The following is a 144,179-nucleotide window of genomic DNA, read 5'->3' as shown; positions in this document are numbered from 1 at the left end:
CAGAGACGAACTTTAATATAACAATGACCATTTTCCTGACTTGGTACAAGACATTTTAAGATAAAAACAGTGGGTTGAACCTGGTTTTGTGGCATGCCAAACATCCCGCTTTAATGACAATGTTAATTATAACATTAAAATGACAACATTTTATGACAGAACTACAATACAAATAAATGGGAGAAAATATAGGACAAACAATTAATAGCCAACAACAGGTACCTGGTTGAAAATTTAATTAGCCAGACGCGCACCACGTCAACAATTAGAAAACAATTAAAGTACAGTTTAATTGACAGGCGATCTAATGAAAGGTTGCATTATTAACTGTATAAACTTCTCAATAGGGTTTGAGATATCTAATGCAATTCACAATCTAAACTGACATTGAAAATTTCCAAACATTTCATCTAGAGCTCAATAGAAAAGTGACAATTGCGATTACTAGTTTAAAAAAAAGTGCCAATTGCTCGTAGCTGAAGTCCCTAAAAAGTTATCCTGAAAAATCCGTCAAAAATAAGTAGTGAATTAACTTATATGTTAATTTTGTCCACACATCGTTCCCAATGGAATTTGATGAAACTGTCATAAAAGTTGAGGTTAGCTAGCTTTAAAACCAGGTTCAATCCACCATTTTCTACACACAAAAATCCCAATTCCAAGTAAGAAATATGACAGCTGTTATTTATTCGTTTTACGTGTTTGAGCATTTGAATTGGACATTTGATTAGGGACTTCACTTCTTAAATTTTCTTCTGAGCTAAGGTTTTTTTGTGATGTTACTTTTTACATTCGATACATAACTTGGTTACCGTTTTGTGAAATATTATAACCCTGGCGGAACACATACTTTAACAGGATTACACCTATTTAGTACGTACATGTATGTATTTATATTCATTGTAGATGTGGACATCACTTTGGTTGTATCCTGTTCTATTATTGGTAGTTTCTTTAACTAACATAGGAGAGTGTAACGATGAGCAGCGACAGCAGGTCTTCTGTAGAGAAATCAATCAAAACTGCAGTACCCATATGAATGAACTAGATGTAGAATGGAGTAATTGTTTGTCGGCTTTAAGTCAACCCCAATGTAAAGCCAACCCGCTGTGTACGGTCGATACTATGCCGTGTATGCTAAACTTTACAGCTTTTTTGGAACAGCTGAATTGATAGCTTTTGAATTAAACACTGGAGAATTAAGAGTGCATTTAAAAAACCTTTTATATATATATTTATTATATTGGATGCAGATTTGATTTTTAGTATAAATATATTTTGGTTTTCAATAAGAATAAAATCTTGTAAATTACTAAAAGTAAATGAATGTAGCACTAACCATAATACTTTGATTTATCTGTCAAGAAACATTGACCAATTGTGATTGACAATCTGTTTCCTTGTAATTCACATTAGATTAGAACATGAAATTCTTAAAAACACTATGATAAATTTTGGATGTAATATCACACTTTTTCCTCCGCCTAATCTATCCCCACAAAAGGAACAAAAATATGAATACAAACTCCGGGTGCGGGAGTTTCTCGCTACATTGAATACCCATTGGTGGCCTTCGGCTGTTGTCTGCTCTATGGTAGAGTTGTTGTCACTCTGACACATTTACCATTTCTTTTTTCAATTTTATTTAGCAATGAATTAAAGAAGAGGTATGGAGAATTCGTTACATTCGACAGAAACTACACAAAAAACTCAAAAATTAAGCACGAATAACAGCGCATACCGTTAGTTAAATAGAGTGTTCCAGGAGAGCGAATAGTTTCTTAAAAAATAGGGACATCGGTCGGGAAGATGAATGCAAACAAAAAATCAAGTTGAAATATAAGTTTTCGAAACTCATAAATTTGTTAACAGGAATTGATTGCGTAAACAAGGGACGTAGAAAGATACCAGAGGGACAGTCAAACTCATAAATCGAAAATAAAATGATAACGCAATGGCTAAAAATTAAAAGGACAAACAGAAAAACAATAGTACACATGACACAACATCGAAAACTAAAGAATAAACAACACGAACCCCACCCAAAACTATGGGTGATCTCAGGTGTTCCGGAAGGGTAAGCAGATCCTGCTCCACATTTGGCGACCATCGTGTTGCCCATGCGATAACAAATCCGATAAATAGTCTAATTCGGTAGGTCACATTTAGGGGATTGTAGTTACGAAATAAGGAACATATCCGATATCATTTGTGAAACGGTTATTCCATAACGGTCAACCAACTTGTGATGGCGTCCGTAAAATTTACGAAAAGATGATTTCAACTTTACCTACGCACAAATGGTAAATTCTATTGTCTTATATGCCGATTATCATGGATTAGAAACTTAAACTTTATTTTTCATGACGTTTGATTCCATAGCTTCATAGAAATAATGTTATGCGAGGTAGTATTGCATTACATCTGAAAGTTCTTGTATATGCTGTTTTAATGTAGGCTAGCTACATAAAAACGACAAATTCGGGACAAGGAAATTAATTTGATGTCTTTCGTAGTAAATGCAGAACTCATTGTTAATTATTAATTTGTCATACACCCCATACACCCAACTTTCATATGCATATCTATTCTGTAAAATACAATAAATTATAATGCGATATCAACAATTTTTGAATAGACTAGCATAATTTACGTTAATATGTTGTCATAAACAATGGTAGAGTTGAGAATCCATTTATATAATGGATTGTTTTTTCTATAATCATTGATACCGATACCTGCAATATAGATAGTCGTGGTGATCTGAGTCATTCTCAAAACAATACTCCATACTGATAAAAAGGAAAACTTGACTTACATGGTAATTGAATAATCTGTGATTTTATCCTTTGGTATAAACATGTAATAAAAACAGGTCTTCATATCTTATTGTTTTATACTGAACTCTCACATGTAATTAAACAAGATTCTATAATCATTTTAACCTTCACGTTTCTGGATCTTCTAGATATCGTTTTTAATTATTCAAAAATATTTAAAAACAATCATCATAACAGTAAGTCCAAAAGCCTAAAACCTGCAAACTGTTACACTGTACCGGTGGTGTTGCCTGTCCTTATTTCCATATTTTGCATTATTTACTCGAAACCTTATTAAAAAGATATCTCGAAGGCAGCAATATGTGTTTTTGGTGTCTGGTAAACGCTTTTTGCGTACAACATCCTTGTATCAGGACCAACCTTCACATAAAAACAGTTTAATTCGCCAAATAAGGGTATTGAAAGTTAGGAACTGTTGTATACTTTCGTTAACTAGTGGGATTTTTACCATGAATGTAATTGAGTTTTTTTACAGATTTTTATAATAGTTATTACATGTACCTTTTTATACAGCTGGAACGATTTGAAATTTTTTCATATTGTGTAGGAACGTAGTCTATCGGTCATTAGCCAGATGCATGGCCAGGTTATTAGACATATGTCCATAACATGTTAAAATTAGAAAATGTCAATGAAAAATATTGTCCTCGATGTTTAAAAAAATACTGATTTGTTTAGTATTCAATTGTTTTATTTTCTTTATGGTTATTTTGATTTTGTTTTATTAAGTTAAAGGAGACATATATGTTGAGTGCTATGGTGATCTAAAAAGTTAATGCTAACACTTAAAAGAACGTACACTATCTTCGATACTTCAAAAATAGCTTTTGTTCACATATCATCTGGACATGAACATGAGCAACACGACGGATGATATTGTTGAACAGGATCTGCCTACCCTTCCATAGCACCTAAGATCACCTTAAATGTTTTGTTGGGTTTGTGGTGCCTAATATTGGGTTTTTCTATATTGAGTTTTGTGTACTAAAATAATCAAAAGTCCAAATCCAAGAGCCTGTAAAAAAAAGCAACAGTAGAATACCACTGTTCACGAGTTATAAATTGATTGAGAAAAATAAATACGGGTTACATACCGCGGGAAACACATCATCAGAGGAAAACAAATGAATGATAGAAACACAGAAGTGCAACATAATCAAATGCCAAAAATACATAGAAACAAACTATTTGTTAATGTTAACAACTGCCATATTCCTGACATGTTGCAGGACATGTTGTTGGAGCCTTTTATAGCTTATTATACACTTAGGATCCTGTTGACTGTTGAAGGCCGTGCGTTGACCTAAAGCAGATTATTTCTACTTCTACTTTACATAAAAATTGTTATAAGGGCAGATCCAGCCGTTTTGGAAAGGGAGTTTCCAGCTCCCGGATCTACAGATTTCACACAATAAAAAAAATGGAGGTGCTTCCAACCCCATTCATCTCATCTCCGGGATCTGCAAATGTTTGTTGTGTCATTGGCAATGCAATCATATTTTGAATCGAGCGTCACTGATGAGTCTTTTGTAGACGAAACAAGCGTCTGGCGTATTATAAAATTTTAATTCTGGTATCTGTGATGAGTTTATCTATATCACATTTTCTTTTTTTTTATATGGTAGACAACAACAGATGTGTTCTGAACACTTTTTTAAACGAACGTATATATAGACGAAATATACTAAAAGGGATTGTAAAACTCATAAATATAAAACAAACTGACAACGTTCTTCAACTTTGTACTTGCTCGGTCTTATAACTATTTTGAGTGTCACTGATGAGAAGACTATAATCATGGAACCTTAGATACCTTTTTGCTAAAATTGCTATTTAAAAAAAATCATTTACAGTCTTGTTAACAATGGAATGCTATACTGTAATCTATAGTTGCTAATGTCTACTTCATTTTGTCTCTGGTGGATAGTCGGCAATATTATCACAACTCCTAATTTTATACAAGTGATAATCAAAAATACATGATTTGCAACCTGTTTTAGTATTCTTATAAAATGATAAGAATTGTTTTTTTCATGGCATGAGTCATGATGGATACACCGCATGTTCTTCATTGAGGAAAACAAATGATTATTTCCAAGTGTTTAAAACAATATTTTATTGTGGTTTTTTTTCATGAAATAAGGCATTTTTACGTTGAGATATTTTGTTTTGCCAAAGACAATCTTATATTTGAAGATGATTCACTGTAATGCTGCAATTGTCTTATATATATGGCACAAATATGCTAACTGTAACATAACAAGTGTATTCTGGGCATGAGAGATGTGTTTCTGAAATACAAGTTCTAAGTAGGACACATTGAAACATGCTTTCTCTTGATTAAGCTTGATTTTACTATCTTTTCTTGTCTGTTTACTTATTTCCTCCTCCCACTGACCACAGAGACAGAGTAATGAACAGAATTGATATGAAATCATGTTGTTGTGCGCTCTAACATTAGTGGCTGGCCTTGATTGTAGAGTTCATGGACCAACGCCATAAATAAGACAGGAGGACAAAGGTGATTTTGTCGTCTAAAACGTATTCAAATTCTGATAATAATGAAATACACATCACACTTGTGTTACAAATGCATATCATTAATAATTTATTCCGAATTGTTGACTTTCAAAGTTAAATTATACTTATCTATAATACTAAAATTACGAGGTCCAATTTGTCAGCCGTCATCACGTAAAAACGACGAATCACAGAATTCAACTTTATATATAACTAATATAGTATAAGGTGTAGATTAAAAATTACACCACTCCAGGCCCTTTTGTTTTCCACGTAATTAATATTGCCAATAATTAAGAAGTTCCGGGTCGAGTCCGATACCGATACCAATAGTATATTCACCTGTTACCTATTACCTTATCTGTACGTTCCGCATCTGACAGGCGCACCACCAAACGGTGTATTCAGGATTAATATGCTATATACACGGGTCATAACCACAGGGTTGACACTACTAAATTGTCAAATTGTTACCTATTGTAGTATTTTAATCAGTAAGACTTACTAAGATAACAATACGAATACTAAAAATCTGGACAAAAAATAAGGAGTTTTCAATTTGTAAGTGGGCATGACGTAAAACAGCGAATCAAAGAATTCAATTTATTTTATAACTCATATAGGACAATGCTGTTGATTTAAAAATACTCCATTCCAGGACCTTTTGTTTTCCAAATCATTAATAATACCAAAAATTGATAAGTTCCAGTTCGACGGGTTCAAACAGAAAGACTTTAAAGCAGAGAAAAACTGTGTATCTTATAATCGGCATGACTTTATCAGTTGACAACACTAATACTAAAATAAGGCTTGCGCATAGTTATTTACTTTCACGGATCCTTGATATCACGGGTGTGTTCTAGTATTTTCGATTTTGGAGTATCTGCAATCGAAAGGTAGGGTGTAAAGAGAGCTCCTACACTTGTGAACTTTATTATATAATAATATAATTCTGCAAGTTTTTATGAAATATCGTTTCACTTTGTAGCTTTCAATTTTTGTCAACCATCATTTTCTTATGCTCCAAAACGTAGTTACTGCTGTAGCGTTGTTTTAATGTTGTTAAAAAAAGTACATCTACCGCAAACACATAACATGACATCGCCCAAATGCAAAAAGAGTCATGTGTTGGCTGTTGTCTTAATATGATTGTAGTGTTACAAAGTATTGAACGTAACAGATATGATCTCTGCGCCGGAAAATGTTCTATACCACTGTTAAAAAGTCATAAATCAAACATAAGTTTAGTCGTAGATGCATGATTTTTTATTAGTTGTTAGTGGCTTTGATCTAGCTGTCAGATAACTACGAGTACTTTCAGATCTGTTCCCAGTGTCTTCTTGTTGTGGGGATGTACAAGTACCCGGTCACGTCTAATTGTATGTTTGTCCATCTGATGAGTTAAGACTTTTTCAACTGATTTTTATAGTTCGTTCATATGTTGTACTGTTATACCACTGTCCAATATTATGGGGAAGGTTGGGATCCCGCTAACATGTTTTACCCCGCCACATTATTCACGTATGTGCCTGTCCAAAGTTAGAAGCCTGTAATTCAGTGGTTGTCTTTTGTTTATGTGTAACATATTTGTTTTTCGTTCATATTTTATATAAATGAGGCCGTTAGTTTTCTCGATTGAATTGTCTTACATTGTCATATCGGGGCCTTTTATAATGTCCCTTTAGTATCTTTTGTCCCTCCTTTGTAGCTGACTATGATGTTTTGGCTTTGCTAAAGGTTGAAGGCCGTACGGTGACCTATAGTTGTTAATGTCTGTGTCATTTAGGTCTCTTGTGGACAGTTGTCGTGGATAGTTGTCTCATTAGACAACCATACCACATCTTCTTTTTTATTTATATTAAACCAAGCAAAACACATCAGCCATAGAAGGAAAGCAACAGAACAACCGAAACGTTGAACTGCAACAAAAAAATAATAATAAAAAATAATAATAAAAGAATAGTTGGCACACGAAAAAAAACCACCGTGAAGTAAACTATCGAAGAAGATATTTCACGAAAATAATGAGTTTGATGAAACAAGGGGCCGATAACAAAACCGGAAGGACATCGCCTCACATTTTAAAAGATTTGCGTAAGCTCATTTTAATAATTAAGCAGAGAAAAAAAATCATAATGATTGGCAAAATATATCGAATAAGTAATTTTGCGTTTTTAAAACTATCAGATCAAACTTCTTGTCCTTTTTTTAATTATTGATCAATCGATTGTTGGTTGCATAACGTCTTTTGTTCTAATAATTTATTATTTTGATGTTACAAGACAATGTTTAACTCTGCTCTATCAACTAATAAGAGTAATAAACAAGTAGTTATACGTTTTTTTTAAAAATGAAATGATGATTTACTCTACACTAACAAATGTAACGAATGAAAATGAACGTGTATCTATAAACAATTGATGTGTGGACACTGACACTGAAATATTTGGATAATACAAGATATTCTTATTAGTTTACATATATAGTATAGAAAGTATTATTCTTTAAAATTAAACGGTTATGACATGAATTTCAAATTCAGCAAATATACATTTCTTAATCCAAAGATATATAGGTTTTTGATAAACCAAATAAGTTCAAATTTCATTGACTTTTATTATTAAAGAAAGTTTAATTGTATCAAAGTAACAAGACACGTTGAACACATATATCTTCTCAGTATAAATAACAATTTAACATTATTCCCATCTTTTCAAAACAATTACAGGCTAGTACTTAGCCGTTTACAATTTGAGGAGTTTTCAACAGACACTCTATAATCTACATCTTAACGCGAAACTCTTGTTAAACACAGTGATGTGGTACATGTACATTTGTCATTTTAAACCGTATCATCAATAGGCAAAAAAAACAAGAATATTTATTGAAAGGTTACCCTAACGAATAATATTATTTGTTATACCATATGACTGTCTACATGTAGCCCTACCAAATTTATAATGTTTTCTAACAGATATTTGTTTGATTAGGGAGTTCGCTTCTCATTTTCAAAATAATTAACTTTTCGAAACACTAGTTTATATTGCTAGGGGATAAATAAAGGAATCCAAAGAACAAAAACAATGTATGCTTGTTTTCGAAATATAAGCCATTGAAATTTTGGCGGGAAACTATTCTCTATTGACTTTTCATAGCTTTATCATTTACAGGTTTAATTTCTAAAAGATTATTAAAAAATAATTAAAATTTTATAAGACTTTTACAGATGGCTTATCATTAAATATGAAAGGTTTACAAAAAGACAAAAATATCAAAAACATGACAAGCCAGCTTCCTTAATACAAAGTGCACTGGATAGAATGTTAAATGTCTATTTGCAATACTTAATGATAAGTTAGTCTTTCTTGAATTTCAATGCTGCGTGATTTTTCAACTTGGCATCTGGTTACATGACACTTATTGACTGGAAAATATAATATATAATAGCAAAAACTATCTAAGTAGCAAATACATTTTAGATGTGTGGTGTTAATTAAATGACAATGAACAATTAAAGACATGTACCAGTAGTCAGCACTTCGATGTTGACATGAATATCAATTATGTGGTCATTTTTATAAATTTCCTGTTTACAAAACTTTGAATTTTTCGAAAAACTAAGGATTTTCTTATTCCAGGCATAAATTACCTTAGCCGTATTTGGCACAACATTTTCGTATTTTGGATACTCAATGCTCTTCAACTTTGTATTTGTTTGGCTTTATAACTATTTTGATATGAGTGTCACTGATAAGTCTTATGTAGACGAAACGCGAGTCTGGCGTACTAAATTATAATCCTGGTAACTTTGATAACCATGGTGTATTGGTTGAGTTCCCTTACAGTCTAATATTTAATGGTTAACTTGTTTACAAATTGTCACTGATTGAGTGCTCATTGGAACTCATTAACATTCTTCGTTAATCTACGATATGATTTGAGTTGTTTTTCGAAAAACTGTATTCACTTGATATTCGTGACAATTATGTTGTTTTGACACGAAAAAAAAAAAAAATATACAACCCAAAATGTTTCTGAAAAATTGTTTTTCTCTTTTTTGGGGGAGGGGAGGGGGATGTTGTTGTACCAGGTTTAAGACAATGTCATGATTGAAATACGATTTCTCGTAATTAGATATAGGAAGATGTGGTGTGAGTGCCAATGAGACAACTCTCCATCCAAATAACAATTTAAAAATTAAACCATTATAGGTTAAAGTACGGCCTTCAACACGGAGCCTTGGCTCACACCGAACAACAAGCTATAAAGGGCCCCAAAATTACTAGTGTAAAACCATTCAAACGGGAAAACCAACGGTCTAATCTATATAAACAAAACGAGAAACGAGAAACACGTATATATTACATAAACAAACGACAACTACTGTACATCAGATTCCTGACTTAGGACAGGTGCAAACATTTGCAGCGGGATTAAACGTTTTAATGGGCCCAAACCTTCTCCCTTTTTCTGAAACAATAGCATAACATCACAACATAGAAAAACATACGATAAAATATCAATTGGCAGACTTAATTCAATCAAAAAACGTATGATTACATAATGTTCATTTGAAGTTTTTTATTTTTTTATGTAGTGTTCTGTAGTAAGATATAAAGGGACATTCAAATTCGTTAATTTAAAGACACTGATAACGCATTTGGTGTTCCATTTTTTTTATCATATTGTTATCGGTTTATTAAATGTTCATTTCGATTGCCCCCTCCCGCCTTAGTATTTCCTCTTGTTTGTGTATGTTTACAGGCACACGACCTGATATACTGCATGCTATATATAATTATCATTCGTACATACTTACAATCACTTTAAGTTTTTATTGAAGTCTGTATTGTTTAATAAATACTTTTGGATTTCTAAGAATAGAGATGGTAAAGTTTCAAATTTTTGTGCATATGCAACAGGATTGGTGAACTATGAATACTCTTCATTTTAGAAATGTAGAACATTCAGAAGAGGAACTACTATTCATCATTCTCGCATAATTATTTAAAATTTTGTCTAGGGTTTAAGAATGTGTGAATTTGTAAAAAAATACTAAAGGACGTCAAATGATGGTTGAAACTTTTGTGACTTGTCAGCTTAATTAACAGATACAGGAATTTTGAAATACGTACTTTCATCTAGCATTCATTTCCATTGTCATCAGTCAATACATGCTGTACATGACCTTGGTAAATATTAACATTTTGTGCAGTAATGTGATGAGTACTGAAATAAAAACCAGTTGTATTAGTAATTTAAAACATTTAATTTTGATTTACCTTGGTTTAGTTTTCAACGCTGTAAACAGTAAATTAATATTATTTTGGAAATGATTGTATTATGCTAAACATAATGACATTGTATGAAATGTTCGTCCCCGTTTTGCAGAGGACTTAAATGGGGTATAGTAAGCAACCATTATCTCACATTTTTTTATTATTATTACGGTTGAGCAATAGTATGATGTCTACAATATATAAATATCAAACATGATCCAAGCCTCCCAAACATAACTAGAAACCTCAATGTTTAGTCTGCAACCAAACAAAATGACTTTGGAAGGGACGAAAGATACCTCAGGACATTGAAATAAAAAATCGAAACAAGATGACAACGCAATTGCAAAAAAAACCCCGGAAAAGCCAAACAGACAACTGTATACGTCATGCAACTAAAAAAAACCTAAAAAATGAGCAACACGAACCCTAAGAAAACACGGAGATGATCTAAGGCCCCGGTCTTGTTGCTAATGTAAGTAAAAAACTGGTGATAATTCCAAGTTTTTTTGGGCAAAATATGTTACAATTCAAATGAATTACCTTATTAATGCTAAAAACTATAAAGAAAAATAAAAGTGGTAGCACGTACTCTTTATACATCTATGACATCGACTGAATAACAGTATTCTGACTTTCAACAGACACACAGACAATTTGAAGGGATTTAAACGTGTTTGAGTCGTGTAACCATTTCCTACATATAAGACAGTGTGTAACATAACAACACAAGAGTTAACTTCAAAAATAAGTTGGTACTGTTCTGGATGCAACGGAGGCATGACATTGTTTAAAATGTTATCAGGTTTTAGTTATAATCCGTCCCATATTAAAATCAATTTGAGGACCTGACTTGAAAAGGCTAAATAAAAAAAGACAGAACAAGAATGTGTTCATAGTACACCGATGCCCCACTCGCACTATCATTTTACATGATCAGTGGATCCTGAAATTGGGGTCAATACTTTAATTTCGCAATGAAATTATAAAGATCATATCATAGGGAACATGTGAAATTAGAAATAAACCGATAATTAAACCTTTTGTATTAAGATTCCTTCCTTGTCATTTGTAAAATCTTTAAGTCGAAACGTTGTGTATTATCGGATCTTTAAAGTACCAGTTCTTTCATTTTACCTATTAATTGGTTGAATGAAAACCATGTTACAACAAAGAACCCACCTATCTACCTATTCATTCACTTTACCGACTGCAAAATGCCATAATTTTACAGAGAATAGCGAATTTGCATTGCAGATAAACTGTTCTTACTTTTCGTTCTTCTTGACTATCACTGCATTTGAACTAACAACCATTGCCCTGAAATTGTTATTAAAACTTAATTGTGAATTAAATCATAAACATAAATAACAATTGAACGGGAAAAAATAAAATTGCAAAAAGAGGAAAGTAGTTATATATAGTGTACAAAAGAGGCAACGTATCGTGTGTCTACAATTTTAATAATACGTATGTCAGGTACCATTTAATGCAGTTAATTGCATTTCGAAAATATGTAGACATTGCTAAACTAAACTATGTCTTTGATCCGTTTCTGATACACATGTGTAAACAAAATATAAATTTCATGTATTTTAGTAACTTGGAATATAAACAATTTAAAAACAGATACTTACTGATGATGTGCTACGAGATCAGTATTACCACCACTTCTATTCAAACTATCGAATCTAGTACAAAAATGAACAAAAGTTAAAAGGAAATATGTCAGGCATAAATATTTGGCATTGTACAAATGATCGTTGCTTAGTTTTCTCTCGATATACTATAAAATATATATAAAATAACAGTGAACAAATAGAACGAAAGGGTTTTGTCGTTGACAATAGACCTATAATCATTCGGGATTACTCATAATTGTTGCATATCAAATACGTAACAATATAACATTAACACGTTTTGTTATTCATGGAGTACCGTTCCGATCGGCAATGCGTTTTACAATGATGTAGTTTTTATTTCCTTTTGCTAGATCAAAGAGCTCTTTTCGAAATTGTTTTTAAATACTTTAAATAAGGCCGACAGTTATTCACCTATCAAAAGTGAATATTTTATTCTAAAATACAACCAAAGTAATCGTAAAACCTCATTATTCACGGACATGCAAACCAACAGTACGACATTAGTTCATAGTTTTACTGGTATAGACGTGAATTTTGGCAGTAGGTGTAAATTTTCATTACCTAATGGTTGTAAATAAAAGTGCATTTCTTTTTCAGACTGCAAACATATGGCAGAAAACACATGTAATACGATACATGTAAAAAACGGAAAGTTGCTTATGAATTGGCAATATAAAAAGCTCAAACACATCAAAAGATGGGAATTAACTGTCATATTCCAGACTTGGTAGACATTTTTTAATTGGGCCTGAATATATCTTACTAACGTGTTAAGCCTCTCAGACACCCTGTAATACCCTTACTGGCTTTTATTGTACCCTTGAAATATGCAAGGAACCATTTGAATTAATTTACAGTTTATTGTCAGTTCTGAAAAAAGAAAAATCACGAAAATACTGAACTCAAAGGATAATCACATGGCAAAAACAAATAACAAAACGCATCAAAAACGAATGGACAAGAACTGTCATATTCCTGACTTGGTACAGGCATTTTCAAATGTAGAAAATGGTGGATCAAACCTGGTTCTATAGCGCTAAACCTCTCACTTTAATGACAGTCTCATCAAATTCCGTTTTATTTACATTGATGCGTTAAATAAACAGACACAATAAATAAATTAGTCAAAATATGGGTACATCAGTCATTATCGTATAACATTTTTAAAAGGTACCCTGTAATAGAACACAAAAACATCTACTTTCTACGAGCACAGAGTAAATGAATAATGACTCTCTTATACGTAAAAGATGGACTAAAAATACCAGAGGGACAGTCAAACGAATAAATCGAAATTAACTGACAACGCCATGGCTAAAAATGAAAAAGACAAGCTGACAACCAGTCAAATCATATTACACATAACACAACATAGAAAACTAAAGAATAAGTAACACGAACTAGGGGTGATCTCAGGTGCTCCGGAAGGGTAAGCAGATCCTGCTCCTCATGCGGCACCCGTCGTGTTGCTTATGTGATCACAAATCCGATAAATAGTCTAATTCGGGAGGTCACATTCATGAAAGGTAAGGGAATTGTAGTTCCGACGTAAGGAACATACCCGATATAATTTGTGAAACGTTTGTTCCCTAACTGTCAACCAACTCGTGATGGCGTCCGAAAAACGTACGAAGATATGATTTCAACTTCATCATTTGGAACAGCTCTTGGCTTAATAACTTCCGTGTGAGCAGAAACCCTTTATCAAGAGAGTCATGATAGGAAATGCAAGCACGGGAATATCGTAACTGGGAGATATAGATATATGCAGGTGCTGCTGAAATGTTGCTTCTTAGAAATGGAAAGTTCACAATTGGAAAGCTGAAATCATCTCTTTTGTCGTAAAGTTTTGTCTTCAACCGACCCTCATTGTCAATTTCTAGATGTAAGTCAAGATATGGTGCAGACTTAACTGTATTGGTAGTATCCTTTAAATCTAGTTCCATGGGATAGATGCGTTCAAAATAATCACCCAATTTTGAATTATTAAGTGAACAAAATATCATCTATATAGCGGAGAGTAGAGTTGAAGGATATTGCTTACTTCTTATCTTCCTTCCTAAGAAGTTCCTGTATGAAGTCAGCCTCATAATAATAAAGAAACAAGTCGTAACTTTGTTCATCTGAATCTGAAATTCTAGTCACATTGAGCAGCACAGACGTGCTTATGTAATGTATTAAGAACATTACACATACTTATTTGTATGTATATTTACATGAATGTTCTATCACGTCTCCCTTTTGCTTTCTTCGATAACTTACTTTTGTATTAAATCTCTAATCCTTCCTTCTCTTTCGCCAAAATTAACGTTGCCGTTGTTCTCTTTTTGCATGTGTTGTGCTGATTGAAGTTCGGTTTTCAATATCCCTATGTACTGTTGGAGTTCTGGTCCTGTTTTAAGGGTAAAAACCATAGCAGCCCTAATGCCAAAAAATATTCAATTATGTACTGCATTATGCATACTCATTTTTTTTAAATACTAAATTCATAGTTATAAAACCACTTTAAATAAGATATAACGACAACTAAGGACATGAAAATAACACATGCAATAAATACATCTTTTTTAACTAGAGTTAAATGTTCAGGTGGTGAATGTCTATTTCAATTCGACCTTAAATGCTTTAATCAATATCTCTTAAGCTATAAAAGTTAAAATCATAAGGGTACAATTTAGTTAAAAATAATTGAAAGACCAATACTATATTTCACATTATCATCCTATACATTTCTTGTAAATTATTTGTATATTTCATTTAAGGTTAGGAGGCGGGGTTTATTTCAACTCAAAGCAATAATTGGTGTTAACAATTAGTGTTTATATTAACAACACGGAGCTGAGAAAAATTTGAAGGTTTAAACAGATAAAACGATTGAAATATAGTTATAAAACACATTTCAAGCTAACTAGTTGTTATTGTTGGCATTTATTTTTGTATAGACAAATAGAACTACGTATATTTAATCACTTTGATGTGCCATTGGTCTAAAATAACACATGTTAAGATTGTTATCACGACGTTTGAATAATACCCGCTTTCACCTTATATATTGTATGCGGATATTCTATAACGGTCAACCAACTAGTGATGGCGGCTGTAAACTTTACAAAACAGAATTAGGCAAGTGTTGTTTCAACTTGTGTTATAGTTGTAATTTCAAAACTTTGTAATAATAAAGTCAATTCGGTGTAGAAAAAAGTTAGTTCCAGAATTTGAATACAATAATTCGACCATTGTATTAGTCTACTTGTCACCAGATATCTGATTAATGACTCCAAATAACGAAACTTAATAAAACCAGTTTGTTTTTATACAATTGGTCTTACATTAGCATTATTAAATAGACAATAGGAATTAATTCATAGTGTTTGCTGGTTGCCAATTTTAGAAATGCCGATCATCCTTATTGATATATTTTAATAATGGACACTAGTGACCGAATACCACACATTAAACGATAGTAAATTCCATAAGGAAATTTAATAAATTCTTTGGCACACCGTGTCATGAGAAATACAACAGTATTACTGTTTTGACCAGCCATTGAAAGTTTACTGCTCATTATTTCTATTCATCTATTATAGTTCAAGAAAATATTCAAAATTGAGGGCAAGTTACACAAATATTCATTCAAGGTTAATATCCTTTTATGCATTTTCTCTATCTTATTTTGCTATTATTGAAAAAAATAATGGCATATTCATTTTCTATCGTCTCCATTTTCGGAAAATTCAATGGACATGAATATGCTGAGGATTTTAATCCATAAATGTTGGTCTTAAAGAGTCATGGCGTTGTCAGTTTATTTTCGATTTATGAATTTGACTGTTCCTCTAGTATCTTGATTCTTATTCCTCTTTTACCCCTTATATAACAAATGCTGCAATGTTCCGAGACGGATGATCGGATACAACTTTTAAACCAGATCCTTTAAGAAAATCAGGGTAACGTTTGGTGTAGAACGACGGGAGCCAAGTATTGGCAATAGCGCCTATCTGAATTTTGAAGTTCATGTGTGCTGAACTGTGAACAGTCTGAGTATAATGATTGCAGAAAACGTATCTTGGCTTTAAAGACAGAAGTTAAAAAACAGTGTTTTTAAAGACTTTATTTTCAATATAAGTGTACCGTATGAACACTGTTACATTTGTATTAGCCAAGACACGAATGTTCTCCTATTTTTCAATTATATTTTGATTAATAAAATAATCCAAAGACATGAAAATTTATATATGAAATGTTACAATACTTGTTCAGCTGTTCTTTCAAATGTTCCATAAAAAGTTGTTGGTCTATCCAGTCTCTTCGAATACATTCGCTTACTTGAGAAGAGTTCCTGTCTTCTTCAATTTTTTCTGCAAGTCTTAATAGAAAATGCATTTCATAGATATGCGATTCAATGTTCCACAAATATGCTATACCAATTTAAAGGCTAAAAAAGTTCATTTGAAAACAACATCCCACGGTGGCTGATTACATTCATTTCATGAACATAAAACTCGGACTTCTCTTGAACTGAATTTTAATGTGCGTATTGTTATGCGTTTACTTTTCTACATTGGCTAGAGGTATAGGGGGAGGGTTGAGATCCCACAAACATGTTTAACCCCGCCGCATTTTGAGCCTGTACCAAGTTAGGAGCCTCTGGCCTTTGTTAGTCTTGTATTATTTTAATTTTAGTTTCTTGTGTACAATTTGGAAATTAGTATGACGTTCATTATCACTGAACTAGTATATATTTGTTTAGGGGTCAGCTGAAGGACGCCTCCGGGTGCGGGAATTTCTCGCTACATTGAAGACCAGTTGGTGACCTTCTGCTGTTGGTTTTTTTTCTATGGTCGGGTTGTTGTCTCTTTGACACATTCCCCATTTCCGTTCTCAATTTTATGAAGTACATAGTTATATATATGGTATTGATTATAAACTCGTCATACACACTAGGATTAAGTTTTGTATTTACGCCAGTCGCGCGTTTCGTCTACAAAAGTCTCCTCAGTGTCGCTCAAATTCAAATAGATAAAAGGCCAACAAAAGTACAAAGTTAAAGAGATTGAGACCAACATTCCTAATCGTTTTGCCAAATACAGCTGAGGTAATATATTCATGGGGTAAATGCATATTGTTTTACGGTTTAGTGGTATACAATAACTTGAATCATTAGGAAACAATTAGTCACATGTAAGTATCAAGGATAATATTATTTTTTTCTTATTTTTTAAGTTATCATTCATAAATTAAGCGGTTTTCTGGACTAATTTTATTTGGAACGCTCAAACTTAAAGCAAACGATTTCATATATATTTAAATACGTGGAAGGCTTTATGACCATTAAAAGAACATAGACACCTACATCAAAGGTGAATTCTACTTCACGAAATTAGACAACTACTGTTTAGTAACAAACTAGCTACCAATGTATAATGTCATTTAAAAAAAAACAATATCGACAACTTTTGAGTTGCTGATACCGGGAACTAATACTTAATGGTTGCTGATGAAAATCACTCTTTTTGTATACCAGGCGTCAATCGTGCTTTTCACGAACACATGAAGATTTATGTATATAAACAAATATGACATTAAAACCTAAAGCCCTTCGATAAGCAGTTTGAATCTAAAGCTATTTGTAATTTCTAAAAATGTTCAACGGCTAAGTTAGAAAGGTATGCTGTAAACCATATCAGTACTGGACGCGTTTGTAATAAATTAAAGCTGATGACCTTCTGGAGATCTATTAGTACTGCAACCAGCGTTCAATTTTTAAAACGTTACTGTTCCGGAAGAACTTATACCTAAATTATATAAAGTCCCTAAACAAACGGCGAAACCAAAAACTTAACTTATTTCTATAGTTCGTGCTTATGTTGTACTGTTATACCACTGTCCCGGGTTAGGGGAGGGTTAGGATCCCGCTAACATGTTTAACCCCGCAACATTATTTATGTATGTGCCTGTCTCAAGTCAGGAGCCTGTAATTCAGTGGTTATCGTTTGTTTATGTGTTACATATTTGTTTAATGTTCATTTTTTTTTTATTTAAATAAGGTTGTTAGTTTCCTCGTTTGAATTGTTTTACATTGACTAATCGGGGCCTTTTATAGCTGACTATGCGGTATGAGCTTTGCTCATCGTTGAAGGCCGAACGATGACCTATAGTTGTTGATGGCTGTGTCATTTTGGTCTCTTGTGGACAGCTGTCTCATTGTCAATCATACTCCATCTTCTTTTTATATACAATAAGAAATGTTTGGACGTAAAAATCCAGAGTGGTCACATTTTTGTAAAATGGAGGTCAAAGGTCAGACCTGAAAATATCAATATTTCAACCACAATGACAGAAAAGGAGAACTTGTCTGATATTTATAAAATAGAATGCTACAAAAACGACATATGCTATAATCGATGATAAAACGAAATATTGGACTACTTATATAAAGAGCTGCAATTACAAAATAGCGTTGGTTTTGAACTTTCTGTATTTTTTTCAATTTAAGACATAGCAAAAGTAGAGGCGGCTTTGATCTTTTCATATCCATAAACTTCCATATGGCTTATATTTTTCACTACGGTATATAACAGAACAATTTTCTAAACTCTAAAACACCAGTTTATCAATTATTTCAATATTTTTTCCTTCATAAAAAAAAACAAAATTCAAGCATTAAAACTGTCTTTAATTTTGCATCTAAAAGGTAGTGTATTTTGTGAAGATTAGTATCTAGTTATAGATAAATAAATATTGAATGTGTATTTGCAAAGGTTGGACAGATCAGTTATAATACAAAAAATACCATATTCAACCGAGGTGAATGCGAGGTTAAAAAAAATCATAGTGTGACTTGCCTTGATTTAGCGTTTGATTGAGTGTAAAACAGAGTCGGAGTGCATGAACACTGTCATAAAGGGATTATCATGTTTAAAAAGTGTAGACTCATCAATTATTTAAAGGAAGTGATGGAAAATAGTACATCGATATGCCATTTTTCTTATGTTCTAATTTGAAATCAGTCATGACCCTAATTTAACATGTATATTAGCGACATACAATAGTTCTAGTCTTCATTAAATAGCGATATGAATCAATCTCTTCGTCATCATACGCGCATACAGTACGCGCATAAGCATTACAACACACTTCCCTTTTTTGACACGAAAAAGATCGGCGTAGGACAGAGTTTGTTTAAAGCAAACAAAGCTTTTAAACACAAAGATTTACCTCTGCAGGTAGACTGCAAAGTTAGTCTTGGGAGTCATCTGTTGGTATTTTTCCAATGAAAAATGTTTGATTTTTTCCATTTTTGTCTTCCCGGTCGATTTTTTTTGAAAGAATTCGGAACACGAACAGGACCTCTCTTGCTTTTGGAAAATGAAACAGCCATTGATGATGTGCTGTCAGTCAATTGAATAATATTATCTTGACCAGTCTTCACTTTAATCTGACGCATTCTGGGATCAATTGTGGATTGATAATAAAATTGAGAATGAAAATGGGGAAGGTGTCAAAGAGACAACAACCCGACCATGGAGCAGACAACACTGCACCGAAGGTTACCGATAGGTCGTCAATGTAGCGAGAAACCTGAAACCTACTCGTGCCATGGAATTAAAGTTTCTTTTTAACAATTGTTTCCGTGTTGGTGACTATATTGTCGGCACCTATTTGTATCAATCATCTCCCTTTGTTGTTTTGAAATAATGCCATCTGGAGCATTCAAACACCTGCATGGCAAGCCTTTCAGGTATAGACTTACCTCTGCATAGAAAACACAAAGGCCATGTGAGTGTAAAGTTTCTTTCAATATTCGCGATCGTGACCCATATTCCCATATGCATGATATAACTGCACGGATATGCCCATATTTAATAGGGCGAATGTTGCTACAGAAATGATTCATTTGGAATAGCCATACATTTACGCATTTGTGTTATATTTAGGACATATACAGTTCAGAAGCGCCTTTGTGTGTGTTTTTTCCCCCACAAATTAACTAACAAATCAACTTCAGAAGCAATGCGGGAATGTTTCCATAGCGCTGGCGGTATAGTGAAGTTATTGTTTTTTTTCTAATGTATTCTTGATATCTTCAGACACACTTTGTCGAAACTTTGAAAGTCTTAACACAGACTTCAATTTCCCTGCAACAGATATGGCATCCCCTTTATTGAGATAAGAGCTAAACTATATATTTGATATCATTCAGCCCCACTGTGTCTGAATTGTAAGGTGTCATTTTATCTAGTTAGCTTGTTCTGGAGTTTGGCAGTCAGAGACAATCTTGGGTATCGGTATATGTCGAGGATGTGCTACATGAGAAAGGTCTTTTTATGAAAGAACAGATTATCACTTACACTATGTATCAATGAACTGAAACACTAACAATCTTTATCAATGAATTGACAGCAAGTTCAAATTCAAATTTTTCAGTAACTGTTTACCTGATTGCACAGGTGTTAACCTCAATACGTTCTTGAGATTTAACATTGACATATAAAGGTTTTTTGCACACAATATCAACAAGTCATTATTTTTCATTAAATTTTATACTTAACTTTTTTAAAAAGTAAAAATTTCATTTACTAAAATATAACTTACCTACAGAAAATACACGAAAAAATACTTTATATATTAAAAACTCTTAAAAATAAATTAAATTATCCTAGAAAATTTACATAATCACATCGAAACTATCAAATTCATTGTTGAGGAAAAAATAAATGGTGGAGCTGATTGACGGATATGAAATTTCCGTAATTAAAAAAATTACAAATGATGTATTTATATTTTAGTTTTTGACACAATTGTTCGGAATTTGCTCAAAAAAATTTGCATGCAGTATCGCAATATTATATTTTCTCCTCTCAAATTTAAATTACTGTACTGTTTTTCAATCATATGTTTTCTCGTTTTCAAAGAAAAACGCGTTAAATTTCTTTCTAAAAAAACAACCATCTTTAAGTTTTAAAGTTGTACTCTGGAATGGTATTAAATTTATGTCTTCATCATTCCGAGGTTCCTTGATGATATGTGCATCGAAAATATTTACGAAACTAGCGAGAAACTAAACAAAAAACATTTAGTTTTTGGATTTTGAAGTGAATACCCAAAACCGTAAATCGAGGGGTACCTCATTAAAAGACTAAAATACAAAAATTTGACTATAGAAACTTTTTACGATCAGACGGAAATTTAAATATGTTTTCATTCTCTCATTTAAAACAATTTTCAGCCGTGTTATATTCCGAAACATGAAACTCGTTAACCTAACGTCTAGATCTTTTTCGAGGTCAGTACTGTATCAGCTAGACAGCAGCATTAACGGTCGAGGGCTATACCATGCAAATTATAAACTACAAATGTTGTACACGAACATGTAAAGTCGTCGTGATTTTTCTCCCTGAAAAGATTTTTAATTAAATCAACTAAAAGTTTGTACAGGTTTGGTTCAAAATGCAGACAAGGCAGCAATCACAAAACGTATGTTAAACTTTGGGCCTCTCTTTTCGCAGTGTTTACTCTTTACTTCCATTTCTCAACTTCCTTAAAAACAAATATTGCATACACTTCCTCTTTTCTATCATTCATTGCTTTTGTCGTTACACTCAACATATAATCATTCACTAACCTGCAATTTGCTTCTTCCTTTTCAGAACGATTTTTTTCAAGTTCTCTTGTTACATCGTCATATTGTGCTTTAAGTATAGATTCCTTGTGTCTCTCATCTGAAATGCTGAAATAAAAATGTTAATTACAAGTAGACAACCAACCAAGTAAGCACCAGATTAATATTAAACATTTTTGAAAAATTTAAAATCATAAAATCACAACAATACTGAACTCCGAGAAAATTCAAAACGGAAAGTCCCTAAACAATTGCAAACTGCAAATCCAAAGGTTCACTTATTTTTATAGTTCGTTCTGGTGTCGTACTGTTATACAAATGTCCCAAGTTAGGGGAGGGTTTGGATCCCGTTAACATGTGTAATCCCGCCACATTCTGTATGTATGTGCCTTTCCAAAGTCAGGGGCCTGTAAATCAGTGATTGTCGCTTGTTTATGCGTTACATATTTGTTTTTCGTTCATTTTTTTGAACATGAATGAAGCCGTTAGTTTTTCTCGTTTGAATTGTTTTACATTGTAATTTCGGGGCCTTTTATATATAGCTGACTTAGCGGTATGGGCTGGGTCATTGTTGAACGCGGTACGGTTACCTATAGTTGTTATTTTGGTCTATTGTGTAGAGTTGTTTCATAGGCAATCATACCACATCTTCTCTTTCTATAAGCCAGGAATACATATCGTCAGCTATATTTCGCAAAACCTTCAGTATTTTTGGGGTTCTCAACGCTTTTCAGTTCATTCGTCATTTGGCCTTTGTTTTATTCATTCGAGCGCCACAGATAATTCTTTTAAAGTCAGAACTCGAGTCATGTGTACAGATTTTGTATACATGTGTCTTTAATTTGATATTTTTTTCGACTTTTGGTATCCTTCGCCTCTTTTTCACTTCTAGAAAACAAAATTTTAAAGGAACAAAGCAAAATATCTGATTTTTTATCAGACCGTATAATTATGTGTATAATTTCAATGTATAGAACAGGAACAATTAGGTGCATGTGTGTTTATACAAACATACACATTTACTCTCATGAATTTGATCACTTAGACAGTTTATTTTGTCTGTATTGTATGCTTGACCTATAAAACACACCGTAACATAGAATATAGTTATCAAAAGTACCAGGATTATAATTTTATACGCCAGACGCGCGTTTCGTCTACATAAGACTCAACAGTGACGCTCAGATCGAAATAGTTAAAAAGCCAAATAAATACAAAGTTGAAGAGCATTGAGGATCCAAAATTCCAAAAAGTTGTGCCAAATACGGCTAAGGTAATCTACTCCTGATTAGAAGGTGTGAGTTGTGATTTAAATCTAGTAAGTTAAAGACAATATTCAGATATGTAATCTGTGGTTTATGATCAATGAATCGCCATACACTATGTTTTCCAACTTATTTTTGCAATGTCTTGGTTTGCTTTAATCTTTTTTGACAAATTCCCTCATTTTCGAAAGCCGAAGTTTTGATCAAATCAAATGTTAATTAAAAAGAGAACTTCATTGGTGTGTGAAAGCGTTGACCGAAGTACATTTTGTATGAAGCGCGGAAGCGTGTCATTCTACAAATGTAAGCACGGCACGGTCAACGCTTTTACAACCCTATGAGGTTACAAAAAGAAGCATTCAATACTTATAATTACACTTTTTAGCCAAAATGATGAACTCACGATTTTTATCAAGTTTTTATTTGATTCACCTGTGCACTTTTTGTGGGACCTCTTGTCATTATGAATGATTACATTTATTGTGTAATGCAGTTGCTTAAGGAATAACGCGAGATTGCAGTGTAGCCAATCAAAATAACGTATTATAATGAAACGTACATCTAATGTAATTAGTATATGGAGTCATTATCATATAATCAGTAAATGATCCAATGGTTTTGTGGGTTTAACTTAATATGTCATTTAAAGAGTATTCAATAAAAAAAAGATAAACGTAAAGAAAAGATTGAAACACTTTTGATGTGGTTTTGTATAACTGTTTAGAAGTGTGAAATCATAAGCTAACAGATATCTGCAAACACAGTTCGAATAATTAATTTTTAATCTACTCACAAATTTTTAAACGCCTCCTCCTCCATTTTTAATTTCTGTACTACATTTTCCGATTCGTGCAATGATTCTTGGGCCTCATGTAATCTTATGAAAAAAAAGAAAAAAAAAAACCATCTGATTAAAAGCAGCTGCAGAATTGTCGAATAAGGTTCTAAAAAAAATCATCGGAAGGACCCAAGACCATGTACATTAATATTGCGAATCAACTTCATAAATAATACACGATTTTCTTAAAGAATAGATTGGCGTACGGACATTGGTTATCATTGTGATACGTGTTTATTTGTCTTTATTAATATTACTTTTGATAGTTGGTCTGTGTTTGGTGTTTTGGTTAATATGCTTGTGTACTTGAACAATATTGTTTGTGATATTTTCGTATTCTTTTAATGGTCCTTTGTAGTCCTCTTATAGTTGATGTCTTTCCCTCGGTTTTAATTTGTAGCCCAGATTTGTTTTCTTGCAATCGATTAAGGAAATCTGAACACTGTTATACTACTGTTGCCTTGATATCTACTTTCAATAAAAGTAACTAATGACACTAAGTAATACACAAACTCATTTTAGCGTTTTCTTTAATACTTGTTAAAAGAACAATTGTATTACCTTCCTTCAATGGTTTGTTTTTCAGCTTCCATTCTCTTTAGTTTATTTCGCAAGGTCTTATTCTTGCTTCTCAGGGACAATCGTTCAGAAGACGCTGGTTGTTTAATTTTAGAACTTGAATTTTTTGCATCCTCCCTTTTGAAATGTTCTCTAGATCCACTGACTCTATTTTAATATAAATTGGACATAAACTATGACAAAATTCAGCAATGAATGTTATTTACATTTTTGACCTTAGATGAATACTACTATGTTTAATATGTTAAATGGCTTAGCTTTTGTGAACAATTGTTTTCATAACATAATTTTATCTTCCAGGCGTTTATTTTACAGAAAAGGTCAGTAACATATACATATTTTACAACTATTGGAGAATTCATTTACCTCTCCCGAACATGACACTCAATGAAGACAAACTAATTCCTTTTTTTTTGTGGGGGGGGGGGGGGGGGGAGGGGGATCCGTGTTGCTCATTCGTTAGTTTCGAACTTAAATTGTGTGTTTTGTTGACATTGTGTTGTTTTTCATTGTCTATTTCTTTTTTCAACTTTTTTCGTCGATTTCTCTTAAACACATATCATCTCTTTTTTGTCCTTTTGGTTTTGATCACTTCTTTTCACAACAATGATAAATCTGCTTAGTTTGGTGAAAACCAATTCAAGGTTAGAGAATTGTCACAAATAAAACAAGAGATTAATTAATTGTTAATTTGTTAAATGCATTGCTTAATTTAAAAGTCTATAATTGCATTTAACATCTTCAATGTTAATATACCTTTCCTTAAATAACGCAAAATCTAATTCTACACCTTCTATTCTTGCTTTATATAGGCGTTTCTTCTCTTTTTGTAAGCCTACTAATGACTTACGTCTATATCAATAAAAAAGTAAGTTTTAAAATCATAATATTATTTATAGTCAATCAATACAGTAACAAAGTCAGACAACAATGCATTAAATTTTTTTTTTCAAGCATCGATATGTAAACAAATCTTTTAGATAATTTTAAAAGAAAGGAAATCAAAAAAGTTTTGAATTTTCTTTCAGTATACATATTTAACGTTCTTCTGTTTTGGTTTTTATGAACATACACGAATGAGACCTGTCTACGACTTTCGATATCAATTAATAATTAGTATTATTTCTTTAAAGTTTATCGGGTTTAATTTATATTTGACAACTTTAAAGTTTGTACTTAAAATGCTTTTGTGTTGATATTTGAAGAAAAAAACAGATCTTTTTTGTATAATTTTCCCAAAAGTGGTAGGGTAATTTTTGTTTCTTATACAAAATATAAGGGTACCGGTCGTACATCCGTGTTTGATTGAAAATAATATTTCTCAAAACATCGAAAAATAAACTAGTTGAAATGCGGTGAGTCTTTTGTAGACGAAACGCGCGTCTTGCGTTTTAAATTATAATCCCGGTTTCTTTGATAACTATTAAACTTTGGTGAGCGTTGATTCTAAAATGGCATTAATTTGCAAATTAAAAATATATACATGTACAATAAAAAACAAACTCAAAAAATGGCTTACTTTTTTTCTAAATCTTCCATCTGTGACTCCATTTGAATATGTTTCGCAATCTCACTGAAAGGTACAATCGAGAGTGTCAGATTAAATTATATTATACTGAGTTGTATATTGTTGAAACACTTGTATCTATAAATGTTGTTTGCTAGAATCAGGAAAAATTAAAAAAGTAAATACTACAGTAAGTTCACTTCTGAAAAACAATTCTTCCAAAAAAACAAACCCAGAGGAATACTTTTTATAGGTTTAATAGCGAGTAAAAATGGGATATCGCTCGTTATATATAGATTTGCATTCGAATTACCTCCCATGAAAATGAAGTCACAGACGTAAATAAACAAGATGACAGCGTTCATGTTACACTGACAGCCCATCGAGAGATGAGGAAATCAGGCTTTGGAAATGAATAGAGTGCCTGCTGAGTCTGACGATGATTTCTCTTATCAAAAGGTCCTTTTCAGGGCCATAAATATTTTACAAAAAGATTCTAGCTTTGTTGTACATCCGGGAGAATCTTGAACACAAACATGACAAATGTATTTTCTTGAGCTATTTTCAAACGTCAGCTTGTGTTAGTCATGTAAAAAATATGATAAGTGTTCAAAAGGCCCTTCCACTGTTAGTTAAACAATTGTGGCCCCGTAGAATCGATGAATATTCAAAATTGTCAACCCTTAAAAGTTACTTCACTTCGGGCTATGCCTTCATTGAAATAACCTTCTCGTGTTGACAATTTTGGATATTCACCTTTTCAACGGGCCATAATTGTTTAATATTCACTCCAGTTGTTGAATTTCAATATAATGATATTAAGGTCTTTCTATTTTGTTATTCTCTTTTATGCATATTACCCTTGCATAATCGAATCTAAATCTTTTAGTGAGTCTTATGAAGATAAGTTCATACAAGTGCTTTGGACACACCAAATGTTTGAAGTATTTTTCTCTCCAGTAATGTGCATCATTGTCTTAATGAATGTTTTGCTGGTTTGATGTTTTTCACTACATACAAGGAATGAATAATAACTCTCTTTCTTGTTTAAAATAAGTAGTTTGTTTACAGTTGAAACACACAAAAACTTACATTTCCTTCATTTTTGCTATTTTCTTCTCCTGTGCATGATTAATATCTTTCAGGCTTTGCATATCGCTTTCAAGATACAGATTATATCTTCCTTTTTGTGTATTCTGTCAAAGAATATACAACATTTTGTTTAACAAGTGATGTATTTTATATACAGAATATACATGATAGAAGCTGTTCATTCACATTAAGCATAACAGTTCATTTTCTATGACCAGTTATTTTTTATATAAGAATTAGACAAACTATGTCTATTTCAATTTTACCATATTTCATACCTTAAAATAAACGTTAAGCAAATGTTCCTCAGCGATCCATCAATTGCTAAAATGTGTGATACACTTTTAAATCATAGGGTTTTGGTCGTTAAGCTTCCTACGTATACATGTAGACTTCCAAACATGTATAGTTAATATAATCTTTGAAAAATAATCAAAAAAGTCTTATGTGTGCATCAATAATTTCATTACATGTATATTTCATTATGGTACGTTATTTGATTGGCTAAATGCAATCTTGCGTCATACTGAAAGTAAACCTTCATTTCAAAATATAATGTAATAGTCATAATGACATGAGCTTCCACAATAAATTGCATATGTTCATCAAATAAAAGCGTCATTGAAATAGTGAAACACGTATGAACCACATCAACAAGCGACAACCAGGGAACAACAGGCTTCTGACTTAAGATTGAAACACTTTTGATGTGGTTTTGTATAACTGTTTAGAAGTGTGAAATCATAAGCTAACAGATAACTGCAAACACAGTTCGAATAATTAATTTTTAATCTACTCACAAATTTTTAAACGCCTCCTCCTCCATTTTTAATTTCTGTACTACATTTTCCGATTCGTGCAATGATTCTTGGGCCTCATGTAATCTTATGAAAAAAAAGAAAAAAAACACCATCTGATTAAAAGCAGCTGCAGAATTGTCGAATAAGGTTCTAAAAAAAATCATCGGAAGGACCCAAGACCATGTACATTAATATTGCGAATCAACTTCATAAATAATACACGATTTTCTTAAAGAATAGATTGGCGTACGGACATTGGTTATCATTGTGATACGTGTTTATTTGTCTTTATTAATATTACTTTTGATAGTTGGTCTGTGTTTTGTGTTGTGGTTAATATGCTTGTGTACTTGAACAATATTGTTTGTGATATTTTCGTATTCTTTTAATGGTCCTTTGTAGTCCTCTTATAGTTGATGTCTTTCCCTCGGTTTTAATTTGTAGCCCAGATTTGTTTTCTTGCAATCGATTAAGGAAATCTGAACACTGTTATACTGCTGTTGCCTTGATATCTACTTTCAATAAAAGTAACTAATGACACTAAGTAATACACAAACTCATTTTAGCGTTTTCTTTAATACTTGTTAAAAGAACAATTGTATTACCTTCCTTCAATGGTTTTTTTTCAGCTTCCATTCTCTTTAGTTTATTTCGCAAGGTCTTATTCTTGCTTCTCAGGGACAATCGTTCAGAAGACGCTGGTTGTTTAATTTTAGAACTTGAATTTTTTGCATCCTCCCTTTTGAAATGTTCTCTAGATCCACTGACTCTATTTTAATATAAAATGGACATAAAATATGACAAAATTCAGCAATGAATGTTATTTACATTTTTGACCTTAGATGAATACTACTATGTTTAATATGTTAAATGGCTTAGCTTTTGTGAACAATTGTTTTCATAACATAATTTTATCTTCCAGGCGTTTATTTTACAGAAAAGGTCAGTAACATATACATAATTTACAACTATTGGAGAATTAATTTACCTCTCCCGAACATGACACTCAATGAAGACAAACTAATTCCTTTTTTTTTTGGGGGGGGGGGGGGGGAGGGGGATCCGTGTTGCTCATTCGTTAGTTTCGAACTTAAATTGTGTGTTTTGTTGACATTGTGTTGTTTTTTCATTGTCTATTTCTTTTTTCAATTTTTTTCGTCGATTTCTCTTAAACACATATCATCTCTTTTTTGTCCTTTTGGTTTTGATCACTTCTTTTCACAACAATGATAAATCTGCTTAGTTTGGTGAAAACCAATTCAAGGTTAGATAAATGTCACAAATAAAATAAGAGATTAATTAATTGTTAATTTGTTAAATGCATTGCTTAATTTAAAAGTCTATAATTGCATTTAACATCTCCAATGTTAATATACCTTTCCTTAAATAACGCAAAATCTAATTCTACACCTTCCATTTTTGCTTTATATAGGCGTTTCTTCTCTTTTTGTAAGCCTACTAATGACTTACGTCTATATTAATAAAAAAGTAAGTTTTAAAATCATAATATTATTTATAGGCAATCAATACAGTAACAAAGTCAGACAACAAATGCATTAAAATGTTTTTTTCAAGCATCGAAATGTAAACAAATCTATTAGATAATTTGAAAAGAAAGGAAATCAAAAAAGTTTTGAATTTTCTTTCAGTATACATATTTAACGTTCTTCTGTTTTGGTTTTTATGAACATACACGAATGAGACCTGTCTACGACTTTCGATATCAATTAATAATTAGTATTATTTCTTTAAAGTTTATCGGGTTCAATTTATATTTGACGACTTTAAAGTTTGTACTTAAAATGCTTTTGTGTTGATATTTGAAGAAAAAACAATCTTTTTTGTATAATTTTCCCAAAAGTGGTAGGGTAATTTTTGTTTCTTATACAAAATATAAGGGTACCGGTCGTACATCCGTGTTTGATTGAAAATAATATTTCTCAAAACATCGAAAAATAAACTAGTTGAAATGCGGGCTATTAATTTCAACTGCTACCCTGTTATATTCGTTCTTTCGATTAATTGAGACAATGGTGAAACTAATCAATAATAATAATAATATAAAAGTTTAAAACAAACAACAAAAACGACGGATCAACACAGAGTGCGGCGAATATCAATGTTATGGTCATTTTTATTAATAACCTCTTTCAAAACATTGAATATTTCGAAAAACTAAGGATTTTTTTTTATCCCAGGCATAGACAGATAACCTTAGCCGTATTTTGCCCAACTTGTTGGAATTATGAGCCCTTAATGCTCTCCAACTTTGTACTTCGTTGGCTTTATAACTATTTTGATCTGAGCGTCACTGACGAGTCTTTTGTAGACGAAACGCGCGTCTTGCGTTTTAAATTATAATCCCGGTTTCTTTGATAACTATTAAACTTTGGTGAGCGTTGATTCTAAAATGGCATTAATTTGCAAATTAAAAATATATACATGTACAATAAAAAACAAACTCAAAAAATGGCTTACTTTTTTTCTAAATCTTCCATCTGTGACTCCATTTGAATATGTTTCGCAATCTCACTGAAAGGTACAATCGAGAGTGTCAGATTAAATTATATTATATTGAGTTGTATATTGTTGAAACACTTGTATCTATAAATGTTGTTTGCTAGAATCAGGAAAAATTAAAAAAGTAAATACTACAGTAAGTTCACTTCTGAAAAACAATTCTTCCAAAAAAACAAACCCAGAGGAATACTTTTTATAGGTTTAATAGCGAGTAAAAATGGGATATCGCTCGTTATATATAGATTTGCATTCGAATTACCTCCCATGAAAATGAAGTCACAGACGTAAATAAACAAGATGACAGCGTTCATGTTACACTGACAGCCCATCGAGAGATGAGGAAATCAGGCTTTGGAAATGAATAGAGTGCCTGCTGAGTCTGACGATGATTTCTCTTATCAAAAGGTCCTTTTCAGGGCCATAAATATTTTACAAAAAGATTCTAGCTTTGTTGTACATCCGGGAGAATCTTGAACACAAACATGACAAATGTATTTTCTTGAGCTATTTTCAAACGTCAGCTTGTGTTAGTCATGTAAAAAATATGATAAGTGTTCAAAAGGCCCTTCCACTGTTAGTTAAACAATTGTGGCCCCGTAGAATCGATGAATATTCAAAATTGTCAACCCTTAAAAGTTACTTCACTTCGGGCTATGCCTTCATTGAAATAACCTTCTCGTGTTGACAATTTTGGATATTCACCTTTTCAACGGGCCATAATTGTTTAATATTCACTCCAGTTGTTGAATTTCAATATAATGATATTAAGGTCTTTCTATTTTGTTATTCTCTTTTATGCATATTACCCTTGCATAATCGAATCTAAATCTTTTAGTGAGTCTTATGAAGATAAGTTCATACAAGTGCTTTGGACACACCAAATGTTTGAAGTATTTTTCTCTCCAGTAATGTGCATCATTGTCTTAATGAATGTTTTGCTGGTTTGATGTTTTTCACTACATACAAGGAATGAATAATAACTCTCTTTCTTGTTTAAAATAAGTAGTTTGTTTACAGTTGAAACACACAAAAACTTACATTTCCTTCATTTTTGCTATTTTCTTCTCCTGTGCATGATTAATATCTTTCAGGCTTTGCATATCGCTTTCAAGATACAGATTATATCTTCCTTTTTGTGTATTCTGTCAAAGAATATACAACATTTTGTTTAACAAGTGATGTATTTTATATACAGAATATACATGATAGAAGCTGTTCATTCACATTAAGCATAACAGTTCATTTTCTATGACCAGTTATTTTTTATATAAGAATTAGACAAACTATGTCTATTTCAATTTTACCATATTTCATACCTTAAAATAAACGTTAAGCAAATGTTCCTCAGCGATCCATCAATTGCTAAAATGTGTGATACACTTTTAAATCATAGGGTTTTGGTCGTTAAGCTTCCTACGTATACATGTAGACTTCCAAACATGTATAGTTAATATAATCTTTGAAAAATAATCAAAAAAGTCTTATGTGTGCATCAATAATTTCATTACATGTATATTTCATTATGGTACGTTATTTGATTGGCTAAATGCAATCTTGCGTCATACTGAAAGTAAACCTTCATTTCAAAATATAATGTAATAGTCATAATGACATGAGCTTCCACAATAAATTGCATATGTTCATCAAATAAAAGCGTCATTGAAATAGTGAAACACGTATGAACCACATCAACAAGCGACAACCAGGGAACAACAGGCTTCTGACTTAAGATTGAAACACTTTTGATGTGGTTTTGTATAACTGTTTAGAAGTGTGAAATCATAAGCTAACAGATAACTGCAAACACAGTTCGAATAATTAATTTTTAATCTACTCACAAATTTTTAAACGCCTCCTCCTCCATTTTTAATTTCTGTACTACATTTTCCGATTCGTGCAATGATTCTTGGGCCTCATGTAATCTTATGAAAAAAAAGAAAAAAAACACCATCTGATTAAAAGCAGCTGCAGAATTGTCGAATAAGGTTCTAAAAAAAATCATCGGAAGGACCCAAGACCATGTACATTAATATTGCGAATCAACTTCATAAATAATACACGATTTTCTTAAAGAATAGATTGGCGTACGGACATTGGTTATCATTGTGATACGTGTTTATTTGTCTTTATTAATATTACTTTTGATAGTTGGTCTGTGTTTTGTGTTGTGGTTAATATGCTTGTGTACTTGAACAATATTGTTTGTGATATTTTCGTATTCTTTTAATGGTCCTTTGTAGTCCTCTTATAGTTGATGTCTTTCCCTCGGTTTTAATTTGTAGCCCAGATTTGTTTTCTTGCAATCGATTAAGGAAATCTGAACACTGTTATACTGCTGTTGCCTTGATATCTACTTTCAATAAAAGTAACTAATGACACTAAGTAATACACAAACTCATTTTAGCGTTTTCTTTAATACTTGTTAAAAGAACAATTGTATTACCTTCCTTCAATGGTTTTTTTTCAGCTTCCATTCTCTTTAGTTTATTTCGCAAGGTCTTATTCTTGCTTCTCAGGGACAATCGTTCAGAAGACGCTGGTTGTTTAATTTTAGAACTTGAATTTTTTGCATCCTCCCTTTTGAAATGTTCTCTAGATCCACTGACTCTATTTTAATATAAAATGGACATAAAATATGACAAAATTCAGCAATGAATGTTATTTACATTTTTGACCTTAGATGAATACTACTATGTTTAATATGTTAAATGGCTTAGCTTTTGTGAACAATTGTTTTCATAACATAATTTTATCTTCCAGGCGTTTATTTTACAGAAAAGGTCAGTAACATATACATAATTTACAACTATTGGAGAATTAATTTACCTCTCCCGAACATGACACTCAATGAAGACAAACTAATTCCTTTTTTTTGGGGGGGGGAGGGGGATCCGTGTTGCTCATTCGTTAGTTTCGAACTTAAATTGTGTGTTTTGTTGACATTGTGTTGTTTTTTCATTGTCTATTTCTTTTTTCAATTTTTTTCGTCGATTTCTCTTAAACACATATCATCTCTTTTTGTCCTTTTGGTTTTGATCACTTCTTTTCACAACAATGATAAATCTGCTTAGTTTGGTGAAAACCAATTCAAGGTTAGATAAATGTCACAAATAAAATAAGAGATTAATTAATTGTTAATTTGTTAAATGCATTGCTTAATTTAAAAGTCTATAATTGCATTTAACATCTCCAATGTTAATATACCTTTCCTTAAATAACGCAAAATCTAATTCTACACCTTCCATTTTTGCTTTATATAGGCGTTTCTTCTCTTTTTGTAAGCCTACTAATGACTTACGTCTATATTAATAAAAAAGTAAGTTTTAAAATCATAATATTATTTATAGGCAATCAATACAGTAACAAAGTCAGACAACAAATGCATTAAAATGTTTTTTTCAAGCATCGAAATGTAAACAAATCTATTAGATAATTTGAAAAGAAAGGAAATCAAAAAAGTTTTGAATTTTCTTTCAGTATACATATTTAACGTTCTTCTGTTTTGGTTTTTATGAACATACACGAATGAGACCTGTCTACGACTTTCGATATCAATTAATAATTAGTATTATTTCTTTAAAGTTTATCGGGTTCAATTTATATTTGACGACTTTAAAGTTTGTACTTAAAATGCTTTTGTGTTGATATTTGAAGAAAAAACAATCTTTTTTGTATAATTTTCCCAAAAGTGGTAGGGTAATTTTTGTTTCTTATACAAAATATAAGGGTACCGGTCGTACATCCGTGTTTGATTGAAAATAATATTTCTCAAAACATCGAAAAATAAACTAGTTGAAATGCGGGCTATTAATTTCAACTGCTACCCTGTTATATTCGTTCTTTCGATTAATTGAGACAATGGTGAAACTAATCAATAATAATAATAATATAAAAGTTTAAAACAAACAACAAAAACGACGGATCAACACAGAGTGCGGCGAATATCAATGTTATGGTCATTTTTATTAATAACCTCTTTCAAAACATTGAATATTTCGAAAAACTAAGGATTTTTTTTTATCCCAGGCATAGACAGATAACCTTAGCCGTATTTTGCCCAACTTGTTGGAATTATGACCCCTTAATGCTCTCCAACTTTGTACTTCGTTGGCTTTATAACTATTTTGATCTGAGCGTCACTGATGAGTCTTTTGTAGACGAAACGCGCGTCTTGCGTTTTAAATTATAATCCCGGTTTCTTTGATAACTATTAAACTTTGGTGAGCGTTGATTCTAAAATGGCATTAATTTGCAAATTAAAAATATATACATGTACAATAAAAAACAAACTAAAAAAATGGCTTACTTTTTTTCTAAATCTTCCATCTGTGACTCCATTTGAATATGTTTCGCAATCTCACTGAAAGGTACAATCGAGAGTGTCAGATTAAATTATATTATACTGAGTTGTATATTGTTGAAACACTTGTATCTATAAATGTTGTTTGCTAGAATCAGGAAAAATTAAAAAAGTAAATACTACAGTAAGTTCACTTCTGAAAAACAATTCTTCCAAAAAAACAAACCCAGAGGAATACTTTTTATAGGTTTAATAGCGAGTAAAAATGGGATATCGCTCGTTATATATAGATTTGCATTCGAATTACCTCCCATGAAAATGAAGTCACAGACGTAAATAAACAAGATGACAGCGTTCATGTTACACTGACAGCCCATCGAGAGATGAGGAAATCAGGCTTTGGAAATGAATAGAGTGCCTGCTGAGTCTGACGATGATTTCTCTTATCAAAAGGTCCTTTTCAGGGCCATAAATATTTTACAAAAAGATTCTAGCTTTGTTGTACATCCGGGAGAATCTTGAACACAAACATGACAAATGTATTTTCTTGAGCTATTTTCAAACGTCAGCTTGTGTTAGTCATGTAAAAAATATGATAAGTGTTCAAAAGGCCCTTCCACTGTTAGTTAAACAATTGTGGCCCCGTAGAATCGATGAATATTCAAAATTGTCAACCCTTAAAAGTTACTTCACTTCGGGCTATGCCTTCATTGAAATAACCTTCTCGTGTTGACAATTTTGGATATTCACCTTTTCAACGGGCCATAATTGTTTAATATTCACTCCAGTTGTTGAATTTCAATATAATGATATTAAGGTCTTTCTATTTTGTTATTCTCTTTTATGCATATTACCCTTGCATAATCGAATCTAAATCTTTTAGTGAGTCTTATGAAGATAAGTTCATACAAGTGCTTTGGACACACCAAATGTTTGAAGTATTTTTCTCTCCAGTAATGTGCATCATTGTCTTAATGAATGTTTTGCTGGTTTGATGTTTTTCACTACATACAAGGAATGAATAATAACTCTCTTTCTTGTTTAAAATAAGTAGTTTGTTTACAGTTGAAACACACAAAAACTTACATTTCCTTCATTTTTGCTATTTTCTTCTCCTGTGCATGATTAATATCTTTCAGGCTTTGCATATCGCTTTCAAGATACAGATTATATCTTCCTTTTTGTGTATTCTGTCAAAGAATATACAACATTTTGTTTAACAAGTGATGTATTTTATATACAGAATATACATGATAGAAGCTGTTCATTCACATTAAGCATAACAGTTCATTTTCTATGACCAGTTATTTTTTATATAAGAATTAGACAAACTATGTCTATTTCAATTTTACCATATTTCATACCTTAAAATAAACGTTAAGCAAATGTTCCTCAGCGATCCATCAATTGCTAAAATGTGTGATACACTTTTAAATTATAGGGTTTTGGTCGTTAAGCTTCCTACGTATACATGTAGACTTCCAAACATGTATAGTTAATATAATCTTTGAAAAATAATCAAAAAAGTCTTATGTGTGCATCAATAATTTCATTACATGTATATTTCATTATGGTACGTTATTTGATTGGCTAAATGCAATCTTGCGTCATACTGAAAGTAAACCTTCATTTCAAAATATAATGTAATAGTCATAATGACATGAGCTTCCACAATAAATTGCATATGTTCATCAAATAAAAGCGTCATTGAAATAGTGAAACACGTATGAACCACATCAACAAGCGACAACCAGGGAACAACAGGCTTCTGACTTAAGATTGAAACACTTTTGATGTGGTTTTGTATAACTGTTTAGAAGTGTGAAATCATAAGCTAACAGATAACTGCAAACACAGTTCGAATAATTAATTTTTAATCTACTCACAAATTTTTAAACGCCTCCTCCTCCATTTTTAATTTCTGTACTACATTTTCCGATTCGTGCAATGATTCTTGGGCCTCATGTAATCTTATGAAAAAAAAGAAAAAAAACACCATCTGATTAAAAGCAGCTGCAGAATTGTCGAATAAGGTTCTAAAAAAAATCATCGGAAGGACCCAAGACCATGTACATTAATATTGCGAATCAACTTCATAAATAATACACGATTTTCTTAAAGAATAGATTGGCGTACGGACATTGGTTATCATTGTGATACGTGTTTATTTGTCTTTATTAATATTACTTTTGATAGTTGGTCTGTGTTTTGTGTTGTGGTTAATATGCTTGTGTACTTGAACAATATTGTTTGTGATATTTTCGTATTCTTTTAATGGTCCTTTGTAGTCCTCTTATAGTTGATGTCTTTCCCTCGGTTTTAATTTGTAGCCCAGATTTGTTTTCTTGCAATCGATTAAGGAAATCTGAACACTGTTATACTGCTGTTGCCTTGATATCTACTTTCAATAAAAGTAACTAATGACACTAAGTAATACACAAACTCATTTTAGCGTTTTCTTTAATACTTGTTAAAAGAACAATTGTATTACCTTCCTTCAATGTTTTTTTTCAGCTTCCATTCTCTTTAGTTTATTTCGCAAGGTCTTATTCTTGCTTCTCAGGGACAATCGTTCAGAAGACGCTGGTTGTTTAATTTTAGAACTTGAATTTTTTGCATCCTCCCTTTTGAAATGTTCTCTAGATCCACTGACTCTATTTTAATATAAAATGGACATAAAATATGACAAAATTCAGCAATGAATGTTATTTACATTTTTGACCTTAGATGAATACTACTATGTTTAATATGTTAAATGGCTTAGCTTTTGTGAACAATTGTTTTCATAACATAATTTTATCTTCCAGGCGTTTATTTTACAGAAAAGGTCAGTAACATATACATAATTTACAACTATTGGAGAATTAATTTACCTCTCCCGAACATGACACTCAATGAAGACAAACTAATTCCTTTTTTTTGGGGGGGGGGAGGGGGATCCGTGTTGCTCATTCGTTAGTTTCGAACTTAAATTGTGTGTTTTGTTGACATTGTGTTGTTTTTTCATTGTCTATTTCTTTTTTCAATTTTTTTCGTCGATTTCTCTTAAACACATATCATCTCTTTTTTGTCCTTTTGGTTTTGATCACTTCTTTTCACAACAATGATAAATCTGCTTAGTTTGGTGAAAACCAATTCAAGGTTAGATAAATGTCACAAATAAAATAAGAGATTAATTAATTGTTAATTTGTTAAATGCATTGCTTAATTTAAAAGTCTATAATTGCATTTAACATCTCCAATGTTAATATACCTTTCCTTAAATAACGCAAAATCTAATTCTACACCTTCCATTTTTGCTTTATATAGGCGTTTCTTCTCTTTTTGTAAGCCTACTAATGACTTACGTCTATATTAATAAAAAAGTAAGTTTTAAAATCATAATATTATTTATAGGCAATCAATACAGTAACAAAGTCAGACAACAAATGCATTAAAATGTTTTTTTCAAGCATCGAAATGTAAACAAATCTATTAGATAATTTGAAAAGAAAGGAAATCAAAAAAGTTTTGAATTTTCTTTCAGTATACATATTTAACGTTCTTCTGTTTTGGTTTTTATGAACATACACGAATGAGACCTGTCTACGACTTTCGATATCAATTAATAATTAGTATTATTTCTTTAAAGTTTATCGGGTTCAATTTATATTTGACGACTTTAAAGTTTGTACTTAAAATGCTTTTGTGTTGATATTTGAAGAAAAAACAATCTTTTTTGTATAATTTTCCCAAAAGTGGTAGGGTAATTTTTGTTTCTTATACAAAATATAAGGGTACCGGTCGTACATCCGTGTTTGATTGAAAATAATATTTCTCAAAACATCGAAAAATAAACTAGTTGAAATGCGGGCTATTAATTTCAACTGCTACCCTGTTATATTCGTTCTTTCGATTAATTGAGACAATGGTGAAACTAATCAATAATAATAATAATATAAAAGTTTAAAACAAACAAAAACGACGGATCAACACAGAGTGCGGCGAATATCAATGTTATGGTCATTTTTATTAATAACCTCTTTCAAAACATTGAATATTTCGAAAAACTAAGGATTTTTTTTTATCCCAGGCATAGACAGATAACCTTAGCCGTATTTTGCCCAACTTGTTGGAATTATGAGCCCTTAATGCTCTCCAACTTTGTACTTCGTTGGCTTCATAACTATTTTGATCTGAGCGTCACTGATGAGTCTTTTGTAGACGAAACGCGCGTCTTGCGTTTTAAATTATAATCCCGGTTTCTTTGATAAATATTAAACTTTGGTGAGCGTTGATTCTAAAATGGCATTAATTTGCAAATTAAAAATATATACATGTACAATAAAAAACAAACTCAAAAAATGGCTTACTTTTTTTCTAAATCTTCCATCTGTGACTCCATTTGAATATGTTTCGCAATCTCACTGAAAGGTACAATCGAGAGTGTCAGATTAAATTATATTATACTGAGTTGTATATTGTTGAAACACTTGTATCTATAAATGTTGTTTGCTAGAATCAGGAAAAATTAAAAAAGTAAATACTACAGTAAGTTCACTTCTGAAAAACAATTCTTCCAAAAAAACAAACCCAGAGGAATACTTTTTATAGGTTTAATAGCGAGTAAAAATGGGATATCGCTCGTTATATATAGATTTGCATTCGAATTACCTCCCATGAAAATGAAGTCACAGACGTAAATAAACAAGATGACAGCGTTCATGTTACACTGACAGCCCATCGAGAGATGAGGAAATCAGGCTTTGGAAATGAATAGAGTGCCTGCTGAGTCTGACGATGATTTCTCTTATCAAAAGGTCCTTTTCAGGGCCATAAATATTTTACAAAAAGATTCTAGCTTTGTTGTACATCCGGGAGAATCTTGAACACAAACATGACAAATGTATTTTCTTGAGCTATTTTCAAACGTCAGCTTGTGTTAGTCATGTAAAAAATATGATAAGTGTTCAAAAGGCCCTTCCACTGTTAGTTAAACAATTGTGGCCCCGTAGAATCGATGAATATTCAAAATTGTCAACCCTTAAAAGTTACTTCACTTCGGGCTATGCCTTCATTGAAATAACCTTCTCGTGTTGACAATTTTGGATATTCACCTTTTCAACGGGCCATAATTGTTTAATATTCACTCCAGTTGTTGAATTTCAATATAATGATATTAAGGTCTTTCTATTTTGTTATTCTCTTTTATGCATATTACCCTTGCATAATCGAATCTAAATCTTTTAGTGAGTCTTATGAAGATAAGTTCATACAAGTGCTTTGGACACACCAAATGTTTGAAGTATTTTTCTCTCCAGTAATGTGCATCATTGTCTTAATGAATGTTTTGCTGGTTTGATGTTTTTCACTACATACAAGGAATGAATAATAACTCTCTTTCTTGTTTAAAATAAGTAGTTTGTTTACAGTTGAAACACACAAAAACTTACATTTCCTTCATTTTTGCTATTTTCTTCTCCTGTGCATGATTAATATCTTTCAGGCTTTGCATATCGCTTTCAAGATACAGATTATATCTTCCTTTTTGTGTATTCTGTCAAAGAATATACAACATTTTGTTTAACAAGTGATGTATTTTATATACAGAATATACATGATAGAAGCTGTTCATTCACATTAAGCATAACAGTTCATTTTCTATGACCAGTTATTTTTTTATATAAGAATTAGACAAACTATGTCTATTTCAATTTTACCATATTTCATACCTTAAAATAAACGTTAAGCAAATGTTCCTCAGCGATCCATCAATTGCTAAAATGTGTGATACACTTTTAAATCATAGGGTTTTGGTCGTTAAGCTTCCTACGTATACATGTAGACTTCCAAACATGTATAGTTAATATAATCTTTGAAAAATAATCAAAAAAGTCTTATGTGTGCATCAATAATTTCATTACATGTATATTTCATTATGGTACGTTATTTGATTGGCTAAATGCAATCTTGCGTCATACTGAAAGTAAACCTTCATTTCAAAATATAATGTAATAGTCATAATGACATGAGCTTCCACAATAAATTGCATATGTTCATCAAATAAAAGCGTCATTGAAATAGTGAAACACGTATGAACCACATCAACAAGCGACAACCAGGGAACAACAGGCTTCTGACTTAGGACAGGTGCATTCACATGCAGCGGGTTTGGATATTTTGAACAGGCGCCAACCCTGGCCAATACCTTAAACAGTAGTTTATTTTACATGAAAAGACGCACAATAACATATCAATTGTAATGGCTTAACGCAACCAAAAAGACTTAAAAACAAAAATAAGACAAGTTAACATAAACTGTACTAATGAATCTGATCTGATCAATGACACAATATGATTAGTTATTAATAAAATAGTGTAAAACAATATCAAAAAGACAATTTCAACCTAGAAGAAATGAGTTAACTAAAATAACGTACACATATAAACTGAAAAATAATAATTTTGTTGATCAAAGTAAGAATATATGTTTTTGAATATAAATAAGTTTGGTGTTCACAATACAAGTACCAATGTGTAAATTTATTGTCATACTAATTTCTTGTGAATGTGGTACATTAATAATAGTGAGATGATTAATACCACAAAATAAGTAAATATTGAATAACAAAAATGCAATACAAATTGTGTCAACAGGTCAAATCAACACGCAGTTACTAAACCTGGTTTTAATATGAAAACAAATACTAATAAAAAATTTCAAGCATCGGATATTAAAATCAATTTAAACACATCCCACAGATTGAGATTTTAAACGCAGTGGAAATTCAAAGAAGATCTGATGTGTCCAATGCCAAAATTAACCTATTCACAGTAGGATAGTCATGATTTACCCTTACAAATAGATCTGTATCATGAAATATACAGAAGAAATAATTTAGAAATAGGAAATAAACGTGGATGTGTATTTATACATCACAAAAGAATTTTTACTGAGTTTTACACACCGTATCGATCCAAAGAAACATCACCGTCTAATAAAGGTGAATAAACAATTGGTTATAAAAAATGTCTCTTTTGTCGTATATTTTAGTATGGAGTTTCCCTTTAAGAATTGAAATGTCTTAATCTAGAAGTGGATAACTTTTATTGTTCTACCTGTCTTTATTTGCAATATGTTCCGTTTGGTTGATGTTGGTAGTATATTTATAAAACTCTTGATTTTTAACGAGAAAACATCATCAACAAAACAGTAGGTATTGTGGAATGTGTCAACCAAATGTAACTCTGACGTATCCATTTACACCACTGGGTCGATGCCAAAGCTGGTGGACGTTTCGTCCCCGAGAGTATCACCATCCAAGTAGTCAGCACTTCGGTGTTGACATGAATATCAATTGTGTGATCATTTTTTTTTTATATAAATTTTCTGTTTACAAACTAATACATTTTCAAAAGAACTAAGGATTTTCTTATCCCAGACATATATTACCTTAGCCGTATTTGGCACAACTTTGGGGAATTTTGGATTCTCAATACTCTTCAACTTTGTACTTTATGAGGCTTTATAACTATTTTGATATGAGCGTCACTGATGAGTCTTATATAGAGGAAATGCGCATCTGGCGTACTAAATTATAATTTTGGTACCTTTGATAACTATACAGCGTTTGGCCATAAACTGTGATTCGTAGTAAAGCAGAAACAAGTCTAATATTAAAGGGGCAAGGAATATTCACTACCTGTTGGTAAACTTTATCACAGAAATTTTAAGTTCTGTTTTCCAGGAGAAAACTTAAAACTTCTATCATATCTTCACATTTCCAATAAATGTATCTACCATACTGTCCTTTCCCGTTACAGAATAAAGATTAAATAAGTTACAGCAAATAAACATGCAATGAGATAGTTCCAAAGTGTGTAGAATTTAAAACGGTCCATATCTAGATGCAGTGTATATCGTCTAGCAATGGTAAGAGATAAAATGGCAGTATTTGGACAAGAATGCAAGACACCTAAATACACTCTTAAAATCAACACTTTTTTGATATTATGCTCCGAGGCGCTTTTTTATATAACTTTATCAGAAATGAATTTCAAAGCCGAAGATGTATAAATGCAGACACAGTTGAAGATCTAAATAAACAAAATAGGACATGAAATGTTGACCCCATCATGTTGGCGAATTTTGTCGAAGCATAAATAAAATGGAAATCGGGAATGTGTTATGAATCAACAAACCGACCAAAGAGCAGAACAAAGATATATGCCACGGATTTGTCTTCAGAAAAGCTAGGAAATCAGTAAAAGAAACAAAAAACAAACTACAAAAATACCAGATGCTCCTGACTTTGGACAGGCGAAAAAAAGCGACAGGGTTAAGCATGTTTTGTTAGATATCAACACTCTCCCTTAACCTGTAATAAATCGCATACACAACGATATGCTCAGCAAAACTTTTAAAAAAAGAATAATGATTTTAAGCTTATACATGGCTTGACCTGTTTGATAGCAAAAGCGTTACATTTAAGTAGAAAAAGTTCCAATTTGCCCAAACCACTGTCAAATAACTTCGGTGTTGTCATGAATATCAATTATATGGTCATGTTTATAAATTTCCTGTTTACAAAACTTAGAATTTTTCGAAAAACTAAGAATTTTCTTTCCCAGGGGTAGATTACCTTAGCCATATTTGGCCCAACGTTTTTGGAATTTTGGGTCCTCGATGCTCTTCAACTTTGTAATTGTTTGGCTTTTAAACTGTTTTGATCTGAGCGTCACTGATGAGCCACTGTAGAAGAAACGCGCGTCTGGCGTATAAAATTATAATCCTCGTACCTTTGATAACTATTTTAGCAAGATTAACAATCACTCAAACAAACATACGACCACGAACCGAGTTATAAGAAGCCATTTATTACTTTTCAAGATAGTGATAGAGCTTGGTTTGGGCTTATATACCAAGGGGTATAAGCATTTACCATAGTAAGGTTAACAAACCAAGTAAAACATGGTCATATACACCAGAACTATCTGCTTAAGAAATAAACAAATGTATTGTACTTACACATCGTCATTGCAAGTTTTCTCTCTCTCATAAGTTTCCTTGGCAACCTTACTTTTCTCGTTTTGCGCTTTTATTTCCTTCCTTGCATTCCCAATGTCTATAAGAAGTTTTGAGTTTTGATCCTTATACGCCTGGTTTGAGTCCAAATATTCTTGAAATTTCAAAGTTAAATCTCTTTTTTTTCTTTTCAACTTCTTTGACTTTTTGCTGTAACTCTTTTCGATCCTTTTCTAGCTGTCTGAGCTCACTTTCACTTTTCCGCAGCTGTTCCTTATGCTTTAATTCAAGTGATGTGTTACGTGTTTCTAATTCACTGTTATAGTTGCGCAGTTTTTCATTGCTAAAATAACAAAATGTAACTGGTCATATTAAAGAAGTCATTTAATTTCAACCAAAAAAAAATCATTTAGCAACATGGTTTCCCTTTAAAAACTCACACCTGACCACATTTATCGGGCTTTGAATTTTCGTAATGCCACTGTATCATGCCTTTACACCAGTACCAGTCTCTGAAATCTAGATTTTACACCAGTTCTTGTACTCAAGTTTCTACGATAACCTATTAATACTAATCAGGGCAGTAGTTCAATATTAGAAGACTTGTGTTATTTTGTTTTTCTTCTTAAACAGAAAATATTAGGTAAGACAGTTTTTTTTTAAAACTCTTCAAAAATCAGTTTGTTGCTATTCTCAAGGATTATAGACTATAATTGTTGGGCTTTTATGTTAGGAAATTGGTTGGAATAGTTTAAATTAATTGTAATTTGTCCACTGTACATATAATCATCGTCAATATGTTCCGTTTGTTTAAACATCTCTAATTCAATTTATGTTAAGACAAATGTACTATGTAAATGATGTTAACAACAAAGCATTGTCAATGGCCTAGCAATGCCAACTTATATGTACTGGAAAAAAACTACGAGGTTTTAACATTTATTATATACCTATATGGAGCTATTTTCTTTCAGAACGTCAGGTCATTCTTTTTCAGAATCAACCCTTTTTTCCAAAGTCCTCTTTTTTTTTACCTAGATCCTACCTTTATTGTTCACTATCTCATATCCCCATTTTTAATAATCCTATATCCCACATCGCATTTTTTTGTCACAAAGCTGTGTCATTCCCTCCACTGTATACACAGGCGTCTTTGTAATTCATTTTTGGATTATTATCCAATATTATAAAATTTGCCATTGTTTAAGGACTTTCCCAATTACTTTTGCTTTGATAATCTTTTTCACCATTAATCTAGCTATAGCGAGTTGAATAATTTGGTAAAGTTAAAGTTCTTCGATCACGTAACTTTTATTTCTCCTTTTGCTTTAAAATATTTTTAGTTTCTTCTATAAAATAATATAATCTTTGGAGTTCATACTATCGTATTCCCTTGTCATATTCAAAAAACTTAAAAACTAACACAAATATTAATCCGCGTTGTCATCCATGATCTCAAAATAAAAAAATGCGTGTTCGGATACGCTCGAATCCCTGGTGCTGCTGTAGATAATAGTACACTCTCTTCCGTACGCACATAAAATGGCATGCGAATTATAATGGCCGCACAAATAACCTAAGCACATGCCGGGCAAATAGCCACTCCGTATTATGATTATTTATTATCCTACTTATTATCTACAAACCTTTCATGATATTTGTTTCTTTCTTTTTGAGCCTCAACTAATTTTAGCTCTGTTCTTTTCAATTCTTCAACCTGAATATTTTGTTCATTGAGTAGTTGTTTTACTTCTGCCTCTAATGCATTTGTTGTCCTTCTACTGTTTTCTTTTTCATTTTCATATCTGCATTATGAATAAAGGGGAAATATATGAACTATGTATCATGACTCATATTTGTGTTGACTTATAGTACGATATTACATAATTATATATCTAATTGTAATATCCTTAAAAAGTATTGCGCAACTATTAATTTGGTATTTATAACATAAAATATATATTGAGTGGTGTTTCAGACATATTTACAAAATAATAGGACCTCTTCTTTTCAAGGATTTTCATATGCATTTGGAAAATGTAAGTAAGCTCACGAAAAATTTTGTGAACTTAGTTTTATTTTGTGGTGCTGTTTATAACTTCAGTTTCTTAAAAATCATTTTTGATGCAGTTTCAAAATGTTTTGATGCTGTCGGCATCCCAATGGGAACAAACTGTGCCCCTCTACTTGCTGACTTGTTTCTTTATTATTATGAGGCTGACTTCCTGCAGGAACTTCTTAGAAAGATAAGAAGTTAGCAATATCCTCTAACTCTACTTTCCGCTATATAGATGACGTTCTTTCACTAAACAATTCAAAATTTGGTGACTATGTGGATTGCATCTATCCCATCGAATTGGAGATAAAGGATACTACAGATACCGTTAAGTCGGCTTCGTATCTTGACTTACATCTAGAAATTGACAATGAGGGTCGGTTGAAGACAAAATTTTACGACAAAAGAGATGATTTCAGCTTTCCAATTGTGAACTTTCCATTTCTAAGTAGCAACATTCCAGCAGCACCTGCATACGTGGTATATATCTCCAAATTGATACGATATTCCCGTGCTTGCATTTCCTATCATGATTTTCTTGATAGGGGTAATGCTCACAAGGAAGCTACTAAACCAAGAGTTCCAAATGGTGAAGTTGAAATCACCCCTTCGTAAATTCTATGGACGCCATCACGAGTTGGTTGACCGTTTTGGAATAACCGTTTCACAAATGATATCGGATATGTTCCTTACGTCGTAACTACAATCCCATTCCCTTTCATGAATTTGACCTACCGAATTAGACTATTTACTGGATTTGTAATCACATAAGCAACACGACGGGTGCCGCAAGTGGAGCAGGATCTGATTACCCTTCTGGAGCACCTGAGATCACCTCTAGTTTTTGGTGGGGTTCGTGTTGTTTATTCTTTAGTTTTCTATGTTGTGTCATGTGTACTATTGTTTTTCTGTTTGTCTTTTTCGTTTTTAGCCATGGCATTGTCAGTTTGTTTTAGATTTACGAGTTTGACTGTCCCTTTGGTATCTTTCGTCCCTCTTTCAAATACTGACTTTATTTATCAAACCTTATAGTTTTATGAAAAGGCATTTTATTGAAAATTATAAATGTTTAATATGGTAATTTGAATAACTTAAAACCAATAACAAAAAAAAAACCATTACCCACATATATTTTCCTAAATAATTTGTAAAATTATCGTCTAATTTTATCTCAAGTGTAATATATAAACAAAATAAATTACAAAAGTCACAGCTGCTTTTTAAATGTAGGCATTGATAAGTATTTTTATGTTATCTTAAAGTGATTTTTCTCTTTTTTTTTAAATCACCGTTTTCTTCAGACTTACTCGTGCTAATATCATTTCTCTTACCACATTATAACATCGTACAGAATAATAAATATCTTATGTAGGAGATGTTTTTTGTTCTCACTTTCATTTTGTATTTTTCCTTAGTCTGATTATGTTAAAATTTCAAATATTTGGTTAAATAAATTCCTGTCAATATACCTCGAACCATTTTAATAGGATGAAACCCAGTTCTGTCACGGTACTTCTTACTATGAGCATATCGTAGTAGACCGACAGTGAAAGTTTTGAGTCAAAGTGAAATGTTTGAAAAATGTTTAGTGGAGTTATGTAAGATATATATAATGTTCAAATATACTTCAAATAAATCAAGGGAAATATAACTTGAGAACCATTGTTTTCATAGTTGACTCTTTTGGGTCGATGCCACTGCTGGTGGAGTTTATTTCCCCGAGGGTATCGCACTTTTTGTGTTGACATGACTTGTCATTGATATGGTTATATTTATAAATTTACTGTTTTTAAATCTTTGAATTGTTTGAAATACTAAGGCTTTACTACCTGGGCATAGATTACCGCAGCTGTATGTGGCAAAACTTTTAGGAATTTTGGTCCTCTTTGCTCTTCCACTTCGTACTTTATTTGGCCTTTTTTTCTTTCTTTTTTTGGAATCGAGCGTCACTGATGAGTCTTTTGAAGACGAAACGTGCGTCTGGCGTATATACTAAATTTAGTCCTGGTAATAATTCATCATAGAAACTAATATATCCTATAGAGTAATCATATTCACATGAGTGTTCTTTACAACATGATAAAAGTTATATAAAACAGTACACAAAATAGTGTAACATATAAAATAAAATTGATCAGATTGTACTTGAACATATTTTCCATAGTAAATAGTAATGCAAAAATTAATGCGTTGTTTTAGGTTCCATTTTTCGTTCTTCTCGGGTTGTGATTATTTTTTTGTTTTACCTTTGACTTAGATGTTGGAAAATCTAATAAAAAAGAGGGATTCCTTTAAAATCGGTTTGTAATCAACTTATGTAAACCTTAATTATATTAAAATTCGTAAATTAAAGTGGTTGTTTAGACCTCGTTTCACAGCACACATCCACACATGAACGTAGATCCCATTTGAAAATTTTGTATTTGTTTTGTGCCAATGTAAGCTATATTCAAATATCTATGAATACGAGTTCGTTGTTTATTTGTGAGAATGATTCTTAGTATATATTATATGTAGCTGGATACTCTGTTTTGGTGTCTCAAATTGTCTGGACTGAGGAATCAAGTTTTGTCTATATTAAATTAAAGAAATAGGTTAAATCTGTAACGTCAAAATATCGTCAAATGTATATTCGATTCAAGGAAATGAAATAATTGGCGGATTACAGCAAAGTACGTTGATTGAGGGTTTAATGATGACTAGATTGCACGAAATGTACCAAAGACGATAGTATTACCGCTTTTACTAGTATTTTTTTTAAGGTTCGTTATTATTTCTTTAGCTTTTACCGTAGGGAACGATATTACAACATTTGCATGATTAATTTGTTATCCTTTTTCTAAAACTTCACCAAGACTATAATGATTACGGGTCAAAATCAACAATTTCAACATTTTCACGATCAAAACTAATTTCAAATGAATATTCTTTAAAAAAAATGTCAGAAATAATGAATATTTACTGTTCCTTTAACATTTGCCCGTCTTTCTGCTATTTAAATAAGGAATACACGATAAGAATACAGACAAAGGGAAACAGTTTAATATACCTAAGTTTTTAAAAAAATAACAAAGTTTTATTATCTTTGACAAGCCTTCGGCTCGCATCAATGAGTTCATTTTTGCTCTTTCAGTTGGTTTCTCGTTTGGGCGTTGCATCGACTATGGCTAACAGGGCTGTGCTGTTTTAATGTATTTGTTTTAATTTTATAGCTAGTCACCACTTCCGTTTATTCTATTTAATCATGTATATCTATAATAAAGACATTTTATAAAGTTTACTGTTTGCAAAACTATGTATTATTCTTGATAATAATGATGTTTTTGTCCCTGGCGGATAATCTTGGTGTCACACCTTTTTGGAACGTTTGGTCCTCGGCACTCTTCAACTGTGTAGTTGTTATGGCTTTCAAACTTTTTACATCTGAGCATAGTTTTGTGTGGGCGTAGCTCATGTCTGGCGTATAAAAAATTTTTTTTAACCTGTTACCTTTTGATGACTATTATTCGTTTGTTTCTCTGTCCTATATTTGTTCCCGTTTATCTGTTTAATTATTGTAACCCTGTCGTGACATGCTCCCGTTTTAATGTTATAAATAACACTGCCATTAAAGCGGGAGGTTTAGCATTGCACAAAACCATCATTTAAAAAAAAGCCCTGTACCGAGTCAGAAAAATGGCCATTGTTACATTATAGTTCGTTTCTGTGTGTGTTACATTTCGGTGTTGTGTCTCTGTTGTGTCGCAGTTCTCTTATACTTGATACGTTTCCCTCAGTTTTAGTTTGTAATCCGGATTATTTTTTTCTCTATCGATTTATGAATTTTGAACAGCGATATACTACTGTTGCCTCTATTTATGTTTTGGTAACTATTGTTTTGAGATCTCCATTTCAGTTATTACGTCTCTTTCAGATATAAAGGAACTGCATGTGGGCTTATTAAAACGATATCATTTATTTTTAATTCTATTATCAATCTTTCATTTTTTTAATCTATTCTAAAATTAGCGTGAATAAATAATTTTAAGATACTTTTTGATGTATTGTATATGACTTCATGATTTTAATTTTGAACATCTGTTGAAGGTATCGTAAAAATATCGATAACGTATGAAATTGATTGAAGATTGATTACATATTTTTCGAGGTTACTATTTTGCTGTGGTATTTTGCCTTAAAAAAAGGTTGGCACAATAAAGTTAGAAAGGACTTAACTTCAGTTTGATTTAGTTTAACGGGGGTGTGGCTTATTTGTTTAACGGATATTAGCTTGATCTTAAAATATCTTGAAGGACTGCAAGGTGATCCATTTGACTGGTATTGAAATAATTAAAATTAAATCTGTAGAACACCGATTTTAATTTTTGTTTATATTGCTCAATATTATAGTAATCTTTTTAAAGAAAGGGTTTATATCGTACTAGTCGATCAATCTAAATTCTGATTTCTAATGAATTCAATTTTTACGTAAATTGTTTTGATTGATAAATTCAACTCCACAGATGGAATTCTTACCTCAAAATCATTCATGTGGGCAGTAGAGTTTCGAAACTAGGTTGGATGCATTGTGAAATATATTGTTTCTCACAACAAACTAACACCTTTGCAGTTGTTGAATAATTGACCGGTTCCATATTGACATTATTAACATTGTCAATAATATACCTATGTTCACGATAATATACATCTAGTAACTATAAGTTCTGTTTATTTAACGATACTTACAATATTGATAAACGGCTTTTGTCTTCCTCGAGTCTTTTGATTTCATTTGAATGTTTGCTGAGGTCACTTCGTACTCGTTGAAATGCATTCTCAAATTGCTTCAAGTTGTCCCATCTAAAGTTATAATTTTTTAATGATAATAGAAAGATGCATATGACGACTGGTGTTTTAAGCACTACTAGAACTGCGCAAGTGATATAAATACCGGTGATATCTACTTATCAGTCAGATTATAGAGTGAACTGATCGTAATTGACTTCAAACAGTTCATTCGAACTGCAGTTAATAAGTATATAAATTGAATGAAAACATAAAATTACTGATAATTTAGTGTTCAAATTTTTAAAAGCTGTTTGAAATGAAATGACCGTTTTAAATTAACATCGATTTAGTAGTGAAATCGTATACTATCCTAATGTCATGTATATTTTGAATGTAACTGTCAACTATTGCTTTCTATTTGTTGTAGCTTTATGTATATTATGTAATAGTTTGCCACCAATCAAGTAAGGAAAAGATATCACCTTTAATTTCCATTTAAAAAATCCCAATAATTGACTTGTCATAACCAATTTAAATAGTGATTCACCATTTTAACTTGGGGAAATCCCTAAATGTGAAATTATGAATTTGAAATCACCAAATAAGACATCTTAGAGTTTATACGGTGAGCAACACTACATATGTTACATGAATATCATTATCTGAGTACCCTTAGAGAGCACCTGTGATTATCCTAGGGTTTTGTTGTTTTGACTTTGTGTAGTAAAGTGCTTATTTTTTATGTTGTGTTTTGTAGAAAGTAAAATCACAAAAATACTGAACTCAGAGATTGTTGTTGTTCTTTAAAGAATGTTTTATATTTTTCGATTGTCAGCTTATCATTGATTTATGAGATTAAATATGCTTTTGATGTGTTTATTGATAGTTACTATCTCTCTCAGCACTATTGTGATATTAGGGGGAGGCAGCAAGAATGTCAAGAGGAAAGCAGCGGCCTTCGGTAGAATAAACGACAATTTTGCTCAATTAAGATAGCAGTTGATTACACCTGCTTCATGCGAGATTTGAACTCTTAACCAAAGTGCTGACAGTTTAGTGATACAGTAGTTCGATAATTTTGTCCAATAGGTCCCGGATGCTCTATACATTCCTGTTGTATATTCTGTCTCTCTCTGTTGATACATGGACTCGTCTGATTTTTACACTTTTTTAATGTTTTAACATAAACACAAAGAATTTGAATACTGTAAACCAACTTATTTTCGCGGATACTTTATTTCGCGTTTTCCTCTTTCTAGTCAACTTCACGGCTATTTAATTTCGCGATTTTCTAATTTACTTGGTGTAGTTTGGTAAGGATAGATCCAAGACTTATATATTCGCGACGATTTATATTCGCGTTATTTTTCTACTCGCGAAAGTCGCGAAAACAAATCGCTCGCGAAAATAAGTTGGTTTACAGTATCTCTCTGCTCATTTTAACCTTTTCATTTAAAGAAACATCCTCAATAAGGAGATACAATCTAATTTGGAGAGAAGAAGGGAACTTAGATGTAAACTGATTTCAAACGAATAAATAATACACAATTCACAGACCAGGATGCCATGTAAGACATTTGAATGTGATTGCAAACATCTGATTCAGAAAAGGATACAATGGGTAATATATAAATGATGAGTAAACCGTGATATGCTAAGATAGTTACTCATCACTTCTGCTACCATTATTGCTCATATTTCCATGATGACTATTGAACGTTTCCTGAAGCAAAAATAAAAACGATGCATTAGTGTTCTTTGATGAAGATTTTTTATATTATAATTTATTTGTTTTTTTTTTTAATAATTTTAATACTTCCATACTATTCAACTACAAAATAGGAATAAGGTTATATAGTTTGACCTATTTTGACCTGAATATTTTCATTATTTTTCTAACAACGTTTGCCACTAACAGTAAAAAGGTAAACGATAAGAATAAAGCAACATCCTGAGTAATGCCCCAAAAAAAAAAATGCAATTATAATAACAATGTAATTGATGTGTGTCTGACCTTTTTGCAAAGGCACCTGGATGTAATTGAATAGATATTTGAATGAAATATTACCGTATAAATGTTTATCTATTTCTTTATAATCTATATATAATGATTTTGATGTATAGTGTTAAATCATATTTCTCCTTTTTGGACTCTGAGCGATATCTGTAAATTATATGTTATTCAGGTCTCAGACATAGGCGAGTGACTAATTTCAAAAAGACGCTTAGTTAACGACTTTAATGCACCCACCTAACACACGGCTGTATAATATATCATTCGAAAGCTGATAATCTGTACTTTCTGTTTTGCCCGGTCGTAAAAAAATCGTACGGTGCATTTTTTGTTAAATCAAGGTCAAAGGTCATGAAAAAAAATCCAATTTTTGCGATTATTAAATAAAACGCTATTTTCCAATTCTTGTACCCTAAAATTTTTCAAAAGATCATATGAACTTCATGGAACATGATACATAAATTCCAAATCAAACAATAAATAAGAAATTCGAAGCGCAAAAAATCCCAAAAAATGAAATTTATCACAAATCCTAAAAAAAATTATTTTTTTTTTCAAAAAGCAAAATATAGCTTGGGGAATCGATATTTGTATGCTAAAAAATAAATAAATGTATATGTTGTAGGTCAAGGAATATTTGTTTTGTAATTTTAAGATGTTATTATTTATTTTTGTTCATGGAACAGCCTTCTATTGAAGTGTTTACAGTTGCCCAAACATCTACCATCTTCAAATAGCGATCATTTTGTTAATTTATGTTAGAATAGCACATCGCTTATTGTGAATATATAAGGGAGGAGAATGAGATTTCATAATAAAAGAAGGGACGTTTAAAGTTAGAACATAAATATGCGAGGTAATTGAGGTTAAACTGTTTTCTACTAAGTCAAACTTTTTTACTTTTTGTAATTATGTTTAAATGCAAACATGACTTTGTTACTAAATCGTAGGCAACATTGAAATAAGTAACCTTTGTTAGAAACACTTGGTTGTCTAGAGCAGGATGTAAACGAACTAAATAAAATGTTTCTTATTTAGTTTAAAATCGTGTTATTTTAAATCATATTAAATGTGTTTAGAAGTTTAATCGCTTTAATTATTTGAATAAATGATGCTTTGAGAAATTTCTACATAAGCTTTTAATATACAAAAGCATGTCATTGTGAATGTAAAACACTATAAGCAGTGTACAATAACAAAATGACAAAGTTAAATACCCTTCCTGACCTTATAAGATCAGTCTCTGTTTTAGGAGTGATCGTTTTCATGGTATGCTGTGTTTTGTGGACTGTTGTTCGTCTCTAGCACTTTAATTTTATTTTGTTCATGGTTTTAATTAACTTTATTTGATTCATGGTTTTAGATGTTGATTGTCCCTTTGATATTTTTTTTTACTTTAAAGACATTAAGTTGCAGTAATGAAAATCGGCCAAAAATCTCCTAAAAGTAAAGTGAAAAAGATAAACTCAATACGACAAACAGCCATTTATCGTCCCCTTCCGATGGACTTGCATTGTTTCCTTAAGACCATACTCACAAATGGTGTCTAGTAGAGCCGAAAATTCAGTCCCTGAAATATTCATCACGGAACGGGAATTGAACCAGGAACCTTTGTGTTAGTAGTTCGATGCACTTACCACTACATCACTGCTCTCTTTTACCCGTCTTGTGGCTCATGTATTTCCTAACTCGGTGCCAAGCCTTATTCGGTTGGTGTCATTCACGGCAGAGATGACGGCAATTTGGTTACGTCGATGGAACTTATCAGTCGTCATCTGGCGAAACAGATATCTCATAATTGTCAACCAACTCGTAGTGGCGTCCATGCAATTTTCAAAGGGCTGATTTCAACTTTGCATTTGAAATCTGGTTTAGAACCATGTTTAAACAACTATTTTTATTCAAATGTCCTGTATCAAGTCAGGCATATGACAGTTGGTATCGAATAATCTGTTTCTTTGTATGTTGGCGTGTGTTTTTTGTAGCAGTTCAGTGTTTCTGTTATATCGCTGTGTTCCTCTTATAGTTGATGCGTTTCCCTAGTTTTTGCGGCTCAATAAAATCGGTCTCCTCCTTTAGTGGTATAGATATGCAGTCGTTGCTATAATGTTGTTAGATGGAAATGGGAAGTTTATAATTTTGTAGTAAGGGGTGGTTTTATGGGTTGTTTTTTGCACATTTATCTTGTCGTAAAACTTTTTCTCAACCAACCGTCATCATCGATTTCAAGATACGTGATGGAGTAAACTATATCTGCTGAGTCTTTTATTTCCGATTTCAATGGATTATACGAGCCCAACATTGTCACAAATTTTGCACTCTTTAGTGAGATGACATCATCTATATAGTGAAGTTTCAGTCGTCATCAGAAACTCTTGCATGAAGTCATCCTTGTATGAAAAATTAACTAGTCATTCAAGCTATTCAGGAAGTCTAGTTGTCTCATAAGCCAAATGATATGGCTGGGTATTGATTGTCTTATGTATGTTTTAATATTGTTGTATGATATGTATGTCAATCAATATGTGACACAATAATAAAATAGATTATTAATTATTATTATTATTATTTGTAACTAGAACCTTTGCGTATAAATGGATATTCAAAATTATTCTTATTTTATGAATTAATACATGTAAACAATGAACAAAGCAATTCAAGCAATCAAGAAATCAAGTTTTATAATGTGTTTACTAGTTTTTTGAAATTTTTTGAAATTTCAATTTTCATCTATTTATTTTTATTTATTTTGGTCTAAAATTTCAATTCACATAAAATGAATACAAAGGTCTTTTCAGTACATCAATATTGATATAAATGAAGCTACAAATCAAACAATTAGAAAAGTCAAAATATGTTTATTTCAGACTGGAAGTTACAATGCAGATTGCAATCTCTTAGTTTCACCCCCTTTATTTCAAGCAATAAGATGATTCGAGCACATCTTTTTTACTCTAATTTTTTTTAGATTCTTAAGAATTTGTTTATAACATCTTATATTGACCACATACAATGTTTAAATAGGAAGAAATTCTTAAAAGCAGTGTTTTCGCAGATGGCGGTATTTTGGGCAACTGTATGAGTTGTTATGATTTGCTGTTTGATTAGAAGTAAGCATACTTTTAGGAAATGTTATGATGTCAAAAACTTCTTTGATAGTCATTACATGGTATTACTTAGTTTAAAGTGATTAGCAGTTGCACCAGAAAGAAAAATTTGGGTTTTCACACATTTTGTTAACTTTTACTCGAATTTCAGGAAACATGTGCTCTCTGTCAAAAACACGCTTTAAGTTTTAAAAAATGCATTTGAATAATGACTATTAATCGCTCTGCTAAAAGTTTAAATTGTTTGCATATGTGAATTAAGTATATAAAAGTCATATAATGCAATCAGGCTGAAATCGTCAAAAATATGCACTTATTCGTCCTTGGCCTTTGATCTCGATTTGACGGAAATTGCACCGTACGATTTTTTTACGACCGGGCAAAACAGATAGTACATATGTGTAGCTTTAAAATGATATATAATTTAGCCGTGTGTTAGGTAGGTGCATTAAAAATTTAATTTTATGGTTAAAGTCACTCGCCTAACAGGGTATATACTGTGACATTCCCGTGTTAGAGTTTATATCCCCTGAGCCGAAGGCGAAGGGGATATAAGCCCTCAGCCGGGAATGTCACAGTATATACCCTGTCTTGGACCTGAATTACACATATATTACGGATTACCCCTAACTTAAATGTTATTTTCCAGTGCAGGTATTTGTAGAACATTCACAACGCAGTTTGTATATTCATTACATGCATGTTTATTGTCTCTTAAATATTTTGAGTAATACATTTAAACATTGTTAAATGCAACTTGTTTATCTTGACAATTTTTTTCCGTTTCAATAAAGTTTTTAGATATCATTTTTTGTGTGTGTGGCTTTGTTTTTTACAACACATATATTGAAAAACCCAACCTAATATGTTCGGCATACGTGAAGGATTTTTTTTATTTTATCGTGTATGTAATAATTGATAATTCATAATTACACTTTGAAGATTAAATTTAAGTGTTAAGAGTGTTAGTTGCGTGATTTTGTATTAAAATTGTATTATTGACTGAAGCACGTCTTTATTTTCCCTCTATGAGCTTCTGACATTCCATAGTGTTCTGTATAGCTTCTGACTACTTCACATAGTAACCGGTGTAGTGATGACATTTTTGAGGTTCCAATTGGGGATAAAAACGTTGTATACACCCCGGCAGTTTCCTGAATAAATACTGACATCTCTGTGTTGTTATCCAGTCACAAACCTCTACACATTTGTAATCCGTAATATATGATTATATTTCAGTTCTATGTCATATTTCATAACGCAACAATTTGTAAGACTTGTAAAACTAATTACTGATCAAGCATGTCGTAATTTTATTTACAGTTAATATAAGAAGGGACATTTTCTAATGCATACGTTTAAACGTAGTGTTAATTTCCAGATCATACCGTAGAAGACAGACAATAATATATTTGCAATGTTTTGGTATGCAGAAAAAGGCAAAATGGTATTTTTCAATAATACACTTAAAGATATACATGTTACTAATTTTTTCCCGTAAAGCGCAGTTTTTTTCTTCTATTTAGACAAACAGTGTGTCCTTCACATTACATAACAAAAAACCACTTGTGAATCCTAAAGCCTCATATTACATGCTTTAAATAGAAAACAAATCTGTACCTTTTGTAAATATTACACAAAAGAAACTATTAATATGATTCAACACAATGACAAGAACAATATTCACCCGGCAGCCATTTAAATTTTGATCAACGCAATAAAAAATATGATTTTAATTTAAATATCTGAAACATCTGTAAGACTTTGAATTTGAAACGATATAAATGAAATCGCATACTGTGTAAGAAAAAAATCCAGAATATCTAATTGATTATTATTAATAATTATATATTTATGTATATATATTGAGTATAGTCAATAGCGCCTGGTTATATTTACATTAAAAAAAATCTTCAAAGGGGGGAAATGTTATAGGTAACTTTTCATCCTAAAAGTTACATAATAACGGTTTTGACCTGACGATAAAACCATACCTGCGCCATTCTGGTTTTCTTTGCAATATATTTGTTCCTTTTGTTTACCTATTATATCACACTTAAGTAGCTTCCGGAAGAAACAAGTGGTGTTTGTAATGCAATAATCTCTATTAAATGACTTATCAGTATTAACACACATTGTGTTATTCATACAGATTTATTATTGAAAATAAAAATGTTTTAAGAAAAAAACCTGCATGATAACAATGAATATTTATATTTAATATAATGAAGAAAGCTTTTGAGGTATTTTCGTTTTAATTAGGTTTTATTATCATGTTCTCTAATTCTTTGTTGTTGTTGATATAATAATTAATATTTCTTTGGGAAAATAAACTAATCCCAATTAAAAACCAATGATATGTTGCCCGTTTGTGTTCAGAAATGCACAATGCTAAGTTCAGATCAAAATTGTCCTCAAATAATAAGATACCTAGGTAAAGTTTAAAACGAAAGTGTTAATGTACATATGTATTTATATGTAATAATATGAAAGAAGCATACCTGATCAGACATCGATGAAATAAACAAAATAAAAAAATATTTAGTCCACTTGTTTAATTAACATAGGAATCTCGTCTTCTATCAGACACCGATAAGAATATGCAGTCAGTACACATATTACATATTGAAGTGATTCATTATCAATTGAACAGTTAATAATCGTAAATATAGTCTATTTAAACAGATCAATAGTGACAACTATGCAATTTATAACAAAAAAATATTCACTTTTAAATCTTAATCTAAAAATAGTAGGGCCAATAAAACTATTTACGTTAACAAGAGATATTTCAGATCAAAAGCCATGCAATTGAAAAGTATAAGATTTTCATTGCAGAAGAGATCAGGGTAATCTATTTTCTATCAAGTAGACAAATATCCTTTAAAAACATTCATGTAAATATTAAACCAATTGTTGAAGGAGCCGTTTGTCGATTATGAAATGCATAACTAAATATTCGGATTATAACACATCTTAAGGGAAACAATTAACCCAAGATGACAAAGAGGAAATACATGGCGACATACACCTATTTGCTTTTTGACTTTTTTTGGAAAACCTACGATATTCATCAGGTCCACTGGTTCGATAATGCACGGATATGCCTATGTAATATCTATTCAATAATTATTAATTTATAAACAAGCATGTACAATTTGATAATTCTAGACACAAACATGCCATATTATCTCTGTAAGTTTTAATTTACAGTGAAACAAGTAAATTCTACACTCGAGTGGTAGATTATAGACTTGGATATATGTGTACCACAGCCGATATAAAGCAACAGACGAATAAGCCTGTTTAGCACATTACAAAGCCTTAAACATTTTGGCGTTCAAAACATCTTTACAAGTTTGTTTTTTTGTGTGGGGGGGAATAATTAAAAAAATACCTGTTGTTTTGACAGACATATTTAATTTATCAACCTCATTGACCATTTTCTGCGTTTATGGTAACTAACAATAATGATATTTCAAGAAATAATAATGTAATTTTCTGAAGATCGAAGCGTTGTCAATCTTATATATTTTGTTGATTTATGAAACAAGAAAAAAAATGGTTTAAATCATATTTAGAAATCAATATTTAAAAAAAGAGGCACCAAAGATACACAGGTAATATTCAAACTTATATGTCGATGCCAATCTGAAAACGTCATGGCAATAAAAGAGAAAAAAAACATAAGTTAAAAAAAATATACTACATGGAAAATATTTCAGACTGAACAACATAAACCCAATTAAACAGCTTATAAAGAGTAAGTAGATTCTGCTAAAATGTGGGACTTGTCGTGATTTAATGAAAGAATAAGCAGGCTCTGAGTCTAATTTGGTGATTTCCAATATAAGGATACGAGAACAGGATTATGGTTGCATCAATTGAAACATATTCATAATTATATGTGACAAAAATGGCGATAACGGTCAACAAGCTTGTGACGGTGTCAGGATGACCTTAGCATCCCCAATTTGGTATAATAATAACTTTTCGTTAATATCGTATCAACTGGGAGATATATATTCAATACTTAGGTTCTTTAAGAATGTTGCAACAGAGACATGTAAAGTTCAGAACTGGGAAACTGCAATCATCTGAAAATTTTTGTTATTATAACATTTTGTTCTCAACCGACTCTCAAAAATATAAGACGTACTTAACCGTATCTGCTGTATCTCATATATAATGTATGATGGGATAGATGTGCACAACTTATTCTGCATGCGTCAAGTATTTGATGATGCGAGGACAGCATCTGTAAAGTGGAACGGGAAGTGAGTGTTATAATCTTAGCATTTTGTTTACTACAAAACTCCTGTGAAAAGTATGGCTAATACGAATAACGAAACAAGTCAGCAAGGAGAAAACACAGGATTGGTACCAATTGAACTCCTTTCATAAATGCACACATACCTATAAAGGCCACACACTATTTATCAAATTCATGGAAGTAAAACTGCTAGTAGATTATTCTCAGGAGCGTCCTTAACTTGCGAGCATAATGCATACATAATACAGAGGATATAAAGAAATAAACGGCTTACACATTTCCCTGATTACCAACATCTACTTCTGATATACGAGCCACTGTAGCATTTGATATATGGTTTCTACGGAACTTCCTACGGTTAACCCCTTATTTACATACACAAATTTATTAACACATTGAAAATCTAGGTATTTTCAAAAATTAAAAATGTACTGTTAATACATTCGACATTTTATGACAAACGTTACTTTTGAATCTTCTTCTATCGTTTCTATTTGTAAATAGAAAAAATAAGCAGACGTAAGCATGTGATATGTCACAACTCAAGATTTAAATAGTAATTTGACCGAAAAAACTTTTATACAACATCTTTTAAAAACCTGGACTGTTCCACGGACAATTTCGTCGACGGAATTGAATGGGCTACCTTATGGTTTTGTGAGTCTTTGTTTAATCCTTGGTTTTGATTGTTATTGTCTTATTGTCTTCTGGTGATGAAACTCGACCAACTTGTAAATTTATGAACCAATACCAGTCTGATATGTAAAATCCGCAATTCATTGCTCTTCATAACTATTTCAATAAACATGACCATAATCCCTTTAATCTAGATGAAAGTACGCATCATCGAAAAAAATTATCGCCACTCCAATATCACTTTTCTAAGTATTCTTTTTCTTAGAGATACAGAAAAAAATCTGTATAAGGAATTTTGGTACTGCAATGACATATGGTTGCAATGATAACATGAACGGAGTAAGATATTTGTTGAACCCATGTCGTGGAGCTTTGATGTCCTTCTTTCACATCTACATCATCTGAAAGGGTAACATTACATAACAACTACTCATTTGTTTGTTAATTTTCTAAACAATTTCAGAAATAATACATTTGAAAAATTATGCACAAATATTTTGTTCTCTAATATATAAAGACTGGAAAGTATAATTTGTGATGTAGCTCTTTTCCGTCTTTTTAAACCAGATCAGAAGCATTACATGATGAAAAAGAAAGATGAAAGATGCCAATGAGACTCTCAAGTTCACAAGTCAAAATTAAAAGGACAAATCATGACTTAAAAGACAAACAGACAAACAACAGTGCACAAAACACAACATAGAAGAATACAGACTAAGCAACACGAACTCCAGGAGAAAAATAGTTGGAGTGTCTCACGTGCTTGGCAGGGTACACATATCCTGCTTTTGAACACTTAAGATATATGTAGGACTCAAATCTATGGTGGGTTCCAAATCTATGGCAGATTCCTAATCTATGGTAAATGTGACGTCATGCAATCCAAAATCTATGGCAGATGTTTTACAATCCTAATCTATGGCAAGTTTTGTAATTTCTTAATCTATGGCAGATTTATGTTCACGGTTTCCAAATATATTGCAAATGTTGTGCAAATGGAAATTAAAGCAGTACCTATACGACCAATAATTTTTCCTAAACAAGTGGACATGTACGACTACTGTAGCATGTCTATAAACGTTTGTGAAATAAACATTCCATGATGGTCAAACAAATCGTGGTGGCAAAAATAACGTAAGTGATGAATTCTTAAACAGATTTCAAGATTGAAATGATGTGCTCAGTAAGAATAACATTTTCTAATCTTTGTATGGTACCTGTTTAACCCATTCATTAAACCAACTAGTCTAGTAAGTCCCTTAACATACAAGACGGTGGTTTTTTTATAAAACAGAAATGATAAATTAAAATGAACAGTTTCAATTTTCAAATAATATCTTTTTCTTCGTTAATGCATCTTTTTTATTTAATGAAGATTTCAATCAAATTGGTATCCGATTATTTTATCTTTCACTTTATCGCGGGCTTTGGCCGGTACAGCACATTTCGTGCGCCTTACGGATAATAGGTCACATTTTCCTTTAAGCCCCGGTCACAACAGATCGTTGATTTTTTGTCGTGAAAGATCGTTAAAATAGTTGTCGTGGCACTGTCGGGCAAACTGTCAAAAAATATGTCGAGTGGTCACATCGGCTACGACATGTCCACGATGGGTCTGTCGCAAGTCTGTTGTGCGACAGTCGTACGACAATCGTGACTTGAATGGGGCTATTTCTCAGGTTTTCATGTCATGGAATGCGCGTTTTACTGTCGTGTCACTGTCGTACACCTGTCGCAAAACAGTCATGGGTCACTCGCGCGTTTAGTTCCGACCTACTGGTATATGAAAAAGGCCCGATTTATTGCGTGCCATTTGCCATTTGCTTTCAATGTTGTTCAGTGTTATAAGTTCGGTTCAAGTTAACGACGTTTTTCGTATTAGTATATATGTCGTGTACATTTTATTATTTTGTACAGGTTATTACTTGTACAAATATTTTAAACAAGTAATTACTTGTATGAAGCCACCATACAGGTTATTACTTGTACAAATATAATTGTACAGGTAATTACCTGTACAATTTTTGTGGAGAAAAAAGATAATAACTTGTACAACTCACTATCTTTTAGTTATATTTGTTTCTTCTTATTTAAAAATCTTATCTTTGAGTTTGCTAGTCTGGATTTTTGTTCTCAATTGTTTATAAGTACATGTATTGATTTTGAAAGGTTTGAGGTTAACAAACGAACGACGGTAGCAAAGAAATAACATAAGCTAACATGACACCTTAATTTAGCTAAAAAGCTTGATGCAACCGAAATACGGACTTCTGGGGAAAGTGACAACGCCGTTAAAGCAAAAATAAATTGTAACCCTTCTACAAATTATTTTCAAACATAAATCATTACAACCATGTTGTCTGTTCTATGGTCCGATTGTTGTCTCTTTGACACATTTCCCATTTCCATTCTCAATTTTATACATGGTCACAATAATGTATGTGACCAACAGAAGGCCTTTTTTCAGAAAAAAATAATGACAACACTGGAGTAACATTCCATGGTCTAAACCTTTCCATTTTCTAGAATTCTTAATAAACTCTTAATCTTAATAATTCTATGTTTAAATATCTTATTTCTTTGCACACGATAAGGAAGCATGATATATGGCATTATACAGCAAGTTCAATCTTTTGTCTTTACATTTGCCTGTCTTAAAGCCACCAGACAGCTGCAGTAAACGTGGCCTTGGCCAACACTTTACGAAAGCAATTGTACATCTTTCCTGACGTTAACCCCAGTGTTTGTTCTTTCGACAGACCACTGACTTTGAGGGTAACATGGTCTACCATGCACCAATTTTAGCTCTAGCAAAAGAAGTTTAAGTTCTGTAATACATTAGACTTACATTCACGTCAATTATCAATTTGCAGAATATGTGGAGCCCACAAAGGTAAACAAACAAAAATGTCAGTGAATTGGTAAGTCACTCCAGTTGCTCTTTTTGTCTTTAAAGTGTGCAGTACCCTGAAATTGGTGATCTTGGTAGTGCATGCTCAACTTGGTTTCAGCGCGACTTTTTTCAAAACACACTGTTCACACATCTGAATGAAAGTCTGATAATTTCTCTACTGATATTGGATTTTTTTTAACACTTGATATGTTTTGTGGATGCCTCGTTCCGTACTCAACTCCAGAATGTGCAGGTGTAATCAAAGTGTAACAATCATCTACTGTAAAATGATGAACTATTTCGTCTCTTTTGCGAGTCAGTTGTCCAAGAAGTATCTTAGAAGTGCAGTCTTTTTGGAAATTAATTTTGCTTCTTTTACATTACTTAAAGTTTCTCTGTAAGTTTCACGTGTAAATATTGAATTATTAGAAGATTTATTATCATCACACAATTTAGGTACTTCATTACGGAAGCCGATAAGGGCCATTCAAAAAAAAAATTATGTCGTTATTACGACAACGCTATGTCGTAATTTCGACATAACATGTCGTTATAACGACATCGCTATGTCGTAATTTCGACATATCATGTCGTAATAACGACATCACTATGTCGTTTTAACGACATAGCTATGTCGTAATAACGACATCGCTATATTTAAAAGAATATGTATTATGATTGGCAAGAGACTAAATGACAAAGAAATTAACAATTATACGTCATCATAATGTCCCCGATAATTATAAAAGCCTTCGCATGGTCAGCTATAAAAGAGGGAAGAAAGCTACCAGAGGGAGAGTCCCCGAAATGCTGTGTGGCAGACAGTGTTATTATTCAATTATTAGCTCCCTTGGTAAAACTCCAAATTTCATATTTAATGTATTCTATTGTTAAATAATTTACATGAAGCTTAATAAGTATATATTTGCAATTGCATAGCTTTTGCTATTTAAATTCATTAATTGAAGATATTTATTTATATTGTAAAGTTTAATATGTGCATCGTCGCAAAATCTTTGGTTACCTTCTTTGGATAACTTCAGTGAGAAACCTATATATGTTATAGATACCAATTTTGATTAACATGGCCCATAGTGCTAGGGCTGTACAGTCAAGACAAAGTCGTTCAGAATAACAAGTCCTGGTCGTAGAATAGCTATGCAGTCACACATGTTGGAAGAATGAAATGTGGAATTATTAGAGGACTGAAAATGTACAACCAAGTCAAGCCAAGCTTTCCATCTCCCTTTAAATAAGCGCAAACTACATGGCTTCTTAGTATAAGGGTGTATGGAAGTATTGATAGCTCTATTTCTACTTTCAAACGTTGGGCACGCGCGATGTTCCTACAACCCCTAGGATTTAAAACTGAATCTTCGAAATTTCATCCGCAAAAAAAAATAAAAATGTTGGAAAACACGAATCAATATTAAAACAAATTCAATATATGTTTTGAATTATGTTTTACAGATCTTGCTCATTTCCTAAGTAATATCTAGTATATTTGAGGATTAAAAAAAGAAAGCTATGTAAAAAAAAGACGGATGTCCCCATCCAACGTTACATTTATGAAAAACTGTTTTAACTTTTATGTATAGCTATATATATATATATAGTGATCCTATTTCTTATTCTCTGATCTTCTTGATTCTTGACAGGAACAACGACATGTGTCGGTTCTTTGTGGCGTTAAAGCCGTTATTTTACTAAATTTCATTTGACTCGACTGCATATTATAGTAGAAAATTAATAAAAAATAGTGAGACAATAATAATATCTAACAGAAGTACAAAGATTTGCCTCATGTGAGTTCAAATATTGCTAGTTCAATAAAATCTTCTCTACACAGTCGTTTTTTCAAACGGTAGCCATTTTTTCCAAGTTGATATTTCATTTTTCAAAGCAGTTAAGGCGTATTTTTTTTTATAATTGATCAAAACAAATGTTAAATATACGAAGAGTAAAAAATGCCAAGATTTTTTCCTTATTAACTACATATTTAGGTCTTAAAGGAATAAAATGCTTCCATACATTACAAAACGCTAGCCAATTTTTCCAAATGTCTGAAAACGTCTAAAATCCTAAAGACGCTAATTTCCGACGTTAAATGTGCTAAAGTTTCAATTAAATGTGTATGATAATTAAAACAAATCGTGTTTTGAAATTTGGAGAAAGATGTTAATGATTGCTGCCGAAAAAAAAATAGTGCATGTTGCTAAAGACTCCGCCCGGGGAAATAGGTTCGACACAGGTTAAATTTTGCAGTTTTTATTAATTGTATAGCTTTTAACGATTTATTTAAAAGAATTTGGAAATGGGGAGAATATCCCATTTTGTAAAATGAATTGAAATTTATGTTACGAAAGTACTCCGAAATAGATAATTTAAAGTCGTCACTTCAGTTAGGTGCAATCACCAATATCAAAACACTAAATACCAGTTCACGGAATGTTTTACTTCGTGATTTGTCCTGCTATTTCGTGATGAAAGTAATTCCTGTACTAGTGAAACCGGAACTTTTCATCAATATAAACTTGTTCATGAAATGGAGGTAATTGAAAGACAAATCCCAAACAGCAACGAAAACCGTTTCATCGAATAAAAAAAAACCGTGATTATAATTTTGTTTGCCGTTTTCGCGGACGACCCAGGAGTAGATTACTATATTTTAAAATGTATATATCTGAAGATGACTTGGGAAATAATTCTCAAGCCAAGGTTCAAGTAATTGAAGGGGTGTATTTCGACAACTTATGTGTCAGGGAAAATACAATTCTATTCAAATTTAACCATGGGTAAAAATGTTCGATTTACTTGCAGAGTGTCAGATATATTTGTATTGGGGATGAATTAAGATATAGAAATTTCACAATGACAGATGATATGCAACTTGAAAGTTAAACATCCTATGATAAAAAAAAATATGAAAACCGTATACATGTACTTCCGTCCCATCTTTCCTTCCTACATTACTTGCGACAGTACTGCATTTTAAGTTAAAGGGTAAACATTATGAAATCGATTTCCGTGACAACTCGAGGTAATTTTTTGATAAAATGACATCACAAAACGAACAGAACCAGAATCAACCAACAATATAAAAAACAGAATAAAACTTGCAAAAATTAATCGAAGCCAAAGACCCTCTTCGACGTTGCATTTTAAGTGTAACGTGTTGTAGGAATATCGTGCCCACCGTTTGACAGTAGCATTAGAGCAATTGATATTGTAATTCACCCTTATTACAAGAAGCCATGAAGTATGCGCTTATGTTGAGGAAGATGGGATGCTTAGCTGGCAAGTTAGGCTCGCATGTTAAAATAGTATTATCTACCTAATCTGTCTGTACAGCCATTTAACAAACGATAATTTATTAACCTTAATTGTTTTTTATAAAATATATAAGTTTCTCACTGAAGGTATCCAAAGAAGGTAACCAAAGATTTTGCGACGATGCAAATATTAAACTTTACAATATAAATAAATATCTTCAACCAATGAATTCAAATAGCAAAAGCTATGCAATTAACAAATATATACTTATTAAGCTTCATGTAAATTATTTAACAATAAAATATTAATGCATTAAATATAAAATTTGGAGTTTTACCAAGGGAGCTAATAATTGAATAATAACACTGTCTGCAACACAGCATTTTGGTGACTCTCCATCCGGTATCTTTCCTCCCTCTTTTATAGCAGAATATGCGGGGGCTTTTCTAATTATCGGGTGCATTATGATGACGTATAGTTGTTAATATCTTTGTCATTTAGTCTCTTGGCAATCATAATACATATTCTTTTATATATAGCGATGTCGTTATTACGACATAACGATGTCGTTATAACGACATAGTGATGTCGTTATTACGACATGATATGTCGAAATTACGACAAAGCGATGTCGTTATAACGACATGTTATGTCGAAATTACGACATAGCGATGTCGTATTAACGACATGCTATGTCGAAATTACGACATGCTATGTCGTTACTACGACATAATTTTTTTTTTGGAAGTGCCCTTATCGGCTTCCGTACTTCATCATGACATTTCATTTTTTATATACTGTTTTCAATTTTTACACTTTAATTTTGACTACTAAACTGAACAGTTTTGCCTCATATAAAGTGTACTCACACATTGAATGTTTGTACCTTTTGGCTGAGTAATAAGTTATTTGTTAAAAGAGAAACGATTTGTTGTGAACTTCAAATAGACCGAGGTAAAATAATGATTTGTACAAGTTATTATCTTTTTCTCAGTAAAATTTTTACCAGTAATTACTTGTACAATTGTATTTGTACAAGTAATAACCTGTATGATGGCTTCATACAAGTAATTACTTGTATAAAATGTTTGTACATGTAATAACCTGTAGCAAAATAATAACATGTACACGACATATATTAGAAATGTTCCGCGAATTTAAAGCAAGGTGCCACCGAAAAGAAAAATAAACAAAGGAAAGGTGGTAGCAGGTAACATGGATGATGTAGACCAGACGGAGGTCCCCCTACCATAAGCTGAAGCGTATGAAGATTCGGAAACTATTGGAGACGTCACTGGGGACGGGGACGAATATATGTTGCAGGTCGAACGTACAACTATCGTACGGCAGACAATCTATGTTGTGCGAGCATAGTACGAAATTTGATATTCGAGAGACAATCGTGCGACTGTATCACGAGTGTCTGTCGACAGTCGTACGATTGTTAAATATTAAAATGGTTTATTTTGGTACCCAAAATAATGTGTTTATCGTGCGATAGTCTCACGGCTGTGATAAGACACTCTCACGACAGCCACAAGACAGTGACACGACAAAAAATCGTAGAGCAAAAAAGGTTCATGTCAAATTTTTGTCCCATGACTCAAGACAGCGCCACGATGCTAAAAATATCGTGCGAGGTCGTACGACGATCACAGATGACCCACGATTGGACAAAAATTCCTGCCGTGTCGTTGCATAAATGTGTCGTGGGTTTGTTGTGACCAGAGCTTTAGACTCTCCACAAATTGGTGTCGAGGGAAATGCCTTTATCTGAAATAGTGTTCAAAACTATAGGTTCTGTCAACGTTTGCGGGGCCGACGATGTAATGGCGTTATTCAATTGTGACGCAATTCAAAGATCTGTCATAGATTTGGGAAAAAACAAAAATCTACCATATATTTGAGTTGTTAGGCGTTTGTAACGTCACACTTGCCATAGATGAGGAATCTGCCAAAGATTTGGAACCTGCCATAGATTTGAGTCCTACATATATATTTATGAATCAATTTGTTTCATTGCAATGCACGTAAAATTAATTTCCTACAAATGTCTAATTTAAGGGGAAACCTTTTTTAACCGTTTTTTACGCAACATGATGTGACGTACTATGATTTTGTGGTAACACACCTGATGTAATCGGCTATTGGAACATGTTCGTTGTCATTTGGATTTTTCATAACAGTCAATCAATTGTTTATGGCCTCCGTTAAATTCAAAAAGGATTGCAAATTAGAAATTAAGCTTTCTTATATAAATATAGGAAGATGTGGTGTGAGTGCCAATGAGACAACTCTCCATCCAAATAACAATTTAAAAATGAATCGGTGCTATAAATATAAACAACCTTTCATCGCGAGGAGGTAACTTCTAACATTCAACTTTATATTTTTTAATCAGACTGTGCCTAATCTATTCTACGGTTACACCATAAGTATAGATGGCATCTAAAGTATTCAACTATAAAGAAGAATTGTAGGGCCTTGATTCAGAATAAAACATGAAAAAACACCTCAGACATTTGACTGTGTCCACTCGCCTTATATTAACAGCCCCTTTGACCATTGCTAGGAATCTAATTTTGTCAGAATGGGTTGTTTCAGCGTTCCGGTCTCTGATAAAACGTTGAATACAAAGTTTGAAAAACTATGAAAATGATCAATCAAATACCTTATGCAGAGACAAAGAAGCTATTAAATGTCTATTATATATTCACGATCGATTAATTGTTGTTTCTGCGGTCAGAGCTTTGAATAATTTTGTTGTGTATGAACATCCTACATCAACGGCAGTCTTATAAAAGATTTAGGGATACATGAGCCATCAGGTAATCCCACATAATCAAACATATCATTTGACAAGAATGAAATTTCGCGATCTTATCAATGAACATTTAATTAAACAGCCAATGTATGGAGTTAACTTGTTTGTATCGGATACTTAAGGTTGAAAAATTCCAAACAAACATCGTTGCATTGCCTGCTCATCTGCATTTTCTGCAATTGAAGATTCCATTGGATTGACAAAAATGTTGTCCGTAGTGAAAGAAGGTGTTCAGATATATTATGAAACTGTTCACTCGCAAGGTGATGATAATTATTTCATATACGGATTCTAAAAACAGTAAATCACTATCTTTTTTTTTTTTTAAATTTACCAGCACTTGCTACCACTTTTCCTTATTTGAAATTCAAAAACTCATCTAAATGAAATAATCCACAATTCATTTCAACTTGTAAATGATAGCATTCGCTATGCATTTATTGCTTTAGAATGTCATTTGGCGTATTTTGATTAAAGTAAACTTATGCTCCACCGAAGAAGAAGTGATCAGTATGCTGGAATTTCTTACTGACAAATTTGAAATACTATTGTTGAATTAAGAGGATGCCCTTTGTCAAAAGATTGTCGTCATTCCGATGGCATTTTTTTATTATCTTTTTGATACTTTGTGATCTAGCTGTCAGAAAACTGCGAGTACTTTCAAATTTGTTCCTAGTGTCTTTTTGTTGTTTGGATGCACAAGTTCCCGGCCAGGTCAACTGGTACTTTTGTTAATCTGATGAGTTAACCCTTTTTCAAATGATTTTTAAAGTTCGTTCTTAAGGTGTACTGTTACTTTTTTTATATAAATAAGGCCCTTAGTTTTCTCATTTGAATTGTTTTACATTTTAATTTCTGGGCATTTTATAGGTTACTAGTCGGTATGGAGTTTGCTCATAGGTGAAGGCCGTACGGTTACCTATAGTTGGTAATGTCTGTGTCATTTCGGTCTCTTGCAGACAGTTATCTTATTGGCAATCATACCACATCTTCTTTTTTATAATAACAACTCTTGAGTACCATAAACTATGACACACGAGCTGATTATAATTTTTGAATGATAGATTTATGCAATCAGATCAGCAATATATGAACTTCATAAATTTTTCAATTCATATAAAAAGCTTGGAGCTGCTACAATACACCAAGACGTTATTAAACGCACCAGTATTTGGCCAGAAGGTTGACGAACTATGATCATATCCAAGATTTGTTTTAAACTTTTTAAAACGAACATAATAATGATATAAAGGAACATTCATCAGTTTGCATATTTTATGTTGTGTCAGTATATCTCAATTCTGTCTCAATTAGTTGAGTTTCTGGTATACCCATGAATAACTTTAAGATAAATTTATTTATAATGGAGAAAATAGCTGAATGTTTGCAGTAAATTCCGTTGTGTCTCGCTACAGCATATAAGAAAAAGACAATGCCATTTAATCATATTTGGAAAATAGTAAACATACAATATTTTGTGCATGCGCAAATATTTCATGACAGTTGTGAGTGTGATAAAAATTTGATCCTAATCGGTCAACAAACAGACATTATACACAAAAAAGTCATGTGAAAAAAAATAATATGCAAACAGTCAACGCAGATCCATACATACAAAACAAAATAAATTTTATGATGCAAAAGATAGTATTACAAAGTAATAAAAGAGCCTATTATTGTGAAAGCACTAAGTTGATATGTTGCTAATGTCATTCAAAGGTTTTCCTTCTCGTCACTATGCTCTTCTAATGTTACTGGATGATATTCTACACTACTGGGGTGTTGATTTTTGTCTATTCCTCCTTTAATGCTTAGGTTTACATTATAATTTACATTGTATGATGATGCCCGTTTAAATTTTCTGTAAGCAATGAATCCTATAATCGACAAAACAACAACAATAATGACACCAACTACTATCGCTATGACAATTACTGTGTAACTACCCTCCTAAAAAATAAGTGGTTTTAGACATTAAACATTATATGTTACGTAATATAAAATTGTTGAAAAGTAAAATAGTATTAATACTAAATTAAAATTATACATAGTTAATATATATAGATTCTGACACTGCAACAAGTGCTAACGACATTTCTCCACTCGAGACAGTTAAATTTTAACACGAGTTATAGTGTCGGAATCTGTTTCTCTAATGCTTTTTATCGTTCTTTTTCAAAGATTTGCAGAAACTTGTGCTCTTTACATGCGACGTCATCAGGCATTGTCGCCTTTTTTAATGACGTCACAATAGGAAAATTCAAAAGAAAACAAAACATTTAGATGTAATAATCAAATTTCGACTAATCATTTGCCGAGAACAGATTTTTCACTGGTGAGGAGAAATATTTCTCTCACACCGGTCAGGTAATGTGAAAAGAGTACAAAAATTAGAGAAACATAGTTCTCAAACTGATGTTTTGCTTTATTCGGCTAGTCTATAACCTAGTTTCCCTGAAAGTCCGAAAATAGTCTTGAAGTATAAAATCCTGGTACTGACGTTGTTTATTATTTGAATTACGTGTTTAAGTATAGTGTTATGTTTTTTTTTTGTCTTTGTTTATATCTTAACTTCAATTTTTATATCCATTTGGTGTGGCTAGGTGTGCATACACTCTACCATTGTGTTATTGTACTATGGTACTTTTTAGTATTCTGTTCTGTCCTTTCGACCTTACAGCTTTGTTTCTATATTTCTTTTTGCTTTTCTTAGCCGATATAGTTATTTGTTTTAAAGTGATTAAGGTTGTAAAATAATGTTGACTTTTATCATCATATATGGTAATTGAATAGACATCTGTCATGCAATTGTTGGAAAAATCTATGTATACAACAGGTTAAATCAAACACATGTTACCTTAAACGTTAAACTATGACATTGGTTTGATGTGTTCAAGGTTTTGATTTTGCCATTTGTTAATTAACTTTCCATTTTGAATTTTTCTTTGAATTCAGTTATAATTCTATTATTTTTTTTTTACTGTAAGAAACGTCGCACGCTACTGGTGTTACTTTGGTGAAATCACGGACAAGACACATTCTTCTTGTTAATTTTTAAACATAAACAATGATATTATAAAGTGTTGTATATCATTTTAAAGCTTTTAAACTCTTCTTTCAGATTATTGCAATTTTGTATATGTAACAAACTATTTTCATTACTTAGAACTCAATAAAACCTTTATTTTGCACAATGATTTCCTTGTCCCGCGTTACACTTTTAGTTTTGTGAAATTCTGAATACCGTAAAAAACATATAATCTTTTTTACCAAACGATATAAAAGTTTGTCTGGAACAAGCAATTTATAAGTGGGCGATGACGTAATGTCGAGTTTTCTCTCTCAAAAAGACGGAAATATAAGAAAAAGGGATCAAGATGATACAAGTTATGTGTCCCATGCACGAAAGTTTGCCGTATTTTTTTTTTAAATTGTCCCAAAAAGGGAATTTCAGAGCAATCCCCATGTCGAAAGCAAATTATTCTTATACTAGTATTTTGTACAAAGATCACACTTTCGCATCATGCAATAATCCGGAAATTTTAAAACAAATTCTTTTTACTCGAGTTGATTAGCAATGTCCGACATTTTGTCCCCTTCAAACCAAATTAAATGTAAGGTTACGTTTTCTGTGTTTTCATGATGTTTACTTAATACAGTGCCATTCGCTACATACATTTTGTTATAATGGATAAAAGTACAAAAATGTATCTCTATTTTGATATTAAATTCCCATAAACTAAATCTAATATACAAGATATCAGATAAAACTAAAATGTCCGATACAATGTCCCCACATACGATTTTGACGTTATTTAATCAAATGTGCTTCTAACGTTCCGTCTAATTGTCATGATTGCGATTTTCACAGACGATTTGTAATACGGCTATTTTATTTTGTTTCTTGATAAGAAAACTTTAAAATTAATGTTTTATTTTGAAGCTCTTCCAATTCACAAAGAAGGGGTGGGGAGAGAGATTTCCTCGCGGAACTGAAGTGTTTTCCGGACTATATATATATAGTCGGATCCGCTATAATACAAATTATTACAAATAAAACAGCTATAATAATTGTTCCCGCTAATTCCCGTGCATATATTTGTGCAGAATTGCCATGCTAGATATGCCGTAGTCCCTTTGCCTTTACATTCTGGAGTGGAAAAATGAATGCATTTGCAGTGCATAGTTTATCCACAAAAAAAAAAGAAATCGATTGCCCTAATAATTCAAATGTATATATTTATTATAATAAATGGTTGCAATGCAAGTAACTTTTTTATTTTTAATTTGTTAATAAAACTAAAGCTAAACATCTTTAATCTAAGAAAAAATCCTTTCCTATGGAAAAAAATCAATCCTTTAAAATTTATTGTAAAAAGCCATCTGAACAACATGGATTCCAACGTTTTTATTTTGACTGACGTCTTTGAGTGTGTAACGTTAGGTGACACCAGTATCGTGCGACGTTTCTAACCTAGTTTTTTAACCAACCACTGTATATTTATATATGTAATGATGCCTCAGCGTTCTTGTGCATATCTTTTTGCATGTAAGGTTTTGAAATAATAATTTTAAGTGTATGTTCTATCGCCGAGATTATTGATGGAATATTTAATGCAGGTCGTTATGCAATGTTTTCAACATAATCTAGATGATGTTTTTATAGTACTATGGACTATTTGACTGTCTTCAGACATCTTTTGTTGTTGTGTATTTCAGTTTGGAAGAATCAATACTCTTATACATTACAAATTCTTATTAATACTCTTATACATTACAAATTCTTATTAATACTCTTATACATTACAAATTTTAATTATTATGTTACCGAATTATCTGTCGCCACTGGGGAATTATCGGGGTCATAAAATTCCATTGGCGTAACAATTTGACCTCCTGAAAATTCTATTCTACATTGCGCTATATAACCATCAGTGTCGACAGCAGCAAGTACAATTGAAGGTGTACAACAACTCCCTCTGTGGCGAGATAAAAAAAAAATATGCTTATACAATATGGAATACAACTATCTATCAGCCATGGCTATAGGGAGACGAGTGTGTTTCTTAAAGTACAGAATATACAAGTCATCATCGTTGCATCTAAACAGGAGTAAGTGTACATTCTGAAATTGTAATCATTGAAAGCGAATCAAATTTCTGAAAGTGTTATAGAATTATGATGGTATCAAAGTTGTTTCAATTGGTGTCTGCTGATTTGATATATAAATTGGTTTTTTTTAATCTACAGAAACAGGTTTGCAATAAGTGGTACACAGCTAGTCTCAAATAGGAATTCCGTTAACTACATAAGCAAAAAGCTAATTTAATACAGGATCATGCAATTGGCTAGATAAAGACTTACATTTAATTTATTCAATACAAAGCTTAATTAATATCCTTATTTTTATGCACATACTATTGACTGGATAAAGTGTCATGTTCCATGTATTTAATACAAAGCTATATGATGCTGATATGCACAAGACCACGTGCATTTTGCATTTAAAATATATAATGCTTATAATAATCATAAAGATATTGAAATCACCATTCATTTGATAATTACAGGACGTTGACGACTTGCATTCAGTTGACGTAAAACAAAGCAAACGTGATACTGATATTCAAAGGACGTTAGCTTTGACTAGCTAACAGGTCAATTTCTCCTTTTGATTATATGTAAAGTTACCTGATGATTATATTCACAGAACTATGACTTTATTTTAGGTAAGGACTCATATTCCTTTACAATGATACAAAGTTCACCCAATACTGATATTTATTGCACAAAGCTATTGCGTAAATAGGGAATCGTATTCAACTCTTATACTACATTGCTAACCTGACGCTTTCAAAGAACAGTAATTTTAACTAGATAGAACTTAAATAATGCAAAGCTTACTTGATACTAATATTCACAGGACCATGCCTCAGGCCAGATATATCATCATAGACTAATTCAGTTGCTGAGCCAACGGATGAAGTAAAATTGTCCAACTCAGTACCTTTGAATTTTATTTCAGCATCTACGAGCCAGTGATATTTATGGCATTGTGCAGTATTCAAGGACGAATTACCACAAGTTCCATTGACAGTAACAACTGTACAAACTGGTCTTTCAATGTCAGTTACCTTTAAAAATCAAGTTTAACACATGCGTTATTATATAGAAGCAGGGAAACATGAAGTTGGTTTTCTGTGCATTGTCTTACTTCGGGGAAGGGGAGATAATGTAGAAGAAAATAAATAAGATTGTCATAGTTAAAACTTGACAGTTGTTTTAGACAGAACTCCTTATGAAAATTGATTGTTTATGAGAAGTAGAACTCATTTTTTTCAATCAATTACAGCGTAATTCAATTTCGTTAAGGATGTCCTTTCGTGCTCACCAAATATTGTATCAACAGCATGAAACAACGCTATATCACTAATTTTATCTAATTGAAATCTGTTCTGAAATATCGAAAATTAGAGAGAATGTTATAAATATCATAACATCTCTATATTAAAAAAAATATACAAAAAACCTTTCTTTTTCAAAATTCACGCTTTAAAAAAAAACTACAATAAGGCTTAAATATGCAATCAATTTGTATTGCACCCATTATCGTCAAATCGAGAGAAGGTTGTGCGCTTGGCAAATCTGTACATTTTGTGTTTAATATTCATTTAAAGAAGTGTTGAATATTAAAAAAAAAAAAAATATAAAAAGGGTTCTTGGAAGTATTTTCACCAGGAACGCTTAAACTCCGAAAAAAGTTCAAATGAATTGAAACATCATAGTTCGTATGACCAAATGGGATTTAAAACAACTAAACCATCAAATACAAACTTTGACTGAATGCGTGGAACCAATGTTTCTTTAAAATAACAAAAAATCAATAAGCATAGAATTAAAAATAATATTCTAAAAACATGTCAGACCTTTGACACTAACTATGCAGCTGACGAAACCAACGGGAATCATCTTAGAGCTTTGCTAATGAAAATAGCACTTAGTGACATTTGGTAATATACAAGCGTACTTGATAAACAATTTGACAAAAATGGGACCAAAATGAAGATCAAATCTATATATATATATATTAGGTGCAACTATTTGTCAGGTTATTCAAATTTCCGCTTTATTAGAAATGTTTATCTTTTGTTTATTATACTAATAAATGTGGAATTTTACGAAATCATGTTCATTTGTTATACAAAAAGTTTTCAGTTATACTTACGAGAACCGTTTTTGAAATTCTTTGATTAATTTCTGATGAGGATCCTAGGTAAACTGTAATGGCATATTTCCTACAAGTTGTAAGTTTATATTATAAAAAATCAAAAATGAAATCACAAAAATGCTGTACTTCTAGGAGAATTCAATAACGCATAGTCCCCAATCAAATGGCAAAATCAAAAGCTCAAACACTTCCTGATTTTATAGCAAGCTAAAACTCTCACTTGTATGACAGTCGCATTAAATTCCATTAAATTGACAACGATGCGTGAACAATATAAAAGGTCAAAATTTCAAAATATGTAAGTTTTCATTAATAATTTATTCTTATGAACTGATATGTAGTTCTCAATTCTATCATTATGACATATTGTTGAAGTGAGCCGGATTGTATCATAATGTATGATATCTTAAGGAACACATTGAAAACTTCAACTAATGCCTACATATTGATAGTTCATAAAGTGAATTTCAAACAGTGCCATGCATGGTAAATTCAAGACATATTCAACACAATTATATAGTGTAAGTACTATAAAGAGCTGATATTTGTATTGTCTTGTTTATTATCATGGTTGTGTACTATAGTTAGTTATACAAGTGAATAACTAATTTGGACCTGATGGAATATGTCTCGTTGGCACTCATACCCCATCTTCTTATATCTACCAAATATTATATTTCAATATAAGATTTAAATCTGACAAATTAGTAATTCCAAATGAACTGCTGTGAAACAGATTTCATTTTGTATTTTCTTGTATTTGTTTTAATATCATTCTCATTTAGCGACTAATAATTAGAACACCTTTTGATAACAAATATAGGCATATGTAAGGCAAAGCAACGTACAAGATACTAGATGTTAATGTAGGCTTCATAGTAAACGATCCATTACTTGTATCTCCCGCTAAAATTGTATGCTGTCTTCTCATTGGTAGTACTGAAGCAGAATGGTCGTCTGAAATCGCTACTTCATAAGTTTCATTAATCGTTCCTGTATTTTCAACTTCATAATATACTAACACTTCTTTTCCAGTTACTGCACCTATAAAATTGATAATGGAAATGGGGAATGTGCAATAGAGACAACAACCCGACCAAAGAGCAGACAACAGCAGAAGGTCACCAATAGGTCTTCAATGCATACGTAATTCCCGCACACGGAGGCGTCCTTCAGCTTGCCCTTAAACAATTATATACTAGTTCAGTGACAATGAACGCCATACTAAACTCCAAATTGTACACAAGAAACTAAAAGTTAAAATAATACAAGACTAACAAAGGTCAGACCCTCCCCCTATACCTCTAGCAAATTCAGAAAACTAAACTATACATGAATTGGATAATGTAATTTGAATGTTTCTAAATAAAGGATTTCTCCGCAAAAAAGTGTTCCTTATAGTAATATGTACGATGAAAATCGATTGCATTATTACAAAGATCGAAATAAAATACTGCGATAAAAAGTGGAAATTTTTTACTAGTAACCAAAATACTCTGTGATTAATCTCTGAAGAATCACATTTAAATAACATTTGAATAAGACGAAATATGTATTTAAAACTAAGTCTGAAAGATGCAGGCTCTGAGGCTGATATATAGATATAACAATTGTTTGTTAACACTTCAAAATATGCAGATTTACTGAATTGATCGATTTAGATTTATTTACTGTTTTGATGTTAAAGTCATTACTAATGTTTATATATATATACTAGTATACAAGTACACACCCGTGATAACGCGGGTCCACGACTAAATTTAATTATATAACTATGTGTAAGCCTTATTTTTAGTAATAAGTATTGTTATCGGATAAAGTCATGTCGATTATAAGATACACATTTTTCTCTGCTTTCAAATCTTTCTGTTTGAACCCGTCGGCCTGGAACTTATCAGTTATTGGTAATATTAATTATTTGGAAAACAAAACAAAAGGTCCTGGCTATCCAGGAATGGAGTATTTTTTAATCAACAGCATTGTCCTATATTAGATATCTTAGAAATTAAGTCTTGCTGATTGCTGAATAAAACTGCAATAGGGAACAATTTGACAATGATTGAATTTAGTAGTGTCAGCCCTCTGCTAATGACCCGTGCATATAGCAAAATCCTAAATACACCGGAACTTGTTAATTATTGGCAATATTAATTATGTGGTTAACAAAAGGGTCTTGAGTGGTGTAATTTTTAATCTACACCATTGTCCTATATTAGCTATATATAGAGTTGAATTCTTTGCTTTGTCGTTTTTACCCGATGACGGCTGACAAATTGGACCTCGTAATTTTAGTATTATAGCTATATATAGAGTTGAATTCTTTGCTTTGTCGTTTTTACCCGATGACGGCTGACAAATTGGACCTCGTAATTTTAGTATTATAGATATATTACATACTCACTATCGGGCGGAATTACTCTTAGTTTAACATTTGTAGGTTTAAATACTAGTGAATTCTTTCTGGAAAATTCAAATCCGTTCTTGTCTGTTCCGTTTAACTTCAGTTGGAAAAACTACAACGACAATTTGAAATGGACACTGTTGTTTCGTACGTAGTTGTCGTTTGTTGGGATCATTTAAGAGGACAAAATACATCATCTATGTCATTCGGGCTTAAAGTTGGGAATGACAGTAGATTGTTTCGTCCACAATAGAATCATCAGTGGCGCTCAATTCAAAACAGTTGGAAACCCAATAAAAATTTAAAGAGCACCAAAAGTTTTGAAAAATGATATTATGGTATTTATTTTATTTGACCCATAATTAGATGGAAGTTTCAATCTCTCATTGAAGATAAATTAGATCAAAACAGATTTTTCTATGATATCTACATTAGAAAATTAAAAGACATAGATAATAACAAATTACATTAGTGATTACATCTATTTACAAACGATATAATACCTGGTTAGGTGTAGTGAATATGGCGGCACATCTTACTGCCATGTGTGTTGAAGTCTGAATAATAGGAATTTTTAACAAATCATTGCCCAGCACATCAGTAAGAATAAGTTCATTACAAGTCCCGTTTTCTCCAAGGTTATATATGTTAACATAAAAGGTATAGTTCTTTCCTACAATTGAAAAAAGCATGTTTGGTATATCAAAAAGTACAGTTTGAGTAACATGACATGCGTGTATGGAAATAATAAATTAATAACCTTTCTCAAAGTATTACAAATATACTTTGAAAACTTATTACTTATTACATAGAAACAGGTTTACAAAATATACTTTGAAAACTTATTACTTATTACATAGAAACAGGTTCACTATTGCATTTCAAAGGAAATAGAACAGAACATATGGTTATAAATGAAAAGAATTCGAGAAAAAAATATTATACGATTTCAACATTTTATACAAGGACTTAATTTGCAATAGTATAACCAGAATTGAATACTTAGTAAAAGTTGTATGACTTACCTGTAATAGGACTTCCTTTCAGAATAGGTAAGGCACCACTTTCAGTATATTCAAGTATCTCTGTTTCCAGTTTAACTGGACTTTGCGCTGTCACATTAACTGACCAATTATTAGGTAACTTCCTCTGTAGATTATATATGCCTGGAGGTGGACGCTGAAATTTAAAGAAATTCAACGGCTATAATTGTATTCATTTTAACCTTATAAGTAATACAGTATATCTACGGGTCATTTTGTTTTATAGTTTAAGAAATGAAGCAATTGCAAAGGATACACATTTTGTCATTTTAAAAACAAATGTTTTAACTCTACATATAACGTTTCCTGCACAAACAACAAACACAACCTTATTATTATAATTGTCATCATGTATATATATATATAAGTATAAGAAGATGTGATATGATTGTCAAGAGACAACTCTTCACCAGAGACGACATGGCATAGAGGCTAACAATTGTATATAACTGTACGCCATTCAACAATGAGCTAGACTCATACTGCAACGTAAATTATAAGAGGCACAAACATTCAAATGTGAAATCATTTCAATAGAGAAAACTAACGACCTGATTAATGTACAAAACAATGAACGAAAAAAAAACCACACCTCAACAACAATTAAACGACAAACACTGAATTAATAGATACCGACTTGGAACAGGGACAATCACAATGTGACGTGGCTATAATAGATTGTTGGCTTCAAACCCTCACATTTCATGACACCGTGGTGTAAAAGTATAACATAAGAACAAACCATAAAAACATCTGTTGCAATCAGCGCAACTCATCAGTTCGATACAAAAGAAGCCACTAACACAGACTGGATGTGACAGGGTTCTCATACATTCGTACGGTGACCAATATCTATAGTTGTTAATTTCTGTGTCATATGGTCTCTTTTAGAGAGCTGTCTCATTGGCAATCATACCACATCTTTTTTTTATATCTCCAACACAAAAAGAACAGTTAGTACAGGTCTGCAATTACTCGCAGTTTTTTTTTTGAAGCTCTTTCAATGAAATATCAACTAATAAAAGCTAAAGGCATCTGAGAATTATTAGTTTTATATTGTTGGTTTTAAATTAAAAAGCCCTTGATTTAATCTTTGCACGTACCTTTAGGCAATGAAATAAGTAGCAATAACCATTTTTTCATTTAAATGAATATGCTACTCTGGCAGGGAAATATAAAATGAAAAGAAAAAAATCAATTGTACCTGCAGTGAAATTATAACTTCTTTCCTCTTAGTGATCAGCTTTTGTGATAATCTGCTGGCAAATGTTTCTTTTGTTCCTGAAAAAACACATGCAATTTTAAATACAGCTTTTTTACCAAACTAAAGATTTTTTATTTTATTTTAGATAGATATAATAAGTAAAGTAAGAAATTTACTGTTTATATAATTAGGAGATGCGAGAGCGAGAGAGACAAATATCCACAAAAGACCAAAGAAGTTTTCTGCTATCTCTGGAGCACATTGATTGCATCTTTAAAGATGGCTGATTATATCTATTACAGGTTATTTATTGTTTAAATAGTAAAATGTGAATCTTACTCATAAATGGATAGTATACTAGTACAATTCATATGAAGAGAACACTTTATCAAATGTATGCAGGCTTTTGTCACAAAAATTCTGAATGTTATGTCCCCAATGCTATTCAGCTTTTAACTTTACTTGGCCGTTTTATCAGTTTTGGTTAGAGCGTCACTGAGGATTTTTTTTGTATACGAAAAACGCAATGGACGATCTTGATTATAACCCTATTGATGTATCTATGTTAAGTTTACTTTTAATAGATAATTATGTTTTATTGTGATTCTAATTTGGTTGAAAAATAATATTTCTGTTCTTGTTTTAGTGTACTTGTTCCAAAACGTTCCATAGAACGACTGATGGTACGAATAAGTAACAATTTTATTCATATAATTTAACATGAACATGTGTGATATATAAATCTTTTTTTTTCTTGTTATTTTACGAATTTTCGCTACTTTCGTTTTGACGTTTTATCAGATATTCAGAGTCCTTTTGTTTTATCCATCTAGTGCTAGTGCTAATAACAATTTTGTCATCTAACTTCTCCTTTTGTTTTCATAATTATGTGACTTATATTTTATTTTAAATCTTATATCATCCTTGTTATTTTTTCATAGTTTTGGAAGGAAAAACAGTGCTTATGATATGTGTGAAAAATCAAGAGCGAAACAGTTCGCGCTTAATTTTCAAAGATGATTATTCCGAAAACAAAAACACGGACCCTTCATTTTTTGGTGATTTTTTTAATTCCTTTATATATTTTCTGTGAGTTTATAACAATCTTTTTAATTTAAAAAAAAAAAAAAAAATTATCGAACATCCTTTATAACTTTACCATTAGGGTAGAAAAGTTCTATTCCACTGTCTTCGCCTGAACAGCACACAGCCACCTTGAGAACTGTCACGGTACTATCAACAACAAACATTGTGTTCTCATCGGATGTTAGTGACCATTCAAATGAATCTACTATTACTTCAGCAACAGGAAATGTCTTCTTGTAACGATAAAGACGATATTTATGTTAAAACTTAGTCTAGTCGAAATAAATGAAGAATGTGTACATGGGACAAAGATGATGCTTCCGTTTGCATCAATTACAGCTATAAAGGATCATATCTTTAGAAATCTAAACGTGACGTGACCCAAATTTGAAAAAAAAGTTTTTGGAAGCTCTTTTGATTAAAAAAGCATTGTGTATAAGTTTATTCACATATAATGTTGATAAAGTTAGAGAAAGAAAAAACCTTTTGACCTACGTACGTAAAGACGGATAAGGGCAACACTCAATGCCCCTATCGGTGACGACGAGAGCATAAGCAAAATAAAGTGACCACAACATATATCCTATCAATATGTTCTATACCTTTCTGTTTACATCGTTCACATCGTATACATCGCGATGTTGACAATATTGTGTCAACATCGTGTTTATATTGTATATATAGAGTCTATACCTTTATGTTTACATCGTTCACATCGTATACATCTCCATGTTAACAATATCGTGTCAACATCGTGTTTATATTGTGTATGTAGAGTCTCTACCTTTCTGTTTACATCGTTCACATCGTATACATCGCGATGTTGACAATATCGTGTCAACATCGTGTTTATATTGTAAATATATATATAAAGTATCTACCTTTCTGTTTACATCGTTCACATCGTATACATCGCGATGTTGACAATATTGTGTCAACATCGTGTTTATATTGTATATGTAGAGTCTCTACCTTTCTGTAAACATCGTTCACATCGTATACACCGCGATGTTGACAATATCGTGTCAACATCGTGTTTATATTGTAAATATATATATAAAGTATCTACCTTTCTGTTTACATCGTTCACATCGTATACATAGCGATGTTGACAATATATAGTGTCAACATCGTGTTTATATTGTAAATATATATATAAAGTCTCTACCTTACTGTTTACATCGTTCACATCGTATACATCGCGATGTTGACAATATTGTGTCAACATCGTGTTTATATTGTATATAAAGAGTCTATACATTTATGTTTACATCTTTCACATCGTATACATCGCGATGTTGACAATATCGTGTCAACATCGTTTTTATATTGTATATATATATATAAAGTCTCTACCTTTCTGTTTACATCGTTCACATCGTATACATCGCGATGTTGAAAATATTGTGTCAACATCGTGTATATATTGTATATAAAGATTCTATACCTTTGTGTTTACATCGTGTTGTTTGTGCTGTATTTAGACCCTTCTACAATGAAATTTGTTTTACATGCACACGTATAAAAATTGCTACTGTAAAATAGAGTAAAAATTCTGGGAAGAGTAAAAAATTGAGCTTCGATGAAATTAAGAGTAAGATTGCAGTTTCTATTTTCTATTGGTGCACCTCTGTTTCTTTAGATGTATATTCTTTTGTTACATTTATCTTTTATTACGGTATGTGTACCTTTTTTGCCAATACTGATTAATGATAGTCAAGTTGAAAATAACTGATTGTATCTGTGTGCCAATTTAAACACTTTCTGCTTTATCATATTGACCATTTTTCTCTCACAAGAACCAAATAATCAAGAGCTTTTCAGCTACCTTTGTATAAAAACCTGGTTAACCTTTTCAGTCATGGTCGAAATCCGACAATCTCACTTTATCTACAGCCAAGTAATCACATTAAGTAACCTGAACACGAACCTGCATCTCAACTATTATAACTTGTTTTTAGTGTTTTTTTCCATTGTATTCTTGAATTTGGCAAAACCTTCAGTGGCAAATATTACATAAACATCATCACACAAATATTTGTCTATTTGAGTGGAATATTCTTTCACCAGACATGTGTTGGTTACTATTTAGCATGTAATTCTACATAAATACCTGTGTGTGTTAAATATTTCTACTGATGTAGACTTTTTAAGCCAAATGTATAAAATGTGCTAAATTGGTATACCTTCGTTTACGGGACGTATTATGGTATATCGTTGTCCGTCTGTCCGTCCGTTGTCATCAGTCACGTCAGACTCTTTAACCGATTGACATAAAACTTTGGTGAATTGTTTATATCTATTGAAGTGAGCTCCCTTTAGTTTTTTTATGAATTTTAGATTTAATGTTTCTCAGTTACTAGTATAGGGTTTTATTCATTATAAAAGGGGGATTTATCCGTTTTCGAACAACAACTAAATATTGCTTTCAGCAGTTTTCATAAACTTTGGTGAATTGGTCATATCTATTTATGTAAGCCCCTTTAGAATTTTATAGATTTTCGATTTTACTTTTCCGAGATATGGGGTTTTATTCATTAAAAAAGGGAGGATGTTTCAGTGTTTGTACAATAACTCTAAAATGTTTACACCAATAATCATACAACTTTGATGAATTATTTATATCTGTTGATGTGAATTCCTTTTAGATTTTCAAAAAATTCTAATATGACATTGAGAAGTAATGAATGTCTCTGAAATTGTACCACAAGGTTTCATATCACAAATGAAAGGCTGAAATTGAGTTTAGGGTGCATGTAATTGCTCGAAACCTTCAGGAATTTGGGGCCGAATACAAGCATTTTGCTAGTTTTACTATTTGACAATAACTTATGTTTAAGTGTGTGGATCTATCTAAAAATGCACTACAAGATTCCATACCACAAAGGAAAGGCTCTGATTGAGTTTTAGAGTAATTATTCTAAGAGGGTTGGAAAGGGGAGAGGGTGTCATATTTTGCACAATAGTTTTTTAAGACATTCGACCACATATATTTTGTGTCAGAAACCTATATTATCTCAAATATTTGATGATCACAATCCAAACTCAGACAGTATCAGAATATTGAGTCCAAACGTGCCCCAACTGTTCATGATTCAACATCTGCGGGCGTATCAAACTGCTCTCAGTGAAGCTCTTTATTGTTGTTGTAGTAAATCAATAGTACCAAAATATAGAACTAGGCATATTGTTTGATATACCCAGATTATTTGACGTCTATAGCGGCATTATGTTTAACTTGCTGGTCCTACAGTGCGTTAACGACAGTTTGAAGAAGTACAACAAAATAATTTATTTTTGTGCCAATATTGTTTTTATTGTCAAAATAATGTTTTTATTGTCAAAATTATGAGGAACATATAAATTTAATATGGTGCTTTATTTTATTAACGTTTGATATTTTAATAAACATGATTACTAGATACGAATCACTCATTTCCATGCTCAACCTCCCCCTAAAAACAATAAAAAAATAAAAGACGTAAGATGTCATAGGAACATTTGGGAAAGATGGACAACACTTTGATAATTTCTATCGTCACATGTAAAATAAATAACGATTTCAAATAGCACCTTAAACATAATTTACGTCCAGTAGCAAGTTTAATGCAATATTCAGAATTAGAACATATTAATTTTGACCCTGCTTTATATTAACCCGACAGGCTGAGTCGAAATTATTTATACATGTAGAATAGAAGACTATAGTTATGACGTGTCCTGCATGTTATATGAAAATAATAAAAGTCGAAACTCATTGTTCTTATTTACAATACTCTGATGAACCAAGAAGGTTATCATATAACCTCCTTGGATGAACAGAAAACTACAGATTCCGGAAGCTGTACGCTAACATGCTGTTACTCTTGACCTAATAATATCCCTCTTCCCCTCCCCCCAAAAAATATACCATGAACCCTACACACAGCATCAACATCGCGACAATACGCTCCAAAAAAAAGTATATGTCACATTCTTTGTTTTCAAGAAAATGGTTTTAGAGGGTACTTAATAATATTAAATATGCTATGAATTTCAAACGTTCTTACTGATTATGTGTTTTAAATAGATACGTTCTTTTTTATCATAAGGGTCTGGATAGAGGGTCATTCATTTATTAATATCAAGTTTGTGTTACCAATATTTTTATGCTTTATATTTTAGCACCTCGTCATTCTCTAATCTTTTCTTTTTTTTTGTTGACTTTTAGTCTGCAGTATTTATCCATTATTCTGTATTCCGTAAACCCCAATACAATCAGACCCTTCCTTATACATGTAGGCACGTATTTTTAATTTAATTATAACAGTTGTAAAAACATGATGTGTTCATTATCATTTTCCTGCTTTAGTTAAACTTCCCTTAGGCGACTCGCTATCTTACAAATTAGTAACTTTTATGACAGACACGAAAACGGCAACGTCATAATACAGTCACGACACTTTAGCGGCACTGAAAACGATGCGTATAGTGTGATTTCCCTTTAACGACGTCAACGATGTAAACAATGTATAAGAGTTCAAACAATGTCAACAATGTTGACACAACATCGTGTTAACATTGTAAACATCGCGATGTTAACGATGTCAACGATGTAAACAATGTATAAGGGTTCAAACAATGTAAACAATGTTAACACGACATCGTGTTTACATTGTAAACATCGCTATGTTAACGATGTCAACGATGTAAACACTATATAATGGTTCAAACAATGTAAACGATGTTAACACAACATCGTGTTTTCATTGTACACATCGTGATGTTAACGATGTCAACGATGTAAACAATATATAAGGGTTCAAACAATGTAATTGATGTTAACACGACATCGTGTTTACATTGTAAACATCACGATGTTAACGATGTCAACGATGTAAACAATATATAAGAGTTCAAACAATGTAAACGATGTTGACATAATATCGTGTTTACATTGTATACATCGCAATGTTAACGATGTCAACGATGTAAACAATATATAAGGGTTCAAACAATGTAAACGATGTTTACACGATATCGATTTAACTTTGTAGATATCGCGATGTCGACAATATTGAATAAACATCCTGCACTGGACATGAATGAACATTTGAAACCCAATGTTGTATAAGTACCGAAACCGTTGAAGAGCTGTATGTCAAAAATACCTAAAATAAATTGCCAAATTCATCTAAAGCCAACTTTGCCTAAGGGAGTTGAAACCTTAGTTTCTTAATAATTTATAAATTTATAAACGGACAAATTTTAGAAAAGTTTGTTATATCATGTCAGTACCGAAATACTGACTACTGAGCTCATGATACCCTCGGGGACTGATAGTCCACCAGCAGAGGTATCGACCCAGTGATGTAGAATATTGAAAACAACACGTTATTAATTTCTTGCGTCCGAAGCGCTTTTCCGAAAACGGAGAATGAATTACATAAATTTTTACAATAGACTAGAAAAAGACAAAATATTAAGGCTGCTATTTCGAAGAATTTTTTAGATGAATGTTAAATCTTTATTAGCTCTATCATATATTAAAATAAATAAGCATGTGACTGGTCATTCAAGTGTATGATCTATTATAAAGTATAGGGCGCCAAACAGGTCAAAAAATGAAATAATGAAAATACCGAACTCCGAGGAATATTCAGAAAAGAAAGTCACTTATCAAATTAACTAACCAAACGCGCAATCACACCAATCGTATGCATAGCAACTGTCATATTCCTATTGTCAGCTCAGTAGTCAATTCGTCGGTACTGACATGATTAACAAAACTTTTCCTAAAATTGTCCGTTTATAAATTTAGAAAATATTAAGAAACTAAGTTTTCAAGTCCCTCAGGCAAAGTTGTCTTAAGATGAATTTGGCTCTTTATTTTAGGTATTTTTGACCTATAGCTTTTCAACGGTTTCGGTCCTTATACATCTTCGAATTTCAAATATTTGGCTTTGAGCGTTCTTGATGAAGGTAAATCCAAATAAGGGCTTTGGACGCAAGACATTATTAAACGTGTTGTTTTCAATTTTTTGATAAACAACGTCAGTAACTAAAATCTTAGGTTGATCCCCTCCGTAAACTATCCAGTATGCCTTCGAAATATACAAATATTGTCAAGTTTCAATAACGGCCAGGAAACAGACTACTAAGATCTATACCTCGATAATACCATCGTGTATTATTTGTGAAATTGATACGAATTGTTTACCACCAAGCTCTTAATATCTCCCGATGAACTTTTTAGAAAACGGACGAGACGTTTTATGACATACCCATGGTTCATCAAATTTCTGGTAAGACACTGTTGATGTTTTACAAAGTCTGAGTAGCAGCTCCATGCTTTTGAATACCAAATGATTTGGGAAATGATTATCCCATAACTGAAACCGTGCAAAATTCAATTATATAAGGTGTCCAACATATAGTGCACTACAAATTCAATAAAAAAATCGAAACATTAACTGTAGTTTATATGTACATGTAGCTTGCACTATCAAAACTTTCTCGTATTATATTTATATTTTTACCTCAATAACATCATTCAATACATCATTTAATTTTGCTTTCGTTGTACGATAAACTTCTCCCCCTGTTGCCTTAGCAAGCCGCTGAAAGAATGATGTAGTATCCCTTCGTCTTACATGTATATCTGAAAATAGCAAAAGGGAGTTGTAAAAGTTAAATTATATCATTAATCAAGACAGTATAATAAAATATTACAGAAATGGACATAAAAATTCTTGTCAACACAGAGGTTGTGAGTTGGAATCACGCACGTCACAGATGATTATATTGTCTATGCAATATCAGGGCTAATGTTGGACGCCCGCTAACATGTTTAACCCTTCCACATTATGTACATGCCTGTCCCAAGTCAGGAGCCTGTTATTCGGTATTTGTCATTTTTTGCCGTCCGTGTTACATTTTAATTTTCCGTTCATTATTTTGTACATAAATTAGGGGCTAGTTTTCTCGTTTGAATTATATTTTTGTTTTGTCATTTCGATGCCTTTTATTAATAAGCTAAGCGGTATGGGCTTTGCTCATGGTGATGGCCATACGTTACCTAAAGATTATTTTTCTATGTCAATTGGTCTCTTGTGGAGAGTTTTCTCGGTGGCAATAATACCGCATCTTCTTTTCTTTAATTAAATTGTTAGTTTTCCTACCGAAGGTCCATTGTTCTCTCCAAGCACTCCTTCTCCCTCTTCTAATAAAGACTGAGCGCAACTAAGTTTTAGAATAGCACTAAAAGTCAAACACCAATCGATCAATCAATCAACCAAGAATACTTACTGTTGACTGATCTCCGTCTCCTAGAACAGGAGCCGGTTGACAATATGGTTATGGGAATCGTTTTAGCTCTTGCAGCATTTGCCGTTTCTTGCTCTTTATCTTTATCTTTAGCGTCAGCATCAGTAAACACAAATAATGTAGAGAAGTTTCGAGATAATTTGATAGCTACAAAGAATATTTCTTTTTAAATTATCATTTGAACATATATTTTATAAACTTAAAACAAATCCTATAACCAAATAGCCCAACAGTGGAAACCGATAGATTCCGTTTGAGATAGACTTAGTTTTTATTGATTCTCCCAGAAGCAAGATTGTGGAATTAATCGGTTTACTTCAATCTAGATAGTTTAAACTAGAATCTGCTGTAGCTTATGTTTTATGTTCCCCTTAAGGAGGCTCGAGGGTATACAAATTTCAGGAAAATATCAAACATTTGTTTTTCATTACAAATTGTTTTAATTTCCTTTTGTAGTTGTTACTTTATCATATGGTACAAAAATCATTCAAACAATCAATTCGTGTTGGCCCTAAAAGACTTTTAAAATGTATACATGATTGAAAAAGTTCCAAATTATCTCCCTTTGGTGGAAAAATGCCATTTTTTTGGCTTTAAAACTGAAATATCTTTTTCAACTGATCGGTGACCTATCTTTTTTAAATTTATTTCCATATAAGATGTAATTAAACATAATTATTGTAAAATTTGAGCGATTTCTGTAATTTTCTTTTTTTATTTCGATATTACATTTATTTCTCCTATCACTTCAACAGAAAAAAATACCTTTACAAAAATGTATGCTTCTTTCGAAGGATGATTGGGAACGCAAATAAACGGTGACCCCACTTTTTTATTTTATTTTTCTATTAACTATAAGATTTTTTATCTTATAGTTAATAGAAAAATAAAATAAAAAAGTGGGGTCACCGTTTATTTGCGTTCCCAATCATCCTTCGAAAGAAGCATACATTTTTGTAAAGGTATTTTTTTCTGTTGAAGTGATAGGAGAAATAAATGTAATATCGAAATAAAAAAAGTAGAGAAAAATATAGGGAAATCCTATATAAATGATTTAGACCAGCGAACCCCCTTAACGTCTTATTTGATCGATCTATAGGTAAGCTCTGATTCTCTGTAAAGACAATATTCATCACTATCAGTTATGTAAGCCATTTCAAGTTTAGCGTTAGGTTTTGGATGTTCTTATATTTTGGAGTTAGTCTATCATCACAGAAAAGGCAATACTTGTAGAATGCGTATCTTCAAATAAATGTTATTATCCGTTTTTATTATTAGAGGTTTTATCTAATGGTTAAACTCAATCACTTTATGTTTACCTTTCAAAATACCATCGGCTGCAAATTCGGGACAGTCACCTCCTCCACCTACTATGATGCTGTCGATTTTCTTAATCATTTCATATCCATCTCTAAACACAAATGCTTGATTCATTGTGACTAAGAAAGTAAATAAACTGAATCACCAGATGTCATGTGTCATGAATAATATCAAATCAGTAAGGTATAAATTATTATTATTGATCAGTTTTTATATACTTTTTTGGATATGTTATGTATTGTATCTTGTGTTTGTCTTTTTGTCGTTTTTTTTTTTGGTTTTGGAACCGACTAATGAATTTGGATAACTTTAGGTAACGTCTTCAGGCGTAAGCTCTTTCAAACAAACTGAATAACAATATGACAATGAAGCAGTATGGACAATTAGCTCCGACTTATATCTGTAACCCCTTCTAGATCATTCAGATATGTACTTTCGAAATGATACTTGCATGTTTAAAGAAATTAAGATGTGTGTACGTTTCATTCTAGCAGATTTACTAAAGCTGTAGGATCTGTTCAATATATTTTATTTTTTACCACGATATCTTCTTTTTAAAATTCTGAACCTTTACATTTACGAACCTGGATCATTAAACAGCGATAAAACATAATCAGCTGGTTCATTGTCAGAACCGATTGTAGCAGTCACGTGTTGAATAATTCTTTCTTTAACAGCAGCAATGTCTGCCCCCATTGACCCTGAATAGTCTATGACAAACGCTAGTGACAGATCTTTTCTCGTTTTGATGTGGAATATTTCGTCGAATGTTTTACTTCCAAGCAAACTAAGAATACCGGTGTCTTAAATATAAAATGTTAACTATTATAGAAAGGTTCGCTATAATATCCCAAATCGTTGCTATATTATTGTTTTTTTTTAAATTAATTACTTTTACGTTGTATTTTATTTCAGTTAAGCTTGATTTTGTTATGCTCATAATACTTAACACATGAATCCCCAGTTAAAAAGCGCAAGATAATCCTTCAAGTTCCTTATTGTTGCAACACGTGTTCAATAGATGTGTTTCAAAATATAAATTTTGAAGATGGTTCGTCAACAAGGTAAACACCTCTTGCTTCAAATGTTGCTTATTCACACGTCGTGTTATATGTTTTCGTATGTCATATGTTTTCGTATCAACCACATTTCGTCGGTTTAAACTGCATACGCGTACATAATGCCGTGTTTTTCGGTTTCTATATTTAGAACAACAACAACACTACAACTTGACAAATTTAAAACATATCCAATGTCGCTTTTTAAAGACGTTAGAACACATTTAATAAAACTGACCTATTTAACCATAAAAAATATGCATCACTAGAATAGTTGTGGATAAAAATTCTGAAGGGTTAAAATAAAGTCCAAATATGGTTTTTGACTGACAGACCCCTGATCTTCAAGACATGCGACTGTCATGTGTTTTTTCCCGTTTTAATTACAAACCAGCGAGTTAAAATAAACAGGGTTCTTATATAAAATGGTTGTTCAAAATAAATTATTTCATACATCCTTGATACATGAAGATGAATACAGTCTTGAAATTTTTATATATAATCCTAAATTTTGAAAACTGCATTTATTTTAGAGAAAAAAAAACGTTTTTTGTACAACCCAGGTGCCAATCTAGAATTAATTGAAATCTTAACAATTTCAGCACATGAAGCACCAAACTAAAACTCTTTAGTAGTAATTTGTAGTACTGAAAAGTATTTGATAATAATTTGTTTATGATTCAAGTGATCACCAGCACCTGCACGACTTTAGAAACAAGTCATTTCTTAATTTTATAGTCATTTCCTGTCCGTGTACATGTTGTACTGATCCAATTTTTATTTCATACGAAAACATAGGACGCCTTATTTTTATATACAGAAATCGCAAAGTAATCGGAAACAGTAAAAAATCGTAGTAAGCCTTGACAAAATAACTAGATACATGTATCTAAAATCAATCTACATGACATGCTTTTTAAATTTTAGTAAACACGTGAATAAAAACTCTACAGTGAAAACAGTAAGCAGTGAAACTTGTTATTAGTACGAAAACACTTTACACGATGATACATAGAAGTTCAAAGACGTTAATGTTTATGTAATGTTGACAACAATACGTATTTGTAACTTTTCCAGCAACTAACTAACTATACAATAAGAAATAATTTAGCATTTTGAGTAACAAATAGAGATAAGGTTTTATTAATTAAATGTGTCTAAAGCACTTTTCTGACAAATCCGTTTGTATTAGTTAAAGTCTTCAAAATGTTGTTTTATTTACACATCATGTATTTTACAATTAATGCAGCTGTATCTATTTTTTGAGCCACTCACAAGACTAAATTAGTAATTATCTTAATGAATCTCAAATACCTTCCATTATCAGAAAGTCTTTAGTTGCGGCAACAGCAGATGCATATGCCCTATAATGAAGATGATGATGTGGAGATAAACGTTCTGTGTATGTTTCTTTGTTTATTCCACATTTTGCTACCATTTTACGACTTTCGTCGTACGGCCCGCCATGACTACATTTTCCAGTGGTTGCACTTAGTGGTCCTATAGAAAAACATTAACAATATGCAACAGTTTTTAATGTAGAAAAACAAAAAAAGTGGAAATTAATTATTGTCAGTATAATGAACCATAACGTCTGTTTTGACTTTGAACAAAAATTGAGAAATACATAAAAAAACAAGGGAAAGAGTTTTGGAAAATTTTGAATAAATTTGTTAAAAATAAAGATCAGAAATCTGAAATATCTGTAAAAACATTACATGTACATGATTATTTTAAATCCATGAATGAAAATAATGTACATGATGAAATTGATATAGATATTGATGTTAATAATTTACCACCAGATATAGAAGAATTGTTAAATTCTCCAATAACAGTAGAAGAAATAAAATGTGCTGTAAAAAAATTAAAGAATAATAAATCTGCTGGATATGATAATATATTAAATGAATATATTAAATGTACATTAGATGATATGATTAATGTGTATGTAATGTTATTTAACATTGTGTTGGATACAGGTATTATACCAGAATGTTGGACCAATGGAATAATGGTTCCAATTTTCAAGAACAAGGGTTCCAAATCTGACCCGAATTCTTACAGAGGTATTACTCTCAATTCATGTCTTAGTAAAACATTCACTGCTGTGCTCAACAATAGATTGAATAAATTGTCAGATGAAATAGGCTTAATTACAGGAGCACAGGCTGGGTTCAGAAAAGGGTTTTCTACTATGGATAATATTTTTATTTTGCATTCACTTATTTCTCTATATTTTTCATTTGGTAAAAAAATATTTTGCTCGTTCATTGATTTCAAAAGTGCATTTGATACAGTTTGGAGAGCTGGACTTTGGCAAAAGATGCTACAATATAATATTCAAGGCAAAATATTGAGAGTTATACATAATACGTATCAGAATATCCAGACATGTATTAGAATGGGAAAGGATATTTCTGCATTTTTTAGTTGTAATATAGGAGTGAAACAAGGGGAGAATTTATCTCCCTTTCTGTTTTCCTTCTTTTTGAATGATCTGGAGAAATTTTTACTAGGTAATGATGTTAAAGACCTTGAAAATATATCTGATAAATGCAAAGAAACCTTATTATGTTATGTAAAAATATTTATAATATTATATGCAGATGACACAGTTATTTTATCTGAGTCAGAGGAGGATCTGCAACATGCATTGAAAGTTTTTGAGCAATATTGTAATGAGTGGAAACTCACAGTTAATACAAGTAAAACAAAAATTGTAATTTTCAGCAAAAAGAAATTCAAGGTTAAAGCAGATTTTGAAATCTATGGTAAAAATATTGATGTATTAGACTCATATACTTATCTGGGTATTGTATTTAATAATAACGGCTCTTTTTGTTCAGCTAGAAAGAAATTATTGGAACAGTCCAATAAAGCATTGTATGCACTATATAGAAAGATTAGAAATATTGCAATACCCGTAGATATACAGCTTAAGCTTTTTGATTGTCTTATCTTACCTATAATGATTTACTCTAGTGAAGTATGGGGATTTGAAAATAAGCAGGGATTGGAACGGATGCACTTGCAGTTTTGTAAAAATATTCTGCACGTGAGGAAAAGTACGCCAAATTTTATGGTTTACGGGGAACTGGGTCGTTATCCCATTGATATTACTATTAAGCTACGTATGGTTATGTTTTGGAATGATATGCTCTCAAGTGAGAATAAATTATCTAATACATTATATAGACTTATGATACAACTTTACCAGAGTAAACCCACACATTTTAAATGGGTTACGTACATTAAATCCATTTTGGATGAATGTGGTCTTACTTTTATATGGAATGATCAAATACCTATGAATAGAGAAATATTGAAATCTCTTGTCAAACAAAAACTTGTTGATCAGTTTATACAACAATGGTTTTCTGTAATTAACAATTCTTCTAGAGGAGAATTATATGGTAAATGCAAAAGTATATTTGAATTAGAACCCTATCTACTTCGATTGGGAAATACTGATAGATTGTATATGGCTAAATTTAGATTCTCAAATCTGAAATTCCCAATTGAAACGGGAAGATGGAAAAATATTTTAAAAGAAAATAGGATATGTCATCTATGTAATCAAAATATTGGCGACGAATATCACTATTTGTGTGTTTGTTCACATCCTAGTATATCACTTCTTAGACAAAATCTTGTACCTAATTAGAATCATATTCAAAACAGTGTGGTCCTGGCCATTGATTGACAACCTAAATTATCCCATTGACTGGAACAGATTAGGTGAACGTTTGTCGATAACAATCACTGCTCACTATGTACTTGTTAAAGACACTGAATCTGTGGGGTCACCAAAGGTTCTCAACACCTAAATAAAGCAATTCGAAAAACTAATCCGGAATAATACGATGTGTTGATTTATATCAATAATATAAATCAAAACATAAAGGTTATTCCTGAATAAATTTTCGAATTATTTTATTATTAAAGGCGTTAAGAAGTCTGAACCTTTGGTGACCCCACAGTTTAAATTCTATAATAAGTAAGAAGTGAGCAATGGTCGTTACCGACAAACGTTCACCTAATCTGTCCCAGTCAATGGGATAATTAAGGTCGTCAATCAATGGCCAGGACCACACTGTTTTGAATATGATTCTATTACCTACAATATCCCTCAAGGCACAAATTGATCGGTTTACTCTCATTTTGCAACATAAAGGTGTATAGGAAAGTATGTACTTTCCTTAGAAAGATTACTTATTTTTTGTAGATGCAATTTTTATACATTTATATATATTTATGTACTCACAATCACTGATAAATAAGAAAGAATTCTGTACATATGTAATCCTTTAAACTCAATAGGTAATATATAAAATGTATATACGTCTCAATGTTATTAAAATCACGTGCTATTATCGTACACTACTCTGCTGTCGATTTATATGTATACTTTATTATGTTTTGACCTCTTGTACACGTTCGTGTCCGAGGAAATAAAATATTTTGTCTTGTCTTGTCTTGTCGTTACATCACCAAGTGTTTAATCATTAAAATTAACTTATAATGTGGTTTATATTAATAAAAAGGTGTGACGATTTCGTGCTCATCAAAAAATGATTAAATCTCACAAGATTATGTTTTGGAATCATGTTTATATTTGTTTTCATGGGTTGTTTGGCATACTCTTTTTTCAGTGTACACTTTTTAATTTATACGGGCACTAGCTGTCAAATTCATGGTCACCGATTTATAGACTCAAGTTTTCATATTTGATTTATAACAATGTCAAACATTTACCCAAACTATCAAAAGTCTAAAATAAACAGTTTGCAGAGCATGGGGTCTACAATATGAAGGTTCGTTTCGTGTGTATTTTAGTCCAGACGCCATCTAATTAACTATCGATTTGACTTCAGATGACCATATAAGCGATGTAAACATAAATAAAAATTTGAATACATTAAGCCAAGACGTTCAATTAAATCTTTATAGGTCTGTTTGATTTGATTTTATAGATTATGAAAATATATTTTTTATTGTTTTAACGTATAAGAATGAGTTTATGTGGAAAGAATCAGTTATCAAATGATTTACCTTTATTTCACTTTCATTGTTGACTTTTTTTCTTTAAATAACTAGTACACGAACAATGCGTGCGTTGTCAATCTTTAAGTGTTAAATTGAAGTTCACATGAATACGGATATAATGAGGTCGAATTATTCACTTGTGAATAGTTAATTATCAATGTTTCTTAGCTAAACGTGACAAAATTGAACCATTTTGGCTTCTAAAAAGCGAATTAATGTTTCACGATTTCACTTTCTTTATTGATCGAACCAAAACAATCTTACTTTAGAATTATAAATCTCGTAGCTAGTGCCCCTTTACAAAAGTGCAAAGGCTAGAAAATGAGAAAAACATATGTCTTGTCTTAATTGTAAAATTTTTGGCTGATATTATTGTACTAAAAATCTCATAATCTACCGACGAAAATAATATCTCCAATAAATAAAACAAAGAAACTGTTTAATTTGTATCGCTTTTTGGATATTCTTGTATCACTTATTGCGAAAGGTTCATCATAACCTTTTGGCTAAAATGGCCGTATTTACACCCCAAATTTTTCTCTGAGTACAGACTAACCTATGCACCTGCAACAGTTTTAAGGGATGGCAGGAACTAGATTTAGAAGCTCCCCTCACATAATCAATGTTGTGAGTAGTATTGATTTAAATGGACAATGGATGAACAATAGACACCTGTAAACAATAGGTGATTTAAACATGTTAAACTGTGTAACTGAGTGGACCGTATCAAATGAAACTCGGGTGTTTGTTTATTTTGCTATCTTCTGCTGGTTGAAAAAACTGGACATGAAAATCCAGGTAAGTTTTTAATTTTCTGAAACGTAGACTTCGTATAACTTTTATATATCTAGTTCCTGCCATTCCTTAAAACTTTCCGAGATGTACCAGTTTCTCTGTACTCATAGTAAATTTTGAGGGGTAAACACGGCCAAATTTTTAAATTCCTTATGATGAACCTTAACATCTATGAACTCATCTTACGTGTAGGTTTTATGTTTCCCCTTCCGTGATGATAACCGCTGGTCAACTTGTCTTTTACAATGATATTTTGTTCACAGTTCAAACTGCAAATAGATATTGGATATACATATGTACCTGTGCAAATTATTCATACCAAAACATGTTTAAGAACGATATAATACGGTGACAGGTAGCATCATTGTAAAATAAAAAATGTGCTGACAACATGGCTAAAGTAGGTCTTATTTTGAAGACAGGTATAATAACCTTTGGTAATCTTGGCACAAAATTTTAACATGGCAGCTAAATGTGACCGTCTTTAAGGGGTGAATACAAATCACATTTAAAAAAAAATCATGATAACTGTGAACAGATTTCTAGGAAATAATGCTCTGTGAAGTTGCACAAATAAATGAAAAATGTCTGATAGTCAGATTAGTGACATCTATCCTAGCTAGCAACATGTTAGAAATTTAAAGGTCATCTGTATCCTCATAAAAAAGATAGTAAGCTATGCAATAATATAAATGCTATAAGGAACATTTAGGTAAAATAGATACTGTAAAGTAAGCCCATAAGTAAATGAAAGAGGTGAATTTATTATCTCTGGTGGTAAATTCAGTAAATAAATATACGTCATTATGGACCGCCCATTTAGGGGAGAGCGTTCCGTCTAAAACTGAAGTAATTTACTCTTCTGATTGGTAGATAATGTTGTTATTATTTTTTGGTAGATGGATCAAAACTAGAGTTGAAAAAAAATGCTGTATGTACTAATTTTTATTTCTTACAGGGTTGAAAAGTAATGGGTGTCAGTATAAGAACTCAGTGCGAATTTGCATTGTTTTGTAAACAAGGCCATGTGAGTGCCCAAAAATGTCGCATAACCCTATGTTTTTATTGTTGCAAAAGATAGGGCTACATTTGTACTTTCATGAATGATATATGAAAGTTTTTAATTTCTAAAGGTAAATCTGGTATAAATTTGTTTCCACACATAGATTAGCATATGTCAATAGGAGATGTTTTGCTGAATTTACCCCTATACTATTAAATGAGAAGACCTCATTTTGTGTGTCACTTCTCTTCTTTCAACAATAAATATTTAATCATCAGGTCTCTGTGTCCTATAGGTACCATGCATAGTCGTATTTGTCATCCTCACTTATGATCATGCAGTTTGTGTTAATTTGGGAGAAAAACGAAAACAAAGGCGTCCGGATATTGATTTCGTCATTGGACTGAATTTTAGTTAAAGAGAAGAGTTCCGTTTAGAACTGTTTAAAATCATGCATAATTTTCATAGGAACTTGGGAACAAGACTGCAGTTCATTCATTTTAAAAAAAAAATTTCTGTATACTATGCACACAAATATACTATAAAAAAATTGTTATAATATCAGACACTGTCGTTGATATAGTAAACATGGAATTGATAGTAAATAGCAAATTCAAATTAATACAGTATTACTGTATGTTCATAGTATACAGAGAATCGTTAAAATGATAAAAAAATAATAGGAAACAAAAAGTCCCTAAGTACCTATGTATTTTGATACCAATCATCAAATTATGCAGTCATAAAATCTTTTCAAAAAGTTCACCCTTTTAAGTTTACATACTTTTAGCCACGCTATATGCACCCGCGATTTTGCGGGTGTGTTCTAGTTGACTACAGCGCACGTAAGATTTGCTATATGTTATGTGTGTCCTTATTTGAACATACACAGGAAAACGTATTCGTCTTTGTTTGCACATTCAAACGCAAATCTATTTGTTCTTGTTTGCACATACAAAAGCTAAACAATTTGTCCTTTTTTGCACATAAAAAGCTAAACCATTTGTCCTTGTTTGCTCATACAAACGCAAAACTATTTGTTCTTGTTTGCACATACTAAAGCTAAACAATTTGGCCGTGTTTGCACATAAAAAGGTAAAACTAGTTGTCCTTGTTTGTACATATATAATCAAAACTATTTGTCCTGGTTTGCACATGCAACGGCTAACCTTTTTGTAGCAAATCGTGCGTGTGCGACACATGACAATCGTTAAGCACAAGCTTAGATCCTGTCAAAAAGACAGAAAACAATGGATCTTCGAATTATACGGGAACTATGGAGGTATTAATGTATTTATTTAACATTCAGTTGTAATTTTATTTAAAGAGCATACTTGACTTACTCTATATTTTCGACATCATTACATGTATCTTCCTCTGGTAGAGCAACTGCCATAAGTCTTTTTCCTTTTATACCTACACTTTCAAGAATTCATATTTTGAAATATTTTCCTTAAATTTTGTATATAGCTTTCTTGCCAAATATATTCTAGATATATTCAGTAAAAGGGGGATTTAAAACATGAGTATTATCATGTGTAGACAAGTGTATGCAATTGACATAAAACACAATTTCTCTTATTTTTAAAGCAGATTTACAATCCCCACCCCTAATCATATGACAAAATCAATGATAAAACACATCAATCGAACGGACAACAAACTGTCATGTTCTTAACTTGGTACAGGCATTCGCAAATGTATAAAATGGTTGATTGAACCTGGTTTTATAGCGCTTAACCTCTCACTTGCATGTCGCATCAAATTCCGTAATATTTATAACGAAGCGTAAACAAAAGATACATAATAGGTAAAATTGTCAAAATAGGGATACAGCCATCTTCACCGTGTGTTCGATCTCAACTGTTTATTGGTTAAAAGATAATTATGAAGTGATAATTCTTATATCATTTGCATATCTATAAATACTTAAATTGGATTGGTCAAGTAGAATTTTTCTCTTGGTTTACACTTCGATAAGCCATGTTTCCGAAACTACTTTTGTAATCTATTCATGCGCGATACACATTCTTGCAGGGATACTGGAATTTTCAGCAAGTTGAGATAATAAAACAATTGCAAAACAGTTGTTTCTATTCTAATGCATATATAACAAAAAAAAACAGAAATAAGATAAATGCACTAAAGCTTCGAAAATGTATAAGAATTAAATTAAAATAAAATTCCGGTAAATTTCACGAATGATTTGGCGAATTTACGCCATGGCGAAACACGACGTCATACGATTGAAAACTTTCAGACGGAAGATTATTTCGTTACTTGTACGCTTCAAATTCGGATAATATCTAATGAAAATGAAGTTTATGAGGTAGGTGCTAGTTCATTTAAGATTCTGTTGCATTTACCGTAAATTTAAGTTTTTAAGAAAGTCAAGATGGCGGCGTACTCCTTAGTTACGACATGCCGCATTGTGCTTCTGTTGGTACATGTAGTAGCCATCAAAGTAATACTGTAAATTAATAATCGCATATATTTGGCTGAAGAATTATAAGGATTAAACACATTTTTCTAGAGTTTATTGATGTGTAAACCGGGTCTCTAACTCACAAACTTGACATAAAAGTCCGAACATTTTGTGAGTTAACCGCCCCGGTTTACACATCAATAACCTCTATAAAAAATGTGTTTAATCCTATAATATTGTATGGTTATCCTTTAATAACAGTATCATTGTTTTACCTTAATTTTTCACAATTATGAAAATTTCTTGTTAAGGTTAAGGTTCAAATCATCCATAGAAATAAAAAAAAATCAGTTATTGTATTGGAAAGATTGTGGAAGTGTGTTTCTTGTATCGGATGACACACATTTATCGTTAACATTAAGTATGTAAATTATTGATGTGTGTTGTTGATTGTTATTCTACATCTCATAAAATTTACTATAAGGTTAATTTCTCACTTATATATAATTTGTATTTCTATCATGTGTGGATTTGTTAACCTTTCAAACGTTGATTCCGCACTTACCGAAATCTGTATAAGGTACTGCACCGTACATTTCGACCCAGTTGGTGTTGCTGTAAAACGACTGCACAGTGTAAAGACATTCTCCCAACTGTTGTCGAAGCTCCACTACATCGTTTTTCAATTGGCTGAGTTTATCCTTACACGATATCAGTTGTTGATGAGCTACAAATAGATATAGGAAGATGTGGTATGAGTGTCAAGTTATTAAAATATTGTATGATGTATATTGTATAGTTTCTGGTTTAATTTTAATAGATATTGGCAACAATCTATCAAAATATGCAAAATTGATATTTCCTTTTTCATTAAAAAAAAATCTGGACGGACTTTTAGGAAATAGAAAGTGAAAAACAAAATGTTCCGTAAATGTTTGATTTTAAAGTACAGAACACATGTGATGTTTGAACTTTCACATATCAAAATATTTACTGAAACATGCATGTATTTTATATTGATTTATGACAAAATTTCAAACAAATGATAACAGATTTGAAACGTCATTTAGATAAGCGTTTGTCAAAACAATTTCAGCCACAATTCTAGAACAATATAAATATATAGTAATGTATGTACTAGACGTAAACGTTAAATTTAACATGCTAGTTTACGAACTCAAGTCTTTACGAAGACAGACATATATTAACCTATAGGTTTAGACATTTACTTGCATCTCGTCTCCGAGTCGACCAATTGTGCATTCTGATTTGAAAAGCAATCATCAATATAACAGCAAGTTGGGTACACCACACCAATCGCATCGATTGAACCATTCCCAACTCCTGACATCTACAAACAACTACATTCGTTTACGAGACATTCACCGAAAGCAGTATGTTTCACATGTACATCATTATGGCCTTATATTATACCTAGTAATATTTGATCGGCATGACAATGCACGTAGGCAGTATCCTTCTTTTCCTCTTGTGTATCGGCAATTGCCTGTATAATGGCATTTATTGATTTCCCCATTTCTATTTTACTTGTAGCATCTAAAATTTAAATGTCAATAGCTAAATACATATTTTTAAAACTTTTTGAGTGTTTGTATTACTTTGTTACTTTGACCTAGAAATTTGTTTTCTTCTAATCGATTTATTACTATTGAACACCGGTATATCACTGTTACCTTTATTTACTTTTAGATAATTAACTGCTTTGAAAGGAGACCAATGATGCAACAATTCAAATTTAAAAAAAAGTAATTAATTGCATGAGTAAGTAGGACCGACATAGCAAAGCATTCTTTATCTCAGTGATACTTGTCTGTTGAAACATTTTGTGAGCGTCCCTTGATTTTATCCTAGTTCATGATTTAAACCGAGAATAACTTTTAAATCGAAAAAATATAATTACTAAATTGCATCGTCACTTTTAACCTTTTCAAAAGCTCACAACTTCGACAACCAATGCAGGTTGAAACACTAGCACAATACCGGTAATAAAATTAACGGTACCAATTTTCTTGCACCAGATGCGCATTTCGACAATACATGTCTCTTCAGTGATGCTCGTGACCAAAATATTGAAATCCAAAGCTTATATAAAAGATGAAGAGCTATAATCCAAAAGGTCCAAAAAGTAGTGGCCAAATCCGTGAAAAGAATCAGAGCTTTGCATGAGGGAGATACATTCCTCAATTTATAATAATTTCTAATATTTTGTAACAGCAAATTTTAATAACACAAACAATCCGTATTTTCATGCCAGTTCCGAAGTACTGGCTACTGGGCTGGTGATACCCTCGGGGACTAATAGTCCACCAGCAGAGGCATCGACCCAGTGGTAGTAATAAAATTAACGGTACCAATTTTCTTGCACCAGATGCACATTTCGACAATACATGTCTCTTCAGTGATGCTCGTGACCAAAATATTGAAATCCAAAGCTTATATAAAAGATGAAGAGCTATAATCCAAAAGGTCCAAAAAGTAGTAGCCAAATATAAAATATAAGCTGCATATAAAATATAAGCTGCATATAAGAAAGAATATTTCCCGTTATGCTATTTTAAAAATGTCACTTACCTTTCTCATAAAAGACTTCTACAGCTGATATTTCAGAGCCATTCTGTTTTAACTTATTTTTCCAAATATAACTTGACAGTGCCTGCAATGTTCCTACTTTAGTATTGTCCTCATGAGTATAAGTCCTAATGTCTGGCGAATGACGCGTGTACAATGCGGAAGTAAGAATTGGTATTACTATCAATATCGGAACAATTCTTTTCATATTTACAACACTATCATCGCTGTGCAACACGTTAATAACTTCAATGTTATAAATTTGCACGATGTCACAAAGACTGTGACTTGTTGTGTAGTTGATTAAAGAAAAAGTCTATTTAGAGATTTAAAGAACATTTTTCATTAACATCTTAAAAACAACCCAGATTGTGTTGAAATCTTTAAATAGATAACAATGTCCTTAACATGTGAAGGTCTAACGTAATTTTACCTGACAGGTTAAAAACAAGTCGAAGATTTACCTTGATGATGACACAAATTCATTGTGTATTTGTTATAATTATTGAGTTGTAAAAGTGCATTTAAACAAAATCAGACAGTTATTTAATTTCAATTGTCTACCAAAATGACATCCGGCTCTATTATACCATTTACAATATGTCCGTTTTAAGTTGTTGTTTTTTTTTTTAAATTAATACGTATATTTGTTTCGCTTATTATGGGCCGGCACTATTTTCTGCGGTATATGAAATTAAGATTTAAGGTAATTGAAAATAAATGTAATTTGTTTATAACAACTAATCGGAAGTTCTTATTCAAGCAAAAACGATTATAACCAGCGATAATTCGAAAGCAACAACACAAATACGAAAAACAACAAAACACAAAAAATGAGATCAATGATAATATGTGCATATGCCAACAACCGCCTGCAGGTGATATGATTCAGTGTAATCGATGTCAAAAATGGTATCACTATAAATCTATGATAATGTAGCTTTCTTGATCTGTATACATTGTCGCACTTTGCCGAAAGTAGTAAAAGATATTCAATCGCAACTGTGATCTAATATACGGACACTGATTTAGTTAAGGATATATCAGTCAAAACCGATCAAATTCTATCCTTACAAGCAGTAAATAGTCGACTGCGTGATCTTGTCAATAAAGCAAAGTCATCGTAAACTAGCTTACAATGCTCGACATGTAACATTGATTCCGATGGTAATGACGATGACAGCGTCTGTGACATAAGCAGAAGATCGAACAACAATAGATCTAAGCGTGCATCTGTGCAATATCCCCAAAAAACCGAAACCAAGTGGTACCTTGCTAATAGGAAGTTCAATTATTCGCAGCATTACTCAAGACCGGTTTGTCCTTGACATTGAACCAAAATGTGTTAGAGGTGTAAAGGTAAACGACATACCAGCCGAAAAGCTGACATTACCGAAAGAAACCAGACTAGAAAACGTCATTCTTCTCGTCGGTAGCAATGACTGTCTTGATAAAAATTTCAACCCCGATGTATTTTATGAGTATTACATGACACTGGCATTAAAGACAAAATTGGTAAGCGAGAATGGTGTCAGAACTGTGCCCACGGTTAGACGATAATTCGGAAACATGAGTAGAGCAAACAGAATCCTACAAAAAAATTGCAAATGATGAAACTTCACACTATGTAGACAATGACAACAAATTCCGTCTATGGAATGGCGCAATAAATGTTAATATGTACGAACCTGATGGAGATCTCTTGGACATTACAGGCTGCTTTAAGTTGACCGAAAACCTCAAAATGAAATAATTGGAACCAAAATTCGATCATCGTGCTCTGAAAGAGGTAACAGTTGATTTATACTATCAGCGAATGTCTAACAATCGTAAACCTTTCAAGGGACGACAGGCTGACAGTCATTCCAATCAAAATTCATATAAGAAGCCGTTTAACGCTAGTAATAGTTATAAAAAGCGTCCAGACCGTAGGAACCCGGGTAGAGAAAGCAACCATAATCATATGGACCGAAGGCAAGATAAACAATATCATAGTCTAGACAATAGATCGTTCTCTTTGTATGGTGATTATAATAGGTCTTGTGGTCACTCACAAACACCAAATAACTATAGAAAACAAAAGACACTCATGATAACATTTTCTGTTGGTATTGTGGCGAATCTCACCATGCATACGACTTTTGTCTGTTGGCATGGTACTTATGTTGTTTTTGTAATGAACCCGGCCATAAGCCAAAAGTATGTAGATTTTAGGTTAGGTTAGGTTAGTTGTCAAGAAGAGAGTGCGGAAAAGGTTGGCCACTCTGAAAGGATAGATCCTATTGATAAAAGTATGAAAATGCATGCAATAAAATATCGTAAACATAAACCCGGAAAGAAAACTAGTTTTCGCTCGTATGGTAAGACCAATCTTAATATCGACTATCTAAATATTTGTGGTAGGATGTCAAAAAGACACGAAATAAACAAACATTTAAAAGATAATAATGTTGGTTTTTTTGGTTTGGTTGAAACATTTTTTGAAAAATAAACAACCGACCACCTAACTTAGGCACATCTTATTGTTGGGTCGGAAAAACGCGACAAAGTAGTATAGAAAAAGGAGGCATAGGCATTTTTCTGAAGTCGCATTTACCAATGCTTGATGAAAACTAGCTTGATAGCAAATCAGATTCATACGAACGGCTTTGGACTTTATCGCGAATAAGTAACGTAGCCATATTAACGGAAACAGATGAGATAAATAATGCCCTTTACATGTATGTAAGCTCCATATGTTCCTTTCAAAATGAAAATGATGAACTTGAAAAAGATGTTAAAAACCTTATAACATTAACAAATATTGACGAAATTATATTAATATCAGATTCTCCCCTATCGGTTACTTTCAAAATGAAAATTTCACAGACTTTGAAAAGTCTCAACAAAAGCCTGTGGTACTGATGGCATTCCTAACGAATTCCTTAAATATGGTGGGGATATCCTGTTGAACTTCTTTGTTCATATTTTTACAAAAAAACAGGTCTAGAAACAATTCCTGATGAATGACATAAAGGAATCATTATACCCATACACAAAGGGGGTTGTATACACTCTCTGAGTAACTACAGAGGTATAACTCTCACATCAAATTAATATAAGATATACTGTAATCTCAGTAATTGAATGTAATCTTAATGGGCTATATTGAAGATAAAGGGATACTTAAACCACAGGTGCTTTCCGAAAAGATAGGATGGTGGAGGATCAAATTTTTACAGTTAAAGGAATTTGTTGAAAAAGTCAAGGAAGGAAAATACTCTTCTTGCCTTCCTTGATCTTTCATCGGCTTTTGGTAAAGTTTGGCAGATGGACTGTTCTATCTCCTTATGGTAGTAATAAAGTCTTTTTTGGTAATTACGAGTCTGAATGGTTCGATCAAGAATTAGGTCTTATACAAGGATGCGTCCTATGTCCTACACTTTTTCCGTTTTAAAGACTGACCTGTGCGATATGCTGACAGAGGCAAATTTAGGTATGAGCATCGCTTCTGAGTTAATGAACATCCTCCTATTCGCTGATGACATTGTCCTTTAAGGAAAAACTGAAGATGAGCTTCAAAATTCTCTTAAACATAGCGCATAAATTGGTTTCAAAATGGAACTTAAAGTTAAATTAAATCATCGAGGTCGTAGGTTCTGGTTACAGGTAAACAGAAAGACTCAGATAAAAAATGGTATCTAGGGAACGATCTCATCGAAGAAGTTAATGAATATAAATATTTTTCAAGATTCCTTAAATCTACATACCATATAAAGCAGAATCTGAAAGAAAATTTTAAACGGAAAATAAATCATGCAATTCGTATTTTAGGTGAACATGGGGATTTTAATCATACAAACTTTGGACATTCTCTGTGAATGTCGGCTATTCGACCATCACTGACGCATGGATGGTCAGTATGGTTCCCGTCATCCCAGAGATGTATTGAATTACTAGAAATTTTTCAATATAAAGTGGGGAAAATCATCCTAAACACAAAAATGAATATTCCTAAATGTGCGCTCCTAGCTGAATTTGGGTGGGAGTCAATAAACAGATTTATGGATAGACAAAGAATTACATACTACGCTAGATTAAAAAAAACCTGCCCAATAATCGGCTGTCTAAAATCATTCTAAATGAAACTATACCAGTCCTGTGAATGATAATATAAAGAAAATATCTAAACTATTCTACAGACTGCAGGTCTTGACCATTATGCAAATGGGAACAGAAACGTCAACATCTTTAATAAACTTTATGGTAACGAAACGACCAATACTCAACTGTCTAATAATTTAGGAAACAGTAGCCTTTAGTTAAGTTGTACCAGTCCTTTGTGGTTGTTAATCTTAAGCAGTACCAATCCTTTGTGGTTGTTAATCGTAAGCAGCCGTATCTATCAAATGTTGACGACTTCCGCTCAAAAAGGCTAAAATGTTTGTCAAGAACGAATTGTCTGCCTATAGATGCAACGCTTCGACTAATGAATCAGACAACAAATATTGACTGTCATTTATGTATCTCAAATGCGACTGAGAATATCTTCCACGTTATGCTAGAGTGTCCTTCTTTCTCGGCTATCAGAAAAAGAACAAGTAATGACATACAGGTATGTTTTTAGAGTTTAAAAACGAATATCTGTTTTTCAGAGCTGCCACCCTCATCACAAATACTGTTCATGATAGGTGATCTGGATTACTTTTATTCTCCAGACTTAGGTAATAGTTTAGAAAAGATCGTAAAAAATACCTTGTAGATCATATGAATGAAAAAACGTTTTTTTCTACTTGATAAAATTTCTAATGTATAATATCTTGAACTGGGTGCGAACGTTTTTAGTTTCAAGATTGAATTTTTTAATCTTTTATGGACGAAAGATTTCCGAGTATATATGCATATGAAATTGTCACTGTAATGTATTTTTACAAAAAAAACCCAATGTATTAAATATATTTTAGCGTTATTAAAATTGATAATGGAAATGGGGAATTTGTCAAAAAGACAACAGCCCGACCATAGAAAAGACAACAGCATGTGTTTATAAGTCTTTTAAAGCTTTTTGCAAGTATCTTGTACCATTTTTATTACACTCATATAATGCTGTTTGTAAATACTATGATGTGTAGTTTTGATGACGCAGGTGTCAGTACCCCTCTGGCGCTTGTCCCCGTTGTAATATATATATAAGCGAGTCTAAATTGAAAACTACGTTCAAACCTATGATTGCATTGGATAAAAAACCGCAGTTTTTATACATGTGCATGAAAAACAAATTTCATTGTAGAAGGGTCTAAAAACAGCACAAACAACATTTTCCAAAAGTGAAAAAGAATATTTAAACAAAACGCATTTGGCTAACAGGTCGAACAACTGATGTTCTTAAACCCTGCTGACTGCCATTGGCGATTGCCAAATAAAATTGATCACAAAATGAAACAAAATAGATCTTAAAATAAATTTAATACTCAACAGAAATTCTTTTTTTTATCTTTTGGTCACGATGTTATACCACAAACATACGGTGTCAATATACGTATGTGAATATTCCGTTCTTTCGCTTCTGCATGTGTAGAAAAATATTTTTTTGGTGGAAGGACATTGTCGATTTTAAAGTTTATAAGCCTTTTAGTCTAGAGGCAATTATTTCACTCACATTGACAGCAACTGCACATCATGACTGACACACAGCAAGAAGGATTTGTAGCGCACCTGAGGTTGCTGCAACACATACACAATACGTTCATGTAATACTATAAGAAACCTCAATGTGAACAGACAGTAGTTTGCACTGGTAAATCTAGTTTTATAATGTGTGGAATCAGTGTATGTAAAGTGCGGATCCTAAAATATAATTTTCACTGTATATGCCAGAAATTTCGTATGTAGAATTATAAATAAACAGACGACTTTTTTTTTATTTTTGAAGAAAATGAATAAAAATAAGTTAAAATGTATATGTTAAGAAACACATAATACTAATAAAACAAAGGAAGAGATGCGAACGGGGTGTTTCGCGCCTAAAGCCAATTAGCTGTGAAATATATACTCAAATAGGTGAATATATAGGACATTTCACGAACAGATTGTGCAGGTGTTTTATAACTAACAGGTAAGATGTTGTTGCAGAAAAAAATATTCATTTCAACACAATTATTAAAGTTGTATAACGTAGAATAGGTTTTGTCATTCAGTTTCTTCATATTGAACAGAATTCTACTATGATGCTTTCTTTATGCGAGTCATGTTTACTGTCGAATAATGATACTATTCTTTCATTTTCACTGTAGAGCGAGTCATTAGTATTGTATATGCGGAGCATTTTCACTGTATGATTTATTTATTTTTATCTATTACCGCGTATTCTTTTATGCCTGCGTCACACTGTCCCGATTTTTACGCCGATGGCAACACTATGATTGAAATTTTCAAAATCGGGACTGATCGTATCTAGATCGGGCTATTCGTAGTGCCATCTTTAAGAATCGTAGAACCATCGGCCACTTTTTCTTGCCTTCGGGGACAACTTCGGGAAGGGTTCTAAATTCTTTAACATGTTAAAAAATCCAAGAAGGTGCGTCCGATGTTGAGGGTTCGTATTGAGTCCGTACCACCATCCTCACCATCGTAATGTCACCGGGAATGCATCTTTGAACATCGTATTGCATTCGTGTTTCCTTCGTTTCCATCGGGCAGTTTTAACATTACGATGTCTACACGAATGAATCACGAAGCTACCCGAAGGTTGCACAATGGCAACACGACTTCGCGAAGACCTCGTAATCCCGTCGTGTTGCCATCGAATAAAAGTACGAAGGCGACAAGATGGAACTACGACGGCAATACATCCAGATAAATGTAAGTTAATTTTCGCGCTAAAATACATTGAAAGTGCCATGCGCGATATGCAGTGGTCAGTCTAATACGGCAGTTAAGAAAGACGTTCACAAAACATGGAGCTCATATCATATGATTCTATGAGAACAAGAAAGGCGACAACGTTGCTTCTATCAATTCAAATGGAACAAGAAGAGCAGCTATTACAGGCTCAGGATTTACTTTTGCAAGTAAAATATTATTTTTTCTCAATTTTTCATATCAAGTAACATATTAATGAAAGTCATAAACACGCGTCGTACACCAACACTCTAGGTACACGTATATAGGGAAACCGGAAACCAACTTTTTCTTCATTATTCTGATTTTTTATATACCGTCTGAGTTGCTATCACACAAATGTTTACTCCATAACCATTTTGTTTTCTATGTTTCATATTTTGCTGTATTTGTTGCTTTCCCCACTTCCTTCCTTTTGTCTATATTATTATGACATTCTCCTGGAAAGAGCTCTTTTTTGATAAAAGGGATCAACGAACCCATTACCTTACCTTTGAGATAGATCTGTAAACATGGGCATAATTATGGGTGATTATTCAAACTAGTGCACACATTTTACAGTTCAAACAAGGCAATGCCGAACGTGGAATCCCCTCGTATGTAACATATTGGGGACAAATATGAACACTATATTTGTATATGACACATGCAGAAAATGGTAAATTGAATATGTATGTTTGATACATAAGCTATTGTTTTTTTTTAGAAATCAACCAAAACATTCAGTAACTGGAAGTACCTTTAATATTGTTTTTAGAACCAGCAGGTAAAAAAATGAGCAACCAATTTCCGGTGCTATTTCATGCTATTTCAAGGAGAAAAAACAAGTCCATCTGCATGACCTTCACCTTTGGCCTTGAACGTAAAATTTGTCAGATCATTACAAGGAGGAACAATATACCACATGTGGTTAAAATCTTTTGATGCATATTGGTTTTAGAGTGTCCACAACCTGGTGATATTGCCTTGTATTACAACTGCCACTGTGACCTTGACCTTTGAACTTTAAAGTCAATAGCGCTTAAGATATTCTTAACGAGTAACATCATACCAGGTTTTGAGCATTTTGGTTCTAGAGTGTCCATAACAATTTTATCTACACGCAACTTACATGAAGTATGCGAGGGGATAATACACTAAGTTTTATAAGAATTAGACAAAAAGATCGATTTCTCGTCCATCGTGTAGGCTTCGGCTGAGATATGAAGCTTAAATACCCGTCTTCGGTTAACCTTCGGAAGTCCATCTTTTGCTATCGTATATAATTTCGGTACCATCGTACAGACTTCGTTAATCATCGTACTTGCTTCGGTTACTTTTTGGTATTTTGACAAGATCGGGACCAACTTCGTACAAACTTACAATTTTCGCATTCGGGTGTCCATCGTATATAAAAATCGGGACAGTGTGACGCGGGCATTAAGCATGTAAAGCAAGACTTTAATTAGCGTGCTTGCTTTGTTTTTTTTTATTGTACCATCATTATGATAACACCCAATTCAATTCAAATATAATAATTATATAAATACAGGTTAAACTATGCCGATACATATTGTTTAAAGATGTCAATCTTATTTACAAAGTTTGTATAAACAATTACACAAACAAAGCAAGCAGGTAAAGCAAAGTTTTTCTTTACATGCATTAGGAAATTAGCTGTAAAGCCTTAATTTAGCCGACTTGCTCAAACAATAGATAAAGTAAGAGACGGATTTCATAAAATTTAACTTACGGGGGAAAGTTTGGGTTTAAAACACTCTAAATAAATTCAATAGAAATAACATTTATTTCAAATGTATTCCTTTAATTTCTTATTAACCGTATAGGGATCTTTATCCTTGTTTTTTCATCCATTTCCATATCCTTGTTTTTTTTATCCATTTCCATGACACTTCACCACTAATTATGTACATCTTGATATAGATTGAATCGTTGGTTATCCCGTTTAAAAGGTTTTACACTGGGGCCCTTTATAACTTGCTGTTCGGTGTCAGTCAAGACTCCATGTTGAAGACCGTATTTTGACGTATAACGGTATACTATGATTATAAATTGTGACTCGGATGGAGAGTTGTCTCATTGTCACATATGATATCTTATCTATCTATGGCTCAAACCGAAATGAGACGGGGAAAAAAAGGAATAAAAACACACTTTTTAATATATTTATATTGGGCTTAATATGAGTCAGAAAAGAGTAGAATAGTGGGTCGCGTTGGGGTATAAGCGTGACGCTGAATTGTCGATTTTTTTGTAAGCGTGACACGTGAATGTCAAATGATTGTGTCGTGAAAACGAAAAATAAAGTATAGCGGGACACGGAAAATTTCAAAAAATGAGAAATGCATAGTATAAGCGGGATACGGGAATCTGACAAAGCAGTTAGCGGGATCAGGTATCAGACCCCCCCCCCCAAATGAGACCCCAGAATAAGATATTCATTTATCTTCCTCATATTGCTACAGTCATGCCTTCAATAACAAATGTATATCATGCATGCATTTTCATATTTTTGGTCCCTTTTTCAAGTTTGTGGTCTCCAAATTTATAGACAAAAGTCCTTATGGATATTTGGGGTTCTTTGACATGCTGAATCTAACCGTATATCCAGTTTGGGGATTTTTTGCCAAGTTGCCGAAATAGCCCTCATAGAGGTCTAAAGGGTCTAAGATCATCAAACATGAATTGTAGCATGCATGTCGTGTACAATTACACAAATGTGCATTGTTTGACCTCTGTGGTAGTATCCACTCGCGGATCTAGAAATTTTCATAAGTAGGGCCCAATAACTGCCTAAGAGGGGGCCCGCTCAAGTGATTCCATATAAAAGTAACCAAATGTTTTCCCAAAAAGGGGGCAACCCCCTGTCCCCCCTAAATCCTCCTCTGGTATCGAGCTGTGCATTATGGATCATTTTTTTTTTGTATCAAGGGTGCTCTACGCCACGTACCAATGCAAAAAGTTTGCCAGCACACCTTACATTTCATGTTTAAATGATTGTGGATAATTTATGTCACATACCATTTCACCTTTATATACAGTAAAAAGCATGCAAGCAACAATCGAGTCAAAAACATTTATTCTACCAAAAACTGTCTTTTTTCAGAATATGGAAATTGAAGCAGTTGAGGGTACCACTGGGAAAGTTAATCTTTTATAAGCTTTTCTGTCACCATTGCGTTTCAAGCTGCATATTTCTCTATTCGCAAGTGTACATGTATGTATTGCGTGGAAGATAACGTCCTCAAATGTACTCGTCTCTATTTTACACAGACTGCACTTAAACTCCGCCATATTAATCTTTGACTTAAAAAAATACAGAAATATCTTTTAAATTTATTTTTCAAATCAAGGAAAAACGTAATTTGAAGAATACAATATGACATTTTGAGAAGCGTTTTTGTTACAAGTGTGAAAAGCTATATATTTGATAAAGAATGAATGAGGAGTTTGGATTTCAATTTGAAAATACATTTATCATAAATTCTAAAGTCATCAACTAAGTTTTTTCATTTGTTTCAAGTGCATTTATCACATAATTCTACAATAAAAATTCCTTGCATTTTCGAAAATTCTACATCGGAATTGACTGCACTAACAGTGATAATTCATCGCATCTGTAGATAAAATGGATCGCTTTCAATAATCGATATGCTATATTATGTTGTTTTTATAACACTTATTTGAACTTTCATGCTATGTTTGTACATACTATAGACATATCACAATGAAAATATGTAAAAACTTTCCTTCAAATCAATTAATTTGGTATTTTCAAAACGTAAACAAATACATTTTCCCCATGATCCTTTATTCTACAATAGACATTACCGCATTTAACAGTGAAAATGAACTAGCTGGATTCGCACTTTATATACAATGGGAATCATAATCCTTGATATCATATCAATTTACTTTTCGTTATTTTTTTTTATAAAGATTAGGCGGAAAATAGTTAAGATCAAAAATAGATTAAATGCCTGTGATAAACTTGGAGCAAATAATGCTAATGTGAAGAATATAGAATATATAATTCTGGTTTACTACATAATGTATACATGCATGTTTTAACCTGTGACATTCTGCGTCTGCATAATCCGTATCATATCTGGTTTTTGTGTTATTTTTTGTACTTTTATCTTTTCGGGAGTCACAAAAGCTTGCTTTACGTGCCGATTTTTTATAATTAAATAGTTTATGTTACATGTTTACAACAGCCTTGCGGAAACAAATGTAAAATAATGATAAGACCTGTTGGTGATCGTCTGCTGTTGTCTGCTCTATTGTCGGGTTGTTGTCTCTTTAACACATTCATCATTTCTTTTCTCAATTTTATTATATATGAGATTGGTATTCCGTGTGTACTACATGTATCTAAATCTTGAAGGTTTCTGTGTGTTGAAACCTGAAGACGAACATTATCTATAATAAATCTTTTAGTTAGTATTATACCGATTACATAACTATTAATATTGAATAACTGTATTATAGAGACAGAGACAGAGACAGAGAGAGAGACACCGAGACAGAGACAGAGAGACAGATACAGAGACAGAGACAGACGGAGAGAGAGAGAGAGAGAGAGAGAGAGAGAGAGAGAGAGAGAGAGAGAGAGAGAGAGAGAGAGAGAGAGAGAGAGAGAGAGAGAGAGAGAGAGAGAGAGAGAGAGAGAGAGAGAGACACACACAGACAGAGACAGAGAGCATCTATGAAAATAAAAAAACACAAACCCTAGCTTGTTGCACCTTCTGCAAAATTACAGTCAAGACTTCGGAATGAGGAAAATCATGCAGAGATATGATATTCCCATTCGAAAATTAAACAGTTCCATTTATAAGTTTATTGAATATATGTTGCTGTGGATGATGTTTGTTTCCATGGTAACTACGGAGAAAGAAACACTAAATGAAAGTTATATCGAGTTACAGTTTGCCTTTATGTATTTTCTTAAAGGTGTGGAAATAATTCAGGACATTTTTAAGTTCATAAACTGAACTATTCTGCAAATAATAACTCCGTTTTCCACGAAAATCATGCGTTGTTTTTGTAATAAAATTAAAAAGATTCCCAATAAAATTAAAAGGATTCCCATGCATTTTCTATTTATTTTGGTAATTTTGTATTCGAACTTAACTACAACAATGCTCACTAGGCTGTACATATTTGCAATTTTCAGAAAAAAAAACACCGGAGAAATTTCACAGAAATTCATCTTTTAGAAAAGTTGAAAACAATAGTTTTAAAGTTTTTAAAGTAAGTTATAAACGAATATTTCTGATTTTTAAAGTTTGTTATAAACGAATGTTTCTGAAAACAAATGACATTTCTTTCCTTATCAGACTACTGATTTAGCTGATTTTTTTAATGTTTAACTACACATGTTTGATCGAATTTGCCCTGAAATTAAACTGTTTTAAGTAGTATTCTTCGCCAGCTATATGTTTGAATATAATCAATCGGTTTGCAAAGTTTGTTTTTTATTTCCATAGACATGGTTATCGGTAATTTAGCATTGAGTCAACGGAGAAATGACGAGAAAAAGTGCATGTTTTACAATTCAGATTTGACCGAATTTAAGGTGGTACCCAACACTTTCACTAAGATTGATTTGGCTCGTTTAATTTTCATAACATTTTGGCAAAGTATTTACTTTGACCCTTTGACAAAGATATAAAATTTTCAAACAATTTCAACCAAGCATTTTATCACAAAAATTACACTGTTTATATAGCAGTTTGACAAGAACTAATTTTAATCAATGAGGAGCTTCATATTCAATTAACAACACAACGTCATTAAAACCGTTTATGTGATTTTACAGAGTTATCTCCCTGTAGTGTTAGGTACCACCTTAATCAAAAATTAAATTGTTAGGACCAACATTGTGTGATAGAAATAAGATTGAATATCAAGGATTGATTTGCCAAAGTAAGAAAAGGGGTCATGTTAATGAGAAAATTTAAACTTTATTGAAGCATATATGCATTTTATATGGGGAAATATAATACAAAATGGCGGCTATGATACGTCACAAAAGTCACGTGATGTCTAACTTAGTTGGATATGATTGACTTATCCCGATTTGATTCATGTAATGAAATCGAGTGGATCTAACTTCACCTAAGTACAAAACTAGTTTGTGTACTAAAATTGAAGCAAGCATATCGCATTTAACAAAGTTTTGTGACTTTACTTTTGTTTTCGTATTAAATTTATCTATATCTTTCAAGTTTTCATATATAATAATGTATTTATTAGTATTACGTTAAAACGTCAACTTTTATTTTGCGTTAATTGTTTCCACATAAGAGTAGATAAATACCATTAAATCTATGATATAGAAATCTCTACATATTTTTTTTTTCAATTTTAGTGTAAATAAATGTGTTAGGATGGTCAAGGACCATCGTAGTTAGGACTATCCTGAGACAGCTTTGTAAAAACATCCAAAGAAATGTCTCAGACACGTCCTTAGATCTAATTAATGTCCTAAGACATATCTTAGGACATATCCCATGATACTTTCATTGACACGACCCCACGATTTTCCAGAACCACTACTCGTTACAACCGGTGGTGAAATCAATAATTATCCGTTCTATAGACCTATTAAATTTTGTTTTAAAAATAGATATTATGAAGTATATCTATTATAGAATTCGGTTGTAAGTCACGTGATATCTCAATATTTCAATAAGTGTATTCATATATTTGTCATTGTCAGTGGTGCGTCAAAATTTAAAAGGTTATATTCACTGTGTAATTAGTGGAAGGTTTATAAGGAAACTTAGGAGAACAGGTAAGATTAACCAATATTCAACCAGAAAATTCAACCTGCAATGTGTTTCCCTATATATAAATGCGGACAAATTATAAACAAATTTCTATGGCTTCATGTACATTTTTTCCTTTTTGAATCTTGCCTTTTAAACGATATTTCGTTATTTTCAGTTTTAGTTTCGTTTTTCGAACTGAAAAGACTGACTTATGCAAAGTAGACAATGCTGTTTTATATGTTAACAAAAGGCAAATAACATATTATAAAATTCACCTACATGCAGAAAGATTGTTGTTCGACTAATGAATCGGCAGATATGCATTTTCATTTTAGGGATTAATAATCCTATAGCTGTCCCCTCACGATAAGGTAAAATGACCGCGATGAAAATTAGCAAAGCACCCGACATTGAGCCAAAGGGTAGGCCACAGGCACTAGACGACACTATTTTCTTCCAATTGCCAATATTTTTATACTATTGACAGAAGCTATATTATATAAACGGTTGATTGCATGTGCTTCGGAAGGTTAAGTATAATGGCAAAATTAAAACCTCAAACACATCAAACGAAAAGATTATAACTGTTATATTCCAGACTTATAAAAAAGAAGATGTGGTACGATTGCCAATGAGACAACTATCCACAAGAGACCAAAATGACACAGAATTTATTGACAGTTGCTTCAACTCGGTGAACATAAATTTGACAGTTAATTGATGACCTTTTCAATATTGAAGTTTTTAAATTCTTATTTAATCTCTTTTGTAGGATTAATTTAAAAAAAAAATATATGACACGTCAATGAGTCACGTGATTTCTTTTCATACAATTTTTCATTAGTTATTCTGAAATTTTAAGTTACAAGGAAGTAATTATTTACATAGGCGACAATGGTAGCTTTTTTAGTCCTGCGTTTTCCTTATGAAAGATCCATTGAAACAAATGTCGAAATCTGATTTATCAACATCTTTGGTTGTAATTGAAACTACAAGACACATATGGTACCGCAGTTTTTTTTGATAGAAAAATGGCATTTTTAAGGGTACTCAACGATTCCGTCATTTTAGAAATAGTATAAAAGAATAACAGCCCTTGCTAAATTTGGCACAGAAAATGTTTCTCGTCACAGAGAGTTTTCTCATAAATTCTCGCTATTTCTACACCAACGGCCAATAATCATTTTTCACTATTTCAATTATAATTTTTAATTACTAGGGCAGCAGAAAATAATTAAATTCTACCTCCATGTATTATCTTTGATCTAAAATCTAGGTGGCGCTAATCATCTTTATTTACCTCCTTTTAACCTTAAATGCTTATATTCATTTTGTTAAAGGAGGTTTATATTCATATTGATTTAAAAATAAAATGACATGATGCCAACCTTTTTATAATATATCTTACACGTCATTTGTGACAAACAGCTGCTACATTAGAACGAATTACAAATTACAAAGGTGGCGACAGTTAAGATGTTACAACAATTGCGTGGAAATACAATCCAAATAAACAACCATGACCAATCTAAGCTGGTATCATATTTAAGATATGACAACGGCAAAGCAACTGCAACAGAAACTGCGTACTTAAACATCTCAATTATATAGTAATTTTTGATGATTAGAAAAATGAGTATTTTTTATAATTAGGTTAGATAATTGAACGTGGCTGCGTAATTATACATCCCTGCAAACTCTTTAAATTAAACTTGTATAATTTAAAAAATCCTGAAATGTGTTACAGTCCAGTACGGAAGGCGGAGTTACTGGACACAAGTGATGGCAGAAAAATGCGTGATGGTACATGTAGGTGAAATTGGATGACTTGTTCTATGTTTTTCATAAATGCCCTCTTGGGAAATTGTCCTGAGCTTTCTTATCCAAAACCTTTCTCGAGGAAGTCTGTCGACCCTTGACCAATTCTCGTTGTTTTATAAGATAGTGATGGTAAGTTAGATCAGCTTGGGCGTGCCCAGGTGATTTCAAATGATGACTAACGGGGAGGTCGGGCTTGCAGGTGTAGTCACTACGATGACCATTCATGCGTTTGTTAAATGGCTCTTCCGTCTCGCCAACATACTGCATGTCACATCGACACTTAAAAAGGTATACAACATTCTGGGTTTTGCAAGTTACAAAATATCGTAAACACAGACCCAGTGCAGTGGCAAGTAAATGTTCCAGTATTCAGTATTTGTTGACAAGTCAGACATCGTCTGTTACCACATGACTTGCATCATCCTGTAGTTAAACAGTTTTTATTAAATGAGACGTCAGCTCTCCCAAAGAAGTTTTTCTGTCTTTCTGGTCTCCGACAAACTAAGGACAGGAGGATCGGTAAAGATAATGGATAATTTTGGGTGATTGGCAATACTCTACCAACATACCTCATGATGACGAAATAAAATCGTGTATTTAAGGAAAAATAGGAATACATACCGAATGTTTAGTCCAGCTGCTTTTTCTGATTCTGAAATGCACTAATTGCACCTTTAAATACTTTGAAACAATCGGAACTGCGATGGTGATGAAAATGCCACCGTCTTACGCCAATATTTTCATGGGCAAATTAGAGAAACAAATGATTTCAACATCTTTATCCAGACCTCTATCTTGGTTCCGTTTCATCGATGATATTGACATGAAATTGATTGAATCCAAACAAAAATTTGATGATTTTATCAGACATGCAAACAACGCCCACTAGTCAATTAAATTGCCGACTCTAAGAAATACTTCTTAGACACAACTGCATCTATAAAAGACGCTGTCATATCGAAGACATATAATGTAAACCTACAGATAAACACCAATACCTTTGTCCCAAAAGCTGTCACTCCAAACACTGTACTAAAATTATCCCGTAAAGTAAAGCGAATTTGTTCCACTGAGGAGGTTGTCACTCAGCGGTTACAGAAACTTCTCGGATTTTTAACCAAACGAGGTTATAAGAAATGGAACATTGATAGAGGGTTTGTGCGTGCTAACAATAACAACCGCAATGACCTGTTACAGTACAAAAGGACGAAGCACAGCAAAACAGTTTGTTTTAACCTACAATCCCGTTTTTACTAACCTTTCTCGTTTGATCCGTGCCAGTTGGCAAAGTATTGTCAATCACCCAAAATTATCCAAACGCTTTTCATTTTCCCTACCATCAATCTTTGTCCCGCCATCATTGGTTCCATTAACTCCGGCTTCCGTACTGGTCTCTTACAAATTTCATGAATTTTTTAAACATACTAGTTTAAATTATAGGGTTGGCAGAGATGTATAAGTACGCAGCCACGTTCAATTATTTAATCTTTGTTACAATTTATTACTCACTCATTTTTCTAATCATCAAATTACAATATATTTGGGATGTTTAAATACGCATTCTCTGTTGCAATTTCTCTACCGTTGTCATATTTTAAATATTATACCAGCTTAGATCGGACAGGAATGCTTATTGGGATTATATTTCAACGCAGTTGTTGTAACATCTTAATTGTCGTCATCTTTGGATTTTTAGAGTTTTGCCCGCTCATATCGCAAATAACTATTTTTATTTTAGTATATCTTTGCGGTCTTTGCGTCGTGTTTGGAAATTCTAAAATTGTTCCAGTGTCTCTGGTGTTTGCTTTCACTGTTTTATAGTATAAATTTCAAGATTGAGATAGTATAATCAGAATAGATTGACACGACTCATTTTACAACGTGATCATACTGATAAAGGATATCCGTTATCCGAAATTTGAAATATTGTTCGTTTACTTGTTCTTGATGATATTGTAGCCATTATAGACTTGTACATTTTATTTTGCAGTATACTGTATCATTAATATATGATCCATCGCCCCGTATGATTTATCGTTGATTATTTTTCAGTCGTTAAATATATATATATATATATATATAAGTACGTCTGAGTCAGTGACAACCCTACAACAGATGTATCCATCGGATCACCATCAATGATGGTGATACATGGCTGTGTACATAATGTATATACAACTCGTCTAAACATCAACCCAACAATGTTAGATCTGTAAATTTGCTTTCGCAAATTTTTGGTTCTTCCCTCGCCGGGATTCGAACCCATGCTACTGTGATATCGTGACACCAAATCGCCTGCACTGCAGCCGTCCCGCTAGACCACACGACCACCTGGGCTCTCAAAAAAAGAGCTTTCGGTGGCCATATGTTACCTTTCCACGTCAGTTTTAATCTAGCGGCGTACTACAGTACATGATATATAAGGCATGAAGATGTTATTGTTACAGATCAGCTAAATTATCTATAGTAAAGGATCCTTTACTATAGATAATTTAGCTGATCTGTTACCTTTCCACGTCAGTTTTAATCTAGCGGCGTACTACAGTACATGATATATAAGGCATGAAGATGTTATTGTTACAGATCAGCTAAATTATCTATAGTAAAGGATCCTACAAATTAATGTAAGATACAGTCACAGAAAATAATTATATTCATAAGTACGTCTGAGTCAGTGACAACCCTACAACAGATGTATCCATCGGATCGCCATCAATGATGGTGATACATGGCTGTGTACATAATGTATATACAACTCGTCTAAACATCAACCCAACAATGTTAGATCTGTAAATTTGCTTTCGCAAATTTTTGGTTCTTCCCTCGCCGGGATTCGAACCCATGCTACTGTGATATCGTGACACCAAATCGCCTGCACTGCAGCCGTCCCGCTAGACCACACGACCACCTGGGCTCTCAAAAAAAAGAGCTTTCGGTGGCCATATGTTACCTTTCCACGTCAGTTTTAATCTAGCGGCGTACTACAGTACATGATATATAAGGCATGAAGATGTTATTGTTACAGATCAGCTAAATTATCTATAGTAAAGGATCCTACAAATTAATGTAAGATACAGTCACAGAAAATAATTATATTCATAAGTACGTCTGAGTCAGTGACAACCCTACAACAGATGTATCCATCGGATCGCCATCAATGATGGTGATACATGGCTGTGTACATAATGTATATACAACTCGTCTAAACATCAACCCAACAATGTTAGATCTGTAAATTTGCTTTCGCAAATTTTTGGTTCTTCCCTCGCCGGGATTCGAACCCATGCTACTGTGATATCGTGACACCAAATCGCCTGCACTGCAGCCGTCCCGCTAGACCACACGACCACCTGGGCTCTCAAAAAAAAGAGCTTTCGGTGGCCATATGTTACCTTTCCACGTCAGTTTTAATCTAGCGGCGTACTACAGTACATGATATATAAGGCATGAAGATGTTATTGTTACAGATCAGCTAAATTATCTATAGTAAAGGATCCTACAAATTAATGTAAGATACAGTCACAGAAAATAATTATATTCATAAGTACGTCTGAGTCAGTGACAACCCTACAACAGATGTATCCATCGGATCGCCATCAATGATGGTGATACATGGCTGTGTACATAATGTATATACAACTCGTCTAAACATCAACCCAACAATGTTAGATCTGTAAATTTGCTTTCGCAAATTTTTGGTTCTTCCCTCGCCGGGATTCGAACCCATGCTACTGTGATATCGTGACACCAAATCGCCTGCACTGCAGCCGTCCCGCTAGACCACACGACCACCTGGGCTCTCAAAAAAAAGAGCTTTCGGTGGCCATATGTTACCTTTCCACGTCAGTTTTAATCTAGCGGCGTACTACAGTACATGATATATAAGGCATGAAGATGTTATTGTTACAGATCAGCTAAATTATCTATAGTAAAGGATCCTACAAATTAATGTAAGATACAGTCACAGAAAATAATTATATTCATAAGTACGTCTGAGTCAGTGACAACCCTACAACAGATGTATCCATCGGATCGCCATCAATGATGGTGATACATGGCTGTGTACATAATGTATATACAACTCGTCTAAACATCAACCCAACAATGTTAGATCTGTAAATTTGCTTTCGCAAATTTTTGGTTCTTCCCTCGCCGGGATTCGAACCCATGCTACTGTGATATCGTGACACCAAATCGCCTGCACTGCAGCCGTCCCGCTAGACCACACGACCACCTGGGCTCTCAAAAAAAAGAGCTTTCGGTGGCCATATGTTACCTTTCCACGTCAGTTTTAATCTAGCGGCGTACTACAGTACATGATATATAAGGCATGAAGATGTTATTGTTACAGATCAGCTAAATTATCTATAGTAAAGGATCCTACAAATTAATGTAAGATACAGTCACAGAAAATAATTATATTCATAAGTACGTCTGAGTCAGTGACAACCCTACAACAGATGTATCCATCGGATCGCCATCAATGATGGTGATACATGGCTGTGTACATAATGTATATACAACTCGTCTAAACATCAACCCAACAATGTTAGATCTGTAAATTTGCTTTCGCAAATTTTTGGTTCTTCCCTCGCCGGGATTCGAACCCATGCTACTGTGATATCGTGACACCAAATCGCCTGCACTGCAGCCGTCCCGCTAGACCACACGACCACCTGGGCTCTCAAAAAAAAGAGCTTTCGGTGGCCATATGTTACCTTTCCACGTCAGTTTTAATCTAGCGGCGTACTACAGTACATGATATATAAGGCATGAAGATGTTATTGTTACAGATCAGCTAAATTATCTATAGTAAAGGATCCTACAAATTAATGTAAGATACAGTCACAGAAAATAATTATATTCATAAGTACGTCTGAGTCAGTGACAACCCTACAACAGATGTATCCATCGGATCGCCATCAATGATGGTGATACATGGCTGTGTACATAATGTATATACAACTCGTCTAAACATCAACCCAACAATGTTAGATCTGTAAATTTGCTTTCGCAAATTTTTGGTTCTTCCCTCGCCGGGATTCGAACCCATGCTACTGTGATATCGTGACACCAAATCGCCTGCACTGCAGCCGTCCCGCTAGACCACACGACCACCTGGGCTCTCAAAAAAAAGAGCTTTCGGTGGCCATATGTTACCTTTCCACGTCAGTTTTAATCTAGCGGCGTACTACAGTACAGGATATATAAGGCATGAAGATGTTATTGTTACAGATCAGCTAAATTATCTATAGTAAAGGATCCTACAAATTAATGTAAGATACAGTCACAGAAAATAATTATATTCATAAGTACGTCTGAGTCAGTGACAACCCTACAACAGATGTATCCATCGGATCGCCATCAATGATGGTGATACATGGCTGTGTACATAATGTATATACAACTCGTCTAAACATCAACCCAACAATGTTAGATCTGTAAATTTGCTTTCGCAAATTTTTGGTTCTTCCCTCGCCGGGATTCGAACCCATGCTACTGTGATATCGTGACACCAAATCGCCTGCACTGCAGCCGTCCCGCTAGACCACACGACCACCTGGGCTCTCAAAAAAAAGAGCTTTCGGTGGCCATATGTTACCTTTCCACGTCAGTTTTAATCTAGCGGCGTACTACAGTACATGATATATAAGGCATGAAGATGTTATTGTTACAGATCAGCTAATCTGTAACAATAACATCTTCATGCCTTATATATCATGTACTGTAGTACGCCGCTAGATTAAAACTGACGTGGAAAGGTAACATATGGCCACCGAAAGCTCTTTTTTTTTGAGAGCCCAGGTGGTCGTGTGGTCTAGCGGGACGGCTGCAGTGCAGGCGATTTGGTGTCACGATATCACAGTAGCATGGGTTCGAATCCCGGCGAGGGAAGAACCAAAAATTTGCGAAAGCAAATTTACAGATCTAACATTGTTGGGTTGATGTTTAGACGAGTTGTATATACATTATGTACACAGCCATGTATCACCATCATTGATGGCGATCCAATGGATACATCTGTTGTAGGGTTGTCACTGACTCAGACGTACTTATGAATATAATTATTTTCTGTGACTGTATCTTACATTAATTTGTAGGATCCTTTACTATAGATAATTTAGCTGATCTGTAACAATAACATCTTCATGCCTTATATATCATGTACTGTAGTACGCCGCTAGATTAAAACTGACGTGGAAAGGTAACATATGGCCACCGAAAGCTCTTTTTTTTGAGAGCCCAGGTGGTCGTGTGGTCTAGCGGGACGGCTGCAGTGCAGGCGATTTGGTGTCACGATATCACAGTAGCATGGGTTCGAATCCCGGCGAGGGAAGAACCAAAAATTTGCGAAAGCAAATTTACAGATCTAACATTGTTGGGTTGATGTTTAGACGAGTTGTATATACATTATGTACACAGCCATGTATCACCATCATTGATGGCGATCCGATGGATACATCTGTTGTAGGGTTGTCACTGACTCAGACGTACTTATGAATATAATTATTTTCTGTGACTGTATCTTACATTAATTTGTAGGATCCTTTACTATAGATAATTTAGCTGATCTGTAACAATAACATCTTCATGCCTTATATATCATGTACTGTAGTACGCCGCTAGATTAAAACTGACGTGGAAAGGTAACATATGGCCACCGAAAGCTCTTTTTTTTGAGAGCCCAGGTGGTCGTGTGGTCTAGCGGGACGGCTGCAGTGCAGGCGATTTGGTGTCACGATATCACAGTAGCATGGGTTCGAATCCCGGCGAGGGAAGAACCAAAAATTTGCGAAAGCAAATTTACAGATCTAACAATGTTGGGTTGATGTTTAGACGAGTTGTATATACATTATGTACACAGCCATGTATCACCATCATTGATGGCGATCCGATGGATACATCTGTTGTAGGGTTGTCACTGACTCAGACGTACTTATGAATATAATTATTTTCTGTGACTGTATCTTACATTAATTTGTAGGATCCTTTACTATAGATAATTTAGCTGATCTGTAACAATAACATCTTCATGCCTTATATATCATGTACTGTAGTACGCCGCTAGATTAAAACTGACGTGGAAAGGTAACATATGGCCACCGAAAGCTCTTTTTTTTGAGAGCCCAGGTGGTCGTGTGGTCTAGCGGGACGGCTGCAGTGCAGGCGATTTGGTGTCACGATATCACAGTAGCATGGGTTCGAATCCCGGCGAGGGAAGAACCAAAAATTTGCGAAAGCAAATTTACAGATCTAACATTGTTGGGTTGATGTTTAGACGAGTTGTATATACATTATGTACACAGCCATGTATCACCATCATTGATGGCGATCCGATGGATACATCTGTTGTAGGGTTGTCACTGACTCAGACGTACTTATGAATATAATTATTTTCTGTGACTGTATCTTACATTAATTTGTAGGATCATTTACTATAGATAATTTAGCTGATCTGTAACAATAACATCTTCATGCCTTATATATCATGTACTGTAGTACGCCGCTAGATTAAAACTGACGTGGAAAGGTAACATATGGCCACCGAAAGCTCTTTTTTTTGAGAGCCCAGGTGGTCGTGTGGTCTAGCGGGACGGCTGCAGTGCAGGCGATTTGGTGTCACGATATCACAGTAGCATGGGTTCGAATCCCGGCGAGGGAAGAACCAAAAATTTGCGAAAGCAAATTTACAGATCTAACATTGTTGGGTTGATGTTTAGACGAGTTGTATATACATTATGTACACAGCCATGTATCACCATCATTGATGGCGATCCGATGGATACATCTGTTGTAGGGTTGTCACTGACTCAGACGTACTTATGAATATAATTATTTTCTGTGACTGTATCTTACATTAATTTGTAGGATCCTTTACTATAGATAATTTAGCTGATCTGTAACAATAACATCTTCATGCCTTATATATCATGTACTGTAGTACGCCGCTAGATTAAAACTGACGTGGAAAGGTAACATATGGCCACCGAAAGCTCTTTTTTTTGAGAGCCCAGGTGGTCGTGTGGTCTAGCGGGACGGCTGCAGTGCAGGCGATTTGGTGTCACGATATCACAGTAGCATGGGTTCGAATCCCGGCGAGGGAAGAACCAAAAATTTGCGAAAGCAAATTTACAGATCTAACATTGTTGGGTTGATGTTTAGACGAGTTGTATATACATTATGTACACAGCCATGTATCACCATCATTGATGGCGATCCGATGGATACATCTGTTGTAGGGTTGTCACTGACTCAGACGTACTTATGAATATAATTGTTTTCTGTGACTGTATCTTACATTAATTTGTAGGATCCTTTACTATAGATAATTTAGCTGATCTGTAACAATAACATCTTCATGCCTTATATATCATGTACTGTAGTACGCCGCTAGATTAAAACTGACGTGGAAAGGTAACATATGGCCACCGAAAGCTCTTTTTTTTGAGAGCCCAGGTGGTCGTGTGGTGTAGCGGGACGGCTGCAGTGCAGGCGATTTGGTGTCACGATATCACAGTAGCATGGGTTCGAATCCCGGCGAGGGAAGAACCAAAAATTTGCGAAAGCAAATTTACAGATCTAACATTGTTGGGTTGATGTTTAGACGAGTTGTATATACATTATGTACACAGCCATGTATCACCATCATTGATGGCGATCCGATGGATACATCTGTTGTAGGGTTGTCACTGACTCAGACGTACTTATGAATATAATTATTTTCTGTGACTGTATCTTACATTAATTTGTAGGATCCTTTACTATAGATAATTTAGCTGATCTGTAACAATAACATCTTCATGCCTTATATATCATGTACTGTAGTACGCCGCTAGATTAAAACTGACGTGGAAAGGTAACATATGGCCAACGAAAGCTCTTTTTTTTGAGAGCCCAGGTGGTCGTGTGGTCTAGCGGGACGGCTGCAGTGCAGGCGATTTGGTGTCACGATATCACAGTAGCATGGGTTCGAATCCCGGCGAGGGAAGAACCAAAAATTTGCGAAAGCAAATTTACAGATCTAACATTGTTGGGTTGATGTTTAGACGAGTTGTATATACATTATGTACACAGCCATGTATCACCATCATTGATGGCGATCCAATGGATACATCTGTTGTAGGGTTGTCACTGACTCAGACGTACTTATGAATATAATTATTTTCTGTGACTGTATCTTACATTAATTTGTAGGATCCTTTACTATAGATAATTTAGCTGATCTGTAACAATAACATCTTCATGCCTTATATATCATGTACTGTAGTACGCCGCTAGATTAAAACTGACGTGGAAAGGTAACATATGGCCACCGAAAGCTCTTTTTTTTGAGAGCCCAGGTGGTCGTGTGGTCTAGCGGGACGGCTGCAGTGCAGGCGATTTGGTGTCACGATATCACAGTAGCATGGGTTCGAATCCCGGCGAGGGAAGAACCAAAAATTTGCGAAAGCAAATTTACAGATCTAACATTGTTGGGTTGATGTTTAGACGAGTTGTATATACATTATGTACACAGCCATGTATCACCATCATTGATGGCGATCCGATGGATACATCTGTTGTAGGGTTGTCACTGACTCAGACGTACTTATATATATATATATATATATATAAATAAATAAGTTGAAAAGACAGTCATGCTCCGCTTGAAAATTATTTACTTACGTTTTTTTCTGTATTCTTCGGTAGCTCTTGGTTAGACAATTTCTTGATGTGAACAGGTTAATAACAACAACTGAATACCGACGTAACATATTGTAATAGTTTTAACAGTACTGTATTAATATTACTGCAGTGATTAAAGTGTTGTAAGTCAAAATTACCATTTGCGGTGAGCATTGAATTACTAGTAAGTTATCATTACAGGATCCTGTCGGCGTCTGTTTGCGATATCCGGTAAGGTGTGACCAGGGCTCAACATACTAAAACGTTTATTCAAGTTATATAAGGTTTATAATAAACAATTCAAAATGCATAGGCTCGATCATATGTATCAGCATTTCTTGATTATTATAGCCTAGTCGCCATCTTAAAAGCACCCAGTTGAGCCCCAAAGACTGACAACGGTCATATAACCCTATATAAACATAAATATTAAATGTAAGTAGCTATCGAACTCGTGCAATTGTTTTTTTTCCTAGGTGTGTTTTGATTTTTTATAATAGTAATAGGTTACATATAGGGATTAAAGCATAGTTGTTACCTGTATAAACATAAGTATTTGTGGATTAAATCACTCAATTAAATGGTTATTCATTGTTTCAATTTCAATGTAGACATTATTTTCCTCTCAAGAAGGGAACACGCCTACTTCTTCTACAAAAATCAATTAGCTGAGGATTTAGATTAATATGCACATGAATATGGATTTAATGAGACCGAAAGTAAGTGAATTATTCACTTGTACATGTTGTAAGTGATCAATCATCAGCGATGTTTCTTGACCAATTTTGAACAACTTGAACTTAGCTGGTTGGTTAAGTCGAATTTAATCTCATTTATTTTGATTAAAGATTAAACAAAATATTTAAATATCTGGTAGATAATGCCCTTGTAACATTCAATATTGACATGAGTCAGGTTTGACGTATTCAAAGGATTTCTAAAAAAAATTAAATTACAAATCCAAACCTTCAAGAAAGATTTTATGAAAAGAAGCATTACATTATGATATGTTTGCATAAAGGTCATTTGTAAAAATGAAGAATAGTAATTACCTTTAGGTTTTAAACATTTTGGTTTTGACTTAAGTACATTATTTATTAAAGATGTCTATCATGCTGTTGCTATGTACGTAGCATGTGGTACAAAAATTGTTTTGTAAAAATATAGTTCATTGGCATCTATTTAAATGGAGAAATAATTATTTAAACAGACTTATGAAGTCTTCTCCATTTACAATATTGCAAATGCAATGCATACGAGTACATGTGTATGCATACATTTAAATGTTAATCCTTCATTCATATAAATTTTGACAGGTTATCAAAAAGACAGAAATTAAAACAAATATTAGATATAAGCGGAAGGAGGCTTGATGGTATAAATCCATTTTTTTCAAATATAGGATTTCACTAATTTATTTTCTATAAATGATCTTCATCATAATACTTAATAGTAAAATAAAATAAAATAATTTGGTTCACCGTCCATTTGAGCTCAAAATATGCCTAAGAAAGAAACATGCATTTTGGCTTACTATTTTGATATAAGCGTCACTGGTGAGCTCGAGTCTTATGTAGATGAAAATAACTTATAAGCCTGGTACCTTTGATAACTATGATCATGTCGAAATGTCCTATTGCAATGTTAATTGTGTATTTCTTTGTCCTGAATAATCTTGCACTTATTTGTACTATAGTCCTGTCATGTAATGTTGGCATTTGAATGTTAAATTTAACATTGACAGAACAGTGCGAGGTTAGGCTAGCCACAACAACAGGTTCATCCGACCAGGTTTTCCTTAAAATGGTCTGTACCTAGTCAGGAAAATTGCCATGGATTGTTATATTGTAGTTTGCTTCTGTTGTGTCGTAGTTCTCTTCTCATACCTTATGTGTTTCCCTTTGTTTAAGTTCTTAAGCCGGATTTGTTTTTTTTCTTAATCGATTCATGAATTTCGAACAGCTGTATACTACTGTTGCCTTTATTTAATGTACGCTTTTTGTGTTTAACTGATAGGTGTAATAGAGGTAAAATCGAAATGCAAAAGTACTGAATTGCAGAAATCGCGTAAATTTTTCAATTGTTCAGTTTAAGTACAGCTTTTTTTTTTAAATAATAATAAAAAATATGCGTCATCGATGAATTTAAAAAGTTATTCAATTCTAATGCCAAAAATGGATTTTTTTGCACCAAAGGGAGATACTTTTAATAATTTCAACGATAAATTTCAAATGTACCGCGAATGCCGAAATAAAGACATATATATAGACAATAACTGTTTAGTGTCTTTAAATATCGGCTGTATTTGTACGAGGCTAGGAAAAAAGGTGTATGCGAGCTTTTAGCGAGCTATTACACCTGTTTCGAGCCGAGTACAAATACAGCTGATATTGAAAGACACTAAACAGTTATTGTCTTTATCCTGCAATTAATTCTGTATAGTGTTTTTGTTTTGAAAGACACAAAAACTAACATATTTAGCATTTATTTTCGATGTGTAATCCCTTAAGGCCCGCGTAGTAATGTCAAAATCACACATTGTGCTGAAGACAGATTCTCAAAAAAAGAATCTCGAATGGTTAACAATAATACATCGCTCAAGGTGAAAAATTATTCATTTTAACATAACAACTAATTTCAACATTAAAAACAAATAACAAAACGTTGTCAAATTTGAAAAAGAAGTGTGCGAGTTGTCCTACGCTTCAGACTTGGCATTCACTAAACATGCATGCTGAAATTGACATGGTTGATTTTGTAACACAATCATACACATTCAAGTTTTGAAATCGACAATTGTCATCGTCATTGGAATGCAACTGGAATACACATTCTGAGGTCACACAGGTTCAAACAATACTCAGTCCGGCAGTGGGCGGAGTTTTAGCGATAGCTGTATAGTATACATATACAGCATAGCGATATCTATAGGGTTGTATCTGTATAGTAGGACACCCAATTGCAGGATAAAAGAGCGTCCTGTATCCATGTAACAGACTAGCCAATCAAAATAAAGAATACCCAGAATAATTTCTTCCGAGTAAAACAGTGATTCACCTGGTAATTATCCATTTTTACAAAACTAACAAAATACACAAAAATTATCAACAAACATCGGGTCAAAACGAATTGATTTTTTTGGTTGATTTTTGCACCATATAAAAGAGGAACAACTAATAGTATAATAAATAAGATTTGTAATGAAATCTTGTTTTTAAATTTATGCTGAAAGTTTTGTACCATAGAGCCTCCTTAACATAGATAACGTGCATGTGTTGTCATGCTTTTCTTTCAACCTAAACAATAAGATTATATTTCAAACTCTATAAAAATTCAAATACTATTTTAAAGATTTTTCTGGCATCAGTGGAACGTGTATATAACCCTTTAGGTCTCTGCTAACACTGTGATTTTGAATTGTTTTTATAAATACGTTTTATTCTTAAATATACTTTTGATATATTTCAGTTTTTATCAGCCAGTACTTTAACACGTACCACGAAGTCTACAAAACGTACCCAGAGACTGATTCACATAAACGATGTCTGCCTTGATGTTTTCCGTGATCGAACACCTGTATGTTGATAATTTGTTTTGATAAAATGAAACGACACTTTAAGCCATTCAACAATATTTTTTATTTTACATATAACACAAATTTGGGAATTCCTATTTTTTATTCAAAAAGAGGAAGTCCGTATTTACAAAACCAAATGATCGACAATATCAAAAAACAGACCGAATTGTATCATGCATTTGCCAAAACAATGCATACGAGTACATGTGTATGCATACATTCAAATATTAATCCTTCATTCATATCAATTTACTGTTATACAAAAAACGATACTGGTGTATTTGCTGAAGAGACAAACCCGACCAAGGCGAGGGGAGGGTAGAGCGCACACGAACATGTTTTACTCGTCCCATACTTTATGTTTCAGTTCAGTCCAGCCCTGGCCTCAGTGACTTATTTTTATATTATTATTTTGTTGTTGTCACTGCTTATTCCAATTTTTAAATGTGAATCCAATCTGTGTAAGTATATAAAAAGAACATGTGGTATGATTGCCAATGAGACAACTCTCCACAAGAGACCAATTGACACAACTATTAACAACTTTAGGTCACCGTACGGCTTATAACTATGAGCAAATACCTACCACAAATACAGCTATTAAAGGCCCAAAAATGACAAATATAAATAATTCAAACGAGAAACCTAACGTCCTACAAAAATAAATAAAAAACAAATATGTTAAACACCAACAAACGACAACCACTGAATGTCAGGTTCATTACTTGGAACAGACACAAACATACAGAATGTTGCGGGGTTAAATATGTAAGCAAGATCCAAACCCTCTCCAGCTTGCGACAGTGGTGTAACAGTGCAACGAAGAACGAACTATACAAATCAGTTGAAGAACTCACCAGTAATACAAATAGAAATAAATATAACAAAACACAAAGTGCATGTGATCGGGTACTTGTATATCCCATGCCAACAGCAAAAAGACACTAATTACTGATCTTACAGTAATCGCAGTTACTGGCAGCTATTTTAAAGCCACACACAACTAATAAAAACATCATGCATCTAAGACTAAGTCATCAATCAATACACATCAAACATTCAATGGATTCAGTGTAAAACGTCATAAACAGTCGGGGAAAGATGACAATGTGCAATGCCAAGATACAGGTATCGACAGATTGCAGATACATTTATGTGTATATGTATATGACAATACTATTCAGTTTGCTCTACTGATAACAAAATCAATATTAAACCAATGACATAATTAAAATGTTGAATTGGTAACCTTTTAGAATAAGAAATCCAGTACAATCAAACTTCATAACGAAATCGGCATATCTATCATGCCATTAGAAGAATTAAGTAAGGTTTTAAGTAATTGTGGTAACGAAATCCCTGGCTTAATAATTTACCAGTAGTACATAGATAACGTCGATAAGCGCTAGATAATTTCTCGAAAATTATTTCATAGATTGATAAACTAATGAAAGCAAAATATGATTTCAATGTCAGTGAATCAACATTATATGCAGACGTTGCTTTAAAACTGTCAGTATCCGTGATTAAGTAGAACTGCCTTAGTGATTTCTAGTATCGAATAATTCCAAATCTGTTATAGTTTATAACTGTTCAAATCTTTACTAAGTTGGACCCGCTTCTGTCAGAAATTGTTATAAAGGTGTCCAGAAAAAGTTCAAAAATTCAATAATATTATTTCTGATGACAATGCAGGAACATTTTTGAGAGAAATTGTAATTTATATTAACTGTTTATTGTTGGTCAAATCAAATATTAAGGAGTCATTGGATAAGTTACTCCGATTTAGTTGGAATGTAGTCCTGTCATGTAATGGTTTCATTGTAATGTTATATTTAACATGGACATAAAAGCGGGAGGTTATGCATGCCACAACACCAGGTTTAACCAACCATTTATTTCCTAAAGTGTCCTGTACAAAATCAGGAAAATTGCCATTGTTATATAATAGTTCGTTTCTCTGTGTGTTTCATTTTAATGTTGACTGTGCTTCTGTTGTATCGTAGTTCTCCTCTTATAGTTGATGTGTTTCCCTCAGTTTTAGTTTTTAACCCCGGATGTTTTTTTTTTCTGATTTATGAGTTTCGAACAGCGGTATACTACTGTTGCCTTTATGTATGATTTCTTTGTAGAAATCATTCAGAAAAGTTAAAAACAACCATGCAAATCGAATTCAGCGTGATATTATTATACGTTCACGCTGTAAAACTTAATCTGTTGACCACCTAAAATTTTGATTTTATTAAAACAGAAATGTGTTTACAGAAATAACACATCATTTTATTAAGAAAATCCTGCTGCCCAAATTGTATTTTTAAGTCACGATTTGAGCAGTTATCAACAACTTTTTTTCCATGAAATTGTAAAATCCAGGAAAAGAAAAAATACAATAGCATAGGACAGAAAAGTTAATTTCCGCTAAGGAAAGATAACAGTACATGATATAACTGGTCAAATTCCTGACAATAACCTTTCTTGCGTTAGTTCATGTACATTTCATTGACACGGCAACGTTTGCTGTAATCTTACTAGGGAATAACCTTTATCCTGAATAATCAAAAAGACAAAACTTTTTAAAAATTATTGAAAGTTATGGGCCACAGTTTAAAAAGATCACATATGAAAGCTTTACATAATTTTAATTTTACTGAAAATTGTCTATTTAAATGTTAAGATCAACTATATATTCTGGCACTTGTATAGTATATGATAGTCGCCGACTGTTCTTAAATAGCATAGGATGATTTGACCGGACGCAACAAAACAATCAATTCAAACAGAATCCGTTTCAAGTGTTTGTTGTTGACATTATTCACCAATTTGAATGTACACAATCATAAAAAAAACATAAGCATATTTCATATTTCAAATAGCTGCACTCGACTCCACTTTTAATTTTCTATCGAAAGTTGGTGGTTATGACTGACCCCTACGAAATAGCCAGAAAGCGGTGGTTAAAAGTAGCTTTAAAAGGAATATAACACTAAACTTGTTTGTAGCATTTCTACTGCACTATGAAAATTTAAAACGAAATTCAGTTACGTTCAATCAAGTACCAATAGCTTTTTTGTTTTCATTATAATTTTCCTCAACATTTGGGACTATAAATATCTTCGAATGTAGTTTATCAACCATATATGTACATGTAATTCACTTGAACACATTACCTTCCTAAACGTCCACTTTTCATGAATGGTACGTGAATTATATCACACAAGAGAAATAATGGTCAGGAACATTTGCGCCGTTTTATGTCTATTTTCTATTCACGTCTTTTCTTTCTACCACTTGTGCCTTAATTTGAGATGTTTTCTGTTTGAACTGGTTTCTTTTTTATCGAGGTGATAATGTATATTTTTTTAACACTTATATTGTGTACGACAAATTTGCGCTATACAAATATTACCTTTGATGTATTCTATGTGATCAGTTATTTTATCTTTAAACAGCGGCCAGGGATTAGGATTCTGTTCAAATTTGGCCATTTTATATTATATTGGAAGTCAAATAATACATGTATATCGAAATACAGATGAGCCAGCTATCAGCGAGAGGATAACAAATTTAGACGATAAATTAAACAGGTTTGTAACATTTGTAAACCAATTTTCTTAAGTTTTGAATATGAAAAACATTTTAAGTTACAGCAGAAACGCTAAATGCTTAACTTCAATTCTTTTGTTTTGTAAAATTCTAATAAGATTAGCCTATCTGCTAGTAATAAATTATTCCTGTTATAGTATGTTGTTACATAAGTGCACACACATATAGGTCCAGTCCTAACCTGTACAGCAACTTGTAACAGTCGTTTGGAGTGGTCAAAGTAAACTTGTGACAGGATGTAGGACTGATCTGACAGGTCCTAGGAACACAATCTAGTTAACTTGAATAACGGTCTTGGTCCTTGGAATGTTTTAATGTCTGCCAAAAAGTTAACTTGGAAACGGGTTCGCTCCTGATATAAGTTTACTTTGAACCAGTTCTGACATGAATTTACATAAGTTAACATCAATCAATTTCGATTTTGAAAACTCCGATCAAACCGGACTTATTCTTATTTCTTGCTATACACATTAATAAATGAAGTAAAATTAATACTACCATTATATAAACAAGGTTAAATACATTTATATGAAAATAAAGTACGCGTAACTCTTTGACCGTTATACAAATTTGTCCGTCATATGCCTTTCTATATATATTAAAAAAACGATAATGTTTACAATGCAAACAGGCATTGAATATATATTCCAATACATTTCTTCAAATCGTATAAATAATATTTCTTCTTTATTATGTAAATCTATATACATTTGGAGCTGCATAGTATATCAGCAATATTTTTTGTCAGGATAGAATATATAATAAAAACGATAGTAATATTGGAACACAATTTCTTTAAAATTTTGTCTACATTAATATCGAGGGCCAGCTTGTCCTCCTCTTGTTTAATATATTGTTACGTTAAAAGAAATCAGTAGTTTTGATATCTCAGGCTGACTCGTTCATCAAAATTATTTGATTATATAAACCAAAACTGACCTCTTTGTACTAGATTATGTAAATCTATATAGCTGCATAGTAAATCAGCAATATTTTATGTCAGTATTGAATATGCAATAGAAATGACAGCAATATTGGAACACAATAACTACACAATGTTTTCGGCATGAATTAAGAGTGACAATATGTCCTCGACAGTGAATTGTAAAATATTTAAAACGCTTAGCGAGCCTCGCGTTTCAAATTTGAAATTTTAACTGTCTCGAGTGGATAAATATCGTTTCACACTCAATGCAGTGGTAGAATCTATATTTATTAAATTGATATAACAGAATATGCTAATTTGATATAACAATTTATTAATTTAATATAACAATATGTAAATTTAGCCAATCTAATTACTTTAGGATGGATAGGATTCCCCGCTTCTCGATTTGACACAAACTATATATCAACAGATTTAATTACAAAAGTTTTCAAAACATGATACATTGTAACACAATATAATTTTACAATATGACCAATAGAAAAAAATTATGTAGGAAAAATGCAATACTGAATTTAAAATTCGTTAATTAATCCTTTCATGTTCTATTGAAATTAATAAAGGAACATATAAAAAAGAAGATGTGGTATGATTGCTAATGAGACAACTATCCTCAAAAGACCAAAATGACACAAACATTAACAACTATAGGTAACCGTACGGCCTTCAACAATGAGCAAAGCCCATACCGCATAGTCAGCTATAAAAGACCCCGATAAAACAATGTAAAACAATTCAAACGAGAAAACTAACGGCCTTAATTATGTAAAAAAATGAACGAAAAACAAATATGTAACACACAAAAAAAATGCCAGAATTGATTAGGAAGGAGGAGCATTTGGCATTTGGTTATCCTTGCATACTCCTATGTTCTTAGACACACCAATATCTCAATAGAAATATTCATTTCGTTCTGTCTTGATGACATGCAATATAAATTGAACAAAAAAGCCCCTTTTTCTCTCTTATATTCGTTTGTTCATGAATGTATTATATATATCAATTTCATGGTTCGTTTTAAGACATCAGGTCCCATGTACAAAAAAGTGAAACTAGTCACGAAAACTACCTCAAATAAAAGGAAAAGGGGAGAAGTTTGGGTTATAGAAACATTAAACCTGTTGAAAATAAAGTTTTGAACATGCATTAGATATTTGTCAGTGGGCGTCAGATAATCAATACGCAATACTTCAGGTAATCATTATTATGATTAAATCATACTTTTGGAAGAGAAATCACAATTTGTTATATCAAATTGATAACCAGTAAAATTAAAGAAGCACGGACATTAAGGCCCGGTTTTGGTCCAAGAAAATAAATTGTTTGATAACTATTTCAAATTGGCACATAATGTTTAAAATTACAAAGGGGCAAGAAATATAAAAGAAAAAACACATAGATTTTTACCTTATGACATCACAACTACATCATAATATGTACCGTTTTTGCCAAAGAATTTATGCAGTTTCCTTCTATATTTCCTTTCTTGACACTGTGCGCAGCCAAGAAACAACAAATAAATTTACATAAGCTCAATCATAACTATTGAGATAATCTCACCAATTATAAAGTTGTTTCGCGGGTGCACTCATACTTTTCCAAATCTAAAATATACTTAAAATGTGATGAAAAACAAGGAAAATCAAGACAGTTGACAAAATATGCTAATTTAGTCTTGTTTTGTTGCCATGGTTTCTCCTTCAACGTGATTTGGTTTTCAGACTACACTATACCTAGGTCAAGTTTGGGCACATTCATAAACATAAACAGTTTCTTTTAATCTACAGTAAAATTTGGGCCAAATGAGGGCCTTATTGCCCCTACTCCTTTATAATTTGTTATATCAAATTGATAATCAAATACTCTAAAAATAACCGTGCAATATACTTTTTGCTGTGCTATATTGATTTTGCTATCCGCCGTTTTCTCTCTACCTTCGAAAGTATAGTTAAACATGTGACTATTCCTAAACGAATCAAATTTGTTAAAATAAACGAATTATTAATATTCTGTAATATCAAATACGTAATCTGATATATCAAATTTGTAATCTGTTATATCAATATTTATATACTAAGAATATTGTAGAAGATGAATACCATGTTATTCTAGAATGTAAAAGATATAATGATGTAAGAAAACTGTACATTAAGAAATATTATTGGCAATATCCATCCACTTATACAGTTGTTATCAGTTCACAATGTGAAAGACCTTAATAATTTAGGTAAAAAATTTTTTAGGTATTGAAAAAAATCGTATTATGCAGTTGTATTATTTATTTATCATATGAATTTATTTTCATTCTCCGCCATGCATATATTGTGTATAATTATTTTATTTATATTTCACTGATGTATTCAAAAAATGTTGTAAAATTGTATATTCTATAAGCTGTATTGCTTCTGAATAAAGTATTATTATTATATCAAATTATTCATTTGTTATATCAAATTGAAAAAGTAAATTAAATTGTCCCTAAAAGGCTTCCGTAGAATTTTGATTACATATCCATGTAATACATGAAATTAAAGTAAGGAAGAGCATTAAAACTGGGAAACGAAACAAAGCTGACACTGATGTAATTAATATGTCATGATATAAGAATATTTTTCCAATGCGTTAGACAACATTTCTCTCCGCATTCTAATTAAAAAAACACAAAAAACTTTCAATTCTTAAATGATAGCTGTATGTGATATTATAGCCATTGTCTATATAGCTAATGTCTATAAGAATATATGAAATGAAAAAAAATATGTTTTAATGTGTATACTATCAATAGAGTCTAACGAGTAAAAAAATGCTAGTATAGGCCTACATATATACTGGGAAAAAAGAACAATGTGATTATTTTTTTAAATTTTTTTATTGATCTTTTTGGTGTTCAAACTACAGTGCATACATACATTTTAACAATACATAAGTGAATGACATGATATTTATGGCATTGTTATACATTTGATATTTTACGAATAAGACGTAGTAACATTTTGCAAGTAAATGATGTGATTACTCAGTATATGATGCATCTTAAGGATACTTTGGAATGCATTAAATATATATGATCATATCAAAAATAAATTTAATTAAATAACTTCCAAAAATCCACCCCAACCCCCGCCATCTGTCGACAAATGACTCGTGTTTGTCTTTAGAAAGATATAAATATTCTAATATATATTAGCGAGCAAAATCAAGGGAATTGTGCAAAAGATGATACAAGCATGAAAATTAGCTCGAAGCATCATTATTATATACATTCAAGATAACAACTGCTGACCATAAGAAAATTTCATTTTTTCAAGATGGCTTCCACCTTTTTTTTTTAAATTACTGATTTTTCAAGATTGAAATACTTTTTTTTCTAGACAAAGGTTTTCTTTGACCTTCCTTAAGTAAATATATATAATCAGGTTTTGTGGATACCTTCTTTACATGGGACGAATATACTAAAAAATAATGCGTAAAAATGTTACAAAATTCACACACAAACATTTGAACTATTTATTACAGGCTTAGCGCTTTTGAGTTTTTAATGATGTTATGAATTTGTTTGATGACAATTTTTTAAGGTTATGATACACTTTCGTTAAACAAGTTTGCGCATCCACAAACTATTTATAAATAAAGAACGAATTACAAGCACTACAGGAGCAATCGTAGTTCTTCTAACAGATGAGGATTTGCATTTCTTAAACATATCTTGGTCGTCATTCATTCCTCTAAGCATCTAGGCTCTTCAGTTCAAATATAAAGTGATATTTCTTTGACGCCACTGTTTGAAAACACGTACTTTCAGTTGCAATGATCAAGCATTCAATGGATAAGGTGAAAAAGGTGGTTAAGTGTCTAAATATCGGGCAGACATCAAAAATAGCTGCAGGTACACCCTTGGTATTGGGTAAGCAATTTCAGTTGGAATGGCATGATTTGTACGGAGAATATCATTTTATCTTCATGTTTGGTGGATTGTCCATGGCTTGTTTTAAAATTCTGAGTGATATATTACGCGATATTGGATGGACCCGTGCCCTCACTGAAGCCGATATTGCAACACCTAGAATGGCAGATGCCTTTAAAGTATGTTTAAATGTAATTAGGAATGGACACGCGTATAAGATAACTGTATGTGGTTTGCTTGAATTGATAATGCTAGTCGTTGTGAAAGCTAAAACACAGAAAATATAGGCAATGTGATGTTAAAGTATGGGATCAACGGGTGTAAAGAAAGAGAGTCATATCGACAAGTTTAATTTTTGGCGTTCAATTATGAATTAGAAACTTCATGTGCCTTCAGTAGAACGCTCATATCACGAGTCAAATATCGTACTTTACAAACAGTCCATATCAAGCATGATACCAATCTTGGTCTTGACCGTGTAAACTATGCATGATATTGATTCCTTTCACAAACATCACCCACATGTTGCAATGAAAATGAAATTTATAAATGGTAATTTTAACTGTACGTAAGTCCAGTAAGTTGATTTCCTATATTAAAAATGATCAGACATAAACACAGAATAATGAGTCGTGATTAAAATCATTTGCAAGGAAGCAGCGGCCTTATGATGCTATTCCGCCTACCACAAATCATTATCATTAATATAGGCGGAATAGCATCATAAGGCCACTGCTTCCTTGCAAACGATTTTAATCTTCTGGGGCATACCACAAGAGAAGCATATCAAGTTAGACATGTTTTGGCTCGTCCGGATGTATGCATTCGACAGGTTCATTTACCAATCCATGTACACAGTAGTTGGGTTAAAACAAATGATAGTTGGAAACAAAAATATACTTTTTTAGTTGCCGTTGATTTTCGTGTCATGGTTTATTGAAATGCGGATGCAAGAAATTTAGCTGTGTGGGTAACTGAAAATGTTACTGTTCTGGCCTTCCGTGTAGAGGTTGATATATTGGTAACTGCCAGATTATTAAAAGATAAGCAACCTGTCTTTCTAAACAAAATATATATGCATTTGAACTTCACAAAGTCAGAAATATCTCTTGTTGTTGATAGATATGGGACTGGAAGGTGTAGGTGTTGTTTTTCGTACTTAAGGGACTGTAGTTTAAGTTTTTATCAAAACTTACATTGAATTATACCTTTTACACAGCTTTCAAAAGATTTACGAAATGTTACCAATTGGATATGACGCCATTTGCAAAATGAGCGGTGACCATCTTGACAAAATGATTTTTTTAATGGCCAGTAGCTGATGTTTTGTTATATCATTTAATCCACCCATATACCAAATTTCATGCTTGTATCACTATAAGCACCATTATGTCCATAATATCTCCCATTATTAACAGTCTGTCTAATTGTGTGTTCTTAACACAGTTAATGTAAATAATTTGCCTGTAAAATACTATAATTTAAAACTAAGTTATCAGAATTCAATACACCGAAAATTACACCAGTCTGTCTTTATTCAATAGTATTTTTACTCCAAAAACTAAATACCACCAAAAAGAAATTTCTCTCCAAAATTGTTTTATTTCTGTACATACCAAAACAATTATGCTCTATGGTTTCTATTTCTTTACAACTGGCACATTCATTAGTTAAGGAAAGTTTATATTTTGTGATACAATGTGATTATTGTTTACATATTTAAAGCTCAAGTCTGATATAAAAAGTCTTAAACATAGTAATCTGTCATCAGCAGACAATGGTTTACTTTTTTTTAACTTGTTAATTGGATGGGGAGTTGTCTCATTGACACTCACACCACATCTTCCTATATCTGTGTCCCAAGGTCTCGTCAATAGCAGACTGGTCTACAGGTCAGTTCAGGAGCAAACCTTTTCATAGGTCTGGGGCAGACCTGTCCTCAGGACTGGTGAAAAGCAGACTTGTAAACAGGTCTGGTCTGTAACAGACCTGTAAAAAGGTCTACAGCAGTCATACAAAAGCAGACCTAAGGTCTAGTCTACCAACTACGAAGTTCACTTGCTTTTCTGCTCAAAATTTCTTAAGTTGAATTATGAAGTAGACAACAAGTCTGCTCCAACTTAACAATTGAACAGGTTAGTCGCGCCCCCATCAAAACATTTCGCGTGTAAAAACATCTTAAGTAAGAAGAATCATTCCAATTTTGTTCTTTTCCTTTGCCTCTTAGTTCTTTGGCATAAACATAAGACTTGTATGCTTTTTGTATGTGTTAAGATAAAAGTAGAATAGACGAAAGGAAGGTTAAGCTGAGGTTCGTCTTGACCTTAGCTGTATATAATGTGATCACTGACCTTACAAAAAACCAATAGAATTGTCACAATTTCAAATTACATTGCAGAATATGGGAAATAAGTATCTAGCAACAATAATTAACAGTTTTTAAATCATGGTTACCAATATCTTATCCTGGTAAATACGTAATATCAATTCCGTTGATAATGCTATGATAACTTCCTGTTGCACATAGAAAAACGAGTCTAAATTGAAAACTACGTTCAAACCTATGATTGCGTTGGATAAAAACCGCAATTTTTATACGTGTGCATGTAAAACAAAGTTCTCTAGAAGGGTCTAAAAACAGAACAAACAACCTTTTCCAAAAGACCAAAAAAGTGAAAAAGTATAATTAAACAAAACGCATTTGACTAACAGGTCGAACAACTGATGTTCTTTAACCCGTATATATATATATCTGAATAAAAAAGTCCAACATTTCCTGATAGTGCATATATTATTTAATATTCACAAGTACTTTCATGTTTTACAACAATCTTCAGGTTAAAGGCGAA

At 32.4% G+C, this 144,179-nt stretch overlaps 3 protein-coding genes across 3 annotated transcripts; all 3 read right to left on the bottom strand.

The window, feature by feature from the left end:
• Positions 1-7,973: 7,973 nt before the first annotated feature.
• On the bottom strand, positions 7,974-27,238 carry LOC134696396 (uncharacterized). Its single transcript, XM_063558149.1, has 12 exons — positions 27,186-27,238; positions 26,106-26,159; positions 25,343-25,438; positions 24,569-24,733; positions 23,963-24,046; positions 21,908-22,012; positions 16,535-16,648; positions 14,545-14,703; positions 12,277-12,330; positions 11,912-11,959; positions 10,496-10,589; positions 7,974-8,784 (listed from the first exon to the last, which is right to left on the bottom strand). The coding sequence occupies exons 1-11, from the start codon at positions 27,194-27,196 to the stop codon at positions 10,502-10,504; spliced, it is 978 nt and encodes a 325-aa protein (XP_063414219.1). The 5' UTR covers positions 27,197-27,238; the 3' UTR covers positions 7,974-8,784; positions 10,496-10,501.
• Positions 27,239-43,820: 16,582 nt separating this feature from the next.
• On the bottom strand, positions 43,821-52,352 carry LOC134697402 (uncharacterized). The gene is made up of 4 exons (XM_063559663.1): positions 52,300-52,352; positions 50,591-50,704; positions 45,456-45,614; positions 43,821-44,152 (listed from the first exon to the last, which is right to left on the bottom strand). The coding sequence occupies exons 1-4, from the start codon at positions 52,326-52,328 to the stop codon at positions 43,936-43,938; spliced, it is 519 nt and encodes a 172-aa protein (XP_063415733.1). The 5' UTR covers positions 52,329-52,352; the 3' UTR covers positions 43,821-43,935.
• Positions 52,353-71,056: 18,704 nt separating this feature from the next.
• LOC134697696 (von Willebrand factor A domain-containing protein 7-like) lies at positions 71,057-104,400 on the bottom strand. Its single transcript, XM_063559980.1, has 20 exons — positions 104,162-104,400; positions 103,004-103,126; positions 102,135-102,296; positions 100,488-100,560; positions 98,328-98,410; positions 93,612-93,797; positions 91,824-92,042; positions 91,239-91,358; positions 89,902-90,066; positions 89,133-89,254; positions 82,688-82,847; positions 81,529-81,605; positions 80,307-80,460; positions 79,785-79,954; positions 79,282-79,393; positions 77,729-77,924; positions 76,878-76,947; positions 75,557-75,786; positions 74,481-74,631; positions 71,057-71,602 (listed from the first exon to the last, which is right to left on the bottom strand). Exons 1-20 carry the CDS (start codon positions 104,364-104,366, stop codon positions 71,366-71,368), a joined length of 3,015 nt encoding a protein of 1,004 aa, XP_063416050.1. The 5' UTR covers positions 104,367-104,400; the 3' UTR covers positions 71,057-71,365.
• Positions 104,401-144,179: the final 39,779 nt, after the last annotated feature.

Source organism: Mytilus trossulus, chromosome 14 (assembly GCF_036588685.1).
Source record: "Mytilus trossulus isolate FHL-02 chromosome 14, PNRI_Mtr1.1.1.hap1, whole genome shotgun sequence".
Lineage (NCBI taxonomy): Eukaryota > Metazoa > Mollusca > Bivalvia > Mytilida > Mytilidae > Mytilus > Mytilus trossulus.
Note: the sequence above shows the minus strand (reverse complement) of the source record. Positions and strands in the feature narration are given on the sequence as shown.

Bases quoted from the DNA above. Each gene is read 5' to 3' on its own strand.
- LOC134696396 (XM_063558149.1), bottom strand. The intron at 24,734-25,342 runs GTATATTAACAT...ATATTAAAATAG, and splicing joins TTTGCGTTATTTAAGGAAAG to AGTCAGTGGATCTAGAGAAC. The intron at 24,047-24,568 runs GTAATACAATTG...TTTTTTCATAAG, and splicing joins AAACAAACCATTGAAGGAAG to ATTACATGAGGCCCAAGAAT.
- LOC134697402 (XM_063559663.1), bottom strand. From the start codon at position 52,328: ATGAGCAATAATGGTAGCAGAAGTGATGA. The intron at 50,705-52,299 runs GTAACTATCTTA...TTATAACTTTAG, and splicing joins AATGGTAGCAGAAGTGATGA to ATGGGACAACTTGAAGCAAT. The intron at 45,615-50,590 runs GTAAGTATCGTT...TTCATAATGCAG, and splicing joins AAAAGCCGTTTATCAATATT to ATATGAAAATGAAAAAGAAA.
- LOC134697696 (XM_063559980.1), bottom strand. From the start codon at position 104,366: ATGAAAAGAATTGTTCCGATATTGATAGTAATACCAATTCTTACTTCC. The intron at 93,798-98,327 runs GTAAGATGAGTT...GTTTTTCTATAG, and splicing joins GGGAAACATAAAACCTACAC to GACCACTAAGTGCAACCACT. The intron at 74,632-75,556 runs GTAAGCTTTGCA...ATCTCGCCACAG, and splicing joins CCTGTGAATATTAGTATCAA to AGGGAGTTGTTGTACACCTT.